The sequence below is a fragment of the Scatophagus argus genome, chromosome 8, assembly GCF_020382885.2.
Source record: "Scatophagus argus isolate fScaArg1 chromosome 8, fScaArg1.pri, whole genome shotgun sequence".
Lineage (NCBI taxonomy): Eukaryota > Metazoa > Chordata > Actinopteri > Scatophagidae > Scatophagus > Scatophagus argus.
This window is the reverse complement of record NC_058500.1, coordinates 21,713,854-21,858,032: the sequence shown is the minus strand read 5'-3', so window position 1 is coordinate 21,858,032 and position 144,179 is coordinate 21,713,854. Positions and strand designations below refer to the sequence as shown.

General features: G+C 40.5%; 5 protein-coding genes across 9 annotated transcripts; 4 read left to right on the top strand and 1 right to left on the bottom strand.

The window, feature by feature from the left end:
• Positions 1-22,351: 22,351 nt before the first annotated feature.
• Positions 22,352-27,678, top strand: krt8 (keratin 8). The gene is made up of 8 exons (XM_046396987.1): positions 22,352-22,887; positions 24,386-24,594; positions 25,297-25,357; positions 25,487-25,582; positions 25,787-25,951; positions 26,222-26,347; positions 26,468-26,732; positions 26,861-27,678. Exons 1-8 carry the CDS (start codon positions 22,483-22,485, stop codon positions 27,088-27,090), a joined length of 1,557 nt encoding a protein of 518 aa, XP_046252943.1. The 5' UTR covers positions 22,352-22,482; the 3' UTR covers positions 27,091-27,678.
• Positions 27,679-49,302: 21,624 nt separating this feature from the next.
• LOC124063378 (keratin, type II cytoskeletal 8-like) lies at positions 49,303-54,384 on the top strand. Its single transcript, XM_046396986.1, has 9 exons — positions 49,303-49,880; positions 51,642-51,850; positions 51,943-52,003; positions 52,129-52,224; positions 52,315-52,479; positions 52,598-52,723; positions 52,905-53,125; positions 53,239-53,297; positions 53,459-54,384. The coding sequence occupies exons 1-9, from the start codon at positions 49,395-49,397 to the stop codon at positions 53,635-53,637; spliced, it is 1,602 nt and encodes a 533-aa protein (XP_046252942.1). The 5' UTR covers positions 49,303-49,394; the 3' UTR covers positions 53,638-54,384.
• Positions 54,385-56,291: 1,907 nt separating this feature from the next.
• Positions 56,292-65,994, bottom strand: zgc:171775 (STKc_p38 domain-containing protein). 3 transcript variants are annotated; one of them, XM_046396989.1, is made up of 12 exons: positions 65,721-65,969; positions 64,358-64,487; positions 63,481-63,539; positions 63,110-63,221; positions 61,749-61,778; positions 59,947-59,994; positions 59,655-59,769; positions 59,451-59,522; positions 58,446-58,525; positions 58,189-58,267; positions 57,793-57,966; positions 56,292-57,145 (listed from the first exon to the last, which is right to left on the bottom strand). In XM_046396989.1, the coding sequence occupies exons 1-12, from the start codon at positions 65,852-65,854 to the stop codon at positions 57,084-57,086; spliced, it is 1,095 nt and encodes a 364-aa protein (XP_046252945.1). In that variant the 5' UTR covers positions 65,855-65,969; the 3' UTR covers positions 56,292-57,083. The 3 variants fall into 3 exon arrangements, with proteins under 3 accessions (XP_046252945.1, XP_046252944.1, XP_046252946.1); XM_046396988.1 differs by having other exon boundaries at positions 59,451-59,769; positions 65,721-65,975; XM_046396990.1 differs by lacking the exons at positions 56,292-57,145; positions 58,189-58,267 and having other exon boundaries at positions 57,824-57,966; positions 59,451-59,769; positions 65,721-65,994.
• Positions 65,995-69,034: 3,040 nt separating this feature from the next.
• plxnb1a (plexin b1a) lies at positions 69,035-129,468 on the top strand. 2 transcript variants are annotated; one of them, XM_046396984.1, is made up of 38 exons: positions 69,035-69,394; positions 98,248-99,121; positions 99,278-99,520; positions 100,756-100,938; positions 103,235-103,363; positions 106,178-106,278; positions 106,395-106,527; positions 106,756-106,912; positions 107,111-107,219; positions 107,597-107,705; positions 108,852-109,631; positions 110,776-110,874; positions 111,628-111,750; positions 112,534-112,627; positions 112,764-112,933; positions 113,776-113,927; positions 114,020-114,125; positions 115,561-115,697; positions 115,803-115,976; positions 116,956-117,190; positions 117,285-117,527; positions 117,699-117,869; positions 118,396-118,544; positions 118,723-118,823; positions 118,915-119,132; positions 119,366-119,544; positions 119,655-119,721; positions 120,467-120,613; positions 120,959-121,133; positions 121,234-121,337; positions 121,497-121,581; positions 122,452-122,624; positions 123,800-123,960; positions 124,266-124,413; positions 124,717-124,781; positions 125,810-125,885; positions 126,096-126,170; positions 127,021-129,468. In XM_046396984.1, exons 2-38 carry the CDS (start codon positions 98,258-98,260, stop codon positions 127,123-127,125), a joined length of 6,540 nt encoding a protein of 2,179 aa, XP_046252940.1. In that variant the 5' UTR covers positions 69,035-69,394; positions 98,248-98,257; the 3' UTR covers positions 127,126-129,468. The 2 variants fall into 2 exon arrangements, with proteins under 2 accessions (XP_046252940.1, XP_046252941.1); XM_046396985.1 differs by lacking the exon at positions 108,852-109,631.
• Positions 129,469-132,314: 2,846 nt separating this feature from the next.
• Positions 132,315-141,579, top strand: si:ch211-220i18.4 (SRSF protein kinase 3). 2 transcript variants are annotated; one of them, XR_006844188.1, is made up of 13 exons: positions 132,315-132,812; positions 133,636-133,739; positions 134,756-134,864; positions 135,397-135,484; positions 135,778-135,865; positions 136,248-136,354; positions 137,939-138,110; positions 138,379-138,455; positions 138,899-139,006; positions 140,138-140,207; positions 140,333-140,425; positions 140,942-141,238; positions 141,318-141,579. XR_006844188.1 is itself a non-coding variant. In XM_046398132.1 (12 exons), the coding sequence occupies exons 1-12, from the start codon at positions 132,763-132,765 to the stop codon at positions 141,127-141,129; spliced, it is 1,254 nt and encodes a 417-aa protein (XP_046254088.1). In that variant the 5' UTR covers positions 132,315-132,762; the 3' UTR covers positions 141,130-141,579. The 2 variants fall into 2 exon arrangements, 1 of the variants encoding a protein (XP_046254088.1); XM_046398132.1 differs by having other exon boundaries at positions 140,942-141,579.
• The last annotated feature ends 2,600 nt before the right edge of the window (positions 141,580-144,179 follow it).

The window sequence follows — 144,179 nt, the reverse complement described above, 5'->3', positions numbered from 1 at the left end:
ATTTTTTTATTATATCTTTTGTTGTACCCACCATGTATTCTTCTGGCTTCAAATTGTCCATTGTCCATCTTTTGTCTCATTTGCTTCCAACCTACTGTTTCCCTTCTGCTTTTTAATTCCATTTCTCCCATCAGGATATAACTACAGTTTTAGGTTTGTCATTTGACAGAATTTGTGGTATTCTGTCTGCGCTCCCTTTTCCTCCCATGGCCATCTATCTCTTTAAGCATACTTATTCTTATTCTGTCTCTTCCTCCCACTTTATCCCATCTAGATCTGGTGTGCAGTACTGTGAGTGCTCTAATCGTTTTCTGTTTTCTTTTGCTCTCCTCTTCCCTCCTCCCATCTCCTCCTGACCTTCCAGCTGCAGAGCTTTGCTCGGATCCTGTTCTACACGCCCGTCTCCCCCACAGGAATGTGCTGTTTGTACATAAACATAACAAGAGTCCTGATAAGGACGTGTCTGCACAAGGACAACTTTCTGACCAGTAACACAATACTAGCAGGGGAACTGTGGAGGAAGGAAGACAAGATTAGTCATTAAATTCTAGTTTTGAGCACTGTAGGAGGGGGATTCCTAATTGTAGGGCCAATGACGCACTCAGTGTACATGCCCCAAATATAGAGGTTTAAAATTATCATCGTATGCTTATTATTCTCTGAAAATGAAGTATCTGTCTATCATCAGTTCAAACCGGGCCATGGGATGGCCTAGTAATAATGTATTTTTATTTTCATGTAACTGTTGGGTTATTTGCCTTCATATAGCAATTTTGCTAGTGGATAGGTATTGCAACAATAATGTACAAACTCAATGCAGGTATCCCTGAAATTATGTCAGTCATATGACAATTATTTGCTTTGTTTGCACTCTGTAGAGACACAACTGTTACCGCTCAATCATTGACCAATGGTTTACTCAGTAACCAATAGAGAGACCTCGAGTTGGACGAGCAGCAGCTGAATGTAACTACTTAGTCATGGATGCCTGTACTAATGTCCTGTGAAATCACGGGTGGGGACGCACCAGTTTCCATGGAAACACAACCTAGAAACTGACTCATTAACCAAAATGGTGAAACCTCCGACTTCCCTTCAAAATAGGAAACGTTGCTCATTGCTGCAAACATCCAGCCTATTCTCTTGCCGATAGACTTAACATCCCCAGGATCTCGTCCCTCTGATGCACAAATCTCCCAGGGAAGGCATTACATAACAGTGTCAGATTACATTCAAACACATGGCCGCACAATGGCTGCATTTTCTTTTTCTCTTTTTTTGGCCACTGTGCTGAAGAACCAACTTGACCATACAAGGTGAACAGAAATCTTAAACTTTTGACTGAATTTCAAATATAGTTTTAATTCAAGGTGCAACTGTGTTGGTTTTTAATGAAAAATAACTTTATTAATAACTTTATTATAAAATAACTTTAGGCACGTTTCAGTGGCTCCTTATTTTAGCAGGAGCAGATACAGCAGAAGGGGGCAGTATAGTGCAGGTGTTTGGTGCACAGGTAGAGGCAGCAGGTTCAGCTAGTGTCAGGTAAGGAAATGGTTATACGCTCTGCTTTTTTCCGGACCTTTGAACTCCGCCCAGTGTAGGTTTTACCAATTGCTGTCCTATTGTGTAATGTTTGGCTCCCCCAACATGTGGGCTTATCTGTTGTGGGTTAGGCTTGGGCTGACTGAATCTGTGTGTGTGTGTGTGTGTGCGTGTGTGTATGTTCTCAGAATCAGTGCTCTTATCAGCAGCAGGGGAACCAGCAACATTAAAGGTGTTGTGACTGGTTTCCAAAACAATTCCTTACAGAGAAAATAAACCATGCATTCCCACATTCTGAAAAAGTATCCAGCCAGCTGTTATCTCAACACAGCACAGTGACTGAGAAGGAAATAACAGGTCTGCACAGGGAACCCCTCCCAGCTCCACAGACTCAGTCACCTTCCCCTCATGCTCCCATGGGCTGTTTGATTTCACATATCTTGGTATCACTCTATTTCTCTCTGTCTTTGGCTCGACTTTTATTTCCTTTATTCTCTCTTTTGTGTGTAACTATCACAGGACCTTTCCTCCCCGTATGATCTCAAGGTGTGGGCCCTGAGGCTACAACTGCTGTTGTTAAACCTGTCTACTACTGCATGCACAGTGGATTGAACTCCTGAACAATAGATGCCAAGAATGGGAAGCAGCTCTCAGCTGCTGTGGGACATGGCTGTGACCAGTTAATTTCTGCTGATTTAAGTGACCAAAAACCTAAGTAAAATCCTGCACCATAATGTGGACAAAGTGTTGTAGTCAAGTCATCAAACTTCAGTTTTGAGTTCCCAGTGTTCGAGTCAAGTCCAAGTCATTAAAGAAAAATCAGAGTCCAGTCCGAGTTCGTTCCACTACTGATCCGAGTCAAATTCAAGTGAGTCCAACGCAAGTATATTATTGTATAATTATTATATAATATTGAACTTAACGTAGATATTCATTTATGCCAAATTACCATGGTACTTGTCTCCGATTTACGAGTCCAAATGCAGTTCATGCACAAGTCCGAGTCCAAGTCCAGGTCAACAGTGCTTAGTCCTTAAAATTTGGGCTCAAGTCAGATTCGAGTCCTGCACTCGAGTACTATGAACCTGTGGGGACAAGACAATAAATGCACTGTTTGACAGAGATAGCATCAGTATCAGGCATCAGGTGGAGTCAAAGGAGGAGGAGGTAATACTGTATAACTACCTACTAATACAGCTCCTTTTATTGCCTTCAATGGACCATGGAGTGAGTCAATGCTGACTTCACTGATACTAAAATGCCTACATACAGTATTATCATTTCTGAGACATGTAAATAAACATAAAGCCCCACTCATCTACCTTCTGTGTGATATTTGTATTCTCCTCATTGTAAAAAGCATGATTGCCTGGAAAATGGACTCCTTATCATCACCCTCAGACCTGCGTCATAATTTAAGTCCTCACCCAGTGCGGCTTCCGGTATCTGTTCTTTATCTTTCAGATTAAAAAAGAATCCCACCAATGAAAAGTTAGATTGCAGTCCGGCATCAGTTGAGCAAACATCGAGTTAATCCTCACCTGAAACTAAAGCTAGAAACCTGACTGCTGACCAAAGCTCAGTGCAAACAAAGATAACAGTAAATAGGTACTGTATCTGGCCCTCTCTATGTAAACTATGTCTGCCATGCTGCAAAGGTGACCAAGCAAAAAATCTGCTGGTCCTATAGGATGAAGTTTAATGAGTCTACTATTTCCAAAATCATCCCCTTTTTACTGTGTAGTGTTGTGGATCTCTCCATGTGTCTGTTGGGCTGTTCCCAGTGGGTAAGTCTGAATTTCCCAGAGCAGTACTGATAGGCAGCAGTGAATCACACGGACAAAGTCAAAGCCATTAACAATTTCCGTTAGTATAAACTTTATCACTAGCACGTCATATAACATCAGATATCGTTGGCAGTGTTTATTAGCAGTGCACCTTTCAGTTCCTCACGGTGTCTTTATAAGAACCATGAAAATGTCCTCTTTGTTTTGAAGCTACTTGAGCAGTACAGTTGTATTTCCCGTCCTGACCAAGGTCTTCTGTAATATATCCCATTACAAACTTTGCTGTAATCACGAAGCCCTACTATCTGTTCATTCACAACTTTTTTTGTACAATGCAAAACTATTCCAAATTTCCACTTTCTACAATATCCGTGCATGACATGGTGAGAACATAGAAGGTCTGTTTAAAAGACACAAATTGCTCTTCTCATGAATGACTTGATGAGCTACACACTCATGCACCAATCTAACCTCCACACCTGTACTGTTCACTTACCTGTGTGCACTGTTTCCTGCATTGGCACTGTGTTGTCAGTGGACATAAACTGGGAAAAAAAATGACATATATATGTTTATATGTGCAAATCCAAATGACTTCCAAATGACCATCTATAGCGCTGTGTTATCAGCACTGGTGATAGCAGTAGCTTTACTCTGACTTGAAAATCCACAAATTTAGGTATCTGCACAACACAAATGAAAGAGCAAACACTGCTAAACATACATATGCACATATATGGTCAAAGTTTTGCTAACCTCCACAAACTGTTGCAATACCTCTTTAACCAAGGTGTGTACTTCATATGAACAGACCCTCATATTTTTCAGATAAGGTTGAATGTTGCAAGCCGTGAAAGGCAATTTTATGTGTTCATGGTTGGGTGTGTGGGTGTTAACACAGCGACCAGGTGTACACCCATATCAATAATTGACACTGTCAGTAGAGGGACCACAAAAGGTGTTGAAGTAACAACAGCAGTCATGTGATAGTGTACACAGAGCCTCACTAACAGTACAGTACAGCAGAGCACAGGCATGCAAAGACCTGAGAATATTCATCCATCCATTTTTATTTCATCAGTCATCACTGCTGAGGCCTATTGATTGTTACAGAATGAACCATTGCCTTTGAAATTAAATGAAACGAGTTGAAATTGGGCTGAGACACATCAACTGTCCATTAGGATTCTTTTGGCGTAGTCTGAATGCAAAGGCTCCTTGATGAGGAAGAATGTCGCAAATGTCATGAATTTCAACAGGAAATGATCCAGGATGTTAACCTTTTACCTCTGACAAACGCCCCACACACACACACACACACACAAGAAATTCTGCAATTGCTAATCCAGTGTTGATACAATTCAGTGTGATGGTTCAACCTGTTGGGTGACAAACTTAAATCCAATAACATCCACCACATCCTCAGGATATTCACATGTGTGTGTGTGTGTGTGTGTGTGTGTGTGTGTGTGTTTGTCTGTCTGTCTTGATGTGTGTTCCTGTAGTTGTGGGGACAAAAATCTGCTTACACAGTCACATTGTGAGGACCTACATTACTACCTACAAAATGAAAGTCCCCACAACGTAAAACATTAAATATTAGGTTGAAGACTTGCTTTAAGGTTAGGTTGAGATTAGAGTTAGGATTAATCAAGTAATGTAATGCCTCCAGGAAATAAATGTAACTCTATGTAATGTCCCCAAAAGTGATAGAAACATGACCGTGTGTGTGTGTGTGTGTGTGTGTGTGTGTGTGTGCATTTTAACCTGTGTGACTGGATGTGACCGTTTACAAGGAAAACAGCTCACACACTCAGGCTAACAAGGCAAATGAGTTAAGTTGTGAAACATCAGTGTTGGACTAGGTTGGCAAAGTACTAATGTTAGGCAGCTTGTGTGTGAACATACAGTATATGGAAATGCTTGAGTGTGAGTTTCATTGTGTATGTACACGCGGTCTGGGGTCCCACAGAAGCTGAAAAAACTAGGAAGACATCAAAGACGATGCTCCTGTTGTAACAAACAGATTATGTAATAAAAGTCCAGCACAGCAGGTTTCCCCTTCGAGCGCTCACACACACACATACACACACACAAATCCACGGATCATCTCCCTGTGGGTCACTTCACTCATAATTCAATCCAACTGTCTGACTGAATTATTGAACCGGGTGTGGTAGCTCACTGGAAATAAGTGGTTATGTAAGAAGGAAGGAAGCATAGTAAAGAATATAACAGAAATATTAGGTAATTGAGTGAAGCTAATTGTATTTGAGTTATGATTATTTTACAGCATAAAATAGATTTAATATTGCAAAAGAACTGATTTGCAATTTTAAACATTTTACACAACCAAAAGGGATCCCAGATTTCACACAGAACCCCAGCGCTTCCATTTGTGACTGTAAATTACTCCCAACAATACATTTTTTTCCTGAGCCAACAAGGACTTGAGTGCTGTCCAACAACACAAATCTTTACCATCAAACGCTGTCAACATCCACCATAGATGAGGTTTTCTGGTTGAGTTCACTTTCTCCCTTCCTTTATTTAAAGTCGCCAAAGCTTTGGCCCTGAAGGTAAAAAGATATACAGGAAGAAATCCTGCTCTTGTTCAGATGCCTCCGTTTCAGCCAGCTTCTAAGAGCTGGATTATGGGTTGTGGACAGAAGACAAGTGAGGAATTGGACACCTCACATTCTTCCATGAAACCCATAAATCTGGCTCTCCCCTCACACTGAAGCTCTTGTTTGGCTCTAACTCCCTCTTTTTTTTATTGCACTTTCACTTCATTCCAGTGTCACTGCTCAGCTCATTATCCATGCTTCTATTCCCTACCCCGTAGTTTGTATGCAAAACACTTTCTGAAGTTGTGAGGCCTATTTCCCCCCTCTCTCTGCTCTCTCATGGCGCTCTGTAGCACCCCTTATTGTCTCTGATTCAGCGTCATGCTTAAACATCTTGTCTACTCTAATAATTTTGCAAATATTCTTATTCTGTCTTGCCAATATTTGGATAAGTAGACTGATGCCTTTCATATCTGTCTGATAAATGCGAAATACAAAATACAAAATACAAAATACAACGCTAGACTAAGCATAGGCTAGCATAAAGGCTTGAGGTAGAGGAAACAAACTAGCCTAGCTTTGGATGAAGCCATGATAGCTGTTTCTCTTCTTACTGACCTTTATGCTAAGCTGTAAGCTAACTGTCTCCAGGCGAAAGCTGCATTTTAAAAGACAAACATTAGAGTATCTCCTCTTTCAACACCATATTTGCACAGGCCGATGTAACGTGAGCAGCAGAACAGAACAGAAGCTTTACTCCTCTCAAAAGGAAAAATATCCTCTTGGAAAAAAAAAAAGCCCTACAAAATTAGTTTGCCTCCATGTGCCTCTAAATGGTGCATTGTGGAGGTGTAGTAGTAACATCTGAGTTACATAAAAAAACCACCCCCCCCCCAAAAAAAAACACAAAAAACAATTTTTTCACTGTTTCACCATGAATGCATTATTACTTTCTGCACCCTGGTGCCCTGCCACAAACACCACTGTGGCACAGTATTGAGAATAAATCATTCACATTATGGCAGAGCCCAGTCATTTCAGTTGCATGCATAAAACAGAAAGTAATAAGGCTGAAGTGCTAAAATCCTCTTGGGAGCACATTTACACACATGTCGCACAACTTAAATGTGCAAATGAAGCCACTCCTGTGTAGACTTGTTGTTATGCTCTGCAAGAATGCAAATGAGCTCATTCCCCAAAATGCTGAATTGCTTTTGCTTTTCATCGCTTTCAAAATGCACATAAAGTAATGGTCAATAGACCACAGTTTTCCAGTTTCTTTTTATCTGAAAGAACTTATGTGCCCCTTCTTTACCTCCCCAGCCATAACTCACCTATCACCGCCCCATCCTGTTGCCATGCTACTTGCCTTCCTGTAAAAGCCTTTTCTTTCCCTATCTGCTGGCGTCCACCCTCCCCTAGTCCAACCTTCCATCCCTAATGACTTTCACTCCCATGCCTTGTTCTCCTTTGCTCTGTGTGCCCATTTTGTTGCATTCCAATCCTCTGCCATCATACCTGCTTTTCAGGCCCTGCAGTCCATAAGTTTTCCTGTCTGCAGTAAACCAACTTGTGGACAAAGACTCTTTGGTGTTGCTGCCCACTGTTCCCAGCTACTGTACAGAGAGAAGACCATGTAAAGTGGATGGCATTGCCAATTAAGTTGGTTTATTTGTGCGTTGAGCAGATTTTTTTCAAGGATTGTGAGCATGCTCATTTATACCATCATGTGCATTCTTTTGCCTAACACTGTTTAGCTTGTGGGCTCATTTTCCTTGGTTTTTATAAAACATCAGAGTCCATAGCCAAAGCCTGAAAACTCTGGTGCAGAGAGCAGGCAAAGAACATTAATCCATTCCACATAGTAGCCCTTTATGAGTCATTTGTGGTCAGGGCAGGAAGCACAGATCCAGATTTGATACTTCAATTTGGAGATGTTCAGATGATTTTTTTTTTTGGTGCCACTTCTTTTTTCTCTTCCTAACTGAGGAGTAGCCATGAGGGTGTGAGTCACATCAGTTTTATTTCCCTTTCGTGAGTGCCTGCTGTTTGGTTGCACCATTGTGTTTCTCTTTTATTGCTCTCCCATCACTGTGCCAGTGTACAATTTTGCTTACTTTGGAAGGTGTTAAAAGCCTAATTGCATAACCACAATTCAAGTTATGTTTTTGGGGATGAATGCAGCGCTTGTCCCAGTTTTTTTATGGTTGGGAAAGTAATAGCAAACACTAGCCGAACTGTGGTGTTTGAACAGCCAAGCCTGGGATCAAACAGGAACTTCAAGTGTTAAAAGTGATTAAATTCCACACAGCGGGCACCTCATAGGCTAAAGAATGGCTGTTTGATACAGATAGCGTTCCATCAACCACAAAAAATGCAAATTATCAGTGTTATCTTACTGTAAGGCTGCCAAGATGACACACCTTGGCATCTGCACAATAGTAGTCAGATTACCATTTACCTCTCTGTTTATGTTAACTCTCCGACCTCTTTTGATACACCAGATGGCATATATTGTGTATCACAAAGTGAAATTCAATCATCCATTTCAAAAGCACCACAGGGGATTCGGCTCTAACTGTGATGCCCAAATTTTCCCAAGTTTCACCACAAAAAGACACTACCATGATAAATTCATCATACTGCAGTAAACCGACACAGCCGCCCTCAAAGACATGTAACAACTCTGCCAGGATTGAAATAAAGCACATGTCCAAAATGAGGTCCTCCTCTCTTGTGATTCCCCTCACTGCATTTCCAAAGTGGAGCTTTTGTGCTTTTATGGTGAACAGACCGGGAGCCTGCTTGACATTTATGGCATTTTTCTCATAACTCTGTTATCCTGTGTCTCAGTGAGGAGGATTTGGAAGAAAGTATGCCTCAGAAACCAACACTAGTTTGTGAGGACTACACACAGAATTTTCTTATCCACATCATCACACTGACACATCTAACTAGTTTATGTTTTCAATACTCCTCTGTGTTTCATGGCTCAACATAGAGGGCAGACCTCTGTCAGAGCATGTTCAAAGGTGATTAGAAAACTTGAAAGACTTGTGTGATGATACATGGTCTTGTTTTTGTTGAGTCATTTGTTTCATATTTTAATTGGTTTATTCTTAAGGCTATTATTATCCTACTAATTAGACTTGTTACAATTTTTTCTTTTTATCATCATTTTTATCTAAGTTTCTTGTGTTTTTGAGTGCTGAGGATGTTTTTTTTAACTCAGTTGCATTGTGTAAGAGGTCTCAGAATCAATGCAGTTTAATCTACTGATTGATTATCCATCCATCCATTTTCTATACCGCTTATCCGTCAGGGTCGCGGGGGAGCTGGAGCCTATCCCAGCTGACTACGGGCGAGAGGCGGGGTACACCCTGGACTGGTCGCCAGTCAATCGCAGGGCCAACACACAAAGACAGACAACCACACACTCTCACACTCACACCTAGAGCAATGTAGAGTAGCCAATTAACCTAATGTGCATGTTTTTGGTATTGTGGGAGGAAGCCAGAGTACCCGGAGAAAACCCATGCAGGCACAGGGAGAACATGCAAACTCCACATAGAAGGGCCCAGACCAGGATTGGAACCTGGAACCCTCTTGCTATGAGGCGACAGTGCTAACCACTGCACCACCGTGCCGCCCTACTGATTGATTATTCATCATGGAAATACACTCATTCACTTAACACTCTCATATCTGTACACAAACTATGAAGCTACATATAGCAGCCTGTCAACTTAGCATGTCTGGAAGCAGGTGGAAGTGGCTAGCCTCATCCTGTCAAAAATGTAAGATATGTTGAATATTTAAAAAAAAAAAAAAAAAAAAAAAAAAAACTGGACAGAGCAAAGCCAGGTGGTTCACTTTGCTTCCAGCCATATTGCTAAGCTAAGCTAAACAGCTGCTCTAGCTTGGCCTCCTCATAAAATTTTCTGCAAGAAAGCAAATTAATTCCCACAAAATTCCCAAATGTACGAAAAGTTGTTAAATAAATCATTATTATTACTATATTTTATTTATTTTAAACCAACATACTTAAGGCAGAATATTCCATACAGATCCACGAATGAGGTCTACTGTTCTTTCACCAGTCTGTAATCAGAATGATGTAATAACTACCGTGAATACACACTAAATGACATAATACAAAGTACAGCAGATACGACATGGTTAATATTGTTATGTAACTCTGTTCTCACCCATGCCACCCACATAAGGTGCTGACAATTTTGTCTTTAACCCCAAATTATCCCACATTAAACCAAGAGGGCCTCACTCAGCAATCAAACATGAGAGGGGGAGGAACTTAAACACTGCAGTGTGGCTTTGTATATCATACACTTTTGTGTGAGTTTAAACACAGACACACCCAGCTACATACAAAGGCCAACAAAGGCAACACCCTAGCTGGGACATGTCTTTATCTATATCTATATCTATAGATATAGATATAGATCTACATCTATATATGCATATAGGTCCAAATCTATCTATCTATTATCTATCTATCTATCTATTATCTATCTATCTATGTTTCTCTCTCTCTCTCTCTCTCTCTCTCGATATATATATATATATATATATATATATATATATAGTTTGACATTTGCATACAGCTTGCTCTTGCTGAATGGCATGATGTTACCAAAGTTCAAAAAAGCTATAACTTCAATACCAATTCACAAGAGACACATAAGACACACTGAGATTATACGAGTCACATTATATTTATGTAATGTTATAATGGTATAACTTAATTTTAATTTTTTAATTAGTGTAATAAATTATCATTTGGAGAATAAACCAGATGATCACATGGACTGATTTAGAGTGACTCAGTCTTGTTATATTATAATAATGATATAAATTATAAGATTCATTTTAAAAAAAACAAGCAAAAGCCAGCTAGCTTGTAAAATAAATCTCATAGATACAGTATTATCCCCATTCCTATGTAATTCCCATTTCAAAGTGAATTATACTGACACTCATAGTAATGTGGGGCAGTGTTAAGCAGAAGACGAGACTCTTTATCAGTTACTAGGGAGCAGGAGGTACAGTAGAAGGAAGGCGAGGCAGCCGTTGTGTCTAAGTGTTATATGACTGGATTTCCATAGCAACGTGCTGTACCTGCTCATTTCTTCTTAAATACAATAGATAGCGAACAATAGTTTTCACCATGGGCATGAATCCTAGTATACTCTGTGCTGTTGTGAAATGATACATTTTGTCTTTTTGCATTTAATAACAAGCGGTCCATTAAAAACAGATGTCCGGCGATCATTACAAGCAGACTGTGATCTGGAATTAGTTTACAGTAGAATTAAGTGCACACTGGATTGTGTCTTTAGGAAAAAACTAAGACCAAATACCTCAGTTGGGCAATAAAACACATTTACATATAGAGTAACTAGGAAGGGCCTTAATACTGCTCTTTGTGGGACACCTTTATCAAACACCCGGGGACATGAGTTGAAACCATGGGCAGCAACAGTTTAATATCTACTCCAAAGATATCATTTGAACAGGAACAAACCCACCCTTCTGCCTCTCCTACCTGGCTGTGTCTCCGTGCCAACTAGATCACGACTCCCTCCTCACTGCACAGATTTTTATCTGCACAAATGCTAATTTAGCTTGACAATATCACCATAAGGATGGGGTTGGGCTTTTTTATGAATGGATCTGTCACACACATCAGTCAACACATTGCTGGAGCATGAATCATACAGCAGAATAAATGACTGCACCAGTTATAAGCAGATATGCTTTTGCAGATTTAACCTGATATATGTAATTACAGTTAGTTAAACACATAATTATTCAGACATAGACACATGCACAGAGGAAGAAAAAAAAACAAAAGCAAGGAAAAGATCTAAAATTATCTTCATAAAAAGGGAACAATATATTCAGGTTGCCCAGAGCCCTCCACCTCCATCCATAGGTTTCACCAAACCTGTGAAACATTTTCTCATTCACTTGTGACATGAAGATGAGTCCAAGTTGGAGTTTTATCAGTCTGATAAAAACCATTTGTTGAAGTAAGTGTCACTTATCCCCACTAGGGTCTAAAATCCTTCTCAGAGCTGCACTGAAACCCAAAACATTCTCTTTTCCAGGCTTGACTCCAATGTTTTCCAGTTACTCTTCTTTTCCATGCTCTTTCTAAGCACCACTGAGCCTTTTGGATGTAAAGCATTCGAAACACACTGACCGTATTGTTCTCAGGCTCCATGGGGAGGTCCTTGCATCTCAATTTATGAGTCTGAGAAGAGCTGCACTTTTATTAGTTAAGTATAATAAATATAGGGTTCACAACAAAACAGAAAGGATGAGACAGTGAATGAGTCTGTTTCTCTGGCTACCATTTACAATACAGTGGCTGATGTATGTTATACTGAGGCAAAAGCTTACAGGTCTAGAAGAGGAGGATGAAAGGAGCAGCACTGTTCTCATATTAAAGGAAGCTTGTTTAGGACTGATATATAGTGCAGTATTATAAGACAAAAAAGAAAGATTTCAGAGCAAGTTTAAACCTTGAGTGCAACTTTGTGTTTCTGGTTAAGCAACAAGGATTTCACCCTTTGGCCAAAAGGTTTATCTCTGTGGGGATCCTTTCTGTAATGTCGTCAGACACGTAGAGTAACAACTTCAGTCAGTGAGTGGCTACAAATGTTGACTGGACAATGGCCAAAGTCTCCCCATAGAGAGATTACATAGCTGCCACTGCAGCCGTGTAATGACTGTCAGCTGAAATGATTTGCTGGACATAGTCCAAAACTTTTGGTAACAAAATATATTAACATAGGGCCCAGGATTAAAAATACTAAGATTCCCCTTTAAGTACAATCCAGAACAGAGCTGATAATGTTAAACCCTGAACAGTTAAAACATAACCCATAAGCTCCACAAAGTAATGTAGTTAGCTAACAATACACTACCTTGTGGCCTTCAAAGCACTGATAGGTTCTTATTATAAATAACTACTTAGCTGTATATGCAAATAATTGTAAAACTGGAAAGTACATTTCTCTTCCTTTTGACTGAGATATATCAGTATGTATCAAAATAAAAACGACACAGAGACTGGTGACATTTGCTTTCCTTTATTGTTGTTGTTGTCATAGGAGTTGATTACACCCTGGTTTTGGTGATGTGCACATTGAAACTCTACTATTACAACTAGCCTTTCAAACATCTAGATGTCATATAAGTGTTGGTCAGGAGCATTTTCATGACATAACTGAGCAACTGAACCGGTTTTTATCTCCATAGTTATGCACCTACAGCATGGTTTAATTAGGATGTGCTTATGTGCTTCATGCAAACAAATTTCATTGAAAAGAAATAAACTTAATTGGACATTAACAAAACAAAACTAACATTAATTTATCTTACCGTAGAGCTCAAGTTGTGTGACTTATGACCACATATTTACGTGATTAGGCAGAGGAGAAGGATAAGTTATATGAGACATACAAGTCTAAAAACTATTAGTCAGCCTTTTTCTGAGTTACATAACACTCAGCTATGCTTGCTTTCATATATTTTAAGCATTTCTGGTTTCACTCAAACATGAAAAGAAACCATCACATACCCAATCCACATGTCCAGACAGCCACCACCAGGGGATCAGAATACACACGGTTGTAGTGTGTCTTGTTGAAAGGTTATAGCCTGAGGGACATTACAGAATGGTTTTTGACTATTGTCTGACGTGGTGCAGAAGACAGATTATTCGTCAGTGCTGTCTTTAATCAGTGAAAATGTGCATGTTTGACCTAAAAATCTATTTATTAACATTTGAGTAATTGAAACCACACACAAGCTACAAACAAGGGAGACTATTGTAAGCAGCATTTTGATTGGAAACAGATTTGACACACACAATTTCATGTACTTGCTGAAAAAAAAGACAAACTTTAATTTGGCTCAGCACAAGAACCACACAAAGTCATAGACTTCCTATTTCTGTACAGCCTCTTCCTACATTTATTTTCTTTGCATTGTTCTAAAGCGGGAGGGAGTGTTCTGGTTATCAGACAACAAATCCGTCAGGGAAATGCCAACAGAGAACAGTCGGGCTCTTTGTGCACGAGCCTCGGTGCATTAAAATGAATCTGTTTTACTTGAAGACTGTGTCTGTGAGTGACGCTCCAAGTATTCTGACAGGAAGAGAGGCGACTTCAAATCTCAAGTGACACACGCATTCTGCGATGTTTCCACACACGACTAACCATTTATTCCTGTATCCATGGCAACCACACTCAAACTATTTCCAAGGCAGTCACATAGCATCTGGCAAAATCATCACTGCTCTGTGGTAAACCCCGTTGCTGTAGCAACCGTGGGTGTGGCAAGGACGAGAATGATATGGACAGTGGGTGGAGGAAAAACTGTTACAGAGGAATCACGGGAAAACATACGCATAGAGAAACATATGGACTGTGTGTGTTGGAAGTAACAGAGAAGTTGGATAAAATACAGATGTGATAATCTAAACAAGAGGAAAAAGTTTTCCACATATACCCACGCAAACTACAGAGCAAGTCTTTGCTTATAAATCAGGATATGCTGCTGTTCAAAAAGAGAGGAAGGAGAGAGCATGAGACAAAAAATTAAATAAGGAACCCAATGTTTTGTGGGCACTGGTAAACTGGGCGCAGGGCCACTGAGCTGAGTAGGACCAGGTTTTTTCCATGGAACATGTTCATTTTCTCTCCTCCTTTTTTCCTCTTTTTTTGGCCTATATTTTAGTTTATTTGTTCAAATGGCTGTGAGAGAGCTAGGTGCTGGTACTGTAGCAGAAAAAGGAACATTATTGTAGCCTGGTTGATAATTCTCTAGCATTGATATGTACAGTTATCTTCCAAAATATGCTTATTCTGAATTAAAGTCGAGCCAACACCCACACAAGTTGAGATTTTAAAATTAAATGTATTTGGAAGTTAAATGGAACCTAAAGTGCCAGATGGTTTGTTACACAGAACCATGTGAGAATTCATACTTGAAAACCGTTTAGAAAAGAGCCTAAACAGTTAACTCTACATGGCTGATGATTGGATGAACCATCTGTATATCATTGTCTGTCACAGGCTAATTTCAGCCAATCAAATCAAGAAGCCAGTTGATAAATCGAACTCCTGCTAAAGCCAGTCAGGAGAAGAGCTAACATAGCTAACGTTAATCTAAACTTTTGTTTAAATGTAACCCAACCTGAAACACTACAGATAAGGTACTTGTAGCAGTGTTGCAAATTCTTTTCCAAGAGAAGTAGCTGGTACTAGCTCCAAATGTTGCTAAAACTATACAGATGACGACATAGATGTATTTACATACTGATAATGTCATCACACACTGATTCACATAAGCAGTTGTGTCAGCAATATATGAAATGAAAAAGGGGAGAGAGAAGATTGAATTAACTATTTAAATATTTACAAGCTATGGGAAAATCCTAATCCACTGATCCTCAGAAAAAGAGCTAAGAGAGAAGCTCAAATGAACTATATATAGTATTTTTACAGGCTGAAGAATTTGCATAGTTTCAGAATGAGAGCATCAACATAACCGCAGAAACTTGCAAAACCTAAAACTCCCTTTCCTGCAGCAAGCAGCGTACTCCAGCCTAACAGAGCACACCTGCTGACTGCAGAGCAGCGTGCATGGGAATGAATTACAAAATGATATTTTAATACAGTTTTTGCCTTTTCCCCTAAGGTTTGAATTAGCTGCTAAATTTGTCATGAGATGATTTTAGAAATAAAATCCTTAATTCATTAAATCTAGTGAGAAAGTTTTCAACTTGGCAGCACTAAACTGTAGTAAATTAATGATGTGCTCCTTGGCCTTTCAAGTAATGCTAGGTTACTATGGATGGTATCATGACCACAGGTCCTGGACACAAACTCACCACAGACCCCCATATACACATGCAGATAGTAAACTTGCACTGTGTGTGGCCGCAAACCACAACCTAACAGCATGGATTACTTTGAAATTATATTTCTGATTTTGTCCTGTTAAACTATTGCCATCTCGTCTGTTTTGTTCCATGCATGTTGTAAACAGCACTTTCATACACTGGTAAAGAGTAAGAGTAGAGAATTTCCTTTTTGATAAATCTTTCAGTTTTCTCTCTTTCTCTTTATCTCAACCCAACTGGTCAAGGCAGATTGCCGTCCACCCAGAGCCGGGGTCTGCTCCAAGGTTTCTGCCTTTCTAAACAGTAGTTTTTCCTCACCACTGTTGCCAAGAGCTTGCTCATAGGGGACTACTGGATCTCTGTATGAAAGAGAAAACCAAAGAGTATGGAATAGACCTGCTCTATTTTGAAAATGTCATGAGATAACTTTTGTTGAACTTGATAACTGCATAAATAAATTGAACTGAACTGAAATAGTGCACATACAGTGAGAGTGGACTCCACGGTAAAGAAGGAAACGTTCACCATGAAGTTGTTAACTTTTATAATGACACACATTTGCATAATCATAGACTCATAGAGTTTTTAATAGAAGAATAGATGTAGTTTCATTTGAACAAGATAGTAGAACTTTTCCGTGAAAAAAGGATCACACAGAGTCTGGTGTTTTATATGCACTGTAAGCCATGACTTGAGGGGATTTTTAAAAACAAATATCGAACACTTTATAAATATTATACTAATAAATCTTAAGGCCCAGGACTCCATTAGCTTCAAGACCTCAGGTATGTGCCCACATTAACCTACATGGTAGTCGATCTATGGAGGTTGTGTAAGTAATGTTGTAACTGTTGTCTCTTAAGCAGATAAGCACACTGTGAGATATGTTTGTGCTTCTGAAAAGACCACTTTCCAAGTTTTCAACAGTTAATATTTATTTCCTGTTTGAGACTTAGTGTACATAACCACTAAGCTGTTCTATGGGAGTTATAAGCAGAAGTCAGGGTATACTCGGCTTGGACAAGAATGATAAGCATGCCTGAAATAATAGGCCAGAGTCTGGTGTGGAGGATGATTCTGGGCTTGTTAAAGGATTTACTGCTCAGGAACAGACTGGGGCTGGTCCTGCACCTGTGCACAAATGCAGCTTGTACTAAGGGCCTGATTGAAACTGAAGTGTTGAACTAAGACTAGATAGGACAGATGTAAAGTGGTGTAACAGTTAGACACAAACAACTTGTCTGTTACCACCAAATTATTTCTTACTTTTGCTGACCAAGTGTCTCTTTGTCATTGTCCTTAAACCTCCTTCATTCACTGGGTGTAAAACCTGGCCAGCACAGTCGTAAAAACAACAAGCTGCTGATGTCAACTTGAGCTGCAGACTCAAATAACAAAATGTGTGACAAAATAACAGAATGTTCATCAAGTGTGCCATTGCTCATCATCATAGCTTCAGCTCAACTTAAACCTGAATGCTCATCAGCTACACCTGATTGCGTTCCATTCGTCCCATTTAGTGTAAATGTTTCTACATTTAATCACTGAACTTTTAACAGTATTACGGTAGAGGCAAGGATAACATAGTATTTGAGTATCATAAAAATATTTCAAATATAATTGATAACATAGTGAATTTCAACAGATCTCTGCTAAAACTCAACTAGAGCCAAGACATGTGTGCTACTCTTTTCACAGGAAAATCAATTATCTGGGTATTATTACATTGTCTATGTAGTATCACAATAGCTGCATTCCTAGAGTCTTATGATTTACATCACTAACACTGAGCCACACAGCTTAATTGACAATTGCTCCATTTTTATCGTGAGTTGCACAAACTTTGAAAAGTGTTGTCAGTGTCACGTTGACATTTACAAAGCCAAGTCAACACTTCAATGTTGACTTGACCTCCAAATTTTCCAGATCTCAGTCCATCCCAGCATCTGTGGGATGTGCTGGAAAAACAAGCCTGATCCACTGAGGCCCCACCTCGCAACTCACGGGATCTGCAGTTGAATGCACACCATACCCTCAGATGTCTGGTGGCTAGCAAAATCAGAATCCGAATCAGAATCCGAAATATTTTATTGATCCCTTAGCCGGGTCTTCATAACGTTATGGTTGTGTATTAAAAGTGTATGCACTGTTTGAACAAACACACTGTATTCCTACAGCTGGTCCTTCACAATGGTCTCAGTCTTTCAAACTCTGGTTTTTTTCTTCAGGTATTCAGGTATTTTATTTCAGGTATTTTATCAAATATGGCACAAAAAAATTAAATCACATCAAAAGGCAGTAAAAGAGGTCATAACGCCATTTTTCTCCAACCTAATGTTAAATAATCGTTCAAACTCCAGGATTTTTATATCAAGTCGCTGATTCGCCACCACCAACCCACCTGTGTTTTTATTGGCTCATCTGAGGAGCTGTGCAATAAATTTCACTCCCACGTCCGCCAGAAAGTCACTAATATCAGAAATTAAATAACCCCACCACATCGGATTTTACACAGAAACAAGGATATTCACTTTTTTTGTTTTGTTTTTTTTTAGTCATTTTAAGAAAATCTCAATAACCTCCTTGGAATATATTGCAGCACACACAAAGCCAACCACATGCAATCTTGGTATTATTCCCACTAAATTTAGTCTAATATAAGAGTGTTGTAATAAAGTAAAGTGTAATAAAGAGGTTTTTAATGTCATTGGTCCTTGTTTCACTTATCATAAACAATTTCTTAGAAAATAGTATCCAAAAGCACTAAAAGCACTTTTGAGCCTTGAAGACTGTGTTATTCATGAAAACAAAAATATTTGTGATGGGAAATTCCACAGTTAAATTGATGTAAGAACAGGAAAAGGGTTGAATTTACATTGTGAGTAAGTCTGTGAACTTTTCACTGATTTAGTTATTTAGTTCTTTTGTTATCTGTCTCATGGTGATCAATGTTACATTTCAGTGCAGTGCAAATAGCTCAGTCTACAAGGCATTATACAGTATGTTAACCATAGCATGACAGTGTGCACCGGGCTCATGTTAACATGAAGCTTGTATGAGTTTGCCATTAACTGCCAATTATATTGTTTCCAGTAGCAGTTTTGTATGCTGTAATATTTATGGAGGAACTCTCAGAGGACCTGTTGTTCCAAAGGAAAGTTAAGTGAAACAGGCCTGAGAGGGAGGGTCGTCTTTCATTGAGAGAGGGTTAATTACAACACAATGGAGTGTTAAAACAAAAGGGTTGTTCAGTGTGCAGGGTGATTGTACTTTATCCTGCCAGGAAGGGCTGCTGGACAGCTTTGGGTTCTTGTTAGCTAAAGACACACTGTACATTAAAACCACAGTGAAATCAGTGTCGTTCAGAATTCATCAGAATTTGCTGATGCTTGTGTCAAGAAAAATCCAACATGATACTGATACATTTTGGTGAGGGGTCATGATGAGTTCATCTTGCAAACCCTCAAACCCTGTGATTTTACTTGACAAACATTCCTTCACCCCGTGTGTGTTTTATGGTGAGTTACACCCTCAGACACGCCTTTCGACAGCTCTGTGCAGAGCTGTGGGTGATAAGTCCTCTGAATGTTTAAAGTGTCACAACACACACACACAGTGTAAAGGTCCATCTGTCCTGACACTCATTTATCATGTAAAATTCTGCAGACAGACCCAGATAAACATAAAGTATCAGCCTTCTGCAAAGCTTGTGATTAGCCAGCAGATACATTATCATCCTCACTCTACTGATGTTGCAGTGACAGAAGGTGACAATCACTTCAAGCATGTGACTGGTCCTGATGAAAACCTCTCTGGAATGAATAGCAGGAATACTCTGATCCCACCCTTCTGCAACTGAAACTCAAAATAAGAGACAAACAGAATCAGTTTATGTCTTCACAGACTCTCATATGTTGTTATTATTGCATGTAATTATGGTGTCACTCAGGTTAAGAATCCAAATATGACTGGAAGCCTATTGCATGACTATAACAAAAATCTGGATGAGCAAGAAAAAACTTACAGGCCTGAGGACTTTTATTTTAGCAATTGTTTGCACAGTATTGAGTGACAGCTGAACTGAGCACATATGCACATTTATCTTCACACAAATGTCAGCCGAACAGTTTAACAGGAAACCTTTGATATACTTTGATATTTTAAGGGTGTCAGAACCTTTTAAAAATGCACTTAATGATGTTCTAAAAAGCCCATAGCTGTAAAAAAAAAAAAAAGAAAAAAAAAAGAAATTAAATAATCATAAACTGCATGAAATGGAAACCAAAAGAAACCCAGTAGGAAGGACATTTTTCTGTTGGTAGGAGTCGCCTTATAGAAAACTCACAACATGAGGAAATATAATGTATGGTATTTTAATAATAATAAAATGATACAAAAGAATATGATCCTTTGAAGACAATAATGATGCCAAATAGACAAATCTTTACTTTTCACAGTTTGATATGGGCCCTGATGAAAAGTGGTTCATGCTTGATCAGATGACTCATTTAGCCCGAGTAATGAAAGTCATACGCTCAAACAAAACATGTTTCCTAATTCATGGTGAAATTACTGAAATTCAGTTAACTTCCAAGTGCACTGAGAGCGACCCGTTCTTGTTTCTGTGGGGTTTTGAATCAACATCCCACATGATTCAAAACCTGGTGATAATATATGATCACTGTGATTTCACCGCATGTGACTGCAGAAAAACGGGAAATCCCCTTTTACTGTGTCTGTACTGGAGTTTTCTTCTGTGGTGAAAGCTCAAAATCAGATTCACAACATCCCATCGACATTGCCACATGTTCTTTTTTTAGGATGATTGGGTCAGTCTCTCTTTGCCTTGCAACTCTGCGCACTACAGTGTCAAACGTCCCGCTCTTGAGCTGGCATCCATTTTGGCTCGAAGAAGATGTGAGTCTGTTTTATTTCTGTATGTTTCCATGATGTTAATGAGGCCAAAAGCCACTGGCGGGAAAGGAGAAGGCTAGAGAGGATGGTGGAGACAGGGCATGGTGGAAGGGATTGGACTACTAATGCCAAGACCCGTGACTCATCGCGGTGAGGGACTGGAGGAGAAAATGAGTGAGGGAGGAGAGGAATGCAGGGCCAGGATTGGTGGAAGGATGGTGAAAGGTTGCACCGCCATTGTATGGTTTCATCCAGCAGCGCGGTGAGAAACATGGTTACCTTAGGCAGGAGTAATAAGAGCAATAGCGGCTCTGTTATCAGTGTGGCACTACTAATGTTTACAAAGTGACTAGTTCCCTCAGGCTTCGGTTATGAATGATGGAGAGGTGTTTATAGAAATGAATGATGCATCACAACTCTTGTCCTGTAGACAGACTGACACACAGCAGCATGCAGTCGTATAGCCACAAATAAACTTTGACACTTGGGCTTATTGTTTTTTAAAACCTCAGGCTTTATGGCGTTAACCTAACTCTTGTCTGACAGTAATGGAAGCCAGGTGGTTAGTGCAGTTCACCTGGTTTGCAGATACAAGCACAGAGAACAGTACATGTGGTACCTGTTATATTCGAAACAAGAACAAAAATTGCGTAGAGGTGCCTGCAGCAGCCAAGGAATTTAGAGCCCTAAGGATCCAAAACTGCTAACAAGTCTACTACGGTTTCAAAATGCTTGAATATTCGAACATGTTAACTTGTGGCTAACATATTCAGTGTTTTTAAGAGAACTAGAAGAACTTGTCTTGAGTAAAGTTTACGACTGAGTTTGATGGTGCATGCCACACATATCTGATGACCTGATCTGGGTTGAAGCAATGGCTTAAAGGAAAAAAAAGAAAATAAAAGAAAAAAGAAAGAAAAAGAGAATTAGCCAACCAACACCTCTACAGTTTGCTGATTACCATGTTTTATACCCAAGATGGACATTTACCAATTTTTAGTAATTTTGTACATGACATTTTTGTTTTTATGTTACATTATGTGCTATCTAGTAACTTCTTGTGTGTTTCTGTACGCAAACAGGCCAAGGAAAACTGGTGCTGAAGTGTATGACAAACTGAATTAAGTCCACGTGGATCTTGACATTGAAAAATAATTTCAACATTTCTGTCCAAACACTACACCCACCAACCAGCCTGCCCCCAGCACACAAACACTGCACTTTTTTTCTTAAACACAGCTGCTGCAAACAAATGATTATTATTATTTATTTATGTTTTTGGTGGGGGGACCAGACTTCCTGATCCTACATGTTGAATCAGCTGTGGTGTGTTTGAATACTAGAACAAAACAAATAGAGTAGATTAATCAAAACAAAGAAATACAACCTCTCCACAATCCTCTCTGAAGAATAGGTTTTCTCTAACAACGCGGAGAAGCTTGGAGAAAGACCAGGTAATGGTTTTGAGTGACTGAACTATGTGTCATAGAAGTGTAAAGTTACAGCCCTGCCTCCCTCTCTGAGCCAGACCTGCAGCCAATGGCCGCTCACCACAGTCCCCTCCCACAGCAACAGGCTTTAAAACTCCTCAGTAGTTTCTTCTCATTTCTATCCACTCTGGTCTCTCCCCTCTGCTGGCCTGCCTGCCTGCCTGCCAAGCCAACCGAGCCATTCGGTCTGACCTCCCAGACTCAATTCATCCAAAAGAGAAGAAACTACTCCAGGTTTTAGAATGTCAAGTTATAAGAGCACCAGTTACAGCGTGAAGACTTCTTCCGTCCCACGGAACTTCAGCAGCAACTCCTACGCTGGACCAAGTGTCAGCCGCAGGAACTACAATGTCAGAAGTTCCTTTGCAGGAGGGAACAGGGGCTTTGGAGGAGCTGGCATCACCAGCAGCAGCGCCTATAGCCTGAGCTCAAGCATGGGTGGCACAGGCATGGGCATAGGTGGAGGCATGGGTGGAGGCTATGGTGTTGGCATGGTTTCCCAGGCCCCCATCACCGCTGTTACTGTCAACAGGAGCCTGCTGGCCCCCCTGAACCTCGAGATTGACCCCACCATCCAAGCTGTCCGCACCCAGGAGAAGGAGCAGATCAAGACCCTCAACAACCGCTTTGCTTCCTTCATTGACAAGGTGAGAGCTTGCAATAAAGCAGACACGTGTGTGACAAACATTCAGTTTTCCCCAAGCAGGTCTTTGCAATAATCTTTTCTTTAAATACACAGAAACTGCTTTAGACTGGGTGGAAAGTTCAGTTCCAGTGCTGTGACAGTGTTATGCAATATTTGATAAAGAGCTCCATATGTTTGCCACATGTCATGTAACGCTGATATCTGCTCTTTTCCTGGGTGGAGAAAGTTGATTTATTCCCCTATGTGCTTTCGTCACCTCCCACAAATGCAGTCAGGGCAGAGGAAAAATGAATGTAGTGCAGCTCAAACTTCAGTCTTTTGGCTCAGGCTGCCCTTTTATAGTGATGAAAAACAGACTTGCAGAAAGACAAAAGAGAGAGAGAGCGAGAGAGAAATGAAAAGGGTGTGTCAGAGCAGAGCTCAGGGCTTGTGATAAGGGTTACCTTGGGGATAGGCCCTCCCTCAGCTGGGGTGTGGCTCTTTCTGCTGCCCTGGTGGCCCCCACCCCCACCTCACACCCCACACACACACAGAGTCAGTCTACTCTTACCTTAATGACAATACCCTCTTTCATAGTTGCACATTTTAAAAGGAGTGTCCACTTTGACTTGAAATCACTAGCATCTGCTTTTAACTCCAACATTTTGTAATACCCGGGTGTGTATCTGTCCTCGGCAGCCTCAGCACTGGGTTAATATTTAAAAAGGCCAGTTGGTTTCATGTTCTTGTTAATGCCAGCTGGCAGGCTACGTATGAACTCTCCTCCTTCTTGAAGAAGATAAAATGCATTTTGCATTTTTCAACACAAACCAGATGACCCTCCACGTTATTTTCTGTTATCTTGCGATAGTGGGTCATTTGGAGACATTATCTGTATTTTGTTCCGCTCAAATGAATACCAGAGGAAGCACTTGGTTACACCTGTAGAGTGCAATGCCTCAGGGAGCAAGATCCACTGGTTCACATATATGCTGTTAACAAATATGCAGCTACCAGTTTCACTTCACCTCTTTCTCTGTGCATTTGTCCTCTTTGACTGTGAACCTCACTACACAAAAACAGGAAGACCTGCGGGACAGGGGTTAACTAGCACTATAGCTCCATCACCGGCTTTTTCCAACCTCTTCTTGTTCTCCCTCCCCCATACCTCCTGTCAGGATGCACGTAGGTCAGGCCTTCCTTTGGAAAAGCACAGCCAGTATGGAAACACAGCGGCTTACAAAGCCCCAAAGATAGAACAACAAAGACTGTAGATGGTGAAAAGGAAGCTGGCCGAGGATTAATAATTAGCAAATCAGACTGCAGTTACATCATACTTTTAAAGGAAATTTCATAATACTTAAATGATGACAAAGAATACATCTTCACATACTTATTATAGTAAACAAGCAAGTAAGTCTTTGATTCGTTGTAAAGACTTTTTTGACAGTTGCTCATGAATAAACCTCCCAATAACCTCCCTTTTTGCCCCTCTTTCTGCTTCTTTCCCTACACATCAGGTTCGTTTCCTGGAGCAGCAGAACAAAATGCTGGAGACCAAGTGGAACCTGCTGCAGGGACAGACCACCACCCGCTCCAACATAGACGCCATGTTCGAGGCCTACATCGCCAACCTGCGCAGACAGCTGGACAGCCTGGGCAACGACAAGATGAAGCTGGAGGCTGACCTGCACAACATGCAGGGCCTGGTAGAAGACTTTAAGAACAAGTGAGTGTTGAGGGGGCAAGTATGTGTGTGTGTGTGTATGGGGTGAACCCTTCTCTGCAGGATCCATACAGAACCATACAGCTTACCTAGGATTCATTGGTTTTCAAAATGCTTTTTTCATAAATGAAACAAGAAATGGCTGGATTTTTTTTTTTTTTTTTACATCAAGATCAAGTGTACAGTTCATGATGTGTGACGAAAGACAATCCTTGCAGTACGCTGAGTTAATCTTTTGGTGGGTTACTCCCTACATCTGTCCATCGTCTTGCATCATACAAACTCTAGGGACTTACAACACTGAGAAAGCATGTTCCCATTACATTACATGTGACTGGAGGTAAAAATCATTTTACAGCACTGTCTGTCAACAAAGCTTTACACTTGATGTGTAAGTGCTGACACACACATGTCTTTAACACAACCGATGGTGGCACACATATTTGTCAGTCATCCACAGACAAATGGAGCATATCAGCTTTGTTCGGAGTCCCGAGGGAGAAATATCAGTAACACCTCTCAAATCCGTTCCTGAGTCAACAGGAACTGTGTGAGGCAAATATTCCAAAGGAGTTTAAGAGTTAATTATGAACTACTTGCGCCTCCTAGTGTTACATTAGGATATAAACTCTCCAAACTTAACAAGTGCATAAGAGACTCTTCATGAATGTATCTCACTGTAAACTGTATTTGTTTTTCTCTCAGGTACGAAGATGAGATCAACAAGCGCACAGAGTGTGAGAACGACTTTGTCCTCATCAAGAAGGTCAGCACTGCCATTTGCTTAACCTGTCTTTGACTTGCAAATTTGATACCATTCACTTTTTTTCCTGTAGACAAAATCAGTTCTTTGTGATGTCTCACTCCAGCCGACTAACATTTTTATTGATTTCAGGATGTCGATGAGGCCTACATGAATAAGGTTGAGCTGGAGGCCAAGCTGGAGAGTCTGACAGATGAGATCAACTTCCTCAGGTCGATCTACGAGGAGGTAAGATTGTTTGGAGGTTCTTTGTTTCCTATTCCTTTCCAACTGGCTTTGCTGCAGACCTTGAACCAGTCACGTCATTCGTATGATATTTTTGGTTCTCATCATCTCTTTCTCGACTACTTCAACCCAATAGAAGTACATTGGGTTAAATATTCTCTGTAATCTATCTTATAATTTGTTTGTTGTTTTCTTGTACTTGTTCAGGAACTTCGTGAGCTGCAGAGCCAGATCAAGGACACTTCAGTCATTGTGGAGATGGACAACAGCCGCAATCTGGACATGGATGCCATTGTGGCTGAAGTGAGGGCTCAGTATGAGGACATCGCCAATCGCAGCCGCGCTGAGGCAGAGTCATGGTACAGGACTAAGGTGACACAGAGCTCCTTTTGAATTTTTCTTATGGTCAGGGTTCTTTCATTTTTTAATATCCCTAAATAATCTTCTTGCATTTATAAAGATAAATTCAGTGTGGGTTACAAACCCTATTTGTACTCAGTATAAGCTATATTAATATTTAAACAAAGGGGAAAACATTTCTCACCACAACAAAAATAATCACCAGTTCACTAGGCAGTGCACGCAGTATTCTCATCAATAGGGTTTCCAGTTTGTCATGTTGTTTTGTTCATCTTTATTTAGTATGAGGAGATGCAGACATCCGCCAACAGATATGGAGATGACCTGAGGTCAACCAAGACAGAGATTGCAGACTTGAACCGCATGATCCAGAGACTGACATCAGAGATTGATGCTGTCAAGGGACAGGTAGGAAAAAATGTTTGGGCATCATGGGCTGCCATTTTGAAACATCATATATAATTTTTGAGGTCATTTAACAATTTTAGTTTATAAAGTCTTATATATTTTTTTTAAATCATCTCTCAGCGTGCCAATCTGGAGGCCCAGATCGCAGAGGCTGAGGAGCGTGGTGAGCTGGCTGTGAAAGACGCCAAGGCCCGCATTAGAGACTTGGAAGAGGCTCTGCAGAGAGCCAAACAGGACATGGCCCGCCAGATCAGAGAATATCAGGACCTGATGAACGTCAAGCTGGCTCTGGACATTGAGATTGCTACCTACAGGAAGCTACTGGAAGGAGAGGAGGACAGGCTGGCAAATGGCATCAAGGCCATCAACATCTCCCAACAGAGCAGTAAGTCATCTTAGTCTTTCTCACCTTCATTGTCTTTGTGCTGACTGAGGTCAAACCATACGGTCGCAACATATTCCATTCCTTTTCCGCCCAAGTTTAACTGTCTCTCACTTCTCCTCTCTCAACAGCAAGCTATGGTGGTTTTCCCATGGATAGCATGAAGTCCAGCTACTCAAGCAACTACTCCAGTGGTTTCAGCAGCGGATATGGCAGCAGCTTGGGTGGCTTCAGCGGCTTCAGCGGCGGCAGCGGCGGTGGATACAGCACCACCCAGAGCAAGAAAAACGTCGTTATCAAGATGATTGAGACCAAGGACGGCAGAGTGGTGTCTGAGTCCTCTGAAGTAATTGAGGATTGAGCTGTCTAGTTCAGATTTACCTACCTGTCTGCTCTCCTCCACCTCTCTTGTAGTTTTGTACTTAAAGTTCACCCCTTAACTATCATAATAAACAAGTCTGATGTCAAATGCTTGCCAGCCACTCTTCAATAGAGCCTAATTATGTTTTTCATGAAGCAATAAAAGATACTAACACTACCAAAGATCTAAAAGGGACCAAAGAATTTATTTTGTTTATCTAACTGTCTGTACTAAAAAAATAACTGTCTCACAAAGTGAGATAAATGGGCAAATTGCAACTTTGAAAAAAAAAAATATATACATGACACTCCCTTGAAATCTACTTCATACACAAAAGGCTGTTTCCTTCAAAATGGTGTTGCAACGTGGACTGTAGTGTTGTAGAAGGATGTGAATGTACTGAAACAACATCGTTGGTCAGCCAGTGTCTTAAAAATGCCTGCTGCAGTAGGTAGTGCATGTCTTCCCTGTGCGTGTCCTGTAACTGAAACTGTTCGACCCCTTAGGAGACTGCCCAGTTCATACTGTTGTCCTGAGGTGCTGTTTTTGCTACCAAAACAAATAAAAATGTGTTTACTGAAAAAAAAACAACTTTTAATGATGATTAAAAGAGAGAGAAACCTTGCTTGCTTTAAACACTATGAGTAAAATGCTCAATGTCCTTCTTTTATAAGCCCAGTGTAAAGGGTTTAGTGGAATCTTTTTGTAGAAATGGCATATGATATTCATAATCCTGTTTTCATTGGTATTTAATCACCTCATGATAAGAATCATCTTTTTGTTACTTTAGAATGAGCCTTTTATACCTACAAAGTTCACCATATTTCATTGCCATCCGTCTACAGTAGCAACAGGAACAAACCAAACACTGGACCTAGAGAGGGCCTTTTAGGTTTTTATATTGTTTCAGATGTTTTTTTTTCTTTGCACTATGTGCTGCCATCAGTAGATGTCGCTAAATCCCACACACTGGACTTTAAATAAGGACAAGAAAAAGGAAATGACATCATATTGTATATGCAATATGCAGTATAAGGAAAATGATCATGTGTATGCATGAACCTGAAAAAAAAAACATGTTACTCTATTTTGTCTTTAAATGTTTGACAGTATATACCATAGACCACAGCAGCTTAAAACAGAGCATTAAGCACAAGATTAAGGTGAACCCCTCTGTCACATCTTGTGGTGATGTACCCAAATGTGGCAAAATGAATTAAAATAAATACTTAAAAATAACTTAAACAATGATAACCAATACATTTCTGTAGGTATCAGTTCTGTGGCACCAATCATATGCTGCATGGATATTTATGACCTATTACTGTTGTATATTGTGCAGAGTTACAAAATGAAAAACAGAACGTTTTTCAAAGCCAAGAGGAGTTATTTAAACACTTTGTCATAAGCATTATCTTATTCTGAAGACAAATTTTATTCATGCTCTTATATGAGTCAACATCAGTGTTAGTATCCTGACAACTGTGAAAGGGGACATCAGTAAGGACAAAAAGAACTTCAGTGATCATCACCAGAGAGCTCTTGGCAGTATGTCTCAGGTAAAACTGTCTTTTATTTCTAATTATGCTAGTGTTTAAGTTTTTAATATATTGTACACTAAAGCAGCCAAGACTGAATAATAAGAGTAGACCATCTAAAAAGGCAGCAGTGTACAGAAGGTTAACATGTATTCATGGTTCAGTTCCAAACCCTCATTAAGAATTAAAATACTTTCATTATGTGACTCACACCTATTAAACTGTGATATCTACTGCATATAAACATTTATGTTGCCATAGAAACTCAGCCTCATGGATTTATTTTTGTAAAGTCTTAAGGTCATCTGCATTAATTCTATAGTCTTTTGTCTTTTTGAACTTATTTGCATCTTAATATAGATTTCCTTGAAGGGGCGAGTTGTAAAATACGTCCAGAATTTGAAAGTAGCTCCAAAAACATAGGGGGCAGCATAACACCAAAGTAACTGTCAACTGCTACTCTTGTGTAGTGTATCTAATGAGGACTAGGGACTAGAAGACGCAGACATAAAAAAAAAACTGACATCTGAATAACATGAAATATTTTGAACCAGGGCAATATAAACTTGCTTTTTGTCTGAGAAGATACATAAGAGTTTTTATGTTGGAGCAGTGTCAAGCTATTTTGTCCATCCATCCATCCATTTTCTATACCGCTTATCCGTCAGGGTCGCGGGGGAGCTGGAGCCTATCCCAGCTGACTACGGGCAAGAGGCGGGGTTCACCCTGGACTGGTCGCCAGTCAATCACAGGGCCAACACACAAAGACAAACAACCACACACTCTCACACTCACACCTAGGGGCAATTTAGAGTAGCCAATTAACCTAATGTGCATGTTTTTGGTATTGTGGGAGGAAGCCGGAGTACCCGGAGAAAACCCACGCAGGCACAGGGAGAACATGCAAACTCCACATAGAAGGGCCCAGACCGGGATTCGAACCTGGAACCCTCTTGCTATGAGGCAACAGTGCTAACCACTGCACCACCGTGCCGCCCTATTTTGTCCATAATAATCTTATTAAGATATTAGTTTGTTACTTTTTACTGGTTTTGAGTAATTGTTTGTATGCCTGACACTTTAATTATGAGTATTTTAAAGCTGTTTGACCAACACTGACTAGTACAAATTGAATATCAAGAATTTTTCCTTGTCCTTGTCATCCTTCACATTTAGACCAGAACTGTTTTTATCATGCCATCCAACTATAAGAAATTTTAAACCAATGTTAGAGTTGCTGTTTTGCTTTGTGTCTTACATTTTCTTCACTGCCTGAGAATTTTAGATGTATACTGATTTAATGGACTTAATTCTTCCTAAAACACTTTATAGCTTACAAAGTAATGATTTGTCTTGGGTATTTATGAATAAATATAGGTTGCTATAAGGTGGTTGGCTATGATGGGCAGCTTGACTGGATATACATGAACAGGATTCAGATTTAAGAAACACTTAAAACGAGTGCAAACAGAAAAACGTGAAGGAGGAGAACATGGAAAAATTATTAAAGTAATGTTTTCATCTTGCTCCAGTGGTTGACCACCAGGTGGCAATATCTTACACCTAACTGACCATGTTACCCTGCAGGCAGTGCAGGGTTAATGCCAGGCACACCCTGTGTGTGTGTGACTGTGTGTGTGCATGACTGAACAGGACAGGAGTAACAAAAACTGACCTGTTATAATGCAGTGCAAGGCTGAAAGCCTGTCTGGTTTTCTAGGCTGAAAAGTAAAGTTTTTGTAACAGGCTTTTATCCTGTTTGCTCAGACTCCAGAGCAATGTCACATTATGAGTAGAGGCATTTGTGTATGCATGACAGTGTGTGCTTGCTTGCTTACTTGGCATACTGGCTCACGACAGTGGTAGATGAGGGGTCTTGCAGTGTCCTACTACAGCTTCTCTGAAAGTAAGTCCTTATCCACAACTGAAACAGTCAACAAATTGAGAAGAGGAATCTTTGTTTCGCAACAGTAGTCCAGTAGGGTACAAATTTAATTGAATAATGGCATCAGCAAAAATCATCTCCCTTTCATGAAGAATAGGCAGGAGGGTGGAGCAGTAAGATCCCACATTTCAGCATGTAGCAACTTGAGCCAACGTCTGTTTCACTCTTTTTCACAAGAAAGTTTGTGTTACCAACACTCTGGACATCATGAACTTTTTTCATCTTGTATGTGCTACAGCCCTGTAGATCTTACAACTATATACTGCATTACTAGGGCATTAAAAACATAATTTGTAATTTTGAAATCTTCATCTTGCATCTTTCAGGGATAAACTTTCCAGTGCATGTGCCACGGCTAATGAAGTGTGCAGCAGATGCAGCAGTTCCACCCAAAGATGTCATAAAAGTCAAAATGATTCATGATCATTTACAGGCACACAGAATGGGTGAGGTATGAAAAGGGGTGGAGAGTGTGTTTTAAAGGGCCTGCCAACAGGCACAACACGTAATCGCTTTAGCACTAGAGGACAGTGTAGAGAAGAGGGCACCCAAATACAAAAACCTATTGCCAAAAATTCAAATTCAGATAAAAGTATAAATAAAACTGACAGCAACATTAGTGTGAGACAAAGGAGAAATGCATAATGTGAAGGTGAGGGTTTGCAGGCATGCATACTGGCTGTCAGAAAGCCTTTCCCTGTGTCTTCATATGAAGATGGCTGTGCAGCTTTGCAGTAACCCATGTAACTTTGTTTGAGCCCGCAATGTGGTTAGGACTTCTTCAAAGATCAATTGTTTTGTCAATGAACACCTGAACTAAACTTTACTACAAGCAGGCCCACACATACTGGTGCACATTTACAGGAACTTATGTGCAGAACTTGCAACAGTTAGATAATGTTATCATTATAAACACAAATGGGGCACAACAAAAAGCCACCTCCTGTTAATTTCATAACTATTCGGCTGCAACAGTTCAGTTGAAGTTATAAAGTTGAGATGTCGATGTTATTAGTTGGAGTAAGGTAAATGGAATGTCTGAGTATAATACACACTGTCAGCGATTATAGATTTTGCACATAAATATATAGGTGACTTTATAATGTATTTCATCAGTCAGCCCCGGGGACTATTTATTATTTATATGCGAGCTGTCATGATGCGCAAGCAAGAGGACTGAATCACCTTCTAGCAGGTGGTGAATGTCAGACCCGATTAACCTCAGTGTGGCTGAGGGTGTGAGCTCTATATCCACCCTGAAAAAGAACCATGCAAGATTAACAGCCTCTCCGGTTTCACTCAGGTTGCATACTAAAACATAACCTGTATGGTCTTGAATGACCTTTCAGTCTCGACCTGTGTGTTGTGTTAAGACTTTTCTGCTCATCTACTAATTTTAAAGTGCATGTATTTCTCACGCATTTAACAGAGAAACTGGGATAGTGGCCAAGACGCTACATATCAAGTGTGTATGAAATTGAAGAGAAAGGGGTTGTTATGATAATAGATGACAGGTGTTATTTAATGCATCAGCTGTCTGCTCCAACAACAACATCTTTCACTCGCTGTATGAAACGATGCTATTTCTGTGCCACATTCTTCTGGTTTTGCCTACAGCAGTGGTAGCGGAAGTACTCAGGTACTTTACAAAATAAAATTAGTAATGCCACAGTGGGAATATTCTCCAATCCATACGATAATAAGTCCTTCATTCCAAGTTTTTTGAAAGTAAAAATAGTGTAGAGGTAGGCCTATTATCATTTATATATTTATATTATCAAAATACAGAAGCAAATAGAGATAGATAGATACTTTATTGATCCCGAGGGAAATTCAATAAAGTTATGTGCCCACCAGGAAAGTCTGTAAATCACTTCAGTACAATTGTATTCCCTGTTGTCAAACTGGTATTTGAACATTTAATAACATTTTATTTACAAATGACACTTTAATTCCAAATTGTTCCACTGTAGGTGAGATCAAGAAAATTATTCACGACAAAAATTGTAATGATCCTATGACAGCCATGTCAAAACAACCACATGTCACAGTTTAATGTGATGTTAACACACAGGGCTCAACAATTTCTCCAGGTCTGATATGCTATGACATGCTTATAACAGGTTATGTCTTGGTTAATGGCAAGTTGTTTTAACAATGACAACTTGGAAAATAACATAACTGAGAACAGTCTTTCATTCACATTCATAAAGCCTCTTTCATTTCCATGGTAGGTGTCATATCATGATTATGGCTGTGTCCTGTCAGTCTTATGCACACCCTTCAAACAAAGTCTTTATGTACTAAGAATTATATTTTTATAATTTCAAAATGTTCTCATTAATGTATAAATGTGAAAGCAGGCCTTTAGTTGATAAAAAAGCAAAAGGACGAAAAGGACAACTGTCCTGGAGACCCAGCGGCCCCAGGTTCACTGTTGCTGTTGTAGTTGTTTACGGAGTACAATATCAATTACAGCAGAAGCTTGGCTATTCCAACCTAGAATAATGCATCATTTTTTCAGGATAATTTTTAAATGTAAATGAAAGTTTTAAATGTAAAATTTTGATCTACAAAGTAATGTTGCCTCTTGAAACATAGTGGAGTAGAGATATAACTTGGCATCAGCTGTAAATTTTCAAGTAATATACAAGAATCTCAAAGTTCTATTCAAAGGTCCAGTATGACTATAATATTCATATTAATGTTTTTACGAGTGTATAAACTGAAGCTAAGAATCACTGTGTTTTTGTTCCGTAAGAATGTGCCTAGGACCCTAGGTCGCAGGTTGATGATAGACTTTGTAGTTGTATCATCAGATCTGCGGCCATATGTTCTGGGCACTCAGATGAAGAGAAGAGCAAAATTGGATCAGGTGGCGTGGGAGCATGCTGCATGGACTCCACAGACCTAAATGAACAGTGAAGGTTTGCTGTGAACATCTGGCTGACACCAAGGATGAAGGATGCCATTATGCTGAAGAGGGAGTCCTACAGGGCATGGTTGGCTTATGAGACTCCTGAGGCAGCTGACAGCTACTGACAGGCCAAATGATGTGCAGCTCAGGCAGTCATGGAAGCAAAAACCCAGATGTGGGAGGAGTTTTCTGAAAGAAAGAAATTCTGGCAACCATCTGGCAGCTGAGGAAGGGGAAGCAGCTCTTCATTCACAGTGTTTACAATGGGGGTGGGGAGCTGCTGACCTCAACTGGGGATATAGTTGGACAGTGGAAGGAATATTTCTAGTATTTCTTTAATCTCACCAACACGTATTCAATGGAAGAAACAGAGGCAGAGGACTCTGGCATGGTCTCTTCTATCATTGTGGCGGAAGTTAAACAACTCTGCAGCGACAGTGACTGGGGAATGAGATTCATCCTGACTTTCTGAAGGCTCTGGATGTTGTAGGGCTGTCATGGCTGACATGCCTCTGCAACATTGCATGGTCATCAGGAACCATTTGGAGTGGCAGACAGGGATGGTGGTTCCCCTTTTCAAGTGGAGGTTGTGCTCCAACTATAGAGTGATCGCCCTCCTCAGCCTCCCAGACACCAAGAGGGGCAATGCGGTTTTCTCTGGACCAGTTATACAACCTTGCAAGGGTGCTGGAAGGGTTGAGGCAGTTTGCCCAACCAGTCTATATGTGTTTTGTGGATTTGGAAAAGGTTTACTACCATGTCCCTTGAAGTATCCTGAAGGGGGTTCTCTGGGAATATAGGGTGGATGACCATCCAACCTCTGTATTGTCAGAGTGAGAGCTTGGCTCGCATTGCTGGCAGTAAGTCAAACTCGTTGTCAGGGTTGGACTGGTGCCCTGTCAGGTGGTGGCTGTCAGGTTCCTAGAATTCCATCTCTTTTGTAGATGATGTAGTCCTATTGGCATCAACGAACAGTGACTCCCAGCTTGCACTGGGGCGGTTTGCAGCTAGGATGAGGATCAGCACCTCTAAGTCTGAGGCCCTGGTTCTCAGCCAGAAAAGGGTGAATGACCCGCTCTAGAGGAGAGTTGCTGCCCCAAGAGGAGGAGTTTCAGTATCTTGGGATCTTGTTCACAAATGAGGCTAAAATGGAGCAGGGGACTGACTGCTGCGACGCAGATGCTGTACTGGTCTCTTTTGGTGAAGAGAGAGAGAGAGAGCTGAGCCGAAAGCCAAAGCCCTGAATTTACCGGTCAATCTATGTCCTAACTCTCATCTATCATTCTGAGATGCAAGTAATGACCAAAAGAACAAGTTTGGGGTTATTAGCAGTTGAAATTATTTTCCTCTGCAGGGTGGCTGGCTCAGCCTTAGAGATTAAGTGAGGAACTCGAACATGCAGAAGGGGCTCAGAATAGAGCTGCTGCTCCTCCACATCGAGAGGGCTCAGTTGAGGTGGTTCAGGTATCTGGTAAGGATGCCCCCTGGCCTGCTCGCCCCAGCGACCTGGAAACAGATAAATGGAAGAAAATTCAACAAAATTGAATGTAGCATATGCTTTTTCTATATACAGGTTGAGCTAGTCCTCTTCCATAAAGTCAATGTTGAACCACCATGTTTTTACAGAGGGCCAAACACTAGCAAGAAAGGTTTTTGCCTCCATGCTTGGTGTTAATTAGGTAGCAATCTGCAACCTCACAGTGAAATGCCACTAAATCCTACACACTCTACCTCTAAGTACAATACTTGAGTAGTTGGACTTACTTTCCAACGCTGGACTGCAGACCTTCACTGCAATTACTTTCACACAAAAGTAGTTTTGAGAAAAACTTTCTTGCATGAGCAGCTGGAATCCTTCATGAGGTTTGTTACATAATAATCTCTCCAGGAACATTTGCTTCCCTGTTCGTGCATATGTTATGATACCCCCTCTAGAATCCAAAAGTGTGTATGTAAGTGTGCTTGTGTAGATGTGTGTATGTGGGCAGTCTCAGCTTTTCATTGTCATAGTAAATCAGACTCAGCCAACACAGTTATTACAGCTTATGCTCTTTTCTGATTGGTGCCCGTAGGCAAGGCTTGTTTTCACCACTGCCAGCAGAAAGCAGGTTCAGGCAAGGCATCAGCATAACTCACCAGCATGCCAGATTTGTCAGATTTGACTCTCAGTGAGAAAAATGAAAGTGGTTCTTAAAGGGGTTGATGGTAGGTTTTATTCTTGTCAGAGCCTGTCTTGCAGACACTTTTGGTGCTGTGAGGAAGACCACAGAAAACAAAAATAATCAAATATTGACAGAAAAAGGGGTCAGTGGAAATCTCAGCTGACCAACTGATGACAGTGAATTAGCCTACTTGAACAGTGTTTTACAGTGTTTCTTTTCAAACCAAAGCAGGAGGGTATAATGCAGACTGGTCTGAGCATGTAGTGCTGATGCTTGTTTGTGGGTGTGTGTATGGGTGTGTGTGAAAGGGTGAGGCTGTATAAATCAGAAGAAAGACTGATTCCAAATCTCCATGAGTGTGATTTTTACAGAAACTCGGCTGTATGGAGACCAAAGTGACTTTATTCAATGCTTAAAGTAACTTACCATCACAATGGAAGGCTCACTCCATTGCTTCCATTCAAGGACAAAAAAAAATATTAAATATCTGTCACAACTGTTGACTTTCAGATGATGTAACTCCATTTTAATAAAGCTACAGGTGTGTTCACTGGTGATAGAAGAAAGACTAGTGATACAAAGGTATGCTTTAGTTTTTGTGTGTCATAAAGATTTGCGTTTTATCCACAGGAAAATAAAAACAGCAGCAAAAATTGAGTCTCTGATATGAGTCTCTGCATGTCTTGCGTGATGGGAGTTGGCTGCACACTGCAGGACCCAACTAGTCGAGAATGATTGGTGGATTTTCTTTTTACCCTCCACGTCGTCTGGCGTCGTAAAACAATAGAGAACTGATCCTGATGATCTTTACTGCTGTGTGTGTAATGTTTTATTTGTTTGGGCCTTGTCTGTGACACACTTAAGTCACAGCTCTGTAAAATAAAAGCAAAGCCTTATGACTAACAACAGACTTTGTCAGCTGCCCAAGAAATGAGTGACTGACGAGCTTTGTTGACCGTAAGGCATTACTGGTGTTAAATTCCCATAAAAGGGATTGTAAGGATGAGGCAGAGACCTGTTTTGCATCCTTTATGAAATCAACAGTCTTTTAGAAATGTCAAGTATCAACCGTCCCAGTGAAACCCAGCACAGTAGTGTAATCTGGAAATTTACACTGCATAACAAAGTCGGAGTGTCATCTAGAGTCATTTGACATGTATAATAACAATTAGGGACTACAACCTCCTGGACTGTTGTCCTTTACACTAGCTAGAGTTAAGGGAAGAAGCCTGTAAAATGTGAAATGGATGGTATTGTTTTTCTTTAAAGCAACTGACTTTTAAATTCCACAAATTTTCACAAAAACATACATTGCAAGGGTAGAATTCTCCAGTCTCCAATTCTCCAAATGTTGGGTCTACATGTTTAATTCAACATAAATCTAACAGTTAGCATCATCTTTGATATTTGAGCATGAGCACAACTGACAGCCAAAAGGAAAGGGCTGCTAACACAATGAAAGTGACTCCAGTGGCATGTAGTTAATTATTCGTTACCTGTTGTTAAATCTTGCTGACCTTTCCAAGTGTGTCAGAGGTGGAACATGTTTTGATTGGAGAAGAAAGAGAGAGAGAGTAAAAATGCAATGCGCTAATCTCAGATACGCTATCTAAAGGTGTGGTTTTACCTGGGGGTAGGTTAACATTCTTTTCTGACAGAGCTGGCCCACAAGTTGCCCAAGGGAACCAAGCCTTACTCAAAAGATGGGGTGGAAAAAGCAGAAATGAAATCTGACCATAAATCAATCCAACACTACCATTTGAATGCATACGACAAGGTGACTGCCAGAGTCAAAGATAAAGACAACTCATAAAAATAGTAACATTCAGCATGTATGTTAGGGTGAAACTAGTTTGAGTTGGTTTGTGACAAGCTGTATTACTTAAAAGCAACACACAGACTTAACTGGGGGCAGCCGTGGCCTAGAGGTTGGAGAAGTGATTGGAGGTTCAATTCCCCCACCGGATGGGCAGGAAAAAACTTGAGTGTGGTGGAGTTATTAATGCGAAAAATGCACCCCCCCCCCCATTAGCTGGCTGATGTGCCCTTGAGCAAGGCACTTAACCCCCCAATATGCTCCCCGGGCGCTTCATGCTGCCCACTGGTCCTGTGTGTGTTTCACTGCATGTAATTTGCTGGGTGTTGCATGTGTGTGTTCAACTAAGGATGGGTTAAATGCAGAAGACGAAGACGGTTCACAAACTTTTAAAGCCCAGGCACCATGATGAGATCTTACGGTCCACTGTCCTGCTGTTTATCATCCTCTATCACTTCATATTGCACCGTGATAATGCATGGCCCCATGTTGCAATACCTTGAAAGATAGTTAGAAAGTAAAGTTAGTTTCGAGAATCAGTTTCCAGCTGTGTAGAAATCATGCATCAGTGATTTAGAACACAAATGAATAACGAGAAGGAGCAATAAAACAATGTAGACAAGCTGCTGCCTGACTTGAATGTCTCTATATTACTTTGAAAGTATGTAGACATTTATGTTGAGGCAAGATGATAAACTGACAGCAGAAGGCTCTGCTCTCTCTCAAATTAAAAGCCAGTCTCGCTTGCTCAGCAGGCGATGTCTCTTCTCTACAAGCACCTTAAACAAATAATAATCCAGCCAGAGCGTCCAAACAAGATGGTGATTCCTTAAATATGGTTAAAATGCGTTCTAGGTTAATGGATATACTGGTCGACCCAATCCACAGTAAACATGACAGGGAGGATACTATGTTTCATTTTCACACAATTTCAGTCCAGTGTTAACTGGAAACAAAGTGTTTACAACAGACAGAGAAAATGCAACAAGTGAGGAAAACAAGAGAGTTCCGCAGGACACGTGGACCGAGCTTCACAGACAGTTCGTCCAACAGTCATCAAAACCCCTCGATGGAGTGCTCTGCACCTCGTCAAGTAACTGAAGAGCTGAAAGAACTTAGGAAGCAGCTGGACGAGACAAGGGAAGAGTTGAAAAGACAGAAGACCCTGAAAGAAATGTTTATCAACCAGGGAAAAGAGACAAAGAAAGAACTGGAGAGGATGAACCCCACCCTGCACCTGCTGTGGACAGACCAAAAGAAGATGAAGTTCCTGAGGAGCTGCCGAACAATCAACAGGCGTCCACCTCTGATGCATCAGACCTTGAACATCAGTCTCCAACAGACCCGCCTACAAGAAGTATGACCAGGCAGGAGGAGAATTGTGAGGATGAGCCCTGCCATTCACCTGCAGTGGACACACCGAAAGAAGCTGAAGTCCCTGAGGAGCCGCCGAACAATCAACAGGCGTCCACCTCTGATGCACCAGACCTTGAACACCAGGAGGAGGCTGAGATCTCCGAGGAGACTCCCCAACCAAAGACGCCTTCCTTCTGGAAAAGAACACGTCACCTTCTCGGCTTGAGGAAACCACAAAAGTGGAAAAAATAAGAACTAGGACTGCCAGAAACACCATCATCCACCAACACCAAAATAAAACCAAACAGTGCCATTCTTTGGACCCTTTCCACTGTAGATATTTTGGCTTGTCATAGCGTGACAAGACAAAATGTCTACAGTGAAAGGGTTCTGTGTAACATAGGGACTGACAGTAGGGTTTTCCCCGGGTGCTCCGGGTTCCTCCCACAAATCCAAAATCTTCCAGAAAAATGGTTGATAAATGGATTTAAAAAAAAAACCACACACACACACACACACACACACACACAACACACACATGCACATATGTGCATATAAAATAAAATAAAATAAAAATAGGTCAAGGTCATGCTGGAAGTTCAGTGAAGCTGAGCTAAGGTACAGCTGTACTTTGACGTTAATGTCAGTGTTAGCATGCTAACACAATGACAAAGCTAATATGTTGTTGAAAAGAAATATATGTTTACCATGTTCAATAGTAATGGGCCCTGTGATTGACTGGCGACCAGTCCAGGGTGAACCCCACCTCTCGCCCGTAGTCAGCTGGGATAGGCTCCAGCTCCACCGCGACCCTGACGGATAAGCGGGATAGAAAATGGATGGATGGATGTTCAATGGTAATGGTAATTCACAATGTGAATTTCCCCACTGTTGGACAATAAAGGAATCTTATCTTATCATCACCATCTAGTGTGTTAACACGCTAATATTTGTTAATTATTACAGCTGAAGCAGATGGGATGTTATTAACTTGCAGGTATTTTATGACAACTGGTCACTCAGAAGCAGGATTGAAACTGACAGTTGTAACAGGGCTGACATAAATGTAGCTGATTCAGTCTTGTCGCCTAAAATCACAATGCCTCAGGAAGCTTTACTGTCTGTACAGTGTACGACACCCTCTGAGACCCTCGATTTGAGTGAAGAAAAACCCTGTAACAAGATAAAAATGGAAGAAACCCAAGAAGAGCCACAGAGGAGGGATCCATCTCCCAAGGTGGACAGGAATGTGATAAATGTCACATGTACAGAACAGAACAACAAAATCACAGAATATACATGGTTGTAGGGTTGTTTCATGAGGTCAGATCAAACATAATGGTTACTGCAAAGACAAGTAACCTAAGAAAAAAGGGTTACAAGAAATGATATAATAAAACCTCACCAAACATGTGAATGAAGGGTTAGAATGTAGTTAGAAGATCTTTAATGATATTACAGTAATCTGATCTCAAACTGTATTTTATCAAATGGTAGAAGAAAAAGAAAATGACAGAATAACACAAAAACAACAAAACTCAATCATTACTGTACAGTAGTGAAATGATTTTGAAATGGAGCCCCACAACAAGCATTTTTCCATATTGTCAGCAGGTTTTGTGCCTTATTTGATCTAACAGGGATATTTTTTCCCATTGGTAAAGCTACTTTGACTGTGAATAACATGATTTTCTTTATTTATATTTTTTGCCCCACTTCTAAAACACCAGTTATGACAGTTCATCCAACACAATATTTCTGAGGTATAATGAAAAACAAAATCAGTATAAAATCAGAGTCTGTGTCTGCCGAAATACCCAAAAGACTAAAACCAGGTTTTGGTCCAGACCTCATGTGTGAGGTCTGTTCTCTTGAGATGGGTTCAGCTGTGGTCTGAAAGACGGAACATCTGAGATAGAATAAAATAGAACAGAATCTTTATTTGTCTGACATCAAAAGGTAACAGAAATTCATCTTCGACAGGGCTCAACATCATCACTACACACACATATAAGACATTAAAAGCCCTTTGTCTTGCAGGCTCTTAAGTAATACTTTTCTGCCTCCAGGTTGATCATCAGTCATCTTCACCCCAAGCAGTAAAGCCATTGTAATGTGGCACACAGCTCTCATAAAATCACATTTGTTCTCGTTTTCCTTTGACTGGCAAGTTTCTTTAAGTAAAACAAATATCTCTCTAACTTAGTATTGAGTGAGTGGCATGGAGTGCCTATATAGATACTGTACCTTTGAGGATGCCGCATTAATTACTTTCTGGGAGTGCCACAGTGACTGTCTGAAATTAAACAATAAACCAGTCCAACGCCCTGATTAAAGCCAAAACATTACAATCTGAAGTGACCGCAGTGTGTGAACACGCACAGTAAATATTGATAGGCGGCATGCCTATCGGGGAACACTTTGATTATACAGCTGCCAGTATATATATGTGTGTCTGTGTGTGTGTGTGTGTCTGTGTGTGTATACACATAATGTAAATAAATAAATAATAATCAACACCTTCATTTAGAAACTGCATTTTGTGTTTACTTGTGTTGTCTTTGTCTAATATTTATATTTGTTTGATGATGTTAAACATTTAAGTGTGACAAACATACACAAAAATAAGAAATCACAAAGGGGGCAAACACTCTTTCACACCACTGTATATATCAATAATCAAAGCATTCACAATAATCACTCAAAATCAGCAATGGGAGAAGCAGTTTGCAGCTCTCATTGCTCTGTTGCTTCTCTTTCTTGTCATTTCCTTATACATGTGGCTTGCCATGTTCGATGCACAGTATCGTAGCGTATGCATCCCCTAATTTATCCATACTCATACTAGCCTTTCACAATACAAACTACCCCTTGCTAAGCTGTGGGGTTGATCATGTGCGAATATTTAGAAAAGCAAACAACTCCTCATTCACATTAAACTACCCATAGCTCGTGGTATGCACAAACTCATCTTTTTTTTTTTTTTTAAATCAGATTGAAAAACATTCTAAACTAGGCAAACCAAAAAATTATGAGTAACTTTAAAGGGCAATAAAAAAAAATGACAGAACATATGATGTGAAATATACAAGCCTGTGAATATTCTCATTCATCCAGGTCATGGTTATCTCAAGGGAATTCAATCGAACGCAACTGGACTTAGTTATTTGTCTTTGAAATTTTTATTGAATTTCCTTGAGATAAAATATACAAAATTTATTTGTAAATTTGGTGGAAATGAGGTGGTAGATTTGATTGAACAGGTGCTAGGCCCAGTTTGGGAGGTCTTGGATCCTGTTCTGGCTGTGCTGTAGAATCTTAAACCCCTGGTTACTTGAAAGCAATGAAGCCATTTTAGACGACATTTTTGCATCATGTACATTCAAGACACAGTTATTGTTGCCAGGGCGCGGTTCCTCTTTCCTTGTTCTTCTTACCACATCTCCTCAACAGACACTGCTTGTCTCAGATGTTAACCGTTCACTCTCTCTCTCTCTCTCTCTCTCTCTCTCTCTCACACACACACACACACACACACACACAAGCATGCAGTCACCTACGCATGCACGTATGCATGTACGCACGCATTGTGACTATTCGGAACACAAATGGGTACAATTCAGATAAAATGCACACTCAAAATAGTACACAGACAAACCACACATCTGTCCTGTTTTTGCAGCAGAGAAATATGTGCAGTGCTTAGGCACTACCAACTTCATGTTCAGCTTTGTCTTTGCTGTGTCAGTTTGCCTTTTGGCTATTGTAGTACTGGGTGTGGTTGCAAAAGATCAGAGCTGTAGAGAGGCGTATACTGGAACATTTAAGAATACTGACATATAGTTCTTGTGACACATCCATAGGTTGCAGAAATATTACTGCCCATGACTATATTGACTACTGTGTAAGTAGCAGGACAGTGTGCAATGACTATGAGGTTAAAATGTTCATTTTCAATGGTCAGTGACTATCTTGTGTGTGTACAGTGCATAAATATAAGTAGATGCTGGGCGTCTTCTCTGGTGATGCTGTACAACAGATCTGTATTGCATCCATTTTCACTTCTTGCCTGATGTTTGCCTTCAGTATGGTTGTTGTTAAATGAAATGCATGTTTAGTTAAGATCAGGTGTTAGACATGGCCGGTCCAAAATCGGGTTGCTCGGACTGTACGTTTAAGCTATTGATTGCTACCTGCTGAATAAAATGGGCCTCCAGAGAAGGACCATTGCATTTCTGGAGATTCACTTCATACTGAATCTTCCTAATTCTTGTGAGGGTGTGACAACCATCATAATCTTCGCTTAATACCGCCTAGCAAAATTCCCCTGTGGGCTAATGGACTGGGTCCACTAACACTCCCTTGCAGTGCTTGTGTAGAACAAGGTAGTTCTGTTTGTGGACTAGAGAGTACTGTGTGCAGATAGTCAACACCACACCTTAATCATAGAAATTTAATGTAGTAAGGTCAAGAGCTCAGTGAGAGATAGCAGCTTTAAAAATTAAAGAAAGACAGCTCAGTCTGTGTGAAAGCAAGATGCCAAGTATTTTACTGCTAAAAGCATTTGTCAATAAACCTCTGATTTATGTTTGAAAAACATACATACATACATACATACATACATACATACATACATACATACATGTAAGAATCCCTTCACTGTATTCGTGTACTAAAGTCTAGCCAATGTAGAACAGAGGTACACAGAAAACTAAGATGAAACACATTATGCATTTTGCACATGTTACCACATGTCTTTAGCTGCTACTCCAAACCATGTTTAGTGGTTTGACCTTTAGTGTACTGCCTAAAGTTGTACAGACAAAAAGAAAACTTTATAAGCGAACAAATGCCTACAAGCAAGACTTGACACCAGCACATACCCACCTGCCAAGGCAGTATTTTGTAATGTTATGAAACAAAGTCCCCTTACTAGACATTTGGTGGGTAGCATTAACTAGCGGTATATGCATAGGACACCAAATATCCCATTCACATTCTATGCATCTTCAGGGTTTTGTTCACACAGATAGTTGCTGAGTTGCACAAGCCCACCCCTCTTCCTCTCCCGCACTCTCATGTATAACTTAATGTTGGCTAAATCTGATGCTAAAGCTATGTTAGCTGTGCCAGACAGACACCGTGACCATGGCTATGATTGTATCATGTCACAATTATTATTGTTATTATTTTAACATTTAGTAATCAGGAAACAATAGCTTAGCCAAAGGAAACCCCATTATTTTATAACATCAAAATTGTGTTTATAGAAGAAGAATGAGAGAAACAATGAAACAATGATGACGCATAGCTGTGGTGTCCTCACTTTGTTCCACACCCTACTTTAGGATGAGCAAAGAGCAAATTTTTTTCGTGTGGAGGCAGCTTCAATATTTTTTTAAGAAATTGTTTATGTTTTTTATTTGTAAGAGAACTTGACATATCTGACCCAGCATCAAAAGTTTTTCCAGAGAGGCATTTTTGGCAAGTTTTTACACAAGTAGTCAGTCTGACATGGCTCATGCTGCAGCATTTCATGTGTGTTGTTATCTACAATACTGGACTTGTACAAGTTAAAGGGCTGCTTGATTAACTGCTCTGTGATTAACTTGAATTTCCCTCGGGATCAATAAAGTATCTATCTATCTATCTATCTATCTATCTATCTATCTGTCTGTCTGTCTGTCTGTCTGTCTGTCTGTCTGTCTGTCTGTTTGGATTTGGTACCTGGGCCTTCAGTGGGAACATGACTTAGTCCACCTCTTAATACAACCACTATCACGTCGCAATTACAAAAAAAAAAACATCAAAACTATCCAAAAACGCAATATGACAAGGCGTGGCATTAGAGAGAGAGGAATTTCTCGTGTTATTAATACAACAAGAAACACAGTTAAGACAACTCCAAACCTCTGCACTACAACCACAACAGTGCCATGTACATCATCTGGAGCAGTTCGGAACTGCTAGTCTCACATGGCTGTGACTTTTGCTCTGACCGACCAATCAGAGGACGGAAGAATACTGATGCTTCACAGGGCCAGATTGGTCAAAGAAAGAGTCAATGGCTAATATAGTCTAAATTGCGTGGGCCAGCACTGATCCCGAAGGCCCTGGGCAGATTAGACTGACATGGCAACACATAGAGGCTGAAATCTGATTGGACAAAAATCGAACGTCGAACACATACTGGAAGCGGTGCAGCAGAGAGAAATGCTGTGAAATGAAGAGAATAAACTGTTAATAAATTAATACAATTTCATGGAACAAATATTAGAATTTAGGTTGTAAATGTGGGTCAGTGCTTCTGATAGTGTTCAGGCCAGCAGAGAAGGTCTTGCTGGCCCTGACGGCACGCCACTGGTTTATTTTGACTAATATTTCACAAGTTGGTGTCATTTGGGTGTCTTCACCCTTCAGTCAACATAATGCTTAGAGCTTTTGTTTAATCTACACAAAGAAATCTTTAAACACCACAAAATTCAGCTATTCAGATGATTTTGCCATCAAAAATAACATTTTCAAGAAAATATCTGCAACATTCTTGTTAATATGGTCAGCGCCCCCTCTTAGCAACATGTGTCCTGTTTCCTCAGGATTTAGACCTTCTCAGTAGTAAAGTAATCACACTTCTCCACACAGGTGGAGATTTATTGCTGTTGACCCTCTGCTTTGGCAATAGTTGTTTGAAGAAAAAGTCAACTATATACTGTGAAATGAGACTATAAATTTTATAATTTATAAAACCTAAATTTTCCAATGGATTATTAGGCTAACACCCTAAAAATGTGCGATTAAGAGATCCCGTTATGTTCTATAACGCATTTCAATGGGTTTGACATGTCTGATTTGGCTGCTAAGGTGTGGCACACAACTATGACTAAACAGCTGTCCTTGCCCTAGATAAAAGAAAAATAATTTGACATTTTAACTACAGCACAGTACTGGAAGCTGTTGTTTGGTGTGATCCCAGATCGAGTGAGATATCAAGTTACAACATTATATAATCCAAACGCTCTCCTAATTGGCATTAGAGCATAGCAGGAATCATAATCGGCTCCTCCTCCTCCATATTTAATGACGCCTTTTCTCGCTCGTTCCTCTTGCCAAGTTTCTGTAGAGTAAACTCCCATATCAAGGTTGGTTCTCACAGAGAAAATTAGCTTGTGAACATTCCACTACATGTACCGACTAGAAAGCCTGAAACATCACCCATCATACTATGTGAATTCCAATACAATCCTGTACCAGATCTGTCGGTGCCACTACCTCCCAGGAATGGTGAAAAGCCGTCTTTTGAAAGTCATGACATTTATTGTGATGACTGTCACCTCTGAAAAGGTTAAAAATGTGATAGGGTGAGGCCCTGCCATTTCACACATCGGTTACTGTTGTTGCAGAAGGGAGAATGTTTTATACACTCACTGAAAATATAAACACAATAGTTTCTGCTGCCATTTTTTAAATGTTGAATTACTAGTACATTAAAGGTTTTTTTATGCACATAAAAACTTATTTCTCTCAGTTTTTAAGCACAGAGTCGTTAATAATCCTAACCCTCCTTGAAGCGTTTAACGTTTGCCAAGATAATCCATCTACCTGTCAGGTGTGGCATATCAAGGTGTTGATTAAACAACATGATGAATGCATGGATTTGTCATGGGCTGGTCACTCTAAAACATGCACTTTTATCACAGGGCCACAAATATTGCCAGTTTTGAGGGGGCGTGCGCTTGGCATGCTAGGTGCTGCTTCCAACGTCGTTTCGGAGAATTAGGCAGTATCTTGGACTTGGACTTACAACTGCAGACATTGTGAACCCCCTACACTGCCCGAGTCCAGAAAAAGGCCAGACACATTGCCACAGATCCCACCCACCCGTTTGTACCGCTGTTTGTACCGCTTCCATCAGGAAAGCGGTACAGGAACATTAAAACTAGCACCAACAGACTCAGGGACAGCTTCTTCCCCAGAGCTATAACCCCCCCCTCTCACAGCATACTATAGACTGCCACTAAGTGCACTTTATTTACTTTACTTTACTTTGTATTTTATATTTTTATATTTTTCTTAAGTGTGCATTTTTTATTTTCTGCTGCTATTTATACGTGTGCTTTTAAACTGAGAATCTGTACAAAATTTCGTTATGCTTACATAATGACAATAAAGACTCTTGACTCTCTTAATCTTGATCTTGATCTTGTATTGGCTGCTGGGCCAATACAAGAAATAAGCCAACAAATAGGGGTGCATTTTATTGATGGTACCTTGAAGGAACAGAGATATCATGCCAAGGCCTATTTGTCGTGCCATTCATCTGCCACCACTTCTTGGTGTAGCATGATAATGCACGACCTGATGTTGTACAGATCTGTACCAAATTCCTGCAAGCTGAAAACATTCCATTTCTTGCATGGCCTGCATACTCACCAGACATGAGACCCACTGAGTATGTCTGTAAAAAAAAAAAACTTCCACTGAAAATGTTACTTTGTAAATTTGCTTAACGTGTTAAAACTTATATATACTTGTTAGGTAGTTTATTCTATAACAAATCATTATATTATATAAGCCTGTTATATGTTTTGTTTCTAGGAATTTCTAGGAATTTGAATTACACATGAACCACAATTGGAATGCCTGTATCTGTGAAGAAATATCAATTAAAATCCCTCGAACATTTCTGTAGACGAAAACCATCAACAAAGCTTTTCTTATCAAAGGCTAACTCAAATTCAATAGCTGACTTATGCAAAGATGCATGAACATGCATTTTGTTGCATATGTACTGTATGTCGATCTTAGATAAGAGAAAGCTGGAAATGAGAATAATATACTGGCATTTTCTTTTGGGGTGTGGCTCGGCTGTGCTTCACAGCTCATTTAGATGCTACTACAGTACACAGAAAAGCCAACACCTACACCAGAGTTGTGTTTCAACAGGTATTAAAACTTCCAACTCTCACAGAACAAGAAATCTGGTTTTGGCTTTTAATGCTTGATGTTCATTAATGTCTGCAAGCTGACATTAAAGCAGTCAAGAGTTCAAACATTTCAGGTGCAGTAAATATTCATAAAATACAATTTCATTTAAAAAGTAGTGAGACCTGCTGAACCTTGGCGAGTACTGAAGACAGTATGTATAGTGTCTTCAAGCAATTTCCAGCTGCAGACCTGAACGCATCAAAATCAGGATGGTGAAATCAAACATAACTCTGGAATACAAGACTGATTTTTTTTTGTGGTGTAATCCTTGACCTCAGATAACCTTTTCTCTCTCCTACTCACCTTGCCAGTTTACAAAGCTTTTTCTTTTAGATTGATGGTTTTCATTTGAAATAAATGTCAGTTTAAAGAATGAAGAAAAATTTGCGTTTTTCTTGAAATGAGTCTTCTGTTTTAGACATTTTCACTGAGCTTTACACTTCATGTATCGACCTTGCTGCCTTGCTTTCTGATGGAATCCTCCTGCAAACCAGTTTACTCTTGAGTGTTATTTTACTCTCTTTATGCAGCTGTTAAATCTAGGGCCGATTTTATTGTCCAATGAAATCAACATTGCAGCTATTTCTTCCAAAGTTTACCTTTCACTTTTTTCTTTCTTTGAAATTTTGTAATCCACATGTGCCTCACCCACTGCCTCCATAAATTGCACCAAATTACATTTACCAAATGTGCTTTTCTGCTACAGATATTCCAAACTTCTTTATTTAAAAAAGAAATGGTGTTGCTCTTCATACTGTGGTCAGTATGTTTAAAAAAAAAAAAAAAAAAAAAATCCAAAATATCGAGCTTATTAAATTTGACTCGGCACTCAAACCAGAAAGAGCTCCAATTAATGTACGATAGTTCTGCAATATCATTTCTGTGATTATATCATTATCACAGACATGAAGAACAATGCAGGACGGTCTTTAGATGGCTACTGTGTGGCAATGTTTTTGTGGCACAGAATTTCAGTGTTTGACAAGCAATTTATTGGTGAGTATAATGCAAGCTTTCATGTCTTCAGAAATCTCTGCACAAATGCAAACGTCGGCTTTAAAATAGCTGGTCAAAATATATTTTGCAATTTTATCTATTTAAACTTTAGCTCAACCTCTAAATGTTTATATCTTATAATGAAAAGCAGAAAATGGTGGATTGATAGGTGCCCACCTCACCCTCTCACTCTTCCAACCACCTACACACAGTAGTCAAACGAAAACATCTTTGCCAACATGTCCCCCCCCCCCCCCGGGCTCTAATGCCATTCCTCTGTGAGCACCTGGGTGTATCAAACTGATCACTTTACAGGGGAGGCACTCTTACCTGTCTGACAGGCTAAGTTGCTCCAAGCCAATCTGCCTGCCTACATGTGCACCTTACAGTATCCAGGTAATTGGAGGAGCAGTGAAGGGGAGGTGCAGGGGAGGTGGAGCTCACTGGGACCTCCTCCACAGTTGGAGGCAAATAAAAATCCATCACGGACAGGATGAAGATACTTAGAGGGATTTGACTCTCCTCTTAGTGTGCTCTGCCAAACTTCTCTCTGCTTCTTCTTTTGTCTGTGAATCCTTCCCTTCCAGTCATGTCGACCAGAACCAGTATGTCCGTGAAAACTGTCAGGAGCAGCATGAGTGGAGGCGGTGGCAGTTTCAGCAGTGGTGGTGTTGGTGGTGTTGGTGGTGCTAGTTTCAGCGCTGGTAGTTACAGCTCTGGTGGTGCTTTCAGAGCTGGAGGAGGAGGAGGAGGAAGAGTATATTCCTCAAGATCTGCCATTGTATCCGCCAGGCCACTCATAAGCAGTGGAAGTAGCTCAGTGATTAGGACAAGCATGGGTGGTGGTCTCGGCAGCGCTTATGGCGGTAGTTTAGGTTTTGGTGGTAGTAGCTATGGTGGTGGTATTGCTGTGGGTGGAGGATTGGCAATGCCTCCTATCACTAATGTCACAGTCAACCAGAGCCTGCTGGCTCCCCTGAACCTCGAAATCGACCCCAACATCCAGCATGTCCGTACCCAGGAGAAAGAGCAGATCAAGACTCTCAACAACCGCTTTGCCAGCTTCATTGACAAGGTGAGTCACCCTTTTTTGTCAGTTCATGAAACTGTCTAAAGTTTATATCTGACAGCATTTCACAAGAATGATGACTATATGACTAGGACGTGATATTCTCTACTTAAATGCTGCAGAATGTTATTGATATGTTAACTGTAAAGTGTGGTTCATTTGGTTGAACTATAAATGTTGATGTAAGTGAGTTGAGGAATATAAAACATTAGGAATTGATGGTGGATGTCCTGCACACTGTAGAGTACATTGACTTGTGCAGACTGCCTCTAAAGGGCCATCTGGACTCATTAAATATTACATGGCAGCCGATGCAATAATAATGATGCATACTAAGGGTAATTAGATAGAGCTGCCTCTAAAAACTAATATTACCTACACACTTATCAGTATATATGTGATTTAGTGTTCTCAGTCCAATATTGTGTGTTATCAGTTTCTACACTGACATTGAGAGCAGACCACTGCTCCTTTAACTTCTCTTTAAGCATGGGTGGCCCCCTGCCTCTACAGAGTGCAAAACAGGAAACACTAGAGTGGCCATATCCAGTGACTGGTAGGTCTTAGTATGAGGGGAGGAAAGGATCAGGTTATCACCCTTTCCCATGGCAGCAAGGACTCACAAACCTCCAGCAGTACTGCAGAAAGTGAACCCCATCTTACCTATTTGCAAATTATTACAATCTAAAGTGACAGCTGATGTTTTAAACATCTTCGCATTAACTTTTTTTAATTCCATTTGATGAGAGGCATCACCATAATTGAGCTTTTTAATTACCCCACCTGTACTTTCATGTACAGTTGAAGACCTTGAAAAGGAGATGAGGTGCTTTTTCTGAGGCGAAAATGAACATCACATGAACCGCGCCCTGTGAGAGAAAATGCTCAGTTAGTTTTTCTGCATAGCACACCTTGTCCAGCGTAACACAGCTGATCTGATCCAATCCTGCTCGTTCAAAGCAGACTTCTTGCTATTAAATGATTCAAAATTAAATGTTGTGCAATTAAGCATTAAGCATTTTACAAGTAGTGGTAAGGAAAAGAATGATCAAACGTATACTGAACATTTTCACTTCTATGAAACAGAATTATGACAGCTGGGATATATTTAAAGCACTAGCACCCAGTCCATGTGACAGTTAATAGCTTAAGGCACAAAGCATTAATTACTGAGGGCTGTGGCAGGCAAGTTCACTCAGTGAAAGTATGTATCCTGTAGAGAAGGGAGTGATCAGGGGAGGAGTGAGGCTGAGGCGTGGCACCGTACACCTCACTTAAAAAAATGCACAGCCAAAAAGAAGGGATGTGCTCAACCTTGAGGAAGGCAGAGCACTGTGCCTTGCAACAATCCTCTGTCTCCTAGTAACAGGCTTTGAAACATGTTTCAGACACTCTAAGATGATGACATCATTAAAGTGGAGAGAGGCTCCACATTGGATTGTGTCTTGAACATCCATGCCCCAAGGAGCTTTTTAATGCAATATTAGCGCATACAAGAGCTTTCTGTGTGGGAAAGTAACACACAGGTGTGGTTTGATGGATCACCAGAGGAAAGTACAACAATGAAGACAAACAGTTTTCTTACCTCTGAATGAGCTACCTAATCATGAATATAATCTACTTATTTGCCTTGATAAAATGAAAACAGGCATTGCTGAGTACACAAATCTATAAATGTGAATTATTTCCAGCACGCAGTCATATTCAAAGTTATGCCTTTCCCCAAGTGACAGGTCATCTAAACTTGGCAAATGATTTTACCTTTAGGTACGCTTCCTGGAGCAGCAGAACAAAATGCTGGAGACCAAGTGGAGCCTGCTGCAGGAACAGACCACCACCCGCTCCAACATTGATGGCATGTTCGAGGCCTACATCGCCAACCTGCGTAGACAGTTGGATGGGCTTGGCAATGAGAAAGTCAAGCTGGAGGGAGAGCTGAGGAACATGCAGGTGCTGGTTGAGGACTTCAAGAACAAGTGAGTTGATGCATGTCACACAGAAGCTGACCTAGAATGGTCAACATCCACTGTTGTTTTCCAACGGCTAATTTTTCTACTGTTTGTGTCAGGTATGAAGATGAAATCAACAAGCGTGCTAGTGTGGAGAATGAGTTTGTGCTCCTCAAGAAGGTGAGAGTGAATCTGCAATTCTAAAGCCTGTCACTCTACCAGGTTTCTGAAGACAGTGGAATCAATTTCAGCTTTCCCTCTGGCCCATCACCAATGCAGACCACTTCCTTCTTCTCTATTTACAGGATGTAGATGGTGCCTACATGAACAAAGTTGAGCTCGAGGCCAAGGTTGATGCCCTTCAGGATGAGATTAACTTCCTCAGAGCTGTCTATGAGGCGGTAAGAAAAATTCACTCTACTGAACAGAAAGAGATACTGTTCTGCCTTTGGTCTCCAGTTCATTTTACCTCATTCTTATCTTTTGTGCAGGAACTGCGTGAGCTCCAGGGACAGATCAAAGACACCTCAGTTATTGTGGAGATGGACAACAGCCGCAATCTGGATATGGATGCCATTGTTGCTGAAGTCAAGGCTCAGTATGAGGCGATCGCAGCCCAGAGCCGCAGTGAAGCTGAATCATGGTACCAGCAGAAGGTTGGTGGTGAAACTAATCTCGCCAATGCAAAACACATTTCCTGCAATGTCAAATCAAAGTAGACAGGATGTTTCTGGATGGAATCTGTGATGACAGGTATTTATCTTATTTCTTCAGTACCAAGAGATGCAGACCAGTGCAGGTCAAGCCGGAGAAGACCTTCGCAACACCAAGAGTGAGATTGCTGAGCTTAACCGCATGATTAGCCGCCTCCAGAATGAGATTGAGGCAGTCAAGGGACAGGTAAGCTCACAATTACAACTGAATAGCCCTCAGTTTCACTCAATCATACCCTCACCTTTGGACAAACCATTTAAGATGTTATTACTTTCCTGAATATATGCTAAAACCAGTTCCTGAACACAGGGCATTCTGAATCAGAGATATCATATTTGAAGCCTCTGTTAATTTTCCAACCTCTCAGCGTGCCAACCTGGAGGCCCAGATCGCCGAGGCTGAGGAGCGTGGTGAGCTGGCTGTGAAAGACGCCAAGGCCCGCATTAGAGACTTGGAAGAGGCTCTGCAGAGAGCCAAACAGGACATGGCCCGCCAGGTCCGCGAGTACCAAGAGCTCATGAATGTCAAACTGGCTCTGGACATTGAGATTGCTACCTACAAGAAGCTACTGGAAGGAGAGGAGTGCAGGTAAAAGCTTAACTAACTTTGGAATGACAGAACAAGAAGAAAGTGAATTGCATCACTTTGTGCAGGCAGCAACATCAGCAATTAACATTGCTCATTTATGTACTTCTTTGCAGAATTGCTTCTGGTGGTTCATCTGCAACCATCCACATACAGAGCTCAAGCGGCGGCTATGGTATGTAACAAAATATCCATTTACAGTTCAAGCCATTTCTTTCATGAAAGTTTAACTGAAAATGAGAAAACCTTCACTAAACATTTCAGTTTGGTTGATAGGTTAATGAAAAGAGAACAAAATGTAAGGAAATTCAAACCCATCTCATCTCTTCTTAAAAGGTCTAAGCTCAGCAGGAGCTGGTGCCTATGGTGGCGGAATTGGAATAAGCAGTGGCGGTGGCGGCATGATCATGAATGGCAGTGGCTTTGGCCTTGGAGGCGGCGACGGCATTCAGTTGAGAAGCAGCAGCAGCAGCAGCAGCTTGAGGACAAGCGGTGGCAGCATCCGTCGTTATTAAAAACATCTTATTCCCTCATTTTGTTCTCCTCCTCTTGACCCTTCTTTCTCATACAAGCTTTCATAAACCCCACCAGCTCATTCAAAAACATTTACATCTCACCATTGACAGCTGGCAAATCCATGCATACAGCTCTCTTTGACTCTCTGTGTTACTGCTCTCAGCATCACATACCTACAGGGAGTCAGAAACAACATTAGAATACAAGTAGAGGCAGAGAGATCATTAGACCAGAAACAAAGAGCAACAGAGATGTGAGTCAGTCCTCTTTTCCTTTGATCAGTCAGCCTGGCTGCCTTTTGGTTGCTGGATGTGCTGTTGTGCAGACAAGAGCATACTTGTAGTGTCATAACAGAGAATCCTAACAAGGCAACAATCATTGTACACAAAATGATAACAGCATTTCTTAGATTTGCACAGAGGGGATTCAACATTTACGAAGCATACATGACTGGCATAAATATACAGTAAAGTCCTCTTTTCTGCAATATCTCACATGTGTCATCTTGTTGTGCATCTTGACATCATCAAAAGCAGCCACATATGTTCATTATTCATTATAGGGATCCTCCTTCTCTTCTCCCATTCTGAAAGAAAATGAGTTACTCAATATATACATGGTTTTTGATCCTGTTTTACTTTCCCACTCTGAATAAAAAGGAACATGGATAAGGCTGACTGAGACCACCAGATTTATTGTGAATTTGTACCATCAAAATGTCTGGAATAAATCTGACTTCATATTAATTCTGTTTCTTCTTGTTTATTAATACAAATCAAATTTCCTTTTTGTCTGCAGTTCATCAGACGTATTCTAGAACAGACTTTTTTCTTTTAGATGAAAGAATGCTTCCATTTAAAAAGTCTTGTAGCTATGACAGTATTGTTACAGTATAGTATATAGTATTGTATATAGTATAGTATAGCATTGTTTTAAGAATTTCCCTTTAGGGATAAATAAAGGAATTCTGATTCTGATTCTGTTATATCAGATCATTCTCCAGTTATTATGGAACTCTGGCTTCAGTATAAATCAAATACAAAATCTAACTGGCGACTTCATCCAAAATTTCCTTTTTAATGTAATGTACTGGGAACATTCAATATTCGACTTGGAAGTATGTAAAACTTTCAACTGAACTGAATAGAGCCAAATCTTTAAATCCTTATGCAAATTTGGATCGGTCGGGCCTTTATATCCTGTGTTCAAATACATTCACTCTGACTTCTTCACAAGTCAAAGAAGAAGTTTAGTCTCACCATCGAACCACTGGCAGCAGAATTGCATCAAAACAAGCACATAGAGGGCATTATCATGGGTGGTTAGTTTTTATTATATGCAGATGACCTTTCGTTAGTCATATCTGACCCTGTGACCACAGTCCCAAAATGTCTGGACATGTTGTGTCATTTAACAATTTGGTGCAGCCTCAGGTAATACAATAAATTTAACAAAGAGTGTATTACTTCTGATCAATAACAAAGCAATAATAATGTCCTTTAATAAACATACACTCAGGGTAACAACTGGCCAACTGACCTATGTGGGAATCAAGGTAACATGTTGTTATAAAGAATTGTTCAAACATAATTTCAGATCAGTTATGGACCAGACCAAGAAGGGGACCTCAGCCACTTGTCAGCTCTCCCACGCCTTTCCTGGCAGGCCCTATTAAGTGAAGTGAAGATGGTCATTGTACCAAAATTTCTGTGCTTATTTCAGACAGTTTCCATTTTCTTACCAAAATTAACGAACTGGCAGAATACATTAGTATATTTATTTGAAATAGGAATAAACCACGTGCATGTAAATAAGTTTTAGAGAGACATAAAACAAACTGTTGCTTGGCACTGACATTTTTTAAATATTATTATTGGGCAACCAACAACCTTGGGCCTTCCCAATGGGGAAGGCCCAAGCTGGCTTGCTATGGAACAACATCCGTGTTCACCAGTTTCATTAGCCTCTATGTTGTGTGCTCCGCTACCACTGGTTGTGCAGAAACATATAGACAACACCATTGTGAGAGGCTCTCTATGTATATGGACTTAGTGCCATAAACACTTTGGCCATACGCTTGCATTGGTGTCCATGCCTCTTACTTCAAACTCTCTTTTTAAACCCTCTCTGATATAATTTTAAAAATATATATAATTTACCGAAGTCTCTATTTCTTTAGATACCTTCAAATTTGTAATTTTATTTGCACACTATTTATTTGAATTTGAATTGAATTTAAAGTCCTTCAAAGTCCTTCTTCTCGCATTCAAAGCCCTCAATGGTGACATATCATCATCATATCTTAAAGAGCTCACTGTATCCTATGATCTGACAAGTTCTCTGTGCTTTGCAAGGATGCAGAGTTATTTCTGGGGTCTCAAAAAGTAGTTATGAGGCTTCTCTGATGTGGAACCTTGTTTTATGTTCATTGTGCCATTGCTTAAACTAGATAAGTACACACACACACACACACACACACACAAGAACACAATGAATCCAGCTTCTTCTGCCTCAAATTCATATGATATAATGCTGCCCTCTAGTGTTCTATGATTCTATGACACTTTGGGCCTATTTTATTCCTTGTATCCATCTGAGCCCATTCAATTATAATACTCATTGTTAACATTGTTTAATAACAACATGTCATTTGTGTAATCTTTTATTTGAAAACAGTTGAGTTCCAACAGTAAAAATGATCCAAAATAATAATTTCCCACATCTTTCCAAATGAGTAAAAAGATAAATTGCACTAAATTGCACACTTTACATATTATGAATATGTTTCACAAAAGCATACAAAATGAGACATATACAATAACTGTGCTTGTAAAGTAAGACAAAATGTAACTAAGGGTAATTGTATTATAAGAGCGGGTTACCTTTCTGGGTTATCTTTTCTATTAATTTGCATTCTATTCAATTAAACAAATTGCAATTTATTTTACCATCCATTCTACAATAGTCAATAAATAAGATATTTTGTAGATAGTTTGTAGATGCTAGTTTATCCTTGACCTTGGAAAGAGAAGTTTTTAACAAAATAATATGAACTCATGGTTCACTTACTACTTTTCTCATTGCCTTCAACCTCTTCCTCCTGGATGGATTTATCATTTAATATTTCATACACCATGAGTTAGCATTATTCGGTCTACATATATTGTATGTACTAGAAGACAGCATTTTAGAATTTTGTGGTTTACTTTTTGGATGAAATCGGAGGTGCCAATTCTGATTTCTATTCAAATTAAAATCTAAATATTATCGAATAAAGACAACATTACTGCTAGAATTAGACTCTCTTTTTAAAGCCCTCTCAGGCCACCATACCAAGTAAAGCTGCCCTTTAGTAAATTGCATTGGAATTGCAATACAAATCAGATACACCCCAAAACTTCAGCATTCAGCAGGTGTTTTATGTGTACCAGCACATCACAGCATCCTACATGGCTGTCTTACTGGGGTCTTCAGGGTCGAAGGTCATGATCTCCATGTGTATAAGACCTGATAAGAAAAAAAAGGAAAGGAGTATTGAAAATAAGTGTAGGTTTATATTTGTATTAAGTACATTCTTAAAATTCTTAAAATACAGGTTATGCGATGCATCACAGTAAACACAGTAAACAAACTCCTTTCAGCCTTCAACAAACACACCTTGGCTGCTGATGTGCTCACAGTACAACATCTCATAAATACAACTGTCAACTGCCTTTTGCCCTCTGCTCCTCTCTAGACTGTTAACGTGCGTAAACTTCCTATCTGTCTCCCAGCAGAAGGCTTTATTTGATTCCAGCCTTCATATCTTCATAAAAGATGTTAAATTTTCTATTTCTATTTCTATTCCTATCTTCTATTCCTTCAAATTGCACTGCAATAACTTGTTTAAAGCGATCATATACCAAACAACTAATCAAGGCTGATGCTGTATGCTAATACATAAAGGAGTGATGATAATACAGTACGTGCTTTGAATTCCTTGGAAATGGCGATGGATTGTTCTAAGCAGACCAGATGGTGTGCATCAGATGCAGAATTCTCATTATGACCATAAAATACTTCAGACTTGACTTGGGTTTGCAAAAAATGACTTGTGAGCATCTCTGTCACAACCCAACAGTCACCTCCGGCCTCTTCCGGTCAGCCATACTTACTCTTCCACTCCCCAACAGCAAGCTCCAGGCTCTCAAATGAGTCGTCATAAGGCTCAGAGTCTGGCTCGCCCTCTGGGTCATGATATTCAGCCAGGTAAGGGTGTGACAGTCCCTGCTTTGCTGTCAGCCTTGTCTCTGGGTCCAGCAGTAACATACCCTCCAGTAGGTCTACAGCTACAAGTATCAAGACAGCAAACACTTTTCAGTTTTTCACATTATGTTTCAATTTTCACATTTCCTGAATCAATACTTGGCTATGAAACTCTGCTCTCTGCTCACTGGAGTTTCAAGGGTGCGTCTCTCTCTATATACACAAAGGAAATTGGTTTATTTTTCAATTAAAAACATGCAATAAGTTTTAGTTTTAAGTGAACAAGTAGAGGCAGTACAGCGTACCATTTTCATCCATGGATGAAAACACTTCCCTGAAGTTTTTCTTCTTCTGTGGTGGAAGACCTTGGACATATGATTGTGCCTGGAAAACAGCCAAAGATGGCACCATTTCATTCCAAAACATGAAAAGAACATGATGCAAGGAAAGGCAAAGTAGCTGCAACTTTCTGTGGATATTTAGAAATGCACACATTATGAGTTGGCTTGAATACCAAATAGAAGAGCTGCACAGAGCTTATGTTAAAATTTGCAAAACTTACATCTTTACTCTGCATCCTTTGAACCAGGGAGGAGTCTGGTGTTCCTGTCAGACGGAGGATCTTCTTCAGCTGATCAATGCCTGAAAAGGCTTATTAAGGAAGCCTCTTGAGACACAGTATACAAAGTATACATCTGGTGTCAGAGCAGGCATTTGCATTAAAGACACCTGCTGCATATATCCTGCACAAAACCTAGCATTACTGTATTACAAAGTTTAGCTGCTTCCTTTCATTTTTTTTATCTGAAAAATCTATGGGGTTATTTGAAGTAAGCCTATTGATTCCATATGTCTAGCTAAAGGGGTGTTTTGGCAATTTATTACAAGGACAGGAAGCTGAAAGGTAGAGCTGAGAGGAGGCACATTAAAAGGAGAAGAGCCTGGAGGGAAAGTACTGCTAAATACTGTGGAATTACAGCTATTGACCGAGGAACATGGTGAAAAGATGTAGTAGCAGGGCTGTCCTAAGCATGTCATATCACATGATTCTATTTTAAGAAATGTAATCATGCTATGTAGTGGAAATAATCCAGAAAATACAGAAATCTGTGCCCTCTTTTTCTGTCCGGTGGAAGTATCTCCTGTCAGAGCTCTCATAGCTTCATGATGATAAGCACAAGTCCAGTCAGAGCTCTGAGGAGATGCTAGAAGTACACAAAAAGAATAGATATGAATATTTATATTTAACAGGTAAGTGCAGTTGACTGACCCTTTAAGCTGACTCTTTTTACAAATCTGGATGTTTTTTGAAATAAAAGTAAGTACAGTAGGCCTGAATGTAGATGAGATTGGTCTGGACTGAGTTTAGACCCTTTAATCCTTCATGACGAGTAATGGACCTTAATGTGTAAAATCAGTGGTGTACTTCTTTAATGCTTACAGTGCTTCCTCAAAACTTTTCAATATTTGAAACATAAAAAATCCTTGAACATTTTGAGTATCCAACTGCCAAAATTGAGCATACACATCTTTATTACAACCCAGTGAGGTGTATGTGCAAGGATACTGTCATGTCCTTGGAAAAGCACCTGGCCTGTAATCAGCTCGGCCAGGATACAGGCAGCTGACCACACATCCACTGTGATGAAGGGGCACAGAGAGAGAATTTTAATAACAAAAATCAAATCTCTGTCATAGCATATTGCAGTATTCTGTTGTATTTTCAACACGCTGAAAATTATTATTTGTATGAGGGAGGTAATATTAGTACCTGTCTGACTGTAGTGCATCCAGTTGAATATGACCTCTGGCGCTCTGTACCACCGTGTCACAACATAACCAGTCATTTCGCTCTCCGTCTGTCTGGCTAGTCCGAAATCCAGAATCTAAGAACAGTTACAGTTAGATCGGTTTTCCAATTGTTTTTGGTTTTTTTGTCAAGTAAAATGTAAAAATGTAAAAAAAAAAGTCAAATGTAAATTAAGTATGTTTTCATATGTAAAATGAAAACACATTTCATCTTGACCTGAACAATCTGGTGTGCAGCTTCTTTTTCAACGAACCTTTAATTCACAGTTCTCATTCACAGCAAGGTTACCAGGTTTCAGATCCTAAAATTAAATAAAACAACAAACAAACAAACAAACACACATGAGGTTTCTTAATGCCACAAACCCTATTATGACTTGTAGTAAATACATGATGAAATAGTCAAAGCAATGAAATTTCATTCATTTTGCTGAGTGTTGTATGCCCAATATGAAGCCACAGATGGTCAGCTTAGCCTTGCATGAAGAGTGAAAACAAGAGGAAACAGCTAGCCTGGCCCCATCCAAAGGTGACAAAATCCACCTGCCTGCACCTCTGATGCTCACTAATTAACATCCAGTTTGTAGTGTCAGACAAGTTAACTGAAAAACATAATGAATGTACTCAACAGTAGGCACAGCTTATTGAAAACCTTCCTTGATGCTTCTTGCAGAATATAAAGAAAGTGACTCTACCACTGGACCATGTCAGCTTTGTACATACACTTTTGAAGGCTGCAATCCCCTTAGCTGGCCTTCCATTGATGAGGCACAGGGCAGCAGGTGAAAAACTGTTCACTCCATGAACATTAAAAAAAATAGAAAAATAAACAAAATGTCTCCATCTGTCCATCCTTGGAGAGGGATCCCTTCTCTTTCACTCTCCCTGAGATTTCTTCCATTTCTTTCTGCTTAGAGGGTTTTTGGGGGTAGTTTCTCCCTCACTCAAATCAAGTATCTGAGGGTGTTGTGAAGCTTCTAGCAGCAATACGATTTGTAATTTTGGGCTATATAGATAAAACTGACTTGATTCAAATGCATGATGAATTATCCAAACTGATTTTGGCCTACATTTGCTCCACATCCTGCTCTGTTGAAGCTTAACTTGCACACTAAAGAAACCACTCAACAGCAGGACAGCAAAGCCTGAAGATGGTAGATGGTATAATCAAAATTAATATTACCTTAATTCTAATATGTATAGTGGATATTGAATACATTTGCAATGAGAACGAAGTACAAAAACTGAGTAACTGTTGTTACTCAGCCCAGTTCCAGCAAAAGCTGCCCTTAAATAGCTCCAAAGCCTCTGCAACCACACATGACATAATCTGTATTTAACAGGTAGAAAAAATGAAGGTATTTACTGACAGCTATATAGATATTTTAGATATGATATATCAGATTTCTATGTCATTATATTGGTTCTTTCATTTTATTTAGGTTTTCCCTTGTACTCGCTCAGTTTCACTTGTACATGACGTACAAACAAATACATGACGTATAACTCTAGATGTCCTGCACTGATACAGTTGCAAGGTTCATACACTCTCCACCTTAACAGGCTTAACAATGACTAACCTTTGTAGGTTAGGACACACAGCATGTAGCTTTAATACACATCTGGAGTTGTTAGGAGGCACGTTCCCACTCTTCTGACACAGAGACTTTTAGTATTAAACTTCTATCAATATCCAGATTAGATTAGTGAATGAGCAGACCCCAAATTGTAGAAGTAACAGAGCATACTAGGACAAGAAATCACACCAGTGTGACTCATTATTTAAATGGTGATATAATTCTTCTGATCTAAGTTGTATGACCTACATTTCAAGCCATCTGATTGGTTGACTCACCTTCTTGTCCTGACAGAAGGTGAATCAACCATCTGATTGGTTGATTCACCTTCTGTCAGGACAAGAAAGCAAATAAGTTTATTTCCCAAAATGTCAAACTATTCCTTTAAGAGCACAACTCAAGTAAATACACACTGCTTACCAGTGAGTCACCAAGGCTACAGTAAGCAGTGTATTAAATAAACAGATTGAAATACTAACCCGATGAATGATCCCAGCAGAGTGAATATACTGTAAAGAAAGAGAACATACTGTAGATGTAAGCAGACAGTATAAACCAGCACACATAGACATATTGTCCATACACAAAGTTTAGCAGAGTACACAGACCAACATGCTTATGGCTCACTAAATGGCATGCCGATGTGAGGGTCGCTTTTGCTGTATTTTCCATCCCTCAGAGCAAAATCTGACTTTCACAGTACAAAAGAGCGTTTAAAGGACACATAGGTACACAAATAGAAAAAGGAAATGATCTCAGGATTAAAGAGGTTTGCAAATTAATTCAGAGACAAAAGGGCATTTACGAGAAGTCAGACCCTCCTCACCCCAGCTGCGCTTTGAGATCCTGCCCATGAATATCACAAACAGGATCTGAGACAAGGGGCAGCCTTGTTGGAGTCCAACACTCACTGAAAAACAAGCCCAGTAAAAGTGATTCTGTGACAATCATCATCTTGATGATTTTCACTTGATTTGGGAACCCACAGGCAACAATATTGGTGCTTATGATAGCAGTCACTTCAGTCCTTCACATACAGTGCTAATATAGCAGTTTCATTTAGAGAAGCTTTAAATAATTTCGTCTAATACTATCTTTGGACCTTTCAGCCTTTGATTTAGCTTCCCAACAGGTTAGATCATGGGCTCATGCAATATTTACTATCAGGTGTTAAAAGAATTGTGATATGGAAAATTATAAGGAAATATATCAGTGAACATAAAAACAAAACTTTCTGTTCAGTGCAAAGATTAGGTTTGGTGTCCTACTTGCACTGAAATGGTATGTGATTTGCTTAATTTCTATAAGGACTGAACAGTCTGAAGTAACAACATCCCACACTTCTGCAGAAATCAGGATTGCATATTGGCTCTTTGCAGATGTTGCAGTGCAAGTCTCCCAGTGCACATCGGGGTGGTCTGTAGCGAGATGTGAAGTCTGAGACCCTGTCCCAGCCTAAAATAATGAATTGGGTCTGAGAGTGAGAGCTTCTGTTTTATCTACAGGCTTCAATTATTTTTGCTTTTGTTGTTATTTGTGTATCCCTATCCCACCTGACCACGGGCGAGAGGCGGGGTTCGCCCTGAACCTGCCACCAGTCAGTCGCAGGGTTGACACACAAAGAAAGACAACCACACACACGCACACACTCACACCTAGGGAGGAAGGGGGAGTACCCAGAGAACACCCACGCAGGCACAGGGAGAACATGCAAACTCCACACAGAAGGGCCCAGACCGGGATTCAAACCTGGAAGGTATGTAATGTTTAATTTCCTGTAATGTATCTTAGTATTAACACCAGGTGCGTGACAAAGATCAAGTGAGTAAAAAATTGTTACCTTGAGTCCTCTCAGAAGCTGGTAGAACAGGTAAGTGATAATGCGATCAGTTAATCTCCGCTTCTTCATGATGTGGCCTAAATCCTGGGCTACGAATGGCATTACCATATAACTAGAGAGAAGGAGAAGTAGAGTGAGGAAGACAAACAGCGAGAGAGAGAGAGAGAAGGGAAATATGAAAAGACATAATAATGAACAAATAGGTGAGGGACAAATGGACATACAAATGCACAAGCCAACCAAAACAATCATAACAAGCTTGCTCTCGCACATCCTTAGCTGAACATTTCATGCATGCACCCACATGCACACGAGGTCTCAACAAGCTGCAACAACTGACAGAAAAATGTGGTTTTTGACTTCCAACTTACAAGGTTTGGAATTTTTCCAGCGTAGAGTCAGGGGTGAAGACGTCAAGGAGGCAGATCACCTTCAAAGAGGAACACGGCAAAAACATTAGCACCCAGTGGTATGTTTGTTGTGGCTAATCTATGAAGATTCAAGAGGTCACATGCTGTTCTTACTCTTAATGCAAAAACAGAAGATGACAACACAAAATGGATCTCAAGTATTTTGCTGACATGTCTCCTTATGACAAAATAATCGCAATATTAGCTAATAAAATTAAAAGTCAGGGGATTTGTGGCTTTCCAAAGCTTGACTCAGTCAAAGGCAGTTATGTAAGTGTTTGTAGTTCATCAAAGTTTTCAGCAAAAATAATGAGCCATGAGGGCGCCGTCAATACACAACACTGCCAGCTTGTCAGAAAGAATTGATGAAGTTATGGGCTCTTGTTGAATGGTCAACAAAGTATTCTTTACCTAAAAGTCATCTCATCTCTCTCTTGAGATTTGAACGAAGAGACCGAGTTGAGGAACTTTGAACAGAAGTTTAAAGTCCCAGTGTGTAGGATTTAGTGGCGTCTAGTGTTGTGCCTACAAAAAAATGTAGAGAATTTGAAAGGCCCTCAGTGCTTGGGTTGTCCTTTCTGGACTACTATAGGAGGAGGACCTGCTCCATCTTTAGATATAAAATGCTCAATCTAAAGTAACAAAAACACAACAAATCTTAGTTTCAGTGAATAAAACACAAATGAACATGAATTATGAATATTATATTGCAAACTGGACCTTATTATAAATTTGCTCCTTAAACCATAAACCCTAGACCTTTTAACAAGTGGTGCTTTCGGCAGGACATTTGTTATATCATTCCAAATCCATGGACACCTTTTAGTCAAGTTCTTACATTTTCATGCTGTATGTGGCGGAGCAGCCTGAGCTCCCTGTAGGCCCGTTTGGCATGGATGAGCGACTGGAAAGGACGATACAGCTTTTTGATGGCCACCTGCTCCTTCGTCTTCTGATCAATGGCAGAACTAAACGGGAATAAAAAAAGAAAGGGAAGAGGTGGTTTATTGATGGATTGTTACATGTATAAAATGTTGAAAAATAATGCGAAATTCCCAACACAATTTCTTAGAGCATAAGATGACTTCTTTCAGATTCTTTTGTGTGACCAAGAGTCCAAAGCCCAAAGATATTCAAATTAGATTCACATGTAAAACATTTGAGATGCGATAAAGCAAAAAATGTTTGGCTTAATTTCATGACAAATGACATAAATAAATTGTCATCAAAATTGTGGTTATTTATTAACTAGTCAATTAACCGACTAATCACCTCAACTCTGCTGTAATTGCACATAAATGAATTTCCTTTCTACTTGCTTCCAGTCAAGACTTTACAGTACTGCAGTGAGAATCATTTCTTTAGGCATTTAGAGTTTCTTTGTGAGTACATGGGATGAAAGAACGTCTTGACCAGATTAATAACATTTCTTTATTCCTAACAAAAAAATATACAAGCTCATGAGAAACGACTATTCAGGGCCAACGTCCCCTCCGTCATACACTGACCAGTTGTGATAATCTATGATCTTTGTCTGTCAGTGGCTTATCATTACACAGAACTGTGTTTCGGGTATCTTGAATTCCTGTGGGCTGTGCTCCTCTGTGTTGGTGGAAGAGATTCTTGTCCTATCGGAGGACCTGCATTGACTTGCTGACTTGCCTCAGGCGGACAATAGTGCCTCTGTTAGCAGATGTCAGAGTAATTAGGCCTCTTGGAGTGCATGTAACATATTCTGAGAGCGGAATGCAGAGTAAAGGCCTCCATAAACGTGGACAGTCTATAGAAAAGTCAATAGAAAATCGTTTGTGATGTCAAGTATTCAAACACTGGTGGTGAACAACAAAGACAAGCATCTTTGGCAAAACAGCAACACTGGCCTGTCACGTTTACAGTCACATAATACTAATCAATGTATGTTGGATAAACGTAATTTTAACTCTCTAAGTGTGGTCTATCAGGCGAAATTAAACATGTTAATGTTCCTATGAGGCATAGTTTTATTCTTGGGTGGGATGAATCGTCAAAAATCCTTTTATGTGCAATATTTTATGACTTCTACTTCATGTAGCAGGATTACCGCATATATTAAAGGATTATTAGACTAAAAGGCCGAACAAAACAAAGCGATTTACTCTTTGCAACAGCCAGTCCACGTCAGTATGCCCGAAGGCGTGTACCTCCTGACCAGGTAAACTCACCAAACTGTCCCGTAAGCTCCGGAGCCGATCGCCCGCAGAGCCGTGTACCTCTCCGGGATGTCCCACGTCGTTTTCTGGACCTCCAGTCTGTGGAAACCTGGTCTGACGGGGGAGTCCTTCCCTGGAGACTCCATGGCGCTGTTCTGTTTTAATTTCCAGCTGGGCTTATAGCCATAAAACGTCCTGACAGTCTTGGACTTTTAACTTGTCAGGTGAGCTCTGACAGCAAAGGTAAGACACGCTGGAGGAAACGCCCTCATGTCTCCACAGCCAGCCCCCTCGGCGCGTGCCGCGCCGTCGTTTCCTCCGACAGACACGTGCACGTACGCAACCTTAGCTGTGCTAAATAAGATAAAGAATAATACAGCTAAATTTAGTCAAATAGCATTCTTTTTTCTCAAGTAAAAATTGTGAAGGTTGTAATTTCACAATTGCGAGGATTAACTCGCATCAACTGCTTTTCCTTTGCATTATTTAACCATTTTAATGTACTTTTAATAGTTGTGATTTTTTCACTGCTGGACAAAACAAACACTGTCAAAGTGTTGGTGATACATTTCTCACCATTTTCAAAATTCTCACAAACCGAACAATAAATTTATTAATGCAGAAAATAATTAGCAGGTTATCACCATAATGAAAACATTCATAATTATTCAGTATAAGTCAAACTGAGCTCCACCCACACCAACAACAAGAGTAAAATATAAATTTTTGCTTTGTAATATTTTTTTTAGATTTTTAATAGTTTAAATGCATTTTCCAACTTACTTCTTGTTACTTAAGTAACATTTTCGGTGTTGTATTTTTACATTATTACTACTTTCAATTACGTAAACGTAACTTAAGGAAACTCAGCTGGGACTCAGTCATGCAGGCACAGTGTTACTGTGTATAGTCCTGCTGTAATGTTGATGAGTGAGAACAATGATCCTGCCTGGTTGTATTAGCAGATGATGGACTGGATCATGTATGAATAACACGATTAGAAAGATGACTACATGTTAGATACAGCTTATATCTTCAGCCAAACACCCCCATCTCAGTTTTTTGCTCATTTCATGACAGTTTATTGTCAGATTTGTTTAGTAAGTGTAGATAAGATTTATGACTGAGCTGTGATTTTGATACCTGGAAATCAGTTCATCATTAGCTAAGAATATCATAGAACAAATGAATCATGTTTTTATCTGTTCCCTCCTGGATTAGTGTAACTCGAGTCTGCAATTGCTCTACTTTACTTTGTTCAGACAGCAGCAATGAGGCCCTTCACAGATAACAGAGACAGCATGTTACCCCTGTTGTTTCCCATTTACACTGCCTTGCTGTGTGCACCAGGATTCACTTCAAGATCCTCCTGATCACATTCAGAGCCCTTCATGGCACAGCACTGATTGCACAGCAGGCATTTTGACATGTCTCTGTTTACCACAAATTGGACAGCACATTTGATGGTGGTGACAGATCAATGAAATGACCATACAGCATTCACACATGAAAAAAAAAAAAATACTAATATGCATTTGTTTGAGTGATTCACAAAGAGAACTATGCAGCAGGTCATCCTGCATAGAGGCAATACTTATATTTGGGGTCAGTTATATCTTCAAAAGGGTATTTGCTATCAAAAATCCCTTAACAAAGTTTATAATGCTAAGTTTTTTGCAGACACTGTTGGAAATTATAGAATCAGAATTATAGAATGTGAGATTATAGAATCAGAATCATAATCAGCTTTATTTGCCAAGTACGTGTGACCATACAAAGAATTTGACTCTGAATTTTTCTCTCTCCTGTGCACCATACAAAATACAAAATAACAAATAATAGTAATGAAAATTAAAAATAAAGTATTTACAAGAACAAAAAAAAACCCGAGATAAATATATATACATGTAGTGCAAACAGTGGAATGATGTAGTGCAAACAGTGTGATGGTTCATACAATGGCAGGTGGATTACGGGGAGATCAGGGAGGTTAATTAGGAGGTTGATTAGGTTAATTATAATAATGTCCTGTAATATTGACTTTTACTTAACATCTTACCTTTTAATTACTAAAAACTACATTCTTTGACCCTTTTAAGAGGCAACTCAACAAATGTCTAATCAACATAGGATAGCTGCATACATAAATGTTATCCTGACACTTGGGAGGCAGGATCAACCAGCGACCGGCAGAGGGCAGTCACACGTCACTCTAGTAGGCCAAGACAAGGAGGAGAAAGCCTATTCAAGTCGTTGTTCAGTTGCATCTCAGCTGGAGTTAAAATTTAAAACAAAAAATGTTTTCAGCAGATTACCACAACAGAAGAAAACGACAGTGACAGCATATTCAGGTTATTAGTGCATGCAATGGTGAAAATCATATTTGGTTTGCTTCTAAAAAAGCAAACAAACAAACAAAAAATCATCAGAATTTGAACCAAATGACTATTTGCGTGGTAAAACAGACTACATGTTGGGAACACAGGAGGTGCAAATCACATGTGTCACTATGAGTTGTATGTTTTGAAACACACTTTAAAGTACGAACAGGGTCTCAGAAGTTTTATATTTACACAAGTTTTAATTACATTCACGATTCTAAAGAGAATACACTGGCCCTGACAAAGCTACACTGCCTAGCAGAGTCAAGTCAGCAGAGGCTGAGCAACATGTCTGAGTCATAATTTCAAAATAAAACCTTTAAGTTAGTGCCTTTATAAGAGGAAACGCATAAAAACAACATTTTAGCAAGTTACCTGACACCGAGCCCTGGTCTTGTCTCAGTGTTGGGAAAAGCCTTTTATTTTGATAGACCTTTTTTGGTATAGGTGTAGCTCAGGAAATGTAGACACATTGTAGAACATATTATGCTAAACGCATAATTTATTTATTTATCTATTTTTATTAAGGATTGACATCAAAATAGATATAACGTACCAAAAGTGAAAGTGTTGCTTATGAATGGTCAGAATGGTCCATTTGAGTCACACTTATTGATGCGTAAATGCAAACATCACTCCAATATTGCAGGTGGTAAAGGTGGAGCTAATTTTATTCGGAAATGAACTCTCCTAAGTGTGTAAAGGAACAATGAACAAAAGTATTTCTAAATTCCAAACATTTAACTGTATCTATGTGCTGTAATTGCCACAAATAAATGATTGTTTCTTCACTGCGGTCAAGCCAGCCTGCGATTCCAAAACGCGGTCAAGCCAGCCTCCCCAATGTTTTGTCAGGTGGGGCAGACTTGGGGTCTTTATTGTGAAGGCGACACCTTGCCACTTCCTGTCTGACTGTGTATGTCTTGTCTCAGCCGTCCGCTGCGCTAACTGTTGTTGAACAGTCAGAAATGCGCTGGAGACTAGCCTGTCCTGTGCGCTCGCGGCGGTCAAACAACAGCCTCTGTCTCGTGCTTTGACGGGAACACACACACACTCCCACGCCGACACAAACAAAAACATACACACACAGACACACACGTATTTCTCGGACCCGGACTTTGTTTTTACTATTAGGAGAGTTAACGTTACTTTCCCGGCTTTGCGCCGGTTTTTGAAGGGAAACTACCAGTATCGTTAAGTGGAGCTGCACCTCATAAGATACTGCCTGCTTGTTAGCGTGGATGTGAGCCTCTGTTTCAATCAACATCATGGACGGCTGATTTACACACTTTGCTGACCCAACAGGTAAGTTCAAGGCCATCGTTTATTAAAACATCTTAAAAACATTAAACAAGCGAATTATGTACTTCACGTGGGCAAAAATACTTCAAGTATTTCAAAACACACCTTGACACTGTTTTCAGTGTAGCTCAGCATTTATAGGTTTGTAATGCATGATGTGGCACATGCCAGTTGTCCCAACACACACTGCTTTCTGCCATGTATATTGTAGTTGGACTGCGGTGAGCACTGGGGGCTTTTGTCAGCTGATGTAGGAATGTGTGCGAGCCAAATGTCAAATGCCTTGTTCACCTGCTAGCGTTCTGCTGGACATACACAGCTGTCTGTTTGTGGCTTCAGCTAAAACACTGTGAGGATGTGCCTTGGTGGTGTTCATTGGACTTGATGATTTTCTTGGATCTCGATGGGCTATGATCTGGCCTGTTTTCCTTTTACTTGCTATATCTTTCAAGGCAAAGCGTCACAGCCAGTTTTAGCCTCTCCCAGACTTTCCAGAGAAGAGAACAGTTGAAATTCTTTTCTCCTTGAGGCAGTGTGTGTTCAAAGCCAGTCATGTGCTATGATTTCAGCTGTTCAGAGACTAGGTGAGGCTTGGCTTTCAGAGGATTCCCCCCCCACACACACACACACATGCACACTCTGTGTGTTGCACCTGATGAGCCTGCAATGAGTCAGAAAAGCTCCTCATTGTGGGTGTGTGTAGTCCTGATTCTGTTGAAAATGGGAGGAAAAAATGAAGATGGAATTTAGTTCTGCAGCTGGTTCTCCTCTTTTATAACAGCTGTTGGATTTTATCTTGTGAGACAAGAAACAGCCTAGAAATTAATCAAAATCAAAGCCTCTGTAAATATCACGTTCGTTACAGACTTTCTGGTCTCATTGTGAAGCGGTCAGTGCTGTGGAGAAGAGCGTTTCTTCACAGATCTATTTAAAGAGGTTCAAATGTTTTGAGGGCACATTTCATGTACGACCTTTGGAAGGATTCTTGTGGTTGTAAAACCCAGACTTGAACCTACTCTTCTCCCTCTTCTCTTCTCTTCTCTTCTCTTCTCTTCTCTTCTCTTCTGTTTTCGCTTGGGCTTCCCAGCATCCAGACATTTTTGAATAGCTGGCCATCTGCTTGTTAAGGGTCTGTTATAGAAGCACGATATCACATTACCCACACTTGACTGGGGGGGTGCAAGTGGTTATGGCTTTATCGGAGACTGTAGTGTGTTGAAAAGTGGAATACTTTCAAAAATTAATATGAGTTAAATGATAAAAATGGAATGTAAAAACAAATATAACTCGTTGTACTTTGTTTGTTTGTGATAGAAAGCAAATGACTTTAATGATAATGTAAATAATTCATATACTGCACTTAGTGCTGTAGCATCATTTGTGTAACAACAAATTTCAGTTAACTCATTAAATTTGTGCCAAGACCAAAAAAATAGGACAATCAGAGGAGCTGGAAAATAAAATGAGCTAATGAAAGATAACAAGAAGACTAAAACAAATATAATTTTAATTTATATTAATTTAGTTTTAAAATGCATCAAAATTTTACTTATTGTAGGCCCACCATATGATTTGAGGTTAAGGGAAAGACTTATGTCTATATTAATAACATTTTGTTAGTGTTGTAAAGGGATCTATGTAACCAAAAATCTTCTGCCTCAAAATCCAAAACAATATTCCAGGACCATTGCCAGTTCTTCATGCAGAGCTTTTGAAATCAAACTGTGTGATGATTATTCTCATTAGGTTGCATTCAGGAAGTGGTTAGGTTACCATCCGGACCTCAAACCTCTCAGACACACAGAGGAACGGGTCGAAGGCCACTTCAGCTGCAGCTGGTCATTGAAAAAGGACGCTTCGCAACTGAAAAGACCATTTTCCAGTCTGCTATATGAATCATAAAAGTAATACTGCTGGGCACGTATGCAACAAGGATGGAGTGTTATGATTTATGGGTGTCAAGTGTCAGGCACACTGTAGGTTAAGTAGCTGCCTTTCGAAGACGTGAGAACTGGAAACGAGTGGAAACAACAAAGGGAGAGGAGTGTTAATGCTTTTGAAATGAGAGGCAAAGGGAGCCCTCGTCAGCAGGCTTTCCCATTTGTTCATCTCAGGTGTCACATACTGTAGTAGGATGTTACATATATTTTTAGAATTTTGTCAATCATTTAGTCAGCTGGAAGGTGTCTTGTTAGGAAAGTGAAAAATGAATGACTTGGATGGGATGTGATGAACTGCTGAGTTTCTGATAAGCTCTTGTCCTGTTAGTGAATGACTGTGTTGGTGACTTGTTGGGTAAATCTGATATGATTTCATTGTAATTAATAGTTTAACTCCTGTAAGATGCAAGAAGGCATCCACAAAGAAATCACGGCGTGTCGAGAGCCCAACCATGTCGATTTTAGGTGTGTAAGTGCATGAGAGAGAATGTGCATGCCAGATTTTGATGATAAAAGTATTTTGGGCGTTCCCCGTATCGGTCACTGCAACAGCTGGTGGTCCCCCATGGCACATTCTTCAGTGTGTGTGTGTGTGGGCTGTGTTTGTGTGTAATGGGGTGTGGGAGTGGAGATTCTGCAGAGAGCACTTGCTGGGGCGCCAGGGTGGCCAAAGGCATCCCTGAGAAGATAAGGAGAATGAACATCATTGTGCAAGTCTGAAACACATATTTTCCTCTTTTCTGTGTAGGAGAATCATAACCTAATGCCATTTCTTTATCATTTTTACAAGCGTAATGGAAATTCTTTTCAAATGTTGGACCCTGGTTCAGAAATGCTTGCTATCTGCTGGTTACAAGCCCATGAGGGACTTTGGCTGACAGGCAGATTGGCAGCTTAATAAATAATTCTTTCATTAGCAGCAAGCTGCTAGCCACTGTACTTAAATAGAAATCCCCTTCATACTCTCATCCTATTAGCCAGTACGCACTCTAAAGCAGAGTTATAGGGTGAGTCGACTTTTGTAATGAAAAGTACACAGATGTATCAGCAGGCATTGTGGGCCCTCATGAGACCAGATGCACATCTTTGGATCCATCATAAGGGTACACAGTAGTTCCTGACAGTAAACAGTATGCATTTGTACAAATTCAGCTGGAACTAAAGGATCAATTACTGAAGTCAGTCAAAGTAGCACACTGATGGTGAGGTGCCAAGATACCCACCACTCCCCAGGTCAGGGTTCACTTCTCAGCAGTGCTGCTTCTGACTGAGCTGCAGCAAACATATTTGGCTGTGTTCATGGCTGGGAAGCTGCTGAGGGATCCTTGAGTGACTTGTTCTGGTTGGTCTGTCTTTAGTAACAGCAGTGCAGGGAACTGTGTGTACTCTAAATTGTAGGAAAACACTTAATTAAACACTGGCACACTGATGTTCTCAATATTTCTTGATGTATATTGTCTTGTGTTCAGGGGGTTCAGTCCCTGCAAGAAGCTTTTGCATTCAAAAAGGAACAATTACTATTTCTGATATGAAAATAAAAACATGATGAAACATCATGATTGACAACTTCACTGCCACCCAATTGGTACTGTGCACACTCTGGCTCCAAATGACGTCACTAGCACAAGATGGCAGCACTGGTATCCAGGAAATCCATCTTTATATATATCAGTGTTTTGGACAGACTTGGTGTTTGGAGATGCTTGACTCATGATCTTCTTTTCTTCTGTAAAGGTTTTTAAGAATATACTGTATGCAGTGTTTGATCAGGGAGAGTACTCTTAAAGAAACATAATGCAGGACTCTTCCAGGCACAAAGACATTGCTTACCTATGTGTTCATGCAGATAAAACAACATTTCAGTCTGGTACTCCCGCAGTGAGAGGAGGATTGTTACAGGCTCAAGAGGTACAACATTAAGTTCGCTTTGTTAGCAAGGTTTACAACACTTCTTGATTACGAAGGAAAGTACCTCCCCATAGGCATGAATGGTCAAAGCTGTCCCTCTTGAGCTTGCTGCAGTGTTGTTTAGCAACTATTTGCAGGTCAGCCTCCTTCCTTCTTCTTTTCTTTTAGAAGATGCTCTATGAACTCAAACATTTAAAGGTGGAAAACTGGAATAATATACTGTCGTCTCATCTGCTCTGACAGCTGTTGTATTTGATGTTTTGTGGTAGGGAAGCATAAAGTAAAGGTATGGCTCCATCCTTGTTATTTTTTGGATTTTTAAAGTGTAAGCTCCCACTCAGCAGTGACGGAAGCAGTGACATGTTACCGTGCTGATGCTCTCCTCTCCTTCAACCTACACATGTGTAAGTTCTCTGAGTGTAAACATGGAGAGTGACTAAAGTGTTAGCTTGTAAGATTTGAGCTTGAAGGTCGAGTTTGGTTTGTTGGTTGGTTTTTGTAAAAACGGTATTGAAAGTTACTCTCCAGCTCAGTGAGAGGCAGAGACAGAAAGCAGTAGTGGTTGAGAGAGCTGTATTGAGAGAGGGAGCGGCATCGGTGTGAACAAAGCAGTGAATCTGAGAAGTAAAACATTATGATCTGACTGTTTCAGTTTCAGTTTTATTCTAAAGCACATAAACGGTCTTTTGGGAAAGTGCCACATTGCCAGATTTTGTGTAAATTGGGCTGAAGAGTATGCTTTATCCTGTCTGCTGTGTGTTGGCTGTTACTGCGTCTCTGTGTGAAGTTCAGCCACGCCCTCGGCCATGTTATAACTCAATCCTACAAAGTCATTAAGGCACAGGTGAGCTGAGGGATTTCATCAGAAAGGGGCTTGGGAAAATAGCATTTTGATCCTAAAACGTGTTCTTGGACCAATATTTGAATGTTCACATTTGAGTACATAAGGAACACTAGTGGCAAGCTGCAAAACAATATAAAAACCTCAAAACCCCTTTGTTATGCCTGCCAGCTTCACTTTAGAATAGGTGAATTGTCAATACAAACATGCAAGGGAACATACAAGGGTTCAGACTGAAACATCAAGATTTTGACTGACAAGGACACCGTTTAACTACATCATCAAAATTAGTCACTGTTGGGATGCTAAAAGTAAGTATCTAACATGGCCAAGGTAAACCATCACTGGTGTAATCCTTTTGAAAACCTAATGTGTTTATGTTAGGTCAGACGAAGACATGCTATGTTACCCAGAGGGTGTGGTTTTTTATTGTTCTGAAGCAGCCCTCAGCCTTGGGACAGTTGTGTACGAACCCTGTCCCTTTACTCAGCTCCCTGGAGAGCCTCAGCCCAGCCTTCAGCCCAGCCTTCATCCCAGCCTCGAGGCAAAACCTTAAAACCTTAAACCCCCAGCTGCCCTTCTACATCACTGCCTCTAAAGTTCACTTTAAAACCAGAACGTTCAGACGTTCTTTACAGGATGATTTTTTGCAACGCCTGAGATTACTGAAATAAATTCTTTATCTTAATGTGGAAGCTGGAGTGTTTCATATGTGACTCTCAAGTTTAAGTTCCATGCAGATTTTACACTGAAAGGTCAGTGAAATGAGAACTGAAACACTCCTGTGCATTATTGACCTGGTTATTTCTTCCCTAACATATGAGCCACTGATGACCAGTCAGGTTTACTGGGACGGATTCAGACTGCAAATTTGAAGTAGTACTTTGCTTTGGTACATCACTGATGACCTTGCATTGTGCTGTGATCAGGGGCTTATTGATTGGTGAACATGTGGTGTTAATGAGCAACGGTGTGTTAATTTGAATAGGAGTTCCCATTCAGTCAGTTTCACTTCTGTCTGTATTTGAGCCCTTGCCTAGACAGTTGCCTGTAGCCAGAAACATAAACCCCTGACATGCTGCCACAGGCCCCTGGACAGTTGCCTTTGGGTGTAGTAGAGCTATGCCAGCGATCTGACTGACTCACAGGTGGAGCGTTCCCCTTCTTGAATAAATGCCTCTGCATTTGTTTGTGGGATGTCTGTTGTGGAGGTACTGGCAACTGTCATCAGTGGAATGCAATCCAGAATGTGACACCCTCACCGACATTTGATTTGTTTCATTTGTTGGTTCTCAAGACCAGGCTGGAATTAATTACTCCTGCTAACAAAGAAGTGAGAATCACAAAAGATCAATATCATTTGCACAACTGTGAGATAATAAAAGATAACATTCTGGGAGTCGATTGATCCGACAAACCCAACTCAAGTGCTTGACTTTGCTGTCAGTCGAGCTAACGGATTTACTTGTTTGTACACCCAGAAAGCAGGTCCAGAGGCTGCTGCTAAGTCAGCTTTTCTTTTCTTATTGTCTGCAGGGGCTCGCTGTTACACAGGGTTTATCTGATCCTCAGGTTTATCAGCACTGAGGGGGATTCTCACATAGATAGAGTGGATGGTTTAAATCCCCTTAAGGCTACTCAAGAGAAAGGGATGAAATGAGAAGAATGTTTTCCTGCAGGGCCACATCTCTCCAGGACTCTTCATTAGCCCATTGATCAGCTGCAAACCATGTTGCCCACATTTGCTTTGTCTGTGTTAAACAGTCACTGATATTAATGGCATTTGACCATTTGGATTTTACAGAATTAAATGTAGTTTTGAGTCCTGTGTTTTACAATTTGAAATTGTCTCAATGAATTACATAATCAGCTTTCATTACTTCTTGGGCTGCTGATTTGCAGATGAAGAAACCTCAAAAACATAAACTCTAGCTATCCTCAGCATGCAGTAAAGGATAGTGCTGGGCGATGTGTGCGGAATTGGCAAGTTTGTTTTACTAACTTAATTGTCTTTTCACTAAGAAAAAAAGTGCAAGAATTTGTATTCTCAACATTTTGGGATTTTATTTCATGTATTATTTTGTTTAATTCACTGCTTGCACTTATCTCCCAGCTCAGACTACAGTGGGGCGGGATGGCAAACACACATCTGCATGAATATATTTGCAACTGATGCAACTTGAGCTGATGGCATCTGGTTAAAAATTTTAACGTAAAATGTTGCAATGGCAGCTGGACGCAGTGGTCAATGGTTGTGAGCCACTTGCAGCTGGACCAGCCTTAGTATAGGACATTACTTTGATTCTATAACACAATTTAAAAGAATGAACCTACTCTGCTGCTTTTTTTCCCTTAGTGCCATTGTACTGTAAGGGGACTGTCGCTGTGTTTACATGGTGGAATCAGCCCACTTGTTAGTTTGGATTTTTGTGTTGTTATGTTAGTGAAAGTAAAATCCTCTTAAGCCTTCTGCTGATTAATGAAAAGCCCACCGGGTGTGAAGTCCACTCGCTGTATAGGACAGAGAAAGCTGGTTACTGGTTTACTTAAAAGCCTTAGAAGCAAAGCAAGTACTTGTTGTTATGTCAGAATCATTTCATTGGAATAAAACTATATGCAAACTGTAGGACAGGATAACCAGCATAAACCAGATATCTTAATGAAAAAATGTGTAAGATTTGACCACCCATCAAAAGAGTGTTAAAGAATACCAGAGTGATGTTACAAAGACGCACTGATCTCCCTTTAAAGTGCCCGACTTTTCAGGCCTGATCACATTATTAAGTGGTGTGAACACATCTGTATGTCTTAATGACATACTTGGTGACCTGCTGACTTGACATGGACATGCTAGCGTGATGCTTGACAGTCACAATAGTTTTTCTGAACTTCCTTCTGTTTTGTTTCAGCTCTGTATACTCTCACCTGGATTTTTTCGGGATCGTCCAACACAAACACATATCAGCAATCAGACTCATTAGTAATAATCACCGTCCATTTTCTTGCTTTCATACTGCCCAGTTTCACTTTCGTAACCTCTTAAAATGATGTAAATGGAATAGACCTTCCTGTCTGATTTATTTTGTTGGTTTTATACTTACGGTTAAACAGTGGCTCAACAGGAAATGCTGATCTCATTCTTATCTGGAAGGTTGGTATTGAACCTGAAAAGTGGCTTTAAATTACCGTGTCCTCTGGCTCACAGGAACTGACAGATAGATGCTTTCTTGTCAAACTGTTCCGAGACTTTGTGAGTGGATGTTCTCTTAGTGTTTTATTAGATGAGCAGAGGAGAGACATACTCTTCTGTGCTGAACGGTATAATCTAGTGAAGGACCTTGGCCCGTGGACAGAGTTTAGCAGAGAAAAATCATGATTTTGTGTGTGTTTCCCCTGAGTGCAGCAGCTGCAGCAGAAAGAGGAGGAAATCATTTAGATGGTTTGTTTGACCGCTTTGACCATGGAAATAGAAACGTCTGCCTCATTTCTGTGATCCAGTTGGCAGTGAGCCACAATAAAAATATGCCTGCTTATTAATGTAAAACCAAGGTTGTTGACATACAGTAAGTAACCCTGAACCCCTGTGGAAAGTGTTTTCATGCTGGATTTGTTGATGTGTTCAGTAGGTCAATACTTCAGTTATTAAAGAATGTCTGATTTTATTCATTTATTTTTTTTTAGGGCAGATACAGATTATTAGTAATCAAGGAGACTGATAACTGATATTTGGAACTAATATACATTTACAGTTAAAATTAAAATTTAGAATGTCCAGTGATGGAGTGTAACTCAATTTGCAAGTACAGTGCTTAGGTATGGCTTTGAGGTAATGTACTTCTTGACATTTTGTAGGCAAATATTGTCCTTTTTACTCCACTACATTTATTTATTAACTCACTTACTTACTAATTTCTGGTTACTTGACAGATTCAGTGTTGATTTGTTGTTACGGCTGATGTGTAACCAATCATCTGATTGTTGTGGGCAGTGAGTGAGTTGGCAGTGTAGAACAGAGAGAAAGAAGGCTGCAGAAGAGCCAAAGCAATTCATTTTTTAAAAACATGAAAACTAGACAAAGACTGAATATCACACATAACAAGCCATTCAAATGTGTTCTTCTGTATTGTGTCTTTAATTAATGAGTGATGGGATTTTTGTTTTTTAATGTGGATGCAGACTTCCACAGCGGTTACATCAGAGCTGACCGCACATTGAGAGTACTGAAATGATAATAACAGTGTAACCAGCTCATTATAGCCCTAAATGTGTAGCAACTTGACATTTCTGTTTTCTGCGACTCTCTCTCTCTGTCACACACTCACTCTCTCAGAAATTGTTCTCTTCACAGTCAGGTCAGTGGTCAGACAGGGAGCAGCTGTTAACAAATATTGATCATATCAGGTCATTTTGTTTCACACTCAGTCAGCTAGTTGGCACTAAATGATGCTGAGAAAAGCAGAAATAAAACAGATTTTAGGAACCCACTTGAAAGCAAGTGGAACCCTTTCGTCACATTGTTTTCACTTCAGTAGGAAGAAGTTTCAGAATCAGTAGTACACTCAAACCATATTTTTCTCACTTTATCGTGTAAAGACATCTCACACATCACAGATTAATACAGTATTTTTAATACCTTGCACTTTATGAGAGAGTTTCTTTTTCCTTCAGAGAATAATGGAAGAGGAACAATTTTATGTTCTTAAAATAAATCTCTTTTTTCATGCTTCATAGTGTACTGATGCCTGTGTTGTTACTACATACAGTGCATGAGGGTTGGGGATGTTGCCAGCCATTCTTCACAGATGGGAGAAAGTCCAGTCAAATATTATCATATTTATATTATTATTAAAGCATTGGTATTTGATGACCTGGCACTTCTCCCACTGGTAAACTTCTCCGGATCAGAGCAGAGTCTCATTGTTTATTCCTCAGAAAGCCCAGCTGGATATTTTTAAATCACACAAATACACTTTGCATTGACTTTGCATGTAAATTGCAAGTAAAAAAAGTTCACTTTGAGCACAAGGGAATTATTTTCACCATTATGACATTATGACTAAAGAGATGTAAATATGGTGGATTTGAACAGATTTTTTTCCACAGAAAAACAACAACAACAAAAAAAAAAAACGTGTTAAGTCACCTTAAGATCAAATTTTTGGGAAAAAAGTTTTCAGATAGAGACACAGACACACAGATTTTCGTGTTGATAGACTGACTGCACAAAGCCACAGCCAGCAGCTAGTTAGCTTAGCTTTGCATAAAAAGCCTGGCTCTCCAAAGGTAACAAAATCCACCTTCAAGTACCTCTAAACTAATTAACATGTACCCTTCATTTTTTTGGTGAGGAGACAAGATATAACTTTAATCTGTTTAATAAATTTATGTTAAAAAGATTTTGTTAGCTTTGGACAGAGACAGGCTGGATGTTTCCCACAAGTTCATTGTTGTAGAGACATTTATTTTCCTGAACTTGACTACACAGTGTACTCAGTTATAGACAGATGGTGGCTGCTCGCTGTGCATCGGTCTCCAGGTGGGCCCCCACCCCTCTGTTGTTCTGGGTTTGCACAAATGATACCTCCCACCAGGTTCAGCCCACAAGCCTAGCACCTTGCTTATTATTGTAATATCATACAGTACATGAAAGTGGGTGAAATCAATATGAGAAACAGACCAGAAGTTGTTATTGTGTGTGTGTGTGTGCACGCGAGGGTCTGGAGTGTGCATGTGTGCACTTCAGACCCTCAGTGGTCTCTATTACTTGAACAGTAGTCGGATCAAGCCTGTTTGTCCAGCTGCCGAATCACCACCTACCAGGCTCTCTCCCCCTCTTTCTCCCTTCCTCCCTCTCTCTCTCTCACTCACACACACACACACACACACACACACACACACACTGACTTACACATTACACTGGCTACAGTCATTCCCAGTCCTAAACAAACTTTAACTTTAACCCCTGACTAACCTAACTTAATTCTTAGCCAAAATAGAAAAGAATCGCTTTACAGAAATGCCTTTTTTCTGAATGTCTAACTGGTTTTCAGAACTGATTGTCCTATGCCCCATCCATATATATCTATCCACGCACACACACACACACACACACACACACACACACACGCACCCTGTGACCTTCTGGCTTTGTGTCCCAGCTAAATGGATCTTCCTGTCCCCCTCTTCTTACAGAGGCATGTCTCGATAGACCATGTCTGTCTGCCCCTCTCTCCTCCCTCTGTCCCTCCCTCCTGTCATTCCTTGCTTCTTTTCTTTTGCCGGAGTCCACAGTTTGACCCCAGTTGCCCTCGACACATGCATTTCTATAGCTTCAGCCAATCAATACCGACTCCTGTGGCCCCGTGTCAGATGTTGGGTCCACTAATTGAAACCAACAACAGCCCACAGTGAGCGAGAATGAGCATTTTTTTTGTGCATGTTATATGTGTGTGTTGGACTGATGAATGAGCAGGACGGAGGATCTCCCACATTCACATGGTGATCGTCCAATCATCTGCTGAGAGCTTTGCTTTTTGTTAGATTAGCCAGAAAAAATGCAGTGCAGTCATGTCAGCTGTATGACAGTAAGATAAATGGTTGCTGAGAATAACGCATTGAAACAAAGTAATCGCATCTTATTTAAAAGACAAGGCTGACATTATTCTAAATTTTTCTTGGGAATTTTCCAGCACCGTTTTTTCCTTCCTAAAACCTGAACTTGAACCTGAACTGATATGAGCCACCGATCTAATGCCATTAATTATTTATCTTCTTAACAATAATAATGTTATTATTACAGCTGTTTGCTTCTTACCCTGTGTGTATGATATGTGATAATCTGTGCTTGCAGTCACACAAGTTGCTTGCTGTTAATGGATACTGGCTTCCTGCTGCATACAGGTGTATGGGAGGCTTCTGGGAAGTAGCAAGGTCCTGTTTCTAATAAATAAATTACTTGGTACTATATTGGTGCATACACTCATGTACTCACTGATACCCAGTCCAACATTTTATGCATTTCTGATCCTGCTATCATTATTGGAACAGCATTTATTTTCTTATTTTACTTATTTGTGTCTCTGGCCCTGATTCCAGTCATTCCTACTGAGGATGCTTTTGGAGTGGAGCTTTGTGGCTCAACAGAAAAATATATCAGAGTTTGGATACACAAACAGTACTTGTAGAATCAGTTCATCTTTGTTTGGGCTTTTCATCTGATGTTATTTAAAACAGCAACAAACCAACCAGAAATTGTATATCAGATTTTTGGTTTATGTACGAATACTTGTCTTGTGTGGTGATTGTAATGCACTTCATTTTTGTTTTGTACCGATGATACATGTAACTGAGTATTTATTTGCAGTGGGGTTGTAAGAAAATATACCACGTGAGTTTCACATTTTCTTTTGTGATACTGAATCGTTTTTTGAAAAAACAATATCAATGTTATTTAATAGTTTACCTGCAGTGGTTTGTGGCACTGGTTGATTTTGTGCTGTGTTGAAACCCCTGAAAGCTCCACAGCAGTATTGTACTCAGTCTTCAGCCTTCTGACTTTCCCACGCCAATGAAACGTCAGCTGAGACAGGCAGGAGTTAAGCACCAGTGTAAACACGGAGAACACAGGCCTATGATGCAATATATCACCTTACTTAGAGTATCGTGCTCATGTGAAATTCACATGAATACATGATTAATAACATCATGAAGTTTGTTGCCTTAAATTAAAGTGCACAGTGTTTTATTACTCATAAATACACAAAACACTTGAATAAACAATAGGAGAGAACTCTCTCACTCAGGAGGGCTAACACATGTTGGGGTTTTTTGTTGCATTGCATTAGCCAGCTGCACTTGTAAGCGAGTCTGTTGACAAAAGAGGATGCAAATGAGTGATAAAGAGGAAGCTCTCAGCCTTTTAGCTTTTCTCTGTGACCAAAGCAGGTGAAAACCACACGGTGCAACAGTTGCTTTGTCAAATATAGGGATTATATGGGGATATGGAGTATAAATAATTTGACCAGACAGTAATGTCTGTTATGGTGTCCTTGGAATCAAGACTGCTGCAAACCAATTGTTACGTTTTCAGCATGAATGGGGAAAAAAAATGATATTGGCTTGGCTCTGTCGAGCAAAGAAATAAAAAGGGACGGGGGAGCTGCTCATAAAGCTACTGTAAATAGTCCCAGGCATCAGTCAGACCATTCTCATTAATAATGTATTTCTAAGCAGCAGTCATGACATAGGGAGTGGATTTGGGTCTTTATTCAAAGGTTCAGCAACAATGCCAGGCAACCCTTGGAGCCAATCTGTTTTAAGTGAAGCCAGCAACAAAGCAGAAAACGTTTCATGTTGAGCCTTGTTTAGATTCTGAAGAAAGAAGGCAGACAGGTTACATGGTGATTAAAATAAATATCTTCATAGCAAAATAAAAATACACCAGAATCAAATGAGGATCAGGGTCTTCACCAAATTTAAAGGAATTTTATTTTTTTCCACTTTCATATTGAAAGTTAAGTTACCCAATTGCCTTGCACATTGCAGAAGTACTTCTCGGTCCAATTTGCAGGTATGACTTACTGTGTTTTCTGTATTGATTCACTCACACAGTTTGATTCATTTTAAGGTCTTTGTCTTGTGCATTCAGATTCAGATACTTCTCCGCTGAAAATGATATCAGCATCTTTGTAACACTGATGAATAGTCAGCTTTACAGCAGGTTTAGCAGGATTTGAATTTGAAAGTTAAGGCTATTACAAACTGAACAGTAAGAAGCTTTGCAGTGGGGGCCTTAAAGTGGAAGAATTGCTCAGCTCCTTTGTAGAACTTAACTAAAAGTATCAATTCAACAATGTAAAAATACTCCTGTACGAGTAAAAAGTAAAAAGTAAAAGGACAGAATTATCAACAAAATGTATTTATGTTCTAGTAGCAAAATAAATTAACTTAGCATTTTCCCAGTCTGCATATTGCTCGAATTGTCACATCCACTCATTTGTAGACTTGAAGGAGCTGGGGATCAAACCAGCTAGTGGACGGTTTGCTGTACCTCCTGAGCTACAGCCACCCCACTTTCTCTGCAGGAAACTGTCCTCCCGTTACAGATATGTTATCAGGTGATACTCTATTAAATTGTTTGTTTCGATACATCAGTGTGCATTTTCCTGTTGTAGCTGGTCATGGTGGAGCTAGTTTTAACTACTTTATACCCCTAGCCTCAAGCAGGGGTGAGGAGCAGGCTACAGAAGTCTAATGCCACACCTCCATTTTTTTCTCGTTTTATTGTTGTCTTCAGACCCAGCAGACTCTGACTCTAGTGACATCTTTTGAGGCAATTTAAAGACTTATTCTTTCAATAAAGAACATGGTCATTCGTAAATGAACTTAGTTTCCTTCCAGCCTTTAACTTTAATATTCATACTTTAATTTTTTAATCTGAAACAACAGTTCTGACAGTTGGTTTAATAATTGGTTCGTTGGTTCTGATGTTGCAGCTTCATGGCCACAGTGGACACCAGATGAGCTGTGTCTTGATTGCCCACGTCCACAGAATCATAAAAAAAGTAAAATAAATAAAGCTGTTGCTATAATGACAAGCCTGATGGCAAAACCTTTTAAATAGATGTTTAAAGTAATGATTTTTGCCTAGATAGCACTATATACAGTATGTCACCATAAGGGCACCAGTGTATTTGTGTGCGTGTGCATCTAAGAGTAATGTTCCAGTCAATGTGGCTTGGTTTGAGATTCTGTTTGTCTTTCGCTGGACTGAGCACAGCCCAAACCATGTGGACAGACAGCAGGGTCTCTGTAGAGCTGCAGCGGTTTGGCTTTGATCAGCATGTTTGCTTCCACAGCGGCCTCTCTTTAAGTTTAGGTACAGTGAACTGAATCTGGCTTTTTACACTCTTTTGTTCAGTGTGGTCAATTTTGATGTTTTCTCTGTCCATTTTTGTCCTTGGTCTTTGCTTTCTCTCTGTCTCTCTCTCTCTCTCTCTCTCTCTCTCTCTCTCTCTCTCTCTCTCTCTCTCTTCTCATTATCACATACACACAGACACACTCCTTTGTATTTCTTGCCCCTCAGTCCCCATTTTTTCCCCCTGCCTATCCCTTGGTTAAACCCTCTAGTTTGATCAATCATTGATGATCCCAGGTGTCCTGAGAGCTCCAGGGAAATCCTGATTGGCTACATCCCCACACCCACCACACACACACACACACACACACACACACACACACACACACACCCTCTGCATCCCCCATCACAGCCCCACCTTTCTTTTCAAGATCAGAATTAAACCTTACTCCTTACCCTCTCCCCAATCTCGCCCTCTCCTTTGCTGTTTCTTATCTCGCCCTTTCCTCTCTCTCTCCCGACTGGACGTCAAGGAGCCAGCTTCAATTAAAGAAGCAGCGGGGTTCCCTAAGCCATTAGCCATATTAGTGTTGGGTCCATGCCCGTGCCCCTCCTCGAACAAAGACCTCTCCATGCTTCCAGGAGCAGTTTGCTTGGCGTTTCTCTAGATTTACTGATTTGTAGCCACGCACCCTCTTGGAGACGCAGTCGGCGGTAGCAGCCTGAACGTCTTATAATGTAGCAACAGCCTCAGTGGGTCCTTAATTAGACCTCCAGGTGGACTTTACCACAGAAAATATTCTGTCAGCGGACTCCCACAATACAGCAATGACATTGTTGGTTAATGATAGAAAAAAGATGACAACTTACTGAAAAGACTGAGCTCATGTGATTAATGACACCTAGAATCCTTTCCCTTCCTTCCTGAGGATTTTATCATATTCTTAACCTTTGGCATTGATCCCTTTGTCCATAGATCACAATCACACACCTCAGAGCTTCAAAACAGCCAGACTCCACTCATCAATCATGTTTGATTTTCTGCCAGAGATTCACATACTGGGGTAGAGTCTGCGGGTATGGATGCTGCATGTGTGTGTGTGTGTGTGTGCGCACCCTGATTGCGTGTAATTCTCATGTGCATGTTCCTGAGAAAGATGGAGAGAGCACAGTCTATTAAGCTTTTGACAATTGAAGACCTCCCACTCTAGAAGACCTGCTTAGATTGTCCTCTCTCCAAAATCCCAGGAAGCTTGGATGGAGGGAGGGGGGGGTCAAAGGCGTGTCTCCGGGGGGCATCCATTTTCTTTATAATGAAGCTGTCCGTCACACGGCTTGTTGACAGAAGGCCCGGATATCACGCCCACCTGCCCACACTCCAAAACCACCAGATTCTGAGCTAAATGAGCTCAAGTCATTTTGAATATAACAAAAGAAAGAGGATATAGGACTTGATCAAAATATTGTGATTAGGACATTTAGTAGTATTCATTCACTGCATGTGCTTTTCACTACTCACTCACAGCAGTGAGTATCAAGTGACTATGTGATTTGAAATGATGTATTTTCATGGTTTGCCAGACTTTTCCTGTAATATTTAACAAAATCTGTTACCTTAGTTACCTGTTATACATTTTTCTAGCATGGCTCAACAAAACTCTGACATAGTCTGGTATACAGATTATCAAATTGTATATGCCTTGTTTGTTATGAATGAATGTCACTGACAAGAATGTCTGAAAATCAAAGATTTGTAAGTCATGCGAAGTAATTTAATTTTCAAAATAGCTGAATTACTTTTCTGTGATTTTTCTAATCAGTTAATCATTTATGTCAGTTGACTAACACACAATAAAACAGTGAATGTTGTACTACTTGCTAATATATTAGCATTGTGATTGTAAGCATGCTAATGTTTGCTCATTGTCTCATTGGACCTTGTCTGGTGTGTTTGTTGCTGCCTGGATCAGATTTGTTATTCATTTATGGTGACAAAATAATGTAAACTATCCTATTAACTATCCTTATCCTATTTTTTGAAATCAATCAAATGTTTTAGAGTGTTGTATCCTTCTAATTCATGAATTGGTGTTCTCTGAATCAGGCATTCTCTCTATGTGTGAGCAGAGCAAGAATACCCTCTGACAAGACAGCTCTCCTTCAGTAGCTTTTTCCAGCTGGCTTTTGTTGATGTTACTGGAAGCATTATAATTTTAAAGCTGTTTAACCAGCCATCTCTATCTTGAGTAAGGACCACACTGGGACCAGGAAGTACTCACCAGTAGCTACCCAATGAGCAAACACCCTGTGGGACTGTAGAGTGAGATCTGGAATGAAATGTGAATTAGGAACGCCTGTCACTGGTCCCCTTTTAGGGATTCAGTGGGATTATGTCTGCATGGGTGCCCTGGCTGCAGATGAAACGTGTCTGGGATGAAAGTAGGCAGCCTTTGCATGCATGTGCACTGAGGTGACCAGCCATGCCAATCAGGTACTAAAGCCAAGCGTTGTTGTATTGTTTTCCCTGTGGTTTAACAGTCAGGTAGCCCCCAACAACCGAGTAAAAACAAATGACAAAAACAGAAGGTGCTTTTCGAAAGGCCTCGCTGCCACGGAGGAACACTAAATCAGCAGCACAGTTTTGATTTTGAAAGACTCATCATCATGTTTTATATTCTTCATAATGGTTCTGAATGGAAATGTTAATTTATTTCCAGTGTAGACACTCATACACATATAGCATACAGCTCTGCCTCAACTTGGGTGTACAGCACAGCATCTGCTTGTGGATGCAGGACTTCTTTACAAACCTGCCGCAGTCAGTTAAGTCAGTCAAGACACACAACATCCTGAAGGACTCATCCCACCCTGGCCATCAGCTGTTTGAGCTGTTTCCCTCCAAAAATCCTAAAGCCATCGCCATGCTGGACTCTGACCTGAAAGCACACCCTATTAATGTGCAATAATTTATTAATATGCGAATAATATCTATAAGAACTATTTGTTAACTATAAACAATATGGACTTTTATCTCACTTTTAACTACAGATGCTGGTGATGAGTGTACGGTAAAAATGCTGGCATGTGTTTTGATGTATAGAATGTGAGTTCGAGAGAATGAAAGGATTTTATAGCATTTTTATAGTATTTCATGGCATTTTTATAGCATTTTATATATTTAACCTGGTTCTTGAGTGCACTTGAATTTCGTTTTGTGTTTTTTACAATGACAGTAAAGAATTTTATCTTATCTAAACACCTTAAAGGTTGCAGACGCCCATGCAGATATTTCATATTTCTCCAGACAGACAAAGCAGTCACTGTGTTAGTAGAGCTGACCCTACAACAGCTCTTTCATAAGGCTTCCAATCGGGCCGCAAATTCTGGTCACTTCTCGTTGCTCTATGTCATGATTCAAATCTCCTACGGAATGCTGATGTTACAGTGATACCTGTTTCTGAAAGGTAACTGGTCAATTTGCCATCTCCACATCTGGAGCCACGAAAAAGACACAGCTGATGTTAGTTAGGCCGCTTCTTTTCTATGATGCAGGAGTGTGCAGGAGCTGCTAATGACTCAGCAAGTGCAGATATAACCAACATCTACTCTAATTGGGGTTAATGTTCGCAAGGTGGGGTAGCTAGTTTTCATTTCCAGATAGAGAGTTTTGTTAGCATATTTTGCCAACTTAACAGCACAATGGGTCCTCCAAAATGCTTAATCATAAGAAGGATGGGAAGGATTTTTTTTGTTTTTTTTCATGCTGCCACACTCTGAGCTGGGTCCAGAGTTATCCATTTGCCTGTCTGTTCTCTTCTCTTGAACGCACTGTCTCAGAAACGCCTTGAGGGAATTTCTTCAGATTTAGCACAAATGCCCACTTGCACACAAAGATGAACTCATTACAGTTTTGTGGTCAAAGGTTACTGTGACCTCACAAAACATTTTTAAGTCATAACTCAAGAATTCATGTGCTAATTATGACAAACTTTGGTACAAATAACTAATAGGATTAAATGTGGAAGTGGCATTTTTGATCCAAAGGTCAAAGGTCAACTTCACTGTGACATTATCATGTTTTCTGTCCATTATTCAACAGCATAATTCAGGAACAGAAGGGCAGATTGTGACCGTATTTCATCTTTGGTCAGATACTGAACTGGTGACATCCATCTTGAACATGTGCTTCTGAGTTGAACAGGTGTGTCATGTGTCCATGTTTTAGAATCTGTTGCTTCTTTGCAGCGTCATCCATATCTGAAGCATTGTAGTCCATCACAAGCTCTTTGGTTTTGATGATACTGAGCTTCAGGTGATTGTCGTTGCACCATGTGATGAAGCTCAGCCACTACACATAAGTCTGGACAGAACGTGAACATGGCAACAGCTTTGGTTATCCATGGTAGCAAAAGATGTATCAAGTATTGTTTTTACCAGATGCTTGGAGCTAATTTATGTTTTCACAAATATGTCCAAAATGTTTTATCCTCTCTTATAAAATAGAAAAATATGGACAACAGTTGTAATATCCTTGTGTTTTGCTCGCACATAACATGAGAAGAATTAATATTCTTGGTCTCGTCTAACCCCAGGGTCATATTTTTCTGGCTAGGGAGTGATGTAATGATATAACGCAGCAGCATTTATCAGCACCACTCCTGCAGGGACAACAGCCGCAAAGAATCTCTGACTAAACATTTAGACAATGTGTGGCATCCAGATAGGCGCCTGAGAATACCAGGCACGGTGGCCAGAGAGGGGAGAGACAGGCAAGAGGATTTGTCGAGAAGGGTGAGACAGGAGGGGGATGCAGGACTGGCTTCCCTTAGCATGTTATGAGTCAGAGGTTTGCCAGGGGTCATGGGCTGCAAACTGATTCATGAATAAAACAAATCATCTTCTCAGATCCTTGTTCCAAACTCAAACATAAAACAGTAAGTTCCTTGGGGAACACATGGGGGTTCTTTAGACTTATTCTCTATTATTTGAGAAGAGATACTGCAGGTTTTGTAATCATAAAATTTATTAAAGTGGAGAATGGCCAGGAAGCAGACCAGATTTTCTACGCTCAGTCCAGACGTATCAGCAATAATGCTCTGGTTCACTACCATTGGTCTAGCGGCTTGATATTGCACTTTTATTCCATCGTTGACTATGTAATTCAATAATAGAGCAGAAAATCTGGCTTGATGTTTCCCAGAGCCCCCCAGATCATAAAATGATGCTGAAATGATTTTTCTGAAGATGTGCTCACTCAAAAAAAAAAGAAAAAAAAGAAAAAGAAAACAAATGCTAAGAAGCGTCTCTGGCCATATAAAGGGACAGAGGAGAGTACAAGTGATGTTGGACCACAGACAGTGTGACAAGCTGATTAAAATGCCCACAGACTGGGAGAGCTGGACCTCCACTCTCTATTCACTCGACCCAGGCACGTCGTCACGACAACGCAAGACGACAAAGGGCTTTCTCAGGCTATTGAGTGCTGTGAAAGAAGAGGCAGTTGTATGTGTGTGTGTGTGTTTGTGTGCGCGCGCATGCTTGTGTGGTGTGTGAGTGTGTGACTTGGAGTGGACATGTGGCTGTACAAGCCGTAGGTGGTAATGTATGCAGACCATCCACAAACAAATGAATACGCATGCACGTCCCACTGCCACCTCCTTAGCATTCTGCCACACAATGACCATACCAGCACGTCCTCGGTGACGCGATGCTTCATCCGAGCATATGGCCAGACTAAATTCAATCCCCAAACTAGCCACAGACAAGCTATTTAAGCTTTCTTTGTCTTTTTTTTTTTTAACAGAATGCAAATGACCCTTTTCATTCTTTCCCCCTTTACTATGGTAATAGCATTGCAAACGAACAGGATAGATTTATTGTATTTGATATATAACCGTAAGTCATGGATCGCAGTTGAAACTTATGAGTGGAATCAACATTTGTTTCTTCTGCGATGGATGTCCTTAGTTAGCTTAGTTAGCTAACCTCTCATCCCTCCAGTGAGTCTTCTGAAAAGCACTCAAGACAAACCGTTGTTGCTTTGCCCCAATGTGAATCAGCAGTTCTTAGGTGTAATGGATCATATTTGATCATTAAATTCCCAGAGTACAATCAGAAAGGTCTCTAGATTAGCTTTAGGAGCCTGGTCATGATTTCTGGAAAGAGACATTATTTTTCAAATGTATCTTTTTGGGCGCTTTAAGCACCACAAGCAAAACGCCATAGTAAAAAAAAAAGAATAGTTCAGCATTTTTGGAAATGTTCTTATTTGTGTTACTACCCAAAGTTAGGCAATCATCTGCTTACCAGCTCCTTTAAGGTTCACTCATTAACACATCGTAACACATTTGTTCAATCATTACAAGAAACAACCTAAATGACATCTGTATAAACAAGCTGATGACATGAAGCAGTGTGGGGTCATGGGAGTTGTCTTTGTTGCTAACCAACCAACACTGTGGATGAAAATCTATCAGACATGACTCATACAGAAACGTTCACAGACATGGTAATGTTTTTAAGTTTTATTCATGGCACATTCAGTCTCACTCACACACAAACTTCCTCACTGTCTCACTGAAGTTGAAGCAGCAGGCGACCAACTGAAACATGCCATTAGCTTGGATAAAACTACAGATTTATCTGGTTTGAATATTGCTGGAAACTTTAGTGATAGAAACGCACAACGCACAACAAAATAACAAATGTCAAACAAATGTCAAATAACAAACGGTTTTTAGACTTTTAGACTATTGTTTAAATGTTACATGTTATATATTTAATAGGAGTGATGGGATTATACATTCAGTTATATACAACAGTTTTGTGTATTTCACATGATCACTTTCATTTTTCCCCCCTCTGCTCCTGTCACTGGTTTCAAGTGCTACTTCAAAGTGACGTCACACACTCCAGCGCACCAATCAGGATTCAGCAACGAGTCTGAATGATCCAACCACACCCACACAGTGCCCATGAAGATGATTAGCTGGGTTTTGAGTGTTAAACTGTTATAAATACTACTGAGAGGTGAATATTGTTTTAGAGAAATACATAAAATTGCAAGGCGAGCAGCCATAAACTCTGCAGCCACAGGCACACATGTCTTTTTTTTTTAAATTCACTAAGCACCCCAGTTATTAACAAATCTGAAAAATAACAAATGCATGATGGTACCTTGTGTGAATGTTCATCATTTGTCCATGAGTTAGCCTGCATACATTTCCAGTCCAAACCTACCTGAGTTATGAACGGGGGCAGAAAGGGAAAGACAGGAGGGAAGCCAGCCACCCCTCTGATCATGTATGCATTGCAGATGCAGTGTACATCCCAACCACATATGCTTTATATTTAAAGATACTCTGTATCCCTACACTCCTTTACTACAGGTTTATGATATATAGCCACATTAATCTGAGAAATATTTAAAGTAGTAAGCCCAGTAAGCAAAGATAAGCTCCTGTACAGATATTTTGTATGGACGTTAAAGCTTGTGATTTTGTCATCCTCCCTTTTTCTCACACTGTCATTGTGTGTGTCCGCTTGGCTAACTCTCCAACGGGAGGCCCGAGAACTGTCTGTAATCGTGGCGGGATTTGTTGGCTGCTGTCTGCACTGTTGTGGTCCAACCCTGTCAGCAGAGGCTCTTTCCAAAGATCTGACCAGCAGTCACACGCACAAAATAATGAAAGCACACAACCAGCACTGATGCACAAATACGAATGCTTTTCTCACTATTATTATCTCCCTATCCCATCAAGCTATATTCAGACATGCATTTTTAGATTTATTACAGACACATGTATTAAATGGCCTTTTTTTTATTGCACACCAGGGCAACTTGGGTCCCACAGTGGTCTGACTGTCCGTGGGTAAAAAGCTAAATTGGCGCTCAGCTGCTGTTGTCAATCATTTCCATCCTCTGTCTTTCTTATTACGTCTGTCTACCCTTTCCTACCGACTGCTCTTTGAGCCATGTGCCTGTTGAATGATGACCTGAAGAATTACAGCACCATCGGTTCCACTCTGTCACATTTCCGTGACAGCACTAGTCTCCCCTTTCTCCCACCTAGTCAAGGTCGGAAGGTCAAACATGCTGTCATGTGCTCAGAGAAATCAGCTGCATCTTAAAGTCAGCTTTCCTTGTAGACAACCATCCCTATGAAGTAAAAAACTGAAATGCTAATTTTCGTGTTGCGTTTTCTATAAATGTATTATTGATCATTAGAATTCAAAGTGCAACATTTGTGTAATGTGAAAATATTTGAAACCCCAGTGTTCCATATAAAAAAATAAATTATAGAAGAATAAATATGAGGTTATAAAATAAATAATCATAAGAATGTATAGCGTAAAATATATAAAAGAACCAATAAGATGTGAAATAATGATGAAAAGATGATGCATTTTTCTGCTATTTGGACATGTGGAGGAAGGCTTCAGATGCTTTACTTCAGTGTGAGTACTAATACCAAACTGTGAAAATACTATACTATTTTCATTTTCCATTTCCATTAGTATTGCTTCATTAATGTGTGTGTTGCATTTTACTACTTTAGATTTTAACTACTTCGTATACTTTTGGGTTTAAACTGACAATCCGTCATTTCCTATCAGATCATCATGTTTATCCTGTGAGAATCATAACTCTAAAAAGTCATCTTTTCATGAGCTCAGATAAACAACCCTGTTTTCAGTTCTGAGCCGACGCATTTTCCAGCTAATCCAAGAGGCTTTTTAAATTATTTAGCTTAAGAGAATTTTCTCAACACATCATCCTTCAGTTTATCACAAGCAGATCAACACATCTGGAGGTACATGGTTTTCACTGAACAAGAAGGGGATAAAAAAAATAGAAATCTGAACAGAAACAGGTACCTAAAGCTGTCAGACATCATTTTGATGAATAGAACAGAACGGAGACTATGAGAGATCATGAGTATCAGATTACATCAGATAAAAGTCCACTGGCTTTACAGTGGGTGTCTGGTCGCACGTGTCATGCTCCACCAAGCAGCTAGGCTCAACACCTGCTTTTCCCAGGGAGACCGTTACTGTCTCCACGGTGAAAAGATCTTGTCATAAAGCGGACTGAGCGACTGTGAGTGGGTGTGTGCACATGAAAAAGTGTGTTGTGTCTCTACACTTTTGTAGATGCGTGTGTGTAGGCTCTCTTTCCAAGGGAAGTGGCTTTTATCCTGTGTCCGTTCAGTGCAGCCACTCGGTCGGAGAGCTGTGAAAGGGACACTATTCCCTCCAGCAGCAGACAGACAGAGAGCCCCTTCAGCACACCGGGGGGATCTAGAGAGAGACCCTCTGTGTCTGCATGTGAACTCAGAGAAAAGAGATGGCCATTGACCCTGACGAAGGCGACGGAAATGGAAAGGGGCCAAGCATGTGTACATCTGCCTCTCATAATATTAGCTCTTTCACTGATCTAACCATCTAAGTACACACAACCAGCAGCTCGACTGTATGTGGATACACTTGCTGGATGTAAATGCGGATTGGAAGTGACACGAAGGGTGTGATCACACCTCCAGTTTGTTGTGTTCGGTCTCAACTAGAATGGACTTTGTCATGCATATGTGTTTAGGTTCATTGAGAGTGACAGCTGGGCTTGCACCCTCGCAGCAGCTTGTTTGTAGGACTGTTTGTTACCTGTCGGGATGACCAATCAAGCAGAAAGGGGTCCAAATATATCAAACTCCAGTTTTTATAACTTCACCATGTATATGTCTTCTTATTTGGTGCTACTACATAATACAAGACTGACCAGGTGCCAACCTTGGTGGACTGTTTGTGATCATTGTGTTACACAGATTGTTGTGTCTATGGTGTGAATTCCTGAATTTAATGTTTTGTTTTGTTTTGTTTTTCTGTATTTTTTTTGCTAAAATATGTGTTTTAAAAGAGTATATGATGTAATGGTGTGTAAAAATATATATTCATATAAAAGGATCATTAATATAACGATATAACTTAATGACAGAGGTTAAAGATGACATAGCTGGGTTATAAGAAACGGGGTTAGAAGATGATGTTAGCTGTAATTCTTTTCCATTAAGTTTATTTGTATTATCTTATGTATTGTTTAAGAGATTCCTGTCATATATTAATCCACTTACGACAGGTCTCAACAGCAAGGATTGCTGTCTTGCCCGCGGAAGTAAGATGTCACCTCGGGCCAGTAAATCTAGCAACTAACTTGGCACAAGTAGGCCTGCTTTAAACAGGAGGGGTCGCACCATCGCACACAGTAGACACATTTACAGGAGGGATCAGTAATACCAGAGAACATTCACTGCAGAGCATGTGTGATTGTCAGCAGATGGGAAGGTAACGTGAGGGATCATTGTCTACTAGGTTAATCAGTCTCAGATGATTTTCTTACTCAAATGAAAAAAAAAACATACATAAATGTTAAAAATACTAAAATTGCACTTAGTCCAGTATGTTGGCTTTACTATCAGTCTCCTCCAGCAGTAGAAGTAGGAGGAAGCCCAGCAAACACCTCCCCTGTCCTGTAAAGGAACTCCCTACTTTTAAATCAATTCCAAGTGTTTACTGGCAAATGCTGGTGTCTGTTCTGTATCTCCTCACTGGTAGCCTGTGTGTGGTCATTGAAAGTCTTGCTGAGCTCAAATAGACGCCCTGCTACTCTCTCTACTGTACTCTCTGGATGGGATCCACAGATGCTAGTGTTACAAAGTCTGGGGCCTGGGGCGAGACGCCAGCAGACCTACCAGAACATAACAATGCAAGGCACAGCTCCGTGGCTCCGAGCCCATGTCCCCCACTGTCCCTGTGCTGCTGACCCCGCATATTTTATGGGGTCCTAGATGTTCAGTGGGCTGTCACGGCTCATTAGGAGCTTTAAAAATGAACTTCCACAGCAGACTGTCTCTGTGATTAATAAACATGGACAGAGAGAGAAAGAGAGTCAGAAAGGAATGGTCAGGGCAAAAGTTCACTGATGAGACCACATTCTGAGAGGTTTATAGTGGTCTATAAATACACGTTTGCCCACACAACACACACAAACTCTTTTACTACTACTGCTGATTGTAGTGGGTAGTTTACCCCACTATCAGCTGCTAGAAGAAAGCCGTCTGGGTTTAAACTCCTGTTTAAGGGGCTTTTCCACTCCAACGTGTGAAAAACTTACTTCAGTGTGTTTATATGTATCCTTCCTCGTATGTGAATATTTACTCCATAGTTGCTTTGTGAAGCCCCATTCCCCTCCCCAGTTCCGTTGACAGTCTAATGGTCTCCCAGAGGTTATTTATAGGTTGTTGGACTGTGCCCCATGGCCGAATATGCTGCATACCAGACACAACTGATGAAATGTGGAGATTGTTAGTGAAGAGCATGAGAGAAATGGCCCCTCTGATCCTCTAAACTCCACTACCTAACGCTTACACAATAGGAGAAAAGGAGATGTTTTACTTCCAGCATCAGACTATGGTGGCTAGATGTACTAAATAAAGATCATGATCTGAAATCTTACAGGTTAGCTGGTTAATTTATACTGAAGTGGTGTTTAAGAGTAGTATTTAGCTGACAAATTAAGTGGAAAAGTTGCATAGTTTGAACAGGTCTCAGATGTTGAAATAAATAAATAAAAATGGACTTCCCCTCTTGTCTTTTATATGAACCACAGCTGCATCTTCTCTGCCTCTGTTCTTCCCCTCCATCTCCACTTTGTCCCACACCACAGTCATCCAGTCTGATCTCATGGTAGCTCGTAGGACGCCATCATTGCTTGTGAGTGAAAGGAAGTTCCCATGGCGATAGGGTCGCTGTAGGCTATAAATATGTTGACTTTTAATGTCAGTCGGTCAAAGAGCAGGTGAGGACACATGAACTTCACTCATCTCAATGGAAGACTTTTTGAGAAATAGTACAATCTTTGTCTAACAAATGAAATGTTGAATTTATCCGAAATAAAGAGCACACTTGGCAGCTGTCCAGCTATGGCCTTGCTTGATCTAGCATAATGGTGGCTTATGCTACATGTTAACACTTACCATTATCCCATAATCGCACCTTATCATCCCGTTGACTGATGTTTGGCAAATCTTACATGGTCTTGCTTTAACTTCTATGACTGGTATGACTAAGCAGTCTACGGTCTTGCTTGCTGCTCTGTGGCCTGTACAGCAGTGCAATGACAACATGCATTGTGATTGTATGTTAGCTTGATATTTAGCAGGCACAGTAACATATGAAGCATCTTATTTGAACATGTTACTGTGCTAAAATTAGCATGAGACACAAAGACTACTGAGATTGCTGTTGCAGGTTTTTGGTAGTAATCTATTTGACACTCAAGGCAGTGATAGTGCTAAATATAAATGTAACTGGTATAAGAGGTGAACATTAATGTCTGCATAAAATTTCATGACAAGCCAGTTGAGATTTATTTATGGACCAACTGAACTGATCAAACACCATCATCCATAAAGAGCCGCACCATGAAAATGGCACAACAGAACTTGTATCTGAGAGCTCTTGCACATTTGACTCAATAAAACATGAGGCACACAGAATGAGTTTGTTTTATATACATATTTAATAAAGACAACCCTTCTGTCTCAAAGGGCTGTGTGCATTTTAAGCTGTTTAACAGACTGTAATGGCCACTCCTCTTGACACTCACAAACACATCTGACTGAAATCCTCTGACAGTGGGTGTGGAGGTTATTTCTTATTGTACTTCTTATTCTGCTCATGAATAAATGAAGAGGTTGCCTGAGACACAGCCACTTACTAGACACATACTAAGACACATGCACCTGCTCCTGTATAGCCCTTGGTAGTGTATACACACACCCACATTCCCGTTCTAACCCCCTCGTCTTTCTCTTGATTGCAGCCCCAGGGGTTGGACAGTTAGGTGAGATGGCACTGCATGTCTAATGTCCTAGTATTCACACCACAAAGTATTGGTACACATCACTGCATATTTTTTCTAGATATCACATTCTTACGGAGATATAACTCTTTCTGCCATTATGTTTGGGCATAAATAATACTTGCCAGAGGCCAGTTTCAATTTTAATGGTTATGGGCATAATTAATTTGTACATATCCCCACAAGCTTGCTTGATATAATGTGATGTAGAGAAGTTTTTTTATTTATTTCTCTTTGACCTCTCTCGGTGAGGTCAGGGAAAGGTCAGGGGAACCTGTTCAATAATTAAAGGGGTTTTTATCTCTAATGCACAGGCTCTCAGTGTCCACAGACCACTCTCCTCAGAGGTGTTGAGTGATGGCTGTGGAAATGGGAAATGAAAGTTGTTATTTTGAATGCTCCACCTGTAAGAGATAGCGGCTGCTGGTGTTTTGATCCTGATGGATACACTCATGGTAACATTACAACTACTGTGTGAGGAATTAAATGCTAAATGTTGTGGCATTTCAACAAATAAGACAAGAGTCTTGAACATTGCTTCTGCCTGTCTCCGAGTCATATCTCCATGCCTGTCTTTGTCTCTCTCTCTCTCTACTACGAATTAAGATATTAAGCCAACTATTAACAACAACAAGCAACTTTTCTTATTCCAAAGTTTAACATTAAAATATTAATTAAAATAAAACTGACTGAGTGCTTAAAATCAGATCTGTTTAAGGGAAACTTACCCAATCCTACTGTATATTTTTGCTTTTCACAATAAATCAACAGTCAACAATGCACTGTGTCAGTACTTTCCAATTCCCCAATCCTGTCTGTGGCATCCAGGCCCAAAGCACTTCTTTCCTTTTAAGGACAAAAACATGAAATATCGGTTGTGGATAGACACTTCTGTTTAAAAAAAAAAAAGAAAAATTCAAGTACATCTGGGAACTGTATTTTTAAGCAGATGTTACTCAAACAGAAATATATACTGCATTTGAGATGGATTTGGTGTGCTAGCAAGTGTGACGGAAGAATCAGTGCAGTAGTAGAGGTCTACAGCAGGAGAATAAGATATATAAAGATATATAAAGCTTTGCCTTCAATGACATGACGGTACATTAGAAGGGTCAATTCATTCTTAGTTTGTTGACAATAAGAAAGTTTAAGTGATCATGAGTCATGTATTTTTGTCTACTTTGAATAATGACAGCTAGCAAGAAAAAGAGCATTTTCAGCCTGGCTTAGATTTTTTAAGATGCTGGTGCTACTTCTTAACATTTATCTTAGCATAAATCTAAGCTCTAAAATGCTTAAACTTGCACTACACTCAACTGTACAGACATGGGTTTTAGCCTTATAAAGTGTAGCTGTTTAAGCTCAAACATCAACTTTCTTGTTTTTTTTCCTCAGAATATTTGCCATGCTACATGGGAAGGCTCTGAAACCCACCCTGCTCTCACTCCTCATCCTCATCATCTTTGACACAGCCCATGGTCGCTCTTATCCTCGTTTTTCACGTAATGACACCGAATTCCAGCATCTGGTGCTCCATCCAGACCCCTCTGTGGGGACAGTTTATGTTGGGGCACGGGACCACCTCTTCCAGCTGGATGGATCAGATGGACTTCGGCTGGAGCAAGAGGAGATAACCGGTCCAGTGAGTGATAGCAAAGACTGCCTTCCCCCAGTCACTGAGCTTAACTGTCCCCAGGCCAGGAGAACCAGTAATCACAACAAATTGCTGTTGGTGGATCCAAAGGCGTTGGAATTGATCACCTGCGGCAGCATCCACCAGGGCACCTGCCAGAAACGAAGCCTGGCATCGATAAAGAAGGTTCTCTTTTCCACCGAGAGGCCTGTGGATACACAGTATGTTGCGGCCAATGATCCATCTGTATCAACTGTGGGGCTGGTGGTGGAGCTTCGTGGTGGGGAAAGGACAGTGATGTATGTTGGCAGGGGCTATACTGCCAGCCATCCGCCCATATCTACACGGCACCTTTCAGCAGAGCCCATCTTTTCCTATGAGGAGACAGCTAAGCTGGCTGTGGCTGGACGTCTGTCGGAATATGACCACCATTTTGTGATGGCATTCACACGGCGCTCTTATGTGTACTTCTTGTTTTACCGGCGTGACATCAAGTCAGCATCAAGAGAGTACCGCACCTATGCTGCCAGAGTGTGTCTGGACGACACTTCCTACTATTCGTATGTGGAAGTTCCTCTTGTCTGTCACTCCCTTTCCTCTCCCTCCAGGACTTACAACCTACTCCAGGCTGCCCAGGTACTTTCTATATGTTTCTCTTTTCTATCTTTCTCTGTTGTTAACATATGAGTCCTTTAAAATACTTGTGTTGAGCTTGCTTTGAGAAACTGGTTGTCACAAAAGTTAAACTGATGCTGGCTGTGTCTAACTTTCCCCATGCCTTTCTTGCAACAGGTGGGACAAGGTGCAGGCAGGGAAGGCAAGGATCTGCTGGGAGTCTTCTCCACCCGCATCAGCTCCACAAACAACAATCCCCTGGATGCCTCAGCCCTGTGCGTCTACCCACTGGATGAGCTTGACAGTCACATCGACTCCACTCGTGACCTCTGCTACACCCGGGATGGCCGCTTGGAAGGGAAAGGAGAGCTGGCTTACATAGAATATGAGGTCAAGTCTAGCTGTGCCAATCTGCCCATGGTAAGGATACAGGAAGTGAAGGAAGGGGGGTCAGCTATGTTTGTGTTTAAGCGTTAACTGACTTTGAAACTTTCAGTGGAAGAAATAAAAATATTTTGAAGCCACAGGCTTTTAAGCCACGATTTTGCCAATAACATACTAAATTAGACCTTCAACAGAATTGTGTGCTGCAGTTTTTATCTGCTTTATGTGCTTGTTTCAGCATAGATACTGGCAGTATAGTACATACAATACATTAGAGCCATACATCACGGTTAATTATTTTTTATTGTGTTTATCTACGTTAAGTTTATTGACTCACTTGGTTACAGTGGTCACAAAAACAGAAAGTAGAGCACGGTAACAAGGGATGACTAGATTGCAGAGCTTAAGCTGAGTAACAGGAAGATATGAAGGCAGGCAAGCCTTGTAATGAGGCCCTCGTTCAAAGGCTCAAAGCTCCCAGATGCCCCAGGAGTAGCTTTGCCCAGCTGTAGCCCTCCAGTGACCCCCTCTACTGCCCTGCAGCTGCTCAGGTCATGCCAGCTCTCCGAACCATTTAATGGGATCGTTAGGGATCAATAAACTAAACTAACCCTGAATCAGCTTCGCTGCTGCTTAATGAGCTCTGACAAGGAAGAATAGGAGTCCTTCTAAACCTACTGACATAAGAGGAGAGAGAGTGAGCATACAGAGTGACAGGGACAAAGAAAAAAGAAGGACGAGAAGATGCAGAAAGAAAAATAAAGAGATGATTGAAGGATGAAAAAGATGCAGTAGATTACAGTCCCCTTTGCAACAAGGATAATCCTATTTTTTCAGTAAACTCTGGGTAGACTAAAAAAAGATGTCCCATTCTACTTCCTCCTTCTGGGCCAATTATCTGGAGCCAGAGCTCAGAGACTTAGTGGAAAGCAGGATTTGGAGTGGTTGTTTTGCCCAAACCAAAGAGCGAGTTGGCTGCGTGTGTTTGAGTCTACTTTAATCTATGGTGCAATCCTCTTAGGATGAATTAAGAGGATTCAAAGTTCAATTTGCTAGTCTGGAGCTTAGGTGTTTGACATATTAAGATCAATAAAACAAAAATAATCTTTTTCATCTGGGTTACTTTGTTTAAAGCAAAGTAATTCAGATATATTCACTTTAGGTAAATACAAACAATCAGTAAGTAACTCAAATTGCAAAAATAGTTCATGTTTCTTGTTAATTTAAGACCAAAGCATCTGAGAGATCTCTTTTTTGGTCATATGTTACAGAATACTCTTAAGGCATATCCCTGCGGCTCTGACCACACCCCAAGTCCAATGGCAAGCCGGGCACCGTTGGAAGCTAAAGCTGTGTGGCACACTTCAGCTGCCCGCCTCACTGCTGTGGCTGTCAGCATCAGAGAGGGACACAGCATCGCCTTCCTTGGAGACTCCAAAGGGACTCTGCACAAGGTTGCTCATCCCCGATGCCGTCATGCATGCTTTTATTTTGCGTCAGGCCCTTGTGCTTGCCTCAGCATGCAATAGGTGGAGGCAGGGAGACGCCCTGGACACCAGTACATTACAGGAATAACCGAGATCTGTGTATCGTGGAAATATTTAGACCATTGAGCAATTTCCTGTTCAAGCACTTTCCTAATTTTCCATGCAAGACGATCACACATGTAGGACTCACTTAATACTGTGATCCCTACAGCTCTGCCCCTGTGGCTGTTACCGCCCAGCAAAACAAACATATCTTACGTCACTTAAAACATTTGTAACCAGTTTCAGGGATTTTTTTTGTGTCTGTGCCAGTTCCCAGATACTTCTACATCGCTATGCAACTATGTCCTGGAAGATTTCAGTATTCCAACAGTTGAAGTTTTCCAAAATACACAGACTAGCTTACCACCACGATCCCTTGCCTCGTACGTTTGCTTTTTGTTCTCTGGGCTGCAGTATGTGATTGTTGGAGAATGGAACTTGATGTTTTGTTGAACCTTTTTGAACAAGAAGGAGAAGAGCAGAATGTATTTCTCAAAAATACTTACTCACTACTACTTACTTAGTAGTAGTCTGAATTTTTACAATATTGTCCAAAATCTGCACTGTACCACCACCTCTAGAACAACATATGCCTAGATCTGATAGTTACATGTAGGAATTGAGATAAGAGGATTGTAGACATAACTCTGCTTTGAGGTATTCGAGGAGTTGGTTATCGGCTGGTCGGTCTATTTTACAGCGTATGTGCATGTGTGTGTGTGTTTGATGTGTGTGTGACAAGGAGAGAGTGAGACAGAGTCAGACATAGTGCTTTAAGGTTACAGATCAAAGCAGCACTACCATGTGGTGATCTGAAGTAAGCTATTGTAAAAGGATTATCGTATCACAGCAGGACAAATTCCACAGCATCCAGATACAGGACTGTGTGTGTGTGTGTGAGAGAGAGAGAGAGAGAAGCCAAATAGGTAGCCCATTTTTGACCTTACACCCTTACACCAGTGTATTTGGAATGCCAAACCTAACTGGGGACACAATCAGTGTTACCAGTGTGATTTGCAGTTGCAGTAGATGCAGAGAAGTGTCCTTTTGAAGTTGGGAAATATTTTAGAAAAGCATAAAAATATTGAAAAAATGCATATTTGCTTTCTTGCCAGTTAGATGAGAAGAATATATCAAAGTGATATTATTCTCTTGTAGATGAAACATGATACCACAACTGTATACTAATTAAGAAGCTAAAGCCAGGAGATGGTTGGCTTAGCTCTGTCCAAAGGTTTAAAATATAAACAAGGATCACCTTGTTTGTGTATACTGTACAAAAGCTGAAGTATATGGCAGGGGGTTTAGGTTCTGGATTATGTTTTGGCCCACTGATTCACTGTGAGGTTGCCAGGTAACCAGAAGAGACTTTGGTTTTCATATCATACTGATAGGCTTTTGACTGTGCCAGACTTGCTGATTCATCCTGCTTTCAGTTGATTAATTTAAGATGAATATAAGCTAACCATCTCCTGGACTTAGCTACATATCTATGCCACGGACACAAGAAGTCTCAGCAACTAAACAAACATCCACATTCCCTCCAAGGTTAGAGTGGGCCTTTCGGAGATCATTTAAAATTTGAACAACAAATATTTGCTCATTTGTCTGCCCAGTTTAGTTTCTCATAAACGCAGTACAGATATTACATCTTCAATATGGCTTCAGATTCTCTGTAATAGAATGCGACATACAAAATGACAAACTCCATATGTGACATAAAAGTCGCCACACATTACGCAGCTACTTCTCATGCCATTTTATGTTGAGTGCATCCTCTTAATGGGACAGCTGACTCTCCATTCTGTTCACAGTGATCAAGTGAGAGCCTTATGGAAAGAGGCATGAAAACCTCTGCTAATCTCATTAACATGAGGTAACATGAGAGTTTGAAGGCCTGGGAATCACTTAAGCCAGAGGTGTCTTCCTGTGCTTCATATTAGATTTGACTGTGCCATAATCACATTCATGGCCACTTCTGCTGCGATCCTGCACGAGTGTGATTTGATTTGCCTTTGAGTTGCAGACTGAAGAAGATATTTCTTTTGCATTACTTTTTTTTGTCAGCTCTTCATTATAGTTCTGCTGTGTGAGGAATTTACCACTTTTCTCTGAAAAGGCACATCTGTATATACAAATCCACTGCTAGTGATATTTGTTCTATAACTCATGTACCATGTGCTTTTCTCAAATGTCTTGTTTTTCTGGTGTACTTTTTCAGGTATATCTTGGCCAAAATGGCCAGGTGGAGGTATATGCCAACATGACAATACAGCCCAACTCAGCCATTAACAGTAACCTTTTACTGGACCAGAATGGAGCGAACATCTACATCATGACCAAAACTACTGTAAGTCCAAAGATGTAGTGATGCTGTTCTGAACAGTTGGAGCTGGTAAATGTAATCTTCTGTTTTAAAAAATACACATTATGGAATCCAGAAGATCATGTTAGCAAGTAAGCTTTCATGGCTTTCGTGTGTCTTATCTTCAAACCACTCAACATATGCATAAACAGCCGTAGCCTTCTTGGGGAGTCTGTCCATTCAAACACTCACCCAGATGTCTCCATACACGAGACTGAACATGGCTTGTCATTCATGGTCAGGCAATTTATCGTTTGTCAGAGTTTTTCAAGGTTTGATACTTCCTCAAGCTGTGTCTCTCTCACATATAAAGAGGATAAAAGAATAAGAGGCAAAAGCATAAGAGAAAACAGAGAGGCCAGCTGGCTGTCGGGGCCAAAGGTCACTAACCCTACTGTGATGGGTACAACAGTCAGCAGGAGACATAACAATAGTATTGATCAGAGAAAGTGGCCTCCATTGTGTTGGCACACTCCCTAGAGTGTCTGTGTGGGTACCCATAGATGCTGATAAATGGATATGGGAAAATGCTCGTCTCACTTCAGGATCACTGAATGCCTTTATTTGAATTTAGAGACGTAGCCTCCAGTTATAAGTAACGCATAGAACCACATCAATCTGAATACAAGCATTGAAATTGTGTAAAAGCCGGTGACAGGATGCCATAAGCTTTACTGCTTTTCTGGCGAAATAATGACTCAACTCGCATAAAGAGGCAAAACATAAGAAGATGCAATACTATGAAACTAACTAGCGCTCATTGTAACTGAAAAAAGCATATTTCTTTGTTAATTTACTTGAATGCCCTGTGACAGTTAATTGTTAATATACAGTGGTGGTCAAAAGTTTACATACACTTGTAAAGAACATAATGTCATGGCTGTCTTGAGTTTCCAGTTATTTCAACAACTCTGATTTTTCTCTGATATAGTGATTGGAACAGATCCTTCTTTGTCACAAAAAACATTCATGAAGTTTGATTCTTTTATGACTTTATTATGGGTAAACTGAAAATGTGACGAAATCAGCTGGGTCAAAAATATACATACAGCAACATGAATGAGCAATTTTGGAGACTTAGAAAGTTGTGTCAATGACATGAGCTTCATAGCATGACCTCTTAACTTCTTGTGAGTGATTATGAGTGACTATAGCTGGTGACTTCTCTGAGGCCATTTAAAAAGGGCTCATTGGATAAAAACACCCACAAACGCTACAATGGGAAAGTCAAAGGAGCTCAGCACAGATTTGAAAAAGAGAATCATTGACTTGAACAAGTCAGGAAAGTCACTTGGAGCCATTTCAAAGCAGCTGCAGGTTCCAAGAGCAACAGTGCAAACAATTGTTTGTAAGTATAAAGTGCATGGCACTGTTTTGTCACTGCCACGATCAGGAAGAAAATGCAAGCTGTCACCTGCTGCTGAGAGAAAACTGGTCAGGAGGGTGAAGAGTCAACCCAGGAGCACCAAAAAGCAGATCTGCCAAGAATTAGAAGCTGCTGGAACACAGGTGTCAGTGTCCACAGTCAAGCGTGTTTTGCATCGCCATGGACTGAGAGGTTGCCGTGCAAGAAGGAAGCCCTTGCTCCAAAAGCGGCACCTTAAGGCTCGACTAAAGTTTGCTGCTGATCACATGGACAAAGATAAGACCTTCTGGAGGAAAGTTCTGTGGTCAGATGAAACAAAAATAGAGCTGTTTGGCCACAATGCCCAGCAATATGTTTGGAGGAGAAAAGGTGAGACCTTTAACCCCAAGAACACCATGCCTACCATCAAGCACGGTGGTGGTAGTATTATGCTGTGGGCCTGTTTTGCTGCCAATGGAACTGGTGCTTTACAAAGAGTCAATGGGACAATGAAGAAGGAGGATTACCTTCAAATTCTTCAAGAAAACCTGAAGTCATCAGCCCGAAGGTTGGGTCTTGGGCGCAGTTGGGTGTTCCAACAGGACAATGACCCCAAACACACATCAAAAGTGGTAATGGAATGGCTAAATCAGGCTAGAATTAAGGTTTTAGAATGGCCTTCCCAAAGTCCTGACTTAAGTCCCATTGAGAACATGTGGATAATGCTGAAGAAACAAGTCCATGTCAGAAAGCCAACAAATTTTACTGAACTGCACCAATTCTGTCAAGAGGAGTGGTCAAAGATTCAACCAGAAACTTGCCAGAAGCTTGTGGATGGCTACCAAAAGCGCCTAATTGAAGTAAAAATGGCCAAAGGACATGTAACCAAATATTAGCATTGCTGTATGTATATTTTTGACCCAGCTGATTTCGTCACATTTTCAGTTTACCCATAATAAAGTCATAAAAGAATCAAACTTCATGAATGTTTTTTGTGACAAAGAAGGATCTGTTCCAATCACTATATCAGAGAAAAATCAGAGTTGTTGAAATAACTGGAAACTCAAGACAGCCATGACATTATGTTCTTTACAAGTGTATGTAAACTTTTGACCACCACTGTAACTAACAGACTCAGCTAGTGTTAATATATCTAGCTCGCTGAATAGCTGTGAGTTAGCTACTAGCATTAATCTTGATAATTAACCGTGGCTAGACTGCCTTTTAATTCAGCTGTGGACCTACAATTAATTCGGCGCTAACTCTGACTGAAACCCCACATGGCGTAAAGTTAAAGATTTTTATATAAGGTTTTTAAATCAAACAACCCAGGAAAGCTTGTTAGTCCATAAGCATTAAATTAAAGCATGAATGAAATGAATGATTCAATTCCAACTACTTCACCACAGAAATTTGTCTTTCAGTACTGACCCTTGCTTATCTGCCATTTTCAGGTAGAGAAGCGTCCAGTGGCAGAATGTGGAGATCACCTGGACTGTCAGTCCTGTCTGTCTGCCAAAGACCCCTACTGTGGCTGGTGTGTGCTGGAGGGACGGTGAGACAGTGTACCTGTGTTTTAAGAAAAAGAAGGGAATGGGGGTTACTTTGAATCTCTTGCTGTATGTCCACTTTCTCTTTCTGTATCTCTCTTACTTCTCTGTGGTATTTCAGGTGTGGCCAGCGATGGGAATGCCAGCGAGGGTCCGTACAGGGCCAGTGGCTGTGGAGTTTTAACCAGATGCAACAGTGTCTCAGTATCCAGCACCTCAGCCTCTACAACATCAGCCGTGGGGAGAAAACTGATGTAATGCAGGGGCAAGAGTGGGGAACAGATGGGAGTAATGCACCATAGCCTGCTGTGTGCTTGTCGTAGTCTTTATGGACTCTCTTTAAAGATAGGAGTTCTCTCAGTGTCTCAGTCAGTGAAGTCAGGGACCAATACGAGCAACAATCAGTTTCTGCTCAGTTCCTTTCCTCATTCCATCTTTGTTCTTTCTTTGATGTCCATTTCCACCTTGTTTTCTTCTCTCAGATTACAGTGTCAGTGAAGGGCCTCCCCAGTCTTGGAAAAGGAGAAGCCTACTCTTGCTTCTTCCAGGACACAGAAACTCCTGCTTCACTCACCAACACTGGTGTAATATGTTCCACCCCTGATGCTAGCACTCTGCCTCCCATCGGCTATGGAGATGGTGAGTGTCTCTGTAGTTTGGTCTGCAGTTGTACCAATCTAATCAACTCTTTTCAGCGTATACAAAACATACAAAACTACTACTACACATTGTGAGTCAAGAATTTGAGGTTTAGTGCTGTAACCCTCGTGAAAATAACCCAAAATTTGGTCAGATTTCAAATTAACTCAAGTTGCCAACTGGTTTGTTCTGACGCAGAGTTTGTGGTGGTGACCCTGTCACTGCGTTTCACAAATGTGACGGTGGCAGAGACGGAGTTCACCTTCTACAACTGCAGCTTGGTCCAGCAGCTCTCTGGACGCAGGCCGTGAGTAAACACATCACCTCTATCAACGTGTTTTCAACATATTTGTACATTACATGTCTCTCTGAGACTTTTTAGATCCTGTGTAACTAAAACCATGCATAGTTGTTTTGACAAATTCAAGACTGATAAATATGTGGGATACTTTATGTTGTGTGGGAAGAGCTGCAGCTTAAGTTATTTTATTTTATTTTATGCAGTAGTTCAGTATGAGAGGAGCAAGCGAAAGGAAAAACAAAGTACAGATAATACAGCATTAGATCATGTGAGCGTGTCGGATGTAAGAGCTGGCACAAGAACTCTAACATTTTTATTGTCACTAATTTTTCTTGTGGTTTGTTGTATTGCTCTGCCTATACTCTTGCTGTGTGCTCTGGTAGATGCCAAGGGTGCGTCAGCAGTCGTTGGGGGTGTAACTGGTGTATCCACCAGCATGTCTGCACACATAAACACACCTGCAGCCAAGGAGTCACCATCTATAACCAAAATGTGAGTGCACATACAGGCTTTTGATAGTACTGAGAACTGTTTAATTGCAAATAGATCTCAGAGGTATATACACTCAGTTACAAGTTTATTGGGTACACTTTGTTAAAACTAATGTAGTCTGTTAGACAGTCCTGTCAGTAGACTACGTAATTACTACATGATTCTACCCTCTTGTTCAGTTTTTGTTTAAACTCTCTTTAAAGGCAATGATATATCTGAATGGTGGTTTTGAGCAACTGTATTGAACTGCACTGAGAGGTATTTTTATTACCTGTCCACCTCATCACTGTGGACACTATATAACAGAAACACCTCACAGTATGCACGATCCAGGCTTCATGAGGGTAGAATTTTTCACAGGACTATTGTAGTAGAATGTGTTAGTTTTAGCTGGGTGTACCGAGGTAAAAATAGTTATAATTTATATTATATGTTATAATTAATAGTTAATATTTAAGGCAGTGGTGGAAGAATTATTGAGATCATTTACTAAAACTTAGGGTGCAGGACTTTTTTCATGTAAATGGACATCTGTTGCATTCATGGAAACAAAAGTTCCACACTGCAGATTTAAATAAAAGTATTAATGCCACACTACAGAAATACAAAAGTAAAGTAAAGTAAAAGTAAAAGTCCTGCATGCAAAACCTTACTTTTGAAAAGTATGTGATGTAATCAGCAAAATCTACAACTACTTACTTGTGCAGTAAAATTTTCCACATCAGTGTGTTGCTATTATATCTGATGTTTTTGGATTAATATTACTGCTGAATCAATAGTTCAAATTTGTAATTGAGTACAATATTGAGTAAATATACTTTCCACCACATTCCACTTCTGTTTAAAGGAAAACACTGGGTGGAATGTAAACTTAAAAGCACTAGGTTTGTTTTTCTGAGATTTTATCATACTGCTCCGTGCTACGTGCCGTACATACTGTATCAGTCTGTGTTTGGTGTACTTTTCTGTTTGTTTTCTGTTTGTCTTTTTACCGCAGATTTTATAAAAAAATCTTAGTGTCACTCATAAGTTGCTTCTGAATGTGTTTGCGTGCGCTTTTATTTTATCCTAATTTTGTCTCCCACCTGCCTTTTTTCTTGTTTTCTCCTTATGCTGCTTGTTCACTCATGTTACTCCACCGTCAAGTTCAAACCGCCAACACCCACCATCCCACCACCCACCAGAACAACCACCCCTATACCTCCTACTGTTCGGCCTGCTACAACAAAAACACTCATTACAACAACAACAACACAGAAACCACCCTCAGTGACACCTTCCCCCACCACAGCAGCTGTCCCTTCAACTGCCACTTCAGTGACACCACACACCACCCCTAATGCTGAATCCACTTCGCCCCTTACTGCGGCCACCACTTCCCCCTTTGTCAGGATCTTCACCCAGGCCACCACCATTAACACTGATGTCGCCACCGCAGGCGGGTCCCTCTCTGATGTGGAGGAGGTGACAGAGGGAATTCGTAGCACTATACAAGGTTTTTCAGAGGACGTGGACGGAGAAGCCCTGGGTATCGCCGATGAAACTCCCCGCACTACAACGCCCGGCAGCGCTGGCGGCCAGGTAGACTCTGACATGAGATTTTTAGAGCCATCTGGCCAAGCGGTGGGCTCTTCTTCTGGTTCAAGCACAACCACGTCCAGTGAAGTGGCCCTTTTATTAAACTTTTCTGTCAGTAACGACGAGGAAGCCGTTCTTCTGACCAGCTCTGAAGACAGTGACTCACCTCCATGGCTGAATGAGTGGGAGAAGCCGGAAGGAGGGACTCACCCTGCAACAGGTTCATCTGTTGCTGGCTCCAGCAAGAAGTCATTCATCTATACACAATCACCTAAAACAGTTATTGACCCCAATTCTGAATCTGCGACAAACTACCAATCAGATTCTTCTACTGACTCTTATTTTCTGGTGAGTGCAGAAGCCACGTGTGCAGCTAGTATAGGATCTGTACTGTTGCTCCAGTCACCATGAACAACTGCTTCTATGGAAAGTTTGACATTTTGGGAAAAGTTGTTTCAAGATTATTTCCAGGCTTTAATCAGCAGTCAGGTAATAACTATGGTCTACATTCTACAACAGTGGAAACAATGTGAATATTACACTTGTACCGCAGTTATCTTTATCAGCTCTCTTGTCTACGAGAAAGGCAAGTGACTGACACAAAATCAATGTAATCTCGGCTGAGAGGATGGAACTGAGAAATTCAAGGCACTGATCTGACCGGTCGTATTGACTGGTCTACCCTTTCCATATCATATCTGTTCACCTCACTCAGTGCTAGCTGCAGATAATAATAGTTCGCTCATTTACAACATATATTTTCTTCTACGAGCTAAGGAAAGTTGCCATCCCTGATCATGACATAAGTTCTTTTTCTCCCCTCCCTGTGTTTTACTTGCATGTCCAATGTTTCATTGTTGTTTACAGTTGTCTTTTGTTCTCATTGTCTGGTCTAGTTGTCAGCTGTAAGGTGGGATCTGAAAATCCTCATGTCTTATTCAGTGTCCAAATCCTTAGGTTATGTTTATAAACTGTATGACCAACAGGCTGTGAAACATCTCAGAAATTTCTCCATTCAGCCAGACATAGTTTTGGTGGATGGGAGGAAAATTCAGTTTTCCCAAATTCGTAATACTGTCAGTAATGTTGTGGTCAGGCTCTCAGTTCCAGTTCCAGTAAACAGCAACAGTTCAGTGAAATTCTTCTCATGTTGTAGCATGACATCACCCTATGCACTAGGGTCTATACAAAATTTTCTGTACACCAAGAATGGAGGAACATGAGTGATCGGCAGAGAGCCCTGATCTGAACATATTTGGTATGAACTGGAACATGAGCCAGCCTTAACAGGGTAACAGACTTATACCATAATTTCAAACATCTAGTGGAAGTCTGTTTCTGAGTCTTGGCAGTGGGGAGCAACCACACTGAACTTGTTATCATGAAACATGTTGTTTACATAGACACATAATGTTGGCCATTTTGAGTAGGATCAAAGTGTAGTTTTATAAAGTACAAGAGCGTTTTGTAATGGTTAATATTGTGTCATCAGGAATGTCCGTGTGTGGAGAGAGTTCAGGATTCCTCTCTCCTCCCTGTCAACGTTGAGAGGAAAGTGACGCTGGTGGGACAACACCTAAACCTGTTTCAGGTAAAATAACCATCCGTAGGGTCAACACCCCCCAGCCTTCGTGGGAAGAGTGAGACTGTATCAAAGCTGTGCTAATGCAGGTTATTCAAATGATCTTTGAATATGAAAATATAGACCCACCATTTGTCTTCACCTAAAAAGTTCAAGGCTGGGCTTTGTTTCATTTTAGTATCAGTGAACAAGTCTTAAAAGAACAGTTCACCCAAAAATTAAGATTCATTAGTAATCTGATGGAAAATCAGGTGAATATTTTACTGTTTATAAGAATACAAAGGCTCATACTGAGCCATTAGGGTAAAGAAGTAAGTAAAACAAATTTCAGATATTGATATGTAGGCCAGTATTCTTTTTTTATATACATGAACAGAATATATCTATAAACATGCATTTTTTTTGCTGTGATATAAAGGAGGCAGTGTATTTTACAATTATACAATCAACTTTATTGTCCAAAATGAAATCAGTGACCTGAAACAATAAACTCCATTCGGAATTTAATAATTATCAATTACTGCATGCACCCTTTTCAGCATGTGCAACATATCGGACAACATATATGCCAAAACCAAAGCATCTGTTATTATTTACAACATGTATCTGCTGTTTTCCTTCCTGAAATTGAAATTGTACAAATATCAGCTTTTACACTCAGTTTATACCACATAGTAACCCTCCTCCAATGATAGGTAAAAATTATCTTATTTTGTAATGTGTGTGTCTGTGTACCAAAATGTGTGTGGTGTGTACCCTTAGGATGAGAGTTTGGACTACGAGTGTGTGCTGGACATTGAGAATAAGTCAGTGGTGGTGGATGCCTCCGTAGAGCCGGATGCCACACAACCATCAGTCTTCTTTATCACCTGCCAGCCCCACCAGGTCAGAAGTAATCTCATTTATTATCTCACATGTTTAAGACTGGAAATAGTCGTGTCTTGCCTTTTTTTTAATGCTTTTTTTTAATGCTTTTTTTAAAAGCTTTCAACAATTGTATTTCTACCATTAAAATATAATATCTAAACAAACAACAATTACAGTTACGTTTGCATCCATCGCATATTAAAAGACTCAGCTAATATGCATCTCCAGTGTGGGTGGTGTTTTAATCTGATGTGACAGTTTAACGGTGCTACTAAAATCAGCAAACAGCCCCACAGCTGACTCAGATGTCACCAAAGTGATTGGTGCACAGAAATATGTAACATAACACATGTTGTTGACTTCAAAGCAGAGAAAAAAACAGGAACAGAAATCCACTAATCTGTGATGTGAAAGAACCAAAAGCTTTTCAAACTCTAGCAGAATATTATAGAGCCACCATTGTTTAGCATCAATACAACACTTCATCAACTTTCACTGTCTTGACCTGATGGAACCGCATCCACCTGGTCTGTAAGCAGTCTAAATCACTATAAATCAACAAAAATAAAGGTCATAATCAACACCAAGAACCCAGTAGCATGCCCTATTAACAGAAGTCAATATACTGTCATTTCCTGATGGTGTACTTCTGTGTTTCCATGAGTGTTTTTCATTCGCTGTCATAACCAGATAATTTGTCTCATACTTTATAGCACGTGAGCGTGCACAACATGAGCTCGTATACCATATCACAAGTCGTGCTTATGCTGGTTTGACTCTTAATTGCTGTCCTTGTTTCAGTATGGCTATTCTGCCTTGATGGAGGAATACGCAGCCATGATTAACGTGAGGAGGAAAAGCAACTTCCACATCGACAGCGCTGACGATCTGTACGGTGAGGATTGTTCATAGTGTGTGTGTGTGTGTGTGGGAGATGTGGGACAATCTGATTACGTACGCTTTGTGTAGTCTCTTTCACATTAAAATAATGTAATTTCCTCACTGACTTCTGTTTCCCTGCCTTGTTTCAGTGACTCTGTTCAACTGTTCAGTGGGGCGACAGGACTGCAGCCGGTGTCGTACTGCCGACCCCAAGTATGGTTGTGTTTGGTGTGGCGGTGCTGCAAGCTCTCGTTGTGTGTACCAGGACTCCTGCACCGATGAGGTCCAAGACACCTGTCCCGCACCTGTCATTCACTATGTAAGAATTTTTTACAATCTTTTGAACACTTTTGCTCTGTGAAAGGAAGCATGTTGGACAAATGAAGAAAGGTTTAAAATGATAAAGAATTTTTGAGATGGAAAATGTCACTGTCTTATATATAGATAAGATATGAGGTTTTGTTTGGTCTCTTGAGGACTTGTTTTACAGTATGGTCACTTTAGTGTAACTGACTGGATGTAGACTGTGTAAGCCTCACATTGGGCACTTATTTCAGGAATGATTCCTTTGTTTCTTCAGGGATTTTAGCAATTTTAATGCCAGGACTTGCCTCCCATGTGCAAAACAAGTTCCCTTTGACACTATTATGCAGGGACACTATCATTGCATCGTGGGTTTAGCACCACCCAAAACAGTTAGTGATGACATGATTCATTATTACTCATATTCCAAGAAATATGTGGCCAGAGTGTTTATCTGCTTTACCAGACTGATAATAGGTGCAGCCAGACCTTTCTCTGGCTCTGACATGCTGCTGTGGAGATATTTTTAAACTTAGAAAGTCTTGTTGTCCCAAATCGAACTGATAAAAAAAAAATTGTATCGAAACATATTTACCTGTCAGCTTTTCACGAAGCTGATAGATGAATACAAATACAACTCCAGCAAACTGCTCGAGTTAAAGTTGAATCACTTTGAACCCATTCAGAAATCTGCTTTTTCACCTTTGTTAAGTTGTCTGTGAAAATTCATATGCTTTGTATGTTATTATGTATCATTCCATGCTTAACAGACACTCACTTTAATGTGACACTGTCATGATATCTCAGGCCTCGTGTCAGAATGAGACAGCATACAGATTTCGTCCTGTTGTGTTTCAGTTGGACCCAGTGTCCGGCCCCATAGAAGGAGGGACAGTGGTTACTATTTCAGGTTCTAACCTCGGCCAGCGAGCCCAAGACATCCAGAACTCAGTCACAGTAGCTGGGGTCCCCTGCAGTGTCATCCACAGCAGATATGAAGTCTCCTCAAGGCAAGTCATCAGTACACCTGAACACAACTGCTAGTGAAATGAACCTTTTATTTCCATCTTTTATAGCTGTGTGCTATGTCTTTTTCTTGTAGGATAGTGTGTGAGACTACAAGAAGTGGACGTGAGAAAAGTGGCCAGGCCTCAGTCAAAGTGAGGGGAGGAGGTCTCGGACTGTCGGCTCAGATCTTCAGCTTCCAGGTATATGCAGTGACAGTCGTTATGTTCCCGTGCAGCAAGAAACCAGGTTGCTCAGAGAAATCATGAAACCTTGGTCATATTCAGAGTTCAGAGTGAGAACACAATTAATGTCTGATTTTTACATTCTAGTTTTACACTTTTAACTTCACACCCAAACATTTCTTTCATTTTCAAGTTCATCGTCTTCAGATGAGACAAACACGTTACAGTCAAGTGACTTAAAGTGGAAACAGACTCCCCCCCCCCTCTCAGTGTTTCCATGTGGTATTGTTGTTGGCACTGCTGTCACAAAGACAAGATCAGTTTCTGTTTTTCTACAAAGCAGCAGCTACTACAACACAGGACAGAAACTGGAGTTTAATCAGTCATTTAGTCTGTAAGGGCCACAGCACAGCTGATAGAACTGATACCAGGCTGCTGACCTGCCTGGATCTGTCAGCTTTCATTTTCCTGGGAGTTTTCATGCCCAGTGGCAGACACAAATCCTTAGTGAAAGTGAGGTTTCATTGGTCTGTAGTCGTTACATTGTGCAGTTAGCATTTACTTCATAGTATATGAAAGCAAAAAACTTGTCTGTTTCCAGTGTAAGTGCATGTGAACCCAATGAATATGTACAGAAACTCCTGCTGCACACTTTCAGCAAGCCTGCTTTGGGTTTTGTAATTATGCTGAAGCAAGTGAACAAGGATTTAGAAAACAAAGACATCTCTGGGGTATTTTCACACCCAGTTCACAAGCAGCAGTTACTTTGAGTTCTTGCATGTTTCCCCCCCTGAGTTTGGTTCAGTAGCATATATGAGAACACAGTAATCAGTCTTGGGTGTGGACCAAAACAGACTCTTCAAGACCTCTCTGGGGGGAGTTTCGTGCTGTTTTTTGTAACCTAATGCTGAAGTGCCTCATGTGCAGAATGTGATACAAAAGCGATCTGTCAGTGATTCCGTATGGCTTCAGGAAGCAACAACGATGATTGGTTGTAACCATCCACAGTAAATGTTTAATGTCCATGTTTGTTTATCCATGAAAATCAAAGCGCTTTCCCACAGAAGATTTCTGACCAATTAAAGACACGACAGCTCCCTGCTCCCAGCTTTTGTTAATTAGGCTTCACTTGTAATTGTGCCTTGTGAAATGTAAGTGAACCACTGCAGCACAATAAAGTAATAACATGTCTCCTCATTTACATTATAGTAAAAGGAGGTAGGGTTGACAACAGCCCTAATTAATTGGCCCAAGTGACAAGCAAATTAATTGTTTTACTAGCTGGCAGTGAGGCAGGCTTCTAGTGTTTCCCAGAATGCCCCTGTCTCTTTTATCTTCCCAATAAATCATCCACTTGCTATCGGATTATTGATTATACTTCTTTCCCACTCTGCGCTTCTTTGCATCTCTTCCTTTATCTTTCTTCTTTTTCTCCTTGCCTCTCCATCAACAGGATCCTACGCTAAGCAGCATCTTTCCCCGAAGAGGGCCCAAGGCAGGGGGCTCGTCTCTCACCATCAGAGGCCGGAGCCTGAGGACCGGACACCCGAGTGAAGTCAGCGTCTTAATTGGAGGAGTGCCATGTACGGTGTAAGTGTCGCTAATTGGCCATGACATCAAGAGTTCCAAAAACACGCTTTGTCTTTGTGGAAATGTACTGATTTGCTGAAATGTAAAATCTCTGCATCTGTTCAGGCTAAACATCCAGGAGGATCAGATCAGCTGTCTGACCCGAGGCAGCAACAGAACAGGAGAACACAGCATCACTGTGCGGTTTGGTGGGGCAGAGCGCCACCTACAGGGTTTGGTGTATCATTACACCCCAAACCCCAACATCACAATGGCTGCTCCATCCAAAAGCTTTCTCAGGTGGCTGTCAGTCTCAACAAAGCAATTTTTAGATATGTATTTAGATAGACTTGCATTGTGTAATTGCAACAGCTCTACCTCAAGCTTGTGGCCTGGTTAAAAGTGAAGGTAGATATTAGGCAGTAATCTCTTTTAAGACTCAGTTCAAAGAAATTCAAAGGCCAGAAAACCTCTACTTGTACATCGACTAAGGTGTTGAAGAGGCTAAAAGGTTAGTGTAATAAATCAGGATCCTTATTGGTTTGTTGAAAGATTAGGTTCTGTGGATGCTTCAGTGTGAAAAATCCTCCATATGTGATGTACACTTTTCACTTGCAATAATCCTGCACTGTACGACACTTTGTCCAAGCAGACAATTGTAAAAGTCACCTGCTGTCAGTTCAGCTGATGACTGCCGTTCTCACATCGGAAGGACATGTCCTGGTGTTTCTATGGACAAATAGACCTAAATGGGCTTATAATCCCACATCTGGCCCAGGAAATAAAGATACTAATTTATGGAGCTGATGATAATATAACATACATATTGCTACAAATTTAAATTTTTATTTTTCTGTACTTTTAACTTATCTCTTGAGAGGTGTGTCTATAGACACAATATATATATATATATAACATAGATATATATATATATTTATCTCTAAAATTGTTAGTAGAAATTTGATCACTGATCAATATTCTCATATTCCAATGTCTCCTCTGCAACCAGTATTTAAACTTCAGCAGCAGAAAATACTTTCTTTTGTGCTCCATTGCTTTCCAGACACAAAAACAGCCCAGCAGCAGACTGTCTCATCAGATGAACTGCTGCTGCGCACAATTACATCTGTTGTCTTAGTAAATACTCCACTAAATGGAAAGATTGCAGTGACGTGAAACAGTAATTTTTCCCACACTTCGTAAACATGCCAGTCTGTCAGTTTTTAAATCTTAACATTAAATGGACTGATTTCTTCTGTCCCTCTGCTTTCCCCTATAGTGGAGGCAGAATCATCCGAGTCTCTGGTCAGAACCTGGATGTGGTCCAAGAGCCCAAAATGAGGGTCACCCTGAGTCCTCCTGACACTCTCCCCCCGAGGAGGCGAAGGAGCATCGACAGGAAGGGTGAAGGATTACTGAACAGAGGACAGGAGCATCGGAGTCCACTGAAGAGATGGAGGAGGATCGTCCCAGAGGCGACCTGTCCCGAGGGCACAGTCTGTCAGATCAAACAGGTAACTTTATGTGATCATACAGAAGAACAGATGTACTCATCTAATGTCATCTACTTATTTAGAACTGAACTAATTTACGTATGTTCTCCTCCAGTACGAGTCTCGCTGCACCGTGAACAGCTCCTCCCTCATCTCGTGTCCGACTCCAACGGTAGGTCCAGAGGCCAGGAGGGCCAGGGTCAAAGTTCACTTCCTGATGGACAGCCTCCATTTTGACTTCAACACCGTAGGGAGCGAGGCCTTCAGCTATGAGCCCAACCCGCAGCTCTACCCACTGAACCAGAATGACCCCAGCAAACCGTATCACCACAAACCGGGCAGCATCATCTCTGTTGAGGTGGGTGCCTTTAAAGAAGCCGACACTACTCCAAATTATGCTAAAGAAATGACCCCAGCCAGTCTGCAGGCTTCAGAACAGCTTTGAAAACTAGCAACCTCAGTAACACAACACTGAATTTCCCACATGTATGGTAAATATTGCAGATTAACTCTAAGTCATCTTCTGTAGGGAGAGAACCTGGATCTGGCCATCTACAAGCATGAGGTGGAGGCTCGCATAGGGGATGGGGTGTGTTCGGTGAAGACCCTGACCCACAACCACTTGTACTGTGAGCCACCGGCCCAGCAGCCCTCAGCCAGCAACAAGCAGGACGGCATGGACAGTCTGCCTGAGTTCACAGTGAGTAAATGAAATTCTGTAAACATTCACATTCGGTGTGGCTCAGCTGCAGCCCGAGACTCTGGTAAGGTGAAGAGGGAGGAGAATTTGGTCCCGTGTCCACATAGCACACATTGTGAGTGACAGCTTCTTTTTTCAAGTGTTCCAAATGAGGAGAGACCTTACGTAGCAGCATGCAGCCACCTAAAAAAAGGAACTCTTCTCTCTGAGGGCTCCGCCTTTTATGTGCGGCCACTTTGAGTGCTTAGAGTTAAAAATATCTGAACTTTTCACAAATCACTGGGGTCAACCACTGACATTCTGTATATCCAGATGGACAATATACCAGAGTGAAGCCAAAATGTCTTAGATACAAGCACTGCCATCTTGCTAGAGCCAACACTGCTTGGACACAGGCTCTGAGGATTTAGAAGTAATTCAGAGGAATCATTATACCAGTTTTCAAACATGTTCAACTTGATCACTATGGCCACAATGATAGTTTTCTTTCTTTCTCTTTTAAAACATCTCTAATTGTTCTTTCCAGGTGAAAATGGGGAATCTGAACTTCTCTCTGGGCAGAGTACAGTACGACAGCCAGGCCCAGTCAACATTTCCTCTAGAGGCTCAAGTGGGAGTCGGGGTGGGAGCCTCCATCGTGGCTCTCATTGTGCTCATCATAGTCCTCATTTACAGGTAAACATGTACAGCACTTAGTTATTTCACTTTTATTACACTAATTTACCTTATTGTCCCCAAAAGGCTGGAATGTGCAGTAACAGCATGATTTTCAGTACATGAAATTGCTTTTTATAACGAGAGTTGCTTTATGTCTTTACTTCAATGTTCTCTGTGCTGTGTTGTTAATTGTCAGGAGGAAGAGCAAACAGGCCATGAGGGACTATAAGAAGGTGCAGATCCAGCTGGAGAACTTGGAGACCAGTGTTAGAGATCGTTGTAAGAAGGAGTTCACAGGTACGATCCAACGCACTCTGTTTCTAACTCTTAAAAAATGTCATCAGGCCAGTCCCAAAGAACAATCTTTGTTCCCTTTCTCCTCCCTCAGACCTGATGACAGAGATGATGGATATGTCCAGTGATTTGGTGGGTTCAGGAATTCCCTTCCTGGATTACCGGGCGTATGCCGAGCGCATTTTCTTCCCAGGCCACCAGGAGTCGCCACTGAGACGAGATCTGGATGTTCCTGAGAGTCGGAGGCAGACTGTAGAGCAAGGGCTGGTTCAGCTGTCCAATCTGCTCAACAGTAAACTCTTTCTCACCAAGGTCAGCCAGCAGGGTTATGTTTTTTCAAATAGGAGCAAGTTATTAAATAAAGGGTTTGTTTTAAAGAATGTTGCTGATGTGTGGGTGAGTACTGAGTAGCCATTTATAACCACATTACACCCTGGGAGCAATTTTGTTACTGGGAAATATCTTTATTGTTTGGAAACTATAATACATTTTCTGTTATTGTTCCCTGTATTCTTCACATGTTTTTATCCCCGTTGTCCCACCAGTTTATTCACACTCTGGAGGTCCAACGGACATTCTCCCCAAGGGACAGGGCTTATGTGGCCTCTCTGCTCACTGTAGCCCTGCATGGTAAACTGGAGTATTTCACAGACATCCTGAAGACGCTGCTTAATGATCTAGTGGAACAGTATGTGGCCAAGAACCCCAAGCTGATGCTCAGGAGGTGAGGGTGAAGCCACATGGTCAGTTTAGCAGGTTGTCTTTGGCACTGGGTCACTGGCACTTCCTCCATCAATAAAGTGTTTGCTTACATGCTTGTTTTTCCATCTCCAGAACGGAATCTGTGGTTGAGAAGCTTCTGACAAACTGGATGTCCATTTGTCTGTTCACTTTTCTGAGGGTATGTACGCTGAGGATGTTCCTAATGACTAATTTCCCTGACTTCTATATAGAGATCCTCAATCACATTCTTCAGAAACCAAATTGTACTTTAAAAGCCATTGAAATGTGTGGAAAAGTTAACTGGTGTTGTTGACATTATTAGCAAATGCTCTTTTTTTATATATCAACATTTGAAAAAGAAGATGATACATTTCAGTGCAAATAATGTTCAAATGTGATTTAGATTTGTACAGGAATAAAACAGTAATTAAAGTTCAGTGAGGGTAGTGATATTTAATCAGCTGCTTGTCTAATCACACACATCACTAATGTACGTTAGTATGTTATACCCAACCAGAGATCAGTGAATAAAATTCAATCTGAACTAAAAGCCTTTATTTAGTCATATTGGTTAAAACCCCACCTTATCTGCACCTTTCAGAGTCTTCATGTGCTTACACCTGGTACTCTTGTTGAAAATGAACATTATTACATGTCATAATGAAATGACCAACAGCCCCCAGTTTGAGAATCACTGTTGTAGATGCAACAAAATCGTATAATTTTGTTGATCCAATTTAACAACTGGAAACTGCACTGCAGCCAATACAAATGAAATGCATTTAATTATTTCGGCTTCATTGACACACAGGTAGCCAGTCCGGGCTGCTCAGATGTAAGGGAGGCCACTTGGTCAGGACACTCTTCAGTTAAATCCTGTTGAATTAGGACAATGTTGACCTTCCATGTTTACGCTTGTCCAGGAATCAGCAGGGGAGTCGTTCTACATGTTGTTCAGAGCAATAAAGCACCAGGTGGACAAGGGACCTGTGGACGCTGTGACAGGAAAAGCCAAGTACACGCTGAATGACAACCGGCTGTTGCGTGAAGATGTGGAGTATCGCACACTGGTAAGAACACACATAGACACTGTATACAGCATATTGAAGCAGGCTGCATTAATGTGCTAACCATATTACAGTCAAGGAAGTCCATTATCTACATTACTAAAAACTCTTCCCTTTGCTTTCCATTCTCCTTCTCTTTACTTTTGGTGGCCTTATGTATATGCAGTTGGCATCATTCTTCAAGTAATAATTATACCACAGATAGAATTTAGACGAGCTGACAAATTTTGCTCAGACCAGTATGGACAACTGCACACACTCTAACACTCTAACCCCACCTACTGAAATTCTGCATATTGGTATCACAGCTTTTCCTTCTATAATCAGCCTTCTCATTCATCTGTCCAGACCCTAAATGTTGTGATGCCAGCTGCAGCGGCCAGTGGAGGCGCTCTTACCCAGACGGTACCTGCCAAAGTGTTGGACTGTGACACCATCACCCAAGTGAAGGAGAAACTTGTGGAGCAAATCTGGAAGGGAACCTCCTTTTCCCAGCGACCACACATTGACTCATTACACCTTGGTAATTTTTTTTTTCCCCCCACAATTATAAATTGCCTCACCACTTCTTCTGGTTTGAACAAGCATGGCTCAAGCATTTGTAAACGTTTTTTCCCCTTCAGAGTGGCGTGCAGGTGTTGCAGGTCACCTAATCCTTTCAGATGAGGACCTGACGTCAGTAGTGCAAGGCTCATGGAAGCGCCTTAATACGCTGCAACACTACAAGGTCAGTGCAAGTCATGCAGACACTACCACACACACACACACACACATATCAGCCATGCAGTCTAAAACTGTAAAATTGTCTAGGCTCATAAAAGTCATAAAACTGTCTTAGGCGGTTTTTGCCAGAATGTGAAAGTTGTGATACTACTGTGCGATGCAGGTCCCTGATGGAGCAACGGTGGCCCTCGTCCCCAGGAGCACCAAACATCACCTCCATGACAGCCATGATTACATGCCAGGGGAAAGTAAGTCTTTTTTTGTGGATTTTACACACAGTAGGGACTTAGGGTGTAGGGCGAAAACGTTATTCAGATATGAGCAGCTATGGAAAGGAACTTCTGGTGACTTGCCATGATATGGATTTGCCAAAGTGCAAAGAAAGAGGCCATAGTCTGACACAGCTATGCCTTTTAGTTTAACATTTAACAAGGTTCATCTTCAGTAACTTTGCATCATTGTTTTTGATCAGTTTTATTGTTCAGTGCAGAATGAAGCTTGATTTGTTCACTTGTCACACAGGTGTTGGCTTTACCCCCTGATACTGTATGATATTTAAGCCTTGCAGTACATTTTTAGACTACAGACCAGCTTTACATTCATTTTAGCCATGTCCCATTACATAGACAGCTTCCAGTTTTTAAAGAATAATCATACAGTATTGCCCAATGCAATTCTAACTTGTTCTTTGCCTCCCATTACCACTTTATGTTCAAACAGTTAACACTTTCAAATCGGTCTTAACGTTTTCTTTTGCCTTTTTTGAAGGTACAAAAAAACCCCCCAAAAAATACAAATCAGGCTTCATTATGTGATTCATTTAAGGACATTGTCAAAGTATTACACAATTTAATACATAGTGTGAGTGGCATGGAAAAGTCAGGGCAGTTAAAATCTATGTAACAAGTGCAACATTTTTTAACAATATCATCTGAGTACACACACATGTCCACCTGTCTGTTATGTGTACGTAAGCAGCTGTGACCAGATGTAACTGCTGTGTAAGTGAATGATGATCAGTGCAAATACTCATGCAGTCATGTGTTTGGGATAGCTGAACACAGTCTAAATAACCAGAAGAGGTCGCTGTTTGACTGTATATGCATATGTATGTACAGAGACCCCCATGCTGGATGATGGGGAGGAGGGGGGAGTGCGGCTTTGGCATCTGGTGAAAGCCAGTGAGGAATCGGAGCTGCCCAAGCACAGGAGAGGTAGTCTGAGGGAGAGGGGAGGCGAGAGGGCGAAGGCGATCCCCGAGATCTACCTCACACGACTGCTCTCCATGAAGGTAAAACACGTGGAGGAAGGACGGGCTCACTTTCTCAAATTTCAAAATGAGTCGGACGCATTTTTTCGTGAAATGATCCAAAACAGTGTGTGTTAAAGAGCCACAATATGGCTTAAATAAAACAAAGACTTAAAAAATTTAAGAAAAAAGAAAATAAATGGTAATTATACAATAAATAATGAAAATAAGATCTAACTAAATATATACAGAGAAACGGTGGTTGAAGGTATTGACACTGACGGGTACACTACACACTACTACACTACAAGGGTATGTAAAGTCATCACACAGTAGGTTAGAAGATATCAAGGACATGTTAGAGGAGCCAGGAAAGGGTTCCATAGGTTAGAATATTTGTTCATGAATCTGCTCAAAGAAAATGTTATTTACTCATTTAATGATGAAAAGTGGTAAATCATGAGCCCATTGTGAACAGCTGAAGAGGATCAGACACTGGGAGAGAAACATAGCAAGAGCAGTACAATCTGCCTCTGCTTTCGAGACAAACACGTAGGAGATGAGATACCAAATATGGCCAGCAGGGTGCACGGAGGAACCGATTCAGCAAGACAAGTGGAAAAGAACAAAAAGATTTTAAAACAGAATTTCTTCATTTTTCTGCACGAACAGAACACGTGAATGTGAGTGGCTGGGGTTGATTTGCTGTGGCTGCATGCAGAACTCACTGCTTTTATAACAAGTAAACCCTTGTGGTCGAATGACTGTGAATGTGGCGTCTCCAAAAATACAGCATCCTACATTTCCCATAATACACCATGATAGCATCTTTCATTTGACTCGGCCTGGTCTTTAAAACCACACAAGGTAATATATAACTGCTTCGACAGGCTTACTTTTTTTTTTTCTTTTTAACTGGTGAAAAACAAAGAGTAATACTGACAACCACAAGAACAGTAATACCAACAAAACCATAAACAGTGAGACTGGAAGGCTTTGGGGTGTGGTGTGTGTTAGAATGTGTGTAGCTGCAGAGTGATGTGTATATTTGCATGCAGAGGGGAGAGGAAAGCAGCCACAGTTCCAGCCTGTGGCAGTAATGAGGTTACTGTAAATCAGCAGATAACCTCATGTGTGCTTGACCATGTGAATGTGTGCGTGTAGCTTTGTTAACGCCTGCTTTATTTATCAATTCCATTGTCTCTGCACCGTTTCAGGGAACGCTACAAAAGTTTGTGGATGATTTATTCACCGCAATCCTCAGCACCAGTCGTCCGGTACCTCTGGCTGTCAAGTACTTTTTCGACTTGTTGGACGAGCAGGCTCTGCAGCACAACATCACTGACCCTGAGACCATCCACATCTGGAAGACCAACAGGTGAGTGGCCAGCAAAAGCTTTCAAATGGTTTTGAAGGCAGAAATGGGCCACAAGCCAACTTCTGGTGGGCTGCTATTGGAGCAGAGTCAAAAACATGCTTCAGCCCATACAGAACATGTGGACAGCACTTTATGGCAAGGCTTTAGTATGAACTGATGTTAAGAACTTAAGTGGCTCCGCAAATTATCACTAGAGACACAGACACGTAACTAACTGAACATCCTGTAATCCTGCGTCATCAACACAGGGAAATCAGTGGGTCACTATCAGCATGTGCATCAATTTTTCTTGTCTTGCCAAACAGTTTACCACTGCGCTTCTGGATCAATATCCTCAAGAACCCGCAGTTCATCTTTGACGTGCAGACATCAGACCATGTGGATGCTGTGCTGTCCGTCATTGCCCAGACCTTTATGGATTCCTGTACCATTGCTGACCACAAACTGGGACGGGTGAGCTAATCATGGCCAATATTATGGAACAATCTCAAAAAAATACTCCACTGTGACTATAGGGTGATATTACTGCACTATACAGTAGTACAATACCATGTCTCTCTCTGTGTACATGACTGGGTAGGGACAGTGACAGGAGCATGGGTTCATTTACTGTATGTTTGTTCATCACTATGTGAATAACATATGATATCGTGCAATGGATGTTTTAAGACAAACTGAAATTTGCTAAATGTGTAAAACCAAATAAATATCAGTCATCTCATCTGAGGATGTTCTCCATTTGTCTTCCTTGCACAGGACTCTCCCATCAACAAGTTGCTGTATGCCAGAGACATCCCGCGCTACAAACAGATGGTGGAGAGGTAAGAATATGGCAGCCAGTTGCCCTACTGACCCCAGGCATAAAAAAACAGTGAAGGAGGGAGAGAGTGAGGCCTGGGACAATCTGTCAGTGGCAGACACAGGGTAGACTTGGCCTGCGAGGCTTCCATGCATGGATGGTCTGAGAGCAGACTGCTACACTGCTGTCTGCTGCTCATTAAACCCTGCACATCACACTGGTGATGTATTACAGCTTTGCTACACAGGATTTTTATGTAACATACATGCCTGTTTTACAAGCCTGATTAGTCCTATCTAAATTCAGAATAGCAAATGCTGCAGAAAACTGCATTATATACTCTTTGTTTACATATTTTCGCCCATTGTTATGCTATTGATTCATCCTCTTTTCACATATGAGAGCAGAGACAATGCACACCTTTTTGGGATTTCCACACGATCGTTGACGTCATTGCCTGGTGATTACTAGCTGTGTATTTCAAATTATTAGAACTATCCTGTTCTAGCTCAGTGTTTTATACTGATAAGTGCAAAAATGTGTAATGTGAACGAGGTTGTCCAAAGTGATGAACCCACTGAGAGTCAGCTCGGTCTGCAGCTCAGATCTATAGGCAGAATTTTGGCATCTTTCAGCTGTTTGTTTTGCTTTTACAGCTCTCATTAGAATTGTACCAGACTCCATATGTCCACTAATGTTCGGGTGGGTGTGTGATGCATTGCTGCATTGTAAATAAGTGCAGATTTAAGCTAAAAGGTAATGAAAGTAGAAATTAAACATGTGCCATTGACATAGAAAGGACCTCAACAGCATCCTGACAGCAGACTACACAGAGAACATATACAGTATGTACAGACAAACTGATGTGAAAGGGCCATAAAGCAAACTGAGTAACGGAAAACATGTATGCTGAGCACAATTTAGTAAAGAATAACAGCTGCTCTAAAATGCTACCAAGACGCTTCAGGCACCAGATTTCCTTACATTTCACTGCAGTTCACGCGCTTCCTTTCAAGGCATAACTCAATACTCCTCTCCTTCTCTCTCCAGGTACTACGCAGACATCCGTCAAACCATCTCCGCCAGTGACCAGGAGATGAACTCTGCTCTAGCAGAACTCTCACGTGTATGTTACCAGCTCTTGTTTTCACATTTTGCAAAAATAACTTCTGAACACAGAAATCATTTCAGGACCCGCAAGTTTCCGTCTGGGTGGGTGCCGAACAAGCTGGATGTGGAGTTTGGAATGAAATATGAATGGCAGCCAGTGCAGTTTTTAACAGCCTCCAACCAACTGATTTTTCTTCACGTCTCTATTTTTACTCTCCCAAAACAGAATTATACTGCTGAGGTCAACTGCCTTGTTGCTTTACATGAGCTGTACAAGTACATCAACAAATACTATGATCAAGTGAGTATAAATACACTACAAAATAAGCCTGTGGGGTTGTACAGCTGTTGTGCTCTTCGTTGTGTTTCAAGCAGATACAGGAGAAAAGGCTTTTAGGATGACAACTAACGGGTATCTGTGATGAATGTTTTTCTCTGTACTCGTTATCAGCAACATGTGGGGACAAAGGGACACAATGCTCTTAACATACAGAACCCAGTAACTTTATGTGTAACTTTGCAAAATTTATAACAACTAACCAATGCTGGTTATTGTTAACAACATTTGTAAAATTGTCAAGTGTAGCCTGCTTTTATAAAGTTAGTGTAAATGGTGAAATCTTTTGAAACAGTGTTTTCAAACAGCTGCTAACAGTTGGCAGCTAAGACACATTCAGTCACAGAGTCGACATGCTGGTACAGTGATGCCAGGACGATTTGACACAGCGTTTTTTTTTACATGGGAATTTAAAGGAGTCTGGGGATATTGCAGTTACAAGTTCAGTAATGAGAACTTTTAAACAGATATCAGCTGCGTCCCGGTAAGATGGCCCAAACACGCAACAACAATGACCCAAATGAAAATTAGACATGTGATGTGGTTTCTTCTAATTGCTTCTTCTGCATTCACATCAGTGTTCAGACCTGTCCGCTTTCAGGTGGTGCTCTGATCAGATCACCCGAGACAGATGTTAGTGCCTTGTTACAGGTGCCCCCCAGTGGACGGGTTTACTAAATGATCAGTTACATAGATGGCCCCCAAACCCTATCAACATTTAACTTATGAAAGAACAAAGCTATCGTGATAATTACACAGTTTTTCCTGGGAATTATAATGATTTTCATTTACCTTCCCCGCCGTCTTCTGACAGATTATCACAGCTCTGGAAGAGGACTCCACAGCCCAGAAGATGCAGCTTGGTTACAGGCTCCAACAGATTGCTGCTGCTGTAGAAAACAAAGTCACAGACCTATGACCCCAAGGACCCAATAGATTTTTCTTTTGACCTTGAAGACATGAAGATGACGGAAAAACGTTCCGTCTCCTTGAGGAAAAAAAAAATCTTTTTTAAGACAAAGGAGGACAGCAGAATTTTTTGGCACATGGCGTGATTTTGTTGCTATTTTTGACATACTGATTTTCAGTGAAGGGAGAAATGATCTTCACAGAATCACTGACACTGGCCGTGTTTCTTGTCCTGTATCCAGGAGGTGCAGTAAGACTGCCTTGAGCTTTCCACAGGTCCTAACACTGGGAGTTAAATGACACTGCTGTGAAGGGAAAGAAGAAAAGAGAAAATGTGAAACCAAGTAAATCAAAAGAAAGGAGTTTCCTCTGACATCTCCTCTAAGGATTTCTCTTGTTGAATTCAAACTAAAGGGAGACATAATATGAAAAAAAAAGAGATCTTTTTGTTTTTCCTACATATCTCGGTGGACTTGAAGATTTTCCTGACGAACTGCACAGAACATTCCTACAGATTTACAGCTACACTTATCAGTCTTCTGCTGAGACATGGACGCTGTAGGTGTGCTGGATGAGAACATTGTGAACGAGTGGTAAAAGGGAACAGGAGGTCTTAAGCGTCGACGGCTGTGGAGTTTTCTACCGTGTCGTGTTAAAGTCTTATGTAAGGACAAATGGATGACACTGTTGTGCTATGGAGGCCTGAGCAACCGCTCAGCATGTTTGAAGGATGTTTTTTATCTGCTTCTGCTTCTCCTGAAATCATTTGACCAAGTCTTACTTGATGAAGTTTAATGAGTTTTTATTGGACAGTTTGTTGTTCTGTGTAAACAATTTCCCAGACAAAGTTTTCCCTTCATTTCAAAGCTTCACCTTAGACCTTTTACTGCAGTTTACAGTGGCTGCCTGGCGTAGTGGGATCTTTAAACCAGTGTTTTCTAAGTGTTGATTTAGTACTCTCAAACTGCTTTCTTCTCATGATGACCTACAGCTATTGTGAATGTTCCTTTTCTTAGGTAACATGTGGCATTTGTTTTCTATTACCTAAGACAATTTGACAGAGGTACTGACAGCTGACTCATTACCTGATCCGTCCTCAAGAAAACCGTGGAAGGAGAATCTTGTACTCAACTTCAACTACATTAGACAATAGCCATAACAGTTTGTAATTTGTGTGAAAAAGACGATCCTTTCACTAGAGAAAGTCCAAGCCTGACTTATATAAATATATGAATAATTCACAAAGAAGTGAGTAATAATAATGAATAATGAATTCTATGTTTTTTATTTTCTGTTTTACTGCCAGCAACATTTGTTTCTGTTCAGCAGGATGTTTATATGTGAGGTTCTGTTGAAGGATTGTAAATCCTGAGGTGACTTTAACATGAATAATGTGGAATTCAGCTATGACATTTATATAGTCTTTTTCATATATGTGCATTTTATTGATTTATTTAAATTCCTTTGTCCAATTTTTGGGTTATTCTTTCTTGAATTTAAGTCAGGTTTGATCTTCCATATTTCTAAGATGTTTTGGCTATTTTCTATACTGTCTTTTCTGTATTTGGATTTACACACAACCAGACGGAAGTTGGACTTTGCAGCCTTTTTCACGCAAACATATCACGCTGACCAAACAGCTGTGCCCTGATTTTAAGCTTTAATTTGCATTTCTGTCATTGGTGTGGATGCCAGATTATGACAGTATTAGGACAGAGCACTTGTTTATCTTCCTTTTCTCTCAAGACTTAAATCAGACAGCATGATTAACGAACAAAGGTGCTCGTGTTCCCTGTTGCTCTGTGAGGCCACATGTGAAAGTCTTTTACTAGTTTTATCCAATTTAATTTATTTTTAATTTATTTTAATGCTTATTTTAGTTGATATTTGACATATAAAATAATTGTGCTTATACCCCTCTTTTTTTTTTTTTTTGAGTCTTTGTCATTTTTGTACCTTATGGTATTTCTTTTTACATCCTTTGATTTACAGCCAAAATGGTTGTGAGAAGTTCAGTGGTGAGAACAAAATCAAATTCACAGCCAGCTGTCATGACATTCTGATACAATTTCAATATCTCCTTTTTATTTTACATCTATTTTAGGGGCAGTAGGGAAAATCATTTTTAATGTTACAAACAGTTATTCTGTACATTCACTATTCTTTGCCATGCGCATTAGTGTTGCCTGTGGCTAACTTGTGTATTCAAAGCTCCATTCTGATGTTTTACTGTTTTCCTGTAGATACATACTGCTCTGAAATAATCCAGACTTTAGTGTTATCTGACTAATTAATAGGATGAACCTAACAACAACTTAATGTGATGCAATAAAGTGGTCCCACAGTTAGTGAATGTCTGAAGTTATGTAAATACTACTTTACTACTTTTTATATGCTAAGGAAATTGTTGATTGATGTTCCTGTCCTACAGGGTGATGAAATGTGAAATCTGTGAACTGTAGCACCCGCTGCCATGTGTTTTTCTGTCGGTGCCTGCTAAACTGAGGACAAGCAGGATGTGTGTCTTAAATTAGCAGCATCACAGTGGAGGAGTGCAGGTCATGTAGGGGTGGGGGTCAGGTAGGCCAGACTGAAGGTCAGCAAGTGTGTGTGTGTGTGTGTGTGTGTGTGTGCAAGCATGCATGTTTTAGCATTACATTTTCTTTCGGCAGCATGTGTTCTAAGCTATCAATTTATTATTACGTTTCAGAGTTAAACTTGAGTAAAAAGATAAATAAATAATGCTGCGATGAAAAATTATTTTATCACCTAATATTTATCTCCTACTAACCCAGTGATCTAGATCTGTGCATGCAGGTGCTGTTCTGGTGTCTCTCAGCACACACACACACACATGCTCCTGCTCCTGTGGGAAGTGTCTTATTACAGCTCTCTGAAAATGGAAAATGGAAAATGGTCTCAGCCAGCACAGGCTTTTCAGCTTAAGGTTGGACCAGCATTAGACAGTAATAGGACACCCAAGGACTGAAACACCTGCAGTCTGATGCTGCACAGCAACTGCTATTACTTTGATGAAGCTTTTATTGTTGGGTTCCTTTGAAAACTTCATCAGAGACCAACTGTAGTCTCACAAATGATACATATATATATATATATATATATATATACACAACTCACTGACACAGTGCAAACAAAATTCCTAACATTACAAGCTTCACAGAGATTAAAATTCATTGCTGTGCTCTTTCAAGCCAGCTTGTCCAACCAGTGTGTGCATACAAAAGGTTGCTTGGCTTCTCACTGGCACCAAAGTGATGCCATGAAAGTGATTTTAAAATCTTATTAACTGTTTAAAGGTTAGACAGTTTCTGAAATGAAGTCTTTCTGGTTCCTTCCCAAGAGTTACGTGAGAAAATCAATACCATCCTCATGTCTGTAAGCTATGAAGCTATCGCAAGCAGGTGATTAGCTTGGTATAAGCCTGAAAGCAGCGAGAAACAACTAGCTGGGCTCTGTCCAGAGGCATATGAATCCCTAATTTCACTGAATGGCACGTTCTTGTAGACTTACATGATGCAACTATTTTGAGGAAGTCACTGGTCAAGAAAGAGTGCCAGCACATAATTCCTCATAAAATCACAACTTTCTAATAGTGTGATATTTCAAAAGCATTTTGAATTATTTAAATGGGAGTACCTTGGTCCAACCACCCGGTGCCAAACTTTCAAAATCCTGTCCACAGTTACATTTAATTATTATCTAAGTATCTCTTGATCATTTTGTGAAATGGCATTGTTAATTCAAAATGGGGAAGGGAAGAGGAGATAAAGTACGTACTTCAGGAATGACTGTGGCATCCTTTTATTCTCAGAAGAAAAGGATGGTTTTAATTAAATAAGGTGAAATACTTCCAATTCAGATTCTAATAATACTTTTCTTGTTCATTCTTTTGCTCACTGAAAATACATATGTCCACTCCAGTGACCATTATGTGGCTGTCGGGTGCACATTAGGTCCACCTTTTCTTGTTTGTTTGTTGATTTAAGTTTCTCATAGAAATGACACTTGAATAGTTTTATAATATTAAATAGTCTTCAGATTTTATTAAGGATGCTGACTCAAAAGACATCACTCATCAGACCTTCACACAGCTCCCTCTGAAGCCTGAAAAGACTTCATACATTCTCCCATCTAACGTTCTACTAGGATGTAAATTGGTGTATTTCCTATAAAGTCGAGCTATTGTTTTAAACCATCAAGTCCAGGTCCTGGTCCAGGCTGAAACACAAAGGTGATGGAGCCCTGCTGTTATTGTTTCCCCAGTGCGACCTGTCTGATGCCAGGTGTCCCCTCTCAAAGGCCATTGTTATGTCTGAAGTACCTGTTACTGCATATACTGTAGTAGATCGGAAAATGGTACACACACACTAATTTGCATAAGCAACAATAAAGGATTTCAAATTAAAATTAAAACAAATTCAAACAATGGTTAGCCGGTCTCATTAGTGTTTCCTCATGCAGTAACAAGCCCACAGCACTTCAGCCATAGTGTGCTCTACAGTATCGTCAGGACCTGTGGCAACGTGGCATCTGTACAGTGAACAGTTATTCATGAAGGGTCGAGGGGCCCTCAGTGTCTGAGAAGTGAAGGCCAAGTGTTCTCACGTTTAAGTCCCATCACATCCCACACATATGCTTCACACGTATTACATCGCACCTCTTATTTCCCTCCTTTCCACATGATCAGTTCTCTGTCTGTGCTCTGTACTTTATTTCCCAGCAGCCCTTTGGCTCTGTGCTATCAGCCAGGAAGTACGGAGTGTTAACAGCGTAGTGCTGGCAACAGAAAGCAGAGAATCAGGCTTTGGGATGTGGAAAGTTTCCACCCTCGCACACACACACAGGGGAGAGATGAAGGTTGAAACGTCAAGTGTACATATATATAGATAGCTATGGATGGGATGGTAATAGCCACCCATTTCCTATACCGTCAGGGTCGTGGGGGAGCTGGAGCCTGTCCCATCCCAGCAGTTTTTGAAACAACTGACCTCAACTCACCTTCGTGTTCATGACTTTATTGTGAAACTTTATATCGCGTTGGAGGATGGGCATCCCATTCTCAAGCCAAATTTAGCAATCTGTGATCCCTGTGTGGCCCCAAGGTCAAAGTCCCCAACACGTGAGACAGGGGCGTGGGGTGGGGGGTTGGGGGGTATCATCAGCTGCCACTCTCTGTTGTGGCTTTCCCACAGTGGCCGACAAGCAAGGTGAAATCGAGGAATAGACTTAGAGAGACAGCGAGAGAGAGGGAGTCAGCTCCGGCTTTCTCTTTCCCAGGATTGAGTGAAGGATAGAAGTTGCCCAGTGGAGCGGGTAAAGGTCTGACAAGCAGTGAGTTAGGAAGCTCCTGGGGTTTTCCATGTTTGGCCCCTGCTGACTCCTGCTACTGGCATTCCTCGTCTCCTGATAGATCTACCAGACCCTCCCCCACCACCACCTCTCAGCTAAGTGGTGCAACACTGAAGCTGCTGGGGCTTCACTTGCATTAGCTAGTGCATCTATTTCTCATCCTTACTTTGCGTCAAAGATTTGACCTCTGCAGGCATCTGATATCCACCAATTTTTATTACAAAGATAGCTGCTCTTTGGTTGCGGTCCAAGCTGATGTGTCTGCAGGGTGCTGAACATGCAGAGGAGTCCCCGCTCAACGTATATAGCTCCTAAGCAGCATCATACGTAAGTAGTGTACATGGTTTCCTTTATCTGTGACTTTATGGGAAAAACTCATCAAAACACTGGGTAGTTTAACTGCAGACAGCTTATGTTTTGAATTTCAAGCACACAAAGTACCACAAAAACGTTAATATCTGTGGAGTTGCAGTGTGTTCACTGTTGGTGGATGCATTTGCTTTAATGTCTATATGCAATTCTGGTTTAATATCATCAAAACACAGTTTACTTCAACTGCTGTTTTCCATGTTCACACTACTGAAGCCCATAGCAGTAAAGTTTAGAAGAGCAATGCAAAAATAAAGCATGTCAGCTTTATTATAGATATGGATGTGGCTTATCTTAGAGTTTCAGGCAGGATATCTAAGTGCCAAGTCTTCACATGTCTTCATATTACATCCTGCAAATTTTACCATCAGTAAATATAAGGGCAAGGGACCACAACTCACAGCTGAGTCTGACACTGTATGTTCTTCCACCCACACAGAAATCAAACGGCACTATTTTTAGACATGACATGACCGAAACTCTCACACATCCAAAGCAGCTGGGATGCAGACTTATCAGGTTGCGTGAACATACAAAATGATTTATGGTTGAGTCATAATAGTACAACTTCTGATGCTGCTTGTCCACTCTTTGCCAGACAGTGGGACAAGTTTCCATGGCAGGATGAGTCTCTGGGCAACTCTAAAAGTTGTTCATCTGTCCTGTCTGACCCCAGCAACTTGACACTGACACACACACATGCATACTTTATGCAGAGGATGCACAGGCAGCAACGCAGTAGACTATCACATTTTCATATGTGATGTCTGTGTGTTTGTAGGAGTGAACCTGAATCTTCCAGTAACTTTGAGGCCCTAGGATGTCACGAGCAGCTGTATCCAAAGGACAACCAGGACTCTGAAGACCCCAGAGAATATTGCTATGGTATCTTTACTCACTTCATCATCTGTACATGTACATTTAAAGGAGAACTGGGTAACATGAGTCACTTTTTAAATGGAATGATCTTACTGCAACTTAAAAGGATATTGTTTCAAATAATAGTTAATATGTATAGCTCAGGTTGTTGGGTACTCATAATAATTAAAACCAGTTATTAGTTATTAGTAGTTTGCCCCAAGACAGGGATATAATAAGAATGGGAATGGGATAAAGTGAACCCTCTAGGGATAATAGTCTTTTGGTCAGTCCGCCTTTCAGGAATGGAAATGCCATTCTTGCTTGTGAATTTAAATGTAAGCTCTCTGCATTGTAAGGTACTGCTTGATTCCACCATACACAGCTGTGTCACGATCAGACTGTGACGCGGCAGCTGGAGCTGACTGCAGCCATCCTGAGTAATGCTCGTGATTCCACCAGGCTCACCACAGTGGATTTCAGAAGAGTCCCAGAAGCAGCTCAGCTTAAAATATATAAATACTGTCAGACACAGCAATGACATAAGGAATCCAGTCAGTTTTCAAAATCAAACACCCAGTGCAGACTGCCGATTGTATATCACACCTAAACACTCTAAAAAAGAAACCTTTTATGTTGCCTACTTGACCAAATCAACAAAATCTGACTCAGTAAAGTCAATAAAACTGGGCAGTTATTCGGTTACTTTAAAATTATTATCCTAACTCAATCAAAAAAGGAGCTGTATTGATAAAGCATTTAGCCACAGCAGTGTTTTGAGCTGAATGTGAACATGCTAACATGTTAAATAGTATTAAACCAAAGTCCTGGACACACTTTTTGACCTGATGAAGGTGTTAGACCAAAGGATATTCAAATTCATCCCGAGTGAGACTGGTGTCTGTGTTTGGAGGACTGGACAGTATGATTTCTGATTTTGAGTTATTTTTACCATTGAAGCTTAAATTGAAAATATCATATACATTGTTAAGTAATAGATTATCTTGTCTATTCTCAGATTTGTGTTGTTTTTATCTCCTCAGGTGGGTACCACCCTGTCCAAATAGGTGACACCCTCAACAGGAGATACCAGGTGGTTTCTAAGCTCGGCTGGGGCTATTTCTCCACCGTCTGGCTGTGCCTGGACCTCAGGTTAAATTACTAAGAATTAATTAAATATATTATAAATATATTATAATTAATAAGAATTTTAACATGTAATCCTTTTAAAATGCTGAAGGAATCATACCATTCCAGATGTTTTTTGTTTTTGAGTATTCGAATGTCCGAACTTGAATTAGTGTCCTTTTGCAGTTCATACTTATCGCCAGCTACAGTAAATAACTAGTTGAGAGTCTGCTTTTCATTTCTTGAGGACGTTTATGTGCAGTACAGATAACTGTGTTTAAAAAGAAATTCTTTGGTAAAAAATTAAAGTTGCAATAATAGACGTAAACTAACTCAACTGAACTGTGTTGCCGCAGTTTGCATGATGCTTAACATATCGGACACGGGTCACCGTTCATATCTTAAAGGTATAGTTCAGTTTTTTTGAAATGGGGTTGTACAAGGCACTTATACATAGTCAGTATATTACCTATAGTGGGTGGATGTGCCCCGCAGTAGTTCATAGCTTTAGCAGAGACTATTCTGAGAAGATCTGATCTGGTGTCTGTGTTAGCAGGCAGGGTCTCCGTGTTGCTGTGAAGGTGCTGAAGAGCGGAGCTGGCTTCACCCAGGCAGGACAGGATGAACTTGCACTCCTACGATGTGTTAGTGACCTGCTGTTTCTACTTTTCCTTCTGAACGTGCCTTCCTCACTCTGTCCTTTAATATTCCGTGTTCATTTCAATTCCAAATTGAGGAGAAAATTATTTTTTTTCTCCATATGTCTCAAAATCAACCTCACAGTACTCCGTCCTTTTCCAACTTCCACCTTTCTCTAGATTTTTCTCAACACTGCCCTCACCCCTTGACACTTACTATTTACAACATGCTATTTGTTAAAATACAAATTGCTTTCCTAGTCCCACTTCTCTCCCTCGTGTTCTCTCTCTCTAATCAGGCAAGTGGTCCTGCGAGCCGTCATCCCTCGAGTCAAAGGATTGTTCAGCTACTAGATGAGTTCAAGCTGGCTGGGGTCAACGGGGTCCGTATCCTTTTCACAGACAGTCATTTCTTGAGGACACAATCTTAGCCTGACACAGAGGACTGAAGAGTTACTGTGTGTGTAGGTGTATGTCGAAAAACTGAAGTGCATTGATCAAATCAGACATCCAATATCAAGTAGAGCATATGATGTCAAGTATATAAATTATATGACAATATTAAAATGTTTTATCTCTGCTAACTCTGACAGAACACTATTTCCATAAGTGCAACAAAAGACAGCATTTTACTGGCCAATTGAAGACAGTATTGCATTGCATCATACAGTATTTTATGATGCATGCATCGTATAGTGAATACTGTATGATGCAATAGCCAATAACTTGCAAATGTGTAACAGAAAAATCCTTGATGGCTGCTGGTTAGACATCTGCTTGGTGCTGGAGCTGTTAGGGCCAGACCTGAGAAGCTGGAATCTATGTTTTGGGAGTCCAGGGCTGATGCGACCTTCAGTCAAACAAATACTTATTCAGGTAAAGAGCAGAATTAAAGACTTAAGAAATTAGGATCACACAAAGACAGGTCACTCAAAAAATTGGGGCACACAAATCAAGATGGCGGTCTGGAAGTCCTCTCCTGTGAGATTTTGAGTGTCAGGGGTTTCATTGCTTTCATTATCGTGAATTATGAACCAAAGTCCTCTGCTGCTCTCAACACAAATGTAAAGGAGAAAAAAGTGTGAAAAAGTTTGATTTAATTTATTCAATAGGCTACATGGATTAACTGTGCTGGAGTTAACTCCAGATTAACTCCAGTTTTTCTCTATAAAGGTTACAGTGAAATTCACCATATAAAATAACATAAAAACCTAGAAAACATAGAAAAACTTAGGGACCTACCTCACATTCTGACATCAGTGAATGATTCTCCACTATGCCTCTGCATTAGAGTCAGATGTGCACAAAAATATGGGACAAATCACATAATAACTGATTCAGTAAGGGACAGTACTTTTTCCTTTTAGATACGGGATGTTCCTGTATTATATAGGGGAGGTAGTTTTGGGCAATACACTTACTCTCTTTACCAAGAATTCTTTGAGAAAATTGTTACAACTCTTATGTCTGTGGGCTCAATGTGAAGCTATAGCCAGCAGGCTGTTGTTTAGCTTAGAATTAAGAGTGGAAGCAAAGGGTTAGCATGGCTCTGCTATGAGGTATAGTCACAGCCCTACTATGGACAGCCTGTCCACTGCCTATTAAAACCCATTGTACTGAAGGTTGGCTGCACTTCACCTACTCGCGAGGTAGTCCTCAATAAATGGGAGTGAATGGAGCTATGTAGCTAAAATAATTATTTATACCTACTTCTGGACAAAAATGCCCAGATTTTATTTTAGTTTTTGCAAATATAGTATTTGTTATATATCATAACTGAAAAGAAAAACTACTAATGCCCATTTGTTTCTCTTATAGGGCAGACGGTTTTGCCCATAAAGGGTAGCAGTCTGCTAATGTATGCTGATTGGTCAGTGAAAGATTTACAACTAGCAGTGTTACGTTATGGTAGGCTCACTTCAATTATCATTATGTGAAGATAACCACAATAATAAGGTTTCGGTTTTGTGTATTATAGTCCTTATGCATTTTCCTAATGAGAGCTACAACAGACATTAGCAGTGTGGTTAAAGCAAAACACAAACTTGTGTCTGTCATAACCGGAAGTGTAGTAGAGTTCTTCCTATATTAAAGTTTCTTTAGTATATTGATTAGTGAGCTTTACAGGTGCTGGTGGTGTATGTTTTGTGCTAGGCTTTATGCTAAGCTAAGCTATTCAGCTGCTGGTTGTGGCTATTTAGCACAGACACATGCGAGTTGTACCAGACTTCTCATCTTTTCTCAGGCCATGAAAATATTCTGTGTTTCATACACAGTGTGTTCTGCACAGCTGGAAACCAGGGGCAGCTGATGTGTGGTTAAACTACAACGTTTTTGTCTTAAGCCATCTCATCCTGATCTGTTTGAGCCACTAGTTTGTATGATGAACTTAGTGGTCATACTCACAGTACTATATGTCTGAAAGGAAACATCAAGACTACTATTGTTTGTTTTCTCCAGGTTCTGGAGGGCCTGGACTACCTTCACACTCAGTGTAAAATCATCCACACAGACATCAAGCCTGAGAACATCCTGCTGTGTCTGAAGGAGCAGTCTCACAAAGTACCAGGAGGGGGCAGCAGCTCCTCCTCTTCCTCTCCACTGGCAGGGAAACCAGGGAAACATGCCACAGGCACAGTTCTATACTCTCTTTCTCTCCCCCTCCTCTACTAAGTTCATCATATGTGTGTGTAAAGCAGATACTTAGAGCCAACTTGTGTGGAAATATCAATCGTTTAACATAAACGTCCCTGCTCTGTACTCACCTAAGGGTATCATATCAAACTAATCCAAAATATCAGACTTGGACAAAACTCTCCAATATTTGAATTTCTTGTGAAACATTATTTCTTGAAATGAGATAAAGGTTTTAATACATGATGTGTTGCCATTTATTTCAGAGAGGGAGCAGGTGAACCCATGCAGTTTAAGGGAAATCACAGTGAAGATTGCTGACCTGGGCAGCTCTTGCTGGGTGGTCAGTAGCTGCTCTATACTTAACATACTGCAATTATAAACGCCTGTGACATTAGTGTTAAATTAGTTAAATTTTTTCATCTCTAAACCCACAAGAAAGGTTCACTTATACAGCATATTTAGTCTAATATTGTGTTTAATCCCCAAGAAACATGGTTTTAGAATATGTTTCTATAACTTCAATACAAGCAACAGTCAGAGTTGGAGGTTAGAGTTGAAGTGAGGAAAAAATGTCATTTATTACTAAAAAGCTTGATAAACCCATTGTGCACTACCTGCTCAGCAAGAAACAGCACACAGGCACATTTGGTGAACACAGAGGAACATGTGTAGCAGATACAGATTGAAATATTTCCTTCAGGAGTAAATGAAGAACAGAAAGATTACAATTAATTAACAATTTATCTACTGTGTCTGTCTGTCTGTCTGTCTTTCTTGGGCCAGTACAAACATTTCTGTGAGGAGATCCAGACTCGTCAGTATCGCTCACTAGAGGTTTTACTGGGATCTGAGTACGGCCCGCCTGCTGACATTTGGAGTGTTGCTTGCATGGTAAATATTACATATTATGATGTTTTCACCGTTTGAAATGTTCAAACCAAGGCTCCAAGTTTTAAAGCTGCACCATTCTATCAAAAGGAAATAAGATTTCCATAGATTTTAAAATAAAGTGTTTCTGCACAGTAAGTGCTTATACTGCACCAGTAGGTCAGTGTGGTGGAAGATGTTAAACATGGAATCTGAGTTTTTGCCAGAGCTGGAATAGGACTATGAGAGGTCTAAAAAAACTTGCATGAAGGCAATATTAGACATAGTAATGCCATTTGAAAAAACTTAGAAGTTAGTTTGTGCTACAACTATGAGTTTGCAGCTGTGATTACCTGCTCAATTAGGCTTCAGTAAACAAAGGGGTTAGTTGCTTCTCTGTCAGGAGTTCTGTTTCCAATTTTTGCAAAGTATAAAAAAAAAAAAAAAATGGATTTGTTTTCATTATATAGGTATATCCTGCTGCACAGGAAGTAAGTCTATAAATATAGAGTGTATAATGACACTTGCTTTAACATCTCCTTAATTTTATATACAATTTCAATATATTTTTACATTTTTCCTCAGAAAATTCATATGTACCTTCCGGCCCAATTTATTGTCTATAATCATCCACAATTATGTGTTTCAATTTCAACTTCTCACTCATCATGATGTTTGACTTTGTTAGAAGTAAACTAGCAAGAACTTACATATATAATTTCATTTATACATGGGCCTAACGCTGAGCCTGGAGGAACCCCATGAATAACCTTCCTAACTGTAAAGAAACCAATTTGTTTGAAGATTTGATGTTTTTATGTGTAGCAGCTAGCGCGTTGTCAGGGGAAAGATATTTGACAACTTTTATCTTCAGGACTCATCGTGCTGTGAGGATAAAGGCAACAGTATTACATTTAACAATCTTGTGAGGGTTCAACATGTTCATTAGGATTCATCCACATTAACATTCATACAAAATTATGTGCCAATCCGTCTTGTATGTGTGGAGGTATTTCACTGAATGCGTAAAAAGTTTGACCTATAGGTGACGCTAGATTTAAGTCAGTTTTATTGGTGTTCATGCCACAATTTTAAGACAGATACTGCAGTCATCAGTCAATGTGTTTGTGTGGTTTTTCTCTTGCGTTCTCTCAGGCCTTTGAGTTGGTCACTGGAGACTCCCTGTTCGTGCCCCGAGTCAGCGAGACCATTTCTCTGGAGGAAGGTGTGATTAATACAGTGTGCTGACACTGACAGAGCGACTGTAATTGTTGATGCAGTGTATGCTACTGTGTGCTATAAATACGTCTCATGCTTGCATATGTGTGTTTGTCCCTCTATCCACCTCAGACCATATAGCACAGATCACAGAACTGCTTGGTAAAATTCCACTAGCTGTTGCCTTCTCTGGTAAATATTCTGCGGAGTACTTCAACCACAGGGGTAAGTCTGCAACTGATTTATAATTGATTGGAGTCTGTTTGAATGTTGTATGCTAGTATGATTTTACTTTATTGATTCCCTCAGTGTAAATCATTTCATAATCACCACAGTGTGCACGGTGGTGCAGTGGTTAGCACTGTCGCCTCATAGCAAGAGGGTTCCAGGTTCGAATCCCGGTCTGGGCCCTTCTATGTGGAGTTTGCATGTTCTCCCTGTGCCTGCGTGGGTTTTCTCTGGGTTCTCCGGCTTCCTCCCACAATACCAAAAACATGCACATTAGGTTAATTGGCTACTCTAAATTGCCCCTAGGTGTGAGTGTGAGAGTGTGTGGTTGTTTGTCTTTGTGTGTTGGCCCTGCGATTGACTGGCGACCAGTCCAGGGTGTACCCCGCCTCTCGCCCGTAGTCAGCTGGGATAGGCTCCAGCTCCCCCGCGACCCTGACGGATAAGCGGTATAGAAAATGGATGGATGGACCACAGTGTGAGAATCCCTGTGTAATACTGTGTTTAATCCAGGTGACCTGCGTCGTGTCGGTCCGCTGAGACTCTGGAGCCTCCACGACGTTCTGGTGGAGAAATATCACTTCCTGTTGGAAGAAGCCTCTGGATTCTCTGACTTCCTTCTTCACATGTTGGATTATCATCCAGAGAGGAGGGCCACCGCTGCACAGTGCCTCCACCACCCCTGGCTGACCTCATGGTAGTCTCCTAACGGCCCTACGTGGACAATCATCCAGTTCAATTTGTGAATTCCTGTGGAATTTTCCTGATAGGGAATAGGATGCCCTTCTTCACTGGAACCCAAAGAGATACTTTAAGCTGCTAAAGGGTTGTATACATAGATCTTGGCAGACTTTTGAGTCCTATCAGCAGCAGCTCTGTGGAGGAGAAGATGACTCTGTATTGTCTCTTGCTAGACTGACAGGCCTCACAATACAGCCAGGGTGAAGCTGTCAGTTTCCCACAATCTTTAAGAGCAGCTAGTTATCAGTATGACTGAATGTTAGCAAATAAATCAGATAGTGAATAAAAATATATAGATCCATTTCACAGTTTTTCACATCACATGTAATTTATAGATGCTTTTATTTCAGTTTACTTTTTGTACAGTTTAATGAACAGCTTTAAACAATAAAGGCAGATTAATTGCCGAGCAAATGTGCACTAATCGAAGTCAATGGCTTCATGGTTATGATTAGAGATACTTCATCTCACAATGCTTTTCACAAATGAAAGGGCCTCCAACTTTTCCAAACAGGGTGACCATTATATAATGAACACACTGAACATTTTCCTTTCTTTTTAAACTTTAAAGTGGATCAGATGACTACATGTACTAATTTTCCACTGTGGAATTTTCATTATTTTAAACAATTCTGAAGCAAAGCTTTTAGGGTATAAATTTCAGGTCAGAGAAAAAGATCATCATCAGACTAAATTCATGTTGATGTATAAATGATCACATCTGTATTGCACTAACTTGAATTATTACTAAAAATACCAAATCAGAGGCTGTTTATTACATAAAAGATCATCAACAGATAAGGTTGAAATCTACAAATAACAGTGTCTTCAACTTTATTCTTGTTTGCTTTGAGACCTTAAACATCAAATTATGATTGGACTTTTCCTCATTAAAATTATAATAATATCGTGAAAGTTAAGCTGTCCAGAATGGAAGTTTGACAAACATATATACATTTACAGTGTGTAATATGTGGATCATACATTATCTATCATTATGTCATCCTATCCAGCTGTAGGCTTGGCACTCCACTTGTGGGTTTTCTTTGTAAACCACCATGTAACTGCACTCTGCTCTGATCAGACGACACTTCCTGGGCCAGGACGTGGGCATCATTGGCCTGGAAGGACAGAGAACAGACATGATTTAAGGCCAGAGTGATTATGAGACCATAAAAAGCAGCTGCAATGACAGAATTCCCATAAACAAGGATTTAGATAATTGAAATCATTTACTATGATATGATATGAATGTGAAAGCGAATAGCCTACTCACGCAAAGCAGTAGAAACCAAAGTCATGACAGAAACACTTGTCACAGCCCCTCCGGAAGGAATCTCCTGGTTTATAGTGCTTGTCTTTATATGAGCAGGTGCCTGAGGAGGAAATGATATACCAGTCTCTTTTGTGTCCATATTTCCTTTCTAGTTCCAGGTATGACCCTGCTTGGTGAATTTTTTAAACAGGAAGTTACATCAAAACTTCAAAACAAAAGCAGATTCTATAAATGTCTACTCTCAATGAAGAATATATAAAGTCCTACTGCAAGAAGTCAAGCTAAATCTAGTGTCCACAATAAATTATCCTTCCATTCCTGCAGGCTGCCAGAGCTCCCCTCAAGGGAGTATGCCAGTCACCTTGAGAAAGGGATCAATAGGAACACACTGATCTGCTGAGAAGAGCCCCCATGGGACTGAATGTAAGGTCGGAGTGTAGAGGACATAGTCAGGGGTCAGCCAGTTGGGGTTGGTTTAATGGCCAGATGACCATAAGTCACAATGCAAGTGTTCATTTATGCTCCCTGGCCAGCAACCCCAGGACTGGACTGGGGCATGCACACACACACACACACACACACACACCCCACACACAGTAACAGAAAGCAGAAGTAGTTCTTACCTTTTATGTGGTATATGGAGGCCTCTGAGTATCCATTGTTAAACAGAAGATTGAGGGACAACACCAACAACAGAGAGCATCCATGAATGTTACTTAAAGAGGATGACATGTTAAGCAAAAAAAAAAAGGAAGAAAAAACTTCCACAAAGACCGAAGAGACGATTATCAACTTTTTCAACCTGTTTAATTAGTTTGATTATTTAAAAAATTCCCAATTTTAAATCTAATGTGAGCGTCCAGTACAATCCAATAAAGTCTTTGTGATGACCCAGTAACACTGGCCAATATTTATAGAGTCACATCTCTGGTGGGCAGAGAGAGAGAAAATATCTCTCACCATGTTTAGTTCCATGGTTTCTTCCCAACATCCAACTTTTGTTTCAGAGCGAGGAGTGTTTGGAGTGTAGCTGTGTACCCATGCGTCCATAAATATTACCTTTGGCCCTTGCATGCTGCATAAAGCTGCGTGGGTGAAAAGATGATGGTCATTGGGTTCAGTGGTGACAAGTAACCAACTGGACATTTTCAGGTGTCTGTATCTTTTATCTGCCTGCTTACCATCTTCCCTCATTTAATCTTCATATTTAACTTTTTCCCTTTTCCTCTTCCTCTGTTCCCAAACATGCACAGATGCTGACTATTAGAGCGCAAGATATTTTTGTGACTGCTGACTACCAGCAACTATTTGTGCTGACATTGTTGCTTGTGTGAAGGAAATTAGTTTCAGCCTTTTGATCACATTCTAAAACATCAAAAATGCATCAAAAATATTGAAAACTTGAAAATCCATCAAAGAACATGATGAACGTGCCATGGTTTGTGCAGCTTTTGACTGTTTAGATTTGCTGCAGTACATATGCATTAAGTGAAGAGTGCAATATTGCCAAGAAAATATGTCAGATATTTGACATGCCCAGTATGATAAATGGAGTGTGACATCTTGAGAAACATATGATGTTCCAAGGTGTGAGTTCACACATGTGTAGATTGTGTTATGCCAAAAATATAGACTCATGTCAGATAACATGTCTGAGTGTCTCCCACGCATGCACACATATTTTACTGGATGTGTGACTGACCACAGAACAGCTTGTGGTCGATCCCTTCCTTC

Excerpts from the sequence above, each read along its gene's own strand:
- krt8 (XM_046396987.1), top strand. The coding sequence starts at position 22,483 with ATGTCAAGTTATAAGAGCACCAGTTACAGCGTGAAGACTTCTTCCGTC. Across the intron at positions 25,583-25,786 it reads TCAGGTCGATCTACGAGGAG|GAACTTCGTGAGCTGCAGAG; the intron begins GTAAGATTGTTT and ends GTACTTGTTCAG. Across the intron at positions 26,733-26,860 it reads CAACATCTCCCAACAGAGCA|CAAGCTATGGTGGTTTTCCC; the intron begins GTAAGTCATCTT and ends CTCTCTCAACAG.
- LOC124063378 (XM_046396986.1), top strand. The coding sequence starts at position 49,395 with ATGTCGACCAGAACCAGTATGTCCGTGAAAACTGTCAGGAGCAGCATG. Across the intron at positions 52,480-52,597 it reads AATCATGGTACCAGCAGAAG|TACCAAGAGATGCAGACCAG; the intron begins GTTGGTGGTGAA and ends TTATTTCTTCAG. Across the intron at positions 52,724-52,904 it reads TTGAGGCAGTCAAGGGACAG|CGTGCCAACCTGGAGGCCCA; the intron begins GTAAGCTCACAA and ends CCAACCTCTCAG.
- zgc:171775 (XM_046396988.1), bottom strand. The coding sequence starts at position 65,854 with ATGGAGTCTCCAGGGAAGGACTCCCCCGTCAGACCAGGTTTCCACAGA. Across the intron at positions 64,488-65,720 it reads GGAGCTTACGGGACAGTTTG|TTCTGCCATTGATCAGAAGA; the intron begins GTGAGTTTACCT and ends ATTCCCGTTTAG. Across the intron at positions 57,146-57,792 it reads TGCTGTTGGGGAGTGGAAGA|GTCTTATACACATGGAGATC; the intron begins GTAAGTATGGCT and ends TTTTCTTATCAG.
- plxnb1a (XM_046396984.1), top strand. The coding sequence starts at position 98,258 with ATGCTACATGGGAAGGCTCTGAAACCCACCCTGCTCTCACTCCTCATC. Across the intron at positions 106,279-106,394 it reads TGGTGTGTGCTGGAGGGACG|GTGTGGCCAGCGATGGGAAT; the intron begins GTGAGACAGTGT and ends GTGGTATTTCAG. Across the intron at positions 117,870-118,395 it reads ACAGTCTGCCTGAGTTCACA|GTGAAAATGGGGAATCTGAA; the intron begins GTGAGTAAATGA and ends TGTTCTTTCCAG.
- si:ch211-220i18.4 (XM_046398132.1), top strand. The coding sequence starts at position 132,763 with ATGCAGAGGAGTCCCCGCTCAACGTATATAGCTCCTAAGCAGCATCAT. Across the intron at positions 138,456-138,898 it reads TGGGCAGCTCTTGCTGGGTG|TACAAACATTTCTGTGAGGA; the intron begins GTCAGTAGCTGC and ends TTCTTGGGCCAG. Across the intron at positions 139,007-140,137 it reads TTTGGAGTGTTGCTTGCATG|GCCTTTGAGTTGGTCACTGG; the intron begins GTAAATATTACA and ends GCGTTCTCTCAG.